This window comes from Microtus pennsylvanicus, chromosome 2, assembly GCF_037038515.1.
Source record: "Microtus pennsylvanicus isolate mMicPen1 chromosome 2, mMicPen1.hap1, whole genome shotgun sequence".
In the NCBI taxonomy this organism is placed as follows: domain Eukaryota; kingdom Metazoa; phylum Chordata; class Mammalia; order Rodentia; family Cricetidae; genus Microtus; species Microtus pennsylvanicus.
In genome coordinates, this window is record NC_134580.1 from 32527829 (window position 1) to 32646337 (window position 118509).

The following is a 118509-nucleotide window of genomic DNA, read 5'->3' on the forward strand; positions in this document are numbered from 1 at the left end:
CAGGCTGGTCTTGAGTTCACAGAGGATGCTGGGATAAAGATGTGTATCACCATCTTTTTTTTTTTGTTTTTCGAGACAGGGTTTCTCTGTGGCTTTGGAGCCTGTCCTGGAACTAGCTCTGTAGACCAGGCTGGTCTCGAACTCACAGAAATCCACCTGCCTCTGCCTCCCGAGTGCTGGGATTAAAGGCGTGCGCCACCATCGCCCGGCTTGTATCACCATCTTTATCTGCCTCAGTCTGCCCTCAGCTCGTCAGCATCTTGTGTCACCAGGCCAGACTTCTGTCCATTTTGTCTCTTTATCGTCTGTCTGTCTGTCTGTCTGCCTATCTATCCTCGCTTTCCCACAGCTGGAGCTGGACACAAGGTTTTTTATTTATTCACAATTTTAGAATTCTTCTGGTTTTATTTTTAGTTCTCAGGGAGATTATCCCCCACTCCTCCTGAGACAGGGTTTCTCTGTGCAGTCCTGGCTGTCCTAGAACCTGCTCTGTAGACCAGGCTGGGCTTGAGCTCAGAGATCCACCCTCTGCCTCCCAGTGCTGGGATTACAAGCATGTGCCACCATCGACTGGCAGTTGTTACAGTTTATATGGTTTCTACTCAGGTCTCTATTTGTCCCTACTCTACTTTATAACTCTGACAGTGTATGATCCACAGACATGTCCTCCCATGATCCCAGAAACCTCTAAGTCCTGTCCCTTTGTCTAGACAAAGCATCTTAGCACCCACCTGCCCTTACATCTGCTTCTCCACAACCCTGGAAGTGCTGTGAAAGGGTAACTTGTAGACCCCCAAAGGCTCCTGGAATGACCCTCAGGAAAGGACAGGTCAAGACAGGCTGCCAGAACTCACCTTGTGGATAAGGAGGTGGGGTCCAGGGTCCAGATGAGAATACAGCTCTGGCAGGCCACAGCCAAGACAGAGGCACTGAGGGGCTTCCAGGCCAGTGCTGCCACGTTTCTCTGTAGACGATGCTTCAGGGAGGGAACTATAGTGCTAGAGTAAAGAGAGGGAAACTGAGTCAAAGCAGGGACACTAAGCTCAGGGAACCTGAGTCCAGTTGAAAAGATAAAACGGGGTGTTGGAGAAATGGCTCAGAGGCCAGGGCAGCTCACAACTCTGTATCCCCGCTTCCAGGGGATATGCTGCCCTCTTCTGACCTCCACAGACACTGCATGCACACAGTGCACAGGCATACAGGCAGCCAAAACACTCAAACACATACAAAATAAAATTTAGGGGCTGGAGAGAATGTTTAGAAGTTAAACATTGGCTGCTCTTCTGAAGGACCAGGGTTCAATTCCCAGCACTCACGTGGTAGCTTACAACTGTCTGTAACTCCAATTCCAGGAGATCTGACACCCTCACACAGACATACATGCAGACAAACCATCAACCAATGCTCATAAAGTAAAAATAAATTATAAAAAATAAGTAATTTTTAAAAAATTTTTAAAAGAAGGTCAAAACAGGCTTGGTGTGGTGGGGCACGCCTTTAATCCCAGGGTAGGAGGCAGGCTAAGACAGGTTGCTGAGTTTGAGGGCATCCTGGTCTACAGAGTAAGTTCAAGGACAACCAGAAACCCTATCTCAAGAAAAAAAAGCAGAACTAAAAGGTAAAACCCCACAGAAGAAAGCTGACCCACGGGCCTAAGGACGAGGCTCAGCAGTAACTCTGGTACTCTGCCGATACAAAGTCCTGGTCTGATCCTCAGCACAGGATCTGATCAAAAAGAAATAATAATAATAAAAATTAAAAAATGGTTCAAGTGGGGCTGGAGAGATGGCTCAGTGGTTAAGAGCATTGCCTGCTCTTCCAAAGGTCCTGAGTTCAATTCCCAGCAACCACATGGTGGCTCACAACCATCTGTAATGAGATCTGGTGCCCTCTTCTGGCCTGCAGGCATACACGCAGACAGAATATTGTATACAAAATAAATAAATAAAATAAAAAAAAATGGTTCAAGCGCATGGGGAAAAAAGGATTCAAGCACATGGGGTATTATGGGACAGAAGCAGAAGATTAAAGATATATACTGGGCATCATAGCACACGCCTTTAATCCCAGCACTAAGGAAGCAGAGGCAGGTGGATCTCTGAGTTCAAGATTAGCAGAGACCCCATCTTAGAAAAAAGAAGTTAGATATAGAAAGGACACAATCAGTTACGGAGTGTCCCCAACCAGTTCTAGTTCTACAGACCAGCCTACCAAGGGCAGAGGATGGGAACAGTCACAGCCACGCACCTGTTGGCATTATACACACGGATGGAGTCGTCCAGCAGGGCCACCGCAAACTTGTTGGTGTGAGGGTGCCATGCAAAGACCCGTAAGCAGCAGTTTGACCTGTCGGGGAATGACCATGAAGACAGTAGCTTCACCTCCTCCTCCTCCAACAGCCTAGCTACTCAGACTCCCTTCTTCCTTCCCACAGAGGAAAGGGACGCTCAGTTTTCCTTTTGTTCCTTTCTGAGGAGCATCTTAGTTAGGGTTTCTACTATTGTGATAAACACCACAGCCAAAAGCAACTTGGGGAGAAAAGTGTTTACTTCATCTTATAGCTTATAACCCAGCATCCAAGAGCAGTGAGGGTAGGAAACCAAGGCTCTTAGGGACTGCAGCAGGAACTGGAGGAGAGGCTGTGCTGTGGCAACATTAGCTGGCTTGCTCAGTCTGCTTTTTTCTGGGGCGTAGGGTGGGGGGTGGGGTGGGGTAGGTGGCTAGGTAGGTTGTTTTGTTTTGTTTGGCTTTTTCGAGACAGGTTTCTCTGTAGCTTTGAAGCCTGTCCTGGAACTAGCTCTGTAGACCAGGCTGGCCTCAAACTCACAGAGATCCGCCCACCTCTGCCTCCCAAGTGCTGGGATTAATGGTGCGTGCCACTACCGCCTGGCCTTGTTTTGTTTTTGAGACAGTGTTTCACTATGTAACTCAAGATACAGACCAGGCTGGCCTCTAACTCAGAGACCCATCTGCTTCTGAGTGCTGGGATGGGCCACTGTATCAGATTGCAGTCTGCTGTGTTACATCACAGGACCACCATAGTGAGCTGGGCCTTCCCATGTCAATCATCAATGAAGAAAACACCCCCACTGCCAGGAGGCAATGGCACACACCTTTAAATCCCATCACTCGGGAGGCAGAGGTGATCTCTGAGTTCGAGGCCAGCCTGATCTAGAGAGCAAGTTCCATCCAGGATAGCTAGTTTTCTAGAAAAATAAGACAAAACAAAAATGAAAAACCACCTCTATAGACTGGCCCACAGGCCAATTTGGTTCTCTCTTTCCAAACGACTCTAGCTTGAAGGGAGTTGAGCTAAAACTAGCAGAACAAGGTAACAATATGAAGGAGTCTCTGCCTTGACCTCTCTCCCCCCAAAGGAATTTCCAAACTTCAGAACTTCTGTCCCACAGGTGCCAGAGTGTGCACACTCACCAATTAGTTACCTGGGCGAATTCAGCAATCAGATCTTCGCTCCTGAGCTGTAAGAATACCACAGACAGACACTGCATACACAGGAGCTCACCTCCACCTTCACTTCCCACATCCCACCCAGCCCTGCCTACAAAGGAAAGAGGTGGGGAGGAAGCCAAACTTACAGACATGTGTGGGAACAGGGAGCCATGGAGGGAGGAGGCCCAGCGACAGAGAGCCAGGGCCCAGCTGGATGCTGTCTTCACCCATTCAAACACTGCGGGGTTAGAGAGACAGCTCTGATTGCATCTTACTAGCCATGTTCTTAGGTGAGGACAGAGTCAAAACTCTAATCCTTGTGCCCAGCACTGGATGGGCCTAGGCACCTTCCCTCCCAGTACCCACTCTGGGGCCCTCACCAGGGTACACAGAAGAGACAGAAAACAGCAGGCTACGGGAGATGGGCTAACAGGTCAGGGTGAGTTTGGGGAAAGTATGAAGAGGAGACAAGCTTACAAGTACAGGGGACTGGAGGGGTACTGACCTTCTTCCTCCGAATTTGCAATTTCATTCAGGACTCCAAAGAGGCCCACATCACGCCTCATAAGTAGAAAAAGACAACAGTTACTCTCCTCCTGTCACAAGTCCCCTAACAGGTCTCACTCAGCAAACACACACAGAGGGTGGGTGTGGCGCTGGTGCACACCTGCCGAGCATGAGCAAAGCCCTGGTGCAGCCCCTGCCAGCACGAGTCAGGCGTAGTAGCACAGGCCTGTAATTCAGTACCAGGCAGGTAAACATTGGAGGATTAGAATTTCAAGATTCTTAGCAGCACAGTGAGTACGAGGCCTCCTTTTGTTTTTTTACAGGAGGTACTGTATGTTTAATGAGCGCAACTAAGAAGCAAGCACTTCACATACTGCTTTTTTTCCCAAGACAGGGTTTCTCAGTGGAAAGTCCTGGCTGCCCTAGAACTTACTTTGTAGAGCAAGTTGGCCTTGATCCACCTGCCTCTGCCTCCCAAATGCTGGGATTAAAGGGGTGTGTTACCATGCCTGGCCTACCCTCTGCCTCACAATCTGGCTGGCCCTTTCATTTATCAGAATAACCTAAATGACAGGTTGCCCACTTACATACTTACAGGTGAGGCAACTAAATCTCATGGATTGGGGGTGGTGGACTTTCTGAGGTGAGTTAGGGCTTGGCCAGGTGTAGTAGCTCACAACTTTAATTCCAGCATGCAGCAAGAACCCTGTGAGTCCTCAGCCAACCTGGTCTAAATAGTGAGTTCTGTCCAGCCAGGGCTATATACTGATTAAGATGAGATCCTGTCTCAAAAAGAGAAGAGGGAGGGAGGGAGGGGGAAAGGAGAGAAAGAGAGCATCAACCTTACTTTCAGTGAATGACAGATCATCAAAGTGTCTTTTTTTATGATTTATTTATCTTCATTTTATGTGCATTGGTGTGAAGGTGTCAGATCACCTAGAACTGGATTTTCAGATAGTTGTGAGCTGCCATGTGGTTGCTGGGAATTGAACCTGGGTCCTCTGGAAGAGCAGTCAGTGCTCTTAACCGCTGAGCCATCTCTCCAGCCCCCATCAAAGTGTCTTAAGCAAGTGTCTTAAGCATTTCAGAAAGGTCAATTTGAAATTAGAATAGTCCATAATGGAGAAAGGATTAGTTAAGAAGCTACTTAAGGACTCCAGGGGGGGAAAAAAAAATGGTGGAGTAGCCTGAACCTCCAGAATAGAGAAGAGACCTGGGGAGCAGAGCAAGACTTGAGGAGCAAGTAGGACAGCAATAGGGGAAGAGCAAACCTGATCAGTAAATATGCCTGTAATGTGCCAGAGTCCAATTGAACGATCACCACAATCCTACTGCTTCTGTTTTGTTTACTTTTTGATTTGGTTGGCTGTTTTGAGAGGCTCATGGAGTCCAGGCTGGCCTCAATCTTACATTACAGCTAAGAAGGACATGTTGGTCCCCTGCCCAGTGTCTGACTACAGGCGTGCACTACCACACCGGGTTTATGTGTCTGACTACAGGCGTGCACTACCACACCCGGTTACGTGCCTGACTACAGGCGTGCACTACCACACCGGGTTTATGTGCCTGACTACAGGCGTGCACTACCACACCCGGTTACGTGCCTGACTACAGGCGTGCACTACCACACCCGGTTACGTGCCTGACTACAGGCATGCACTACCACACCGGGTTTATGTGCCTGATTACAGGCATGCACTACCACACTGGGTTTATGTGCCTGACTACAGGCGTGCACTACCACACCGGGTTTATGTGCCTGACTACAGGCGTGCACTACCACACCCGGTTATGTGTCTGACTACAGGCGTGCACTACCACACCGGGTTTATGTGCCTGACTACAGGCGTGCACTACCACACCCGGTTATGTGCCTGACTACAGGCGTGCACTACCACACCCGGTTATGTGCCTGACTACAGGCGTGCACTACCACACCCGGTTATGTGCCTGACTACAGGCGTGCACTACCACACCCGGTTACGTGCCTGACTACAGGCGTGCACTACCACACCGGGTTTATGTGCCTGACTACAGGCGTGCACTACCACACCCGGTTACGTGCCTGACTACAGGCGTGCACTACCACACCGGGTTTATGTGTCTGACTACAGGCGTGCACTCCACACTGGGTTTATGTGTCTGACTACAGGCGTGCACTACCACACCGGGTTTATGTGTCTGACTACAGGCGTGCACTCCACACTGGGTTTATGTGCCTGACTACAGGCGTGCACTACCACACTGGGTTTATGTGCCTGACTACAGGCGTGCACTACCACACCCGGTTACGTGCCTGACTACAGGCGTGCACTACCACACCGGGTTTATGTGCCTGACTACAGGCATGCACTACCACACCGGGTTTATGTGTCTGACTACAGGCGTGCACTCCACACTGGGTTTATGTGCCTGACTACAGGCGTGCACTGCCACACTGGGTTTATGTGCCTGACTACAGGCGTGCACTACCACACTGGGTTTATGTGCCTGACTACAGGCGTGCACTACCACACTGGGTTTATGTGTCTGACTACAGGCGTGCACTACCACACCCGGTTATGTGTCTGACTACAGGCGTGCACTACCACACCCGGTTACGTGCCTGACTACAGGCGTGCACTACCACACCCGGTTACGTGCCTGACTACAGGCGTGCACTACCACACCGGGTTTATGTGTCTGACTACAGGCGTGCACTACCACACTGGGTTTATGTGTCTGACTACAGGCGTGCACTACCACACCCGGTTACGTGCCTGACTACAGGCGTGCACTACCACACCGGGTTTATGTGCCTGACTACAGGCGTGCACTACCACACTGGGTTTATGTGTCTGACTACAGGCGTGCACTACCACACCCGGTTATGTGTCTGACTACAGGCGTGCACTACCACACCGGGTTTATGTGTCTGACTACAGGCGTGCACTACCACACCGGGTTTATGTGCCTGACTACAGGCGTGCACTACCACACTGGGTTTATGTGTCTGACTACAGGCGTGCACTACCACACCCGGTTATGTGTCTGACTACAGGCGTGCACTACCACACCCGGTTATGTGCCTGACTACAGGCGTGCACTACCACACCGGGTTTATGTGCCTGACTACAGGCGTGCACTACCACACTGGGTTTATGTGTCTGACTACAGGCGTGCACTACCACACCCGGTTATGTGTCTGACTACAGGCGTGCACTACCAGACCGGGTTATGTAACTTGGGGGGCTCTCTTTTAATTTACACGCATTTGTGTTTGGCCATGGGTGTCGGGTCCCCTGGAGCTGGAGTTACAGACAGCAAAGAGCAGCCATGTGGGAGCTGGGAATTGAACCAGGGTCCTCGGGAAGAACAGCCAGTGCTCTTAACTCCTGAACCATCTCTGCAGCCCATCTTGGCATCTATTTAATACTACACAGGTTTCACTTGAGGACAGAGTAGTTAAGTAACTTTTCCAAGGCTACACAGCTAAAAATGGTGGCCAGGAAACACAGCTTCAGCTCTTACATGTGACCTATATATGCAAGAACCAATACAGCCTTTACCTAACTTTTCTGAGCTTTGGATAAAAGCTCAAAACAAATAATGAACGGCATGAGGTGGGTGCTGAGAGCACCACCAGAAATCAAGGCAAGCCATTCGGAATAGATGAAGCTTCTGATAAAGCCTTGGGTTTTAGATGGGCTATCTGATATGATTTCTGCTGTTATCGATAGGAAGATAGAGATTGAATAAAGCAGCCTTTTCAAGAGCAGCCCAAAGCAGAGGTGTGGTGACATCATTCCTCCAGCTCCGGAGACCAAGCCTACGCACCCCTTATGCCTCCCACTCCTCCAGGCTCTGGAGACCAATCCTATGCACCCCTTATGCCTCCCACTCCTCCAGGCTCTGGAGACCAAGCCTATGCACCCCTTATGCCTCCCACTCCTCCAGGTTCCGGAGACCAAGCCTACGCACCCCTTCGCCTCACCAAACACTGATGCACCTCTTCCACACTTGTTCCCGGTGATGGATGAAGGCAGTTCTTGTACCATGCTCCAGCCTCCCAGGGGTTTTTAGGGGATCCTTGGTCAGGTGTAGGACAGGAAGATTGATCCACTATACCTCAGAAATGGGAGAAGAGTCAGTCTCTTCCCCAGATCTTACCAGTAACCCCTGCCATCTCCAATCCATAGCTGGCCTAGGCTAAGAGATTTCACGGCTCCTTTCCCATATTCTCAAATGAAACACTCGTGAAACAGAAAAACAAACTTTAGCCCCTATCTGCAACCCCAACCGTTTTTCACAGGACTGATATGAGAAGAGACCTGGCTCAGCGCATCCTTCCTTCTCTCTACCACTTCTAGGACCTCCTCACATGCCTTGGCATCCCCTACAGACCTAAAGTACATTTCGTTCTCTTTATTCTCCCGTGGGAGCCCCACTTTCCTCAGACCCAGCCCTGCATCCCCACTCGGACCACCTGGCCCCGGAAGTCGGGAGGCGGGCTCTCATAGCTGTTGCCGGTCACCAGCTCGTTATTGTGCTCATACAGGGTGACTTGACCCCTAGGCGGCGGCGGGGGAAACAGTCCCAGGGAACACATCTTGCCAGTCCGGAGGGCGTGTGGAACCGAAAGCTCCCGGCTGGCGACTGCTCTCCCTGGATTCTTAGTTCCCGGGCTAGATTCGTTTGCGGACGGGTAGTCGTACAGGACAAACAACAGCGCGAAGCTCAACGGAAGTGGAATGAAGAAAGTTCCGTGTGAGATTTCAGGACGGACATCCGGAACTTCCTGGCGCGACTCCTAGCGGAAGTAGCGGCCCGGAGGGGACACGTCGCAGGGCCGGCTTGTAGTAAAGAGGGCTGCGGTTTGGTTTTGGTTTAGTTCCTGTCAGACTACTGTTTTTTTTCCAACTCCGAAGCCCCAACAGCATCTCCCACTCAATAAGGAAAATGTCCAAAATAAGCCAGGTTTAGGAAAGTACTTAACTAAACCCTCCAACGCCGTGGATAGTCCGAGGAAAATATGAACTGTCACCCGTCACTGCACTGAGGAAAAACCTCCCAGGACAGTCAGAACGGGCTTTAGGAAACAGTGCTGGTCCTGCAGAACCAAGTGTCCACAAGCAAAGGAGTCCGAAAAGAAAAAGACAGACATTGGAGAAGCAGTAAACTTTCCTGCGTATAGTACTGTAAACGCTTTTCTAATCCTTACAATAACCCCCAAATGCACTGTTGAACTACCAGTACTAAATGACACACGATCTGGATATACCCAAGCCAGACACTGGTAAGGTATGTTGACTCAATGGCCTGTAGAATGTGGAGATGGGAAAAAGGTCGGCATGGGCTACATGACAAGATCCTGCCTGGCAATGCCAATGAGGCAGAAGTATCCGAAATAGGCATTGTCTCATATACATACACATCTGATGCCAGACAGGACTGCCAGATCCTCTAGCATAAGGGAATGCAGAAATTGATCAATTATGGATTGGAAATATGCTAAAGGCCTCAGAATTTCATTTTAAACATTATGTCAATAGCAAAGGCTTGAAAAAAGACTCATTTGCTGGGCGGTGGTGGCACATGACGCCTTTAATCCCAGCACTCGGGAGACAGAGGCAGGCAGATCTCTGAGTTCGGGGCCAACCTGGTCTACAAGAGCTAGTTCCACCAAAAGCAATCTATAGATTCAACGCAATGCCCAGAAAAATTCTTCAAAGACCTCAAAAGAACGGTACTCAACTAAATTTGGAAAAGCAAAATACCCAGGATAGTCAAAACAATCCTGGGCAATAAAAGAACTTCTGGAGGCATCACAATCCCTGACTTCAAACTCTACTACAGAGCAGCAGTACTGAAAACAGCCTGGTATTGTCATAAGAACAGACAGGAGGACCAATGGAACTGAACAGAAGGCCTGGATATCAATCCACACATCTTCAAACACCTGATCTTTGATAAAGAAGCAAAAAATATCAAATGGAAAAAAAAGCATATTTAACAAGTAGTGCTGGCATAACTGGATATCAACATGTAGAAAAATGAAAATAGGCCCATATCTATCACCATGCACAAAACTCAAGTCCAAATGGATCAAAGACCTCAACATAAAGCCAGCCACACTGAACCTTATATAAGAGAAAGTGGGAAGTACATTTGAAAGCATCGTCACAGGGAACCACTTCCTAAATAGAACGCCAGCAACACAGACACTGAGAGAAACAATTAATAAATGGGACCTCCTGAAACTGAAAAGCTTTGGTAAAGCAAAGGACACTGTCAACAAGACAAAACGACAGCCTACAGAATGGGAAAAGATCTTCACTAACCCCACATCAGACAGAGGTCTGATCTCCAAAATATACAAAGAACTCAAGAAATTGGACACCAAAAGATCACATAATCCAATAAAAAAAATGGAGTACTCTCAATAGAATCTAAAATGGCTGAAAGACATTTAAGGAAATGCTCAACATCCTTAGTCATCAGAGAAATGCAAATCAAAACAACTCTGAAATTCCATCTTGTACCCGAAAGAATGGCCAAGATCAAAAACATTGATGACAACTTATGTTGGAGAGGATGTGGGGGAAAGGGAACACTTCTGCATTGCTGGTGGGAATGCAAGCTGGTTCCACCCCTTTGGATGTCAGTGTGGCGATTTCTCAGAAAATTAGGAAACAACCTTCCTCAAGACCCAGTAATGCCACTTTTGGGTATATATCCAAAGGATACTCAAATCACGCCACAAAGATCCGTGTTCAACTATGTTCATAGCAGCTTTGTCATAGCCAGAACCTAGAAGCAACCTAAATGCCACTCGACAAAAGAATGGATAAGAAAAATGTGGTACATTTACACAATGGAGTACTACACAGCAGAGAAAAATAATGACACCTTGAATTTTGCAGGAAAATGGATGGAGCTAGAAAAACATTATTTTGAGTGCAGTAACCCAGACACAGAAGGACAATTATCACATGTACTCATAGGTGGTTTTTAAACATAAAGAAAGCCAGCCTACAAACCACAATCCCAGAGAACTTAGACAACAATGTGGACACTAAGAGAGACTTACATAGATCTAATCTACATGGGAGGTAGAAAGTAGAAAAAGACAAGATCTTCTGAGTAAATTGGGAGCATGGGGGATTTTGGGGGAGGTCCGAAGGGGGGAGGGGAGAGGCAGAGAGGGGAGCAGAGAAAAATGTAGCGCTCAATACATATCAATAAAATTTTTAAAAAAAGAGCTAGTTCCGGGACAGGCTCCAAAGCTACAGAGAAACCCTGTCTCGAAAAACCAAAAAGAGAGAGAGAGAGAGAACAGTTGTTAGTTGCCATGTGGGTGCTGGGAATTGAACTCAGAAACGCTCTTAACTGCTGAGTTATCTTTTCGGTCATCATAATTATTTTATATGGTTGTTTCACGGATAAAATAATGAAAGTGAAGTTGTCTTACTGCGTTGTAAAGTACTAAACAAATGTCAGAAGTTATTAGCCACGACTTTAATTCTGCATCAACTACATGTCCTGGGACACGGACACTGTTTTCTCATCTATTTGTTTACTTGGTTACTTATTTGTTTATTCATTTCTCATTGCTAAGAAAGAAGCCCAAAGCATCTGCTAGCTAGCTAGTTCCCAAATCTACCATTCAAGGTACACTCTCAACTCCTAAATACTGTTAATAAATTCAAAGATATGGGTTGGGGGCATAACTTAGTCAGTAGACCACTTGCTTAACATGCACACCGCCCTGGGTTTGATCTCCAAAACCACATAACAACCGTGCCATAGATATTTTTTTTTAATTGAAAGCAGGTTGAGCAGTGGTGGTGCACACCTTCAATTTCATCACTCAAGAGGCAGAGACGGGCTGGAGAGATGGCTCAGAGGTTAAGAGCACTGACTGCTCTTCCAGAGGTCCTGAGTTCAATTCCCAGCAACCACATGGTGGCTCACAACCATCTGCAATTAGATCTGGTGTTCTCTTCTGGTATGCAAGCATGCGTGGAAGGAATGTTGTATACATGATAAATAAATAAATCTTTAAAAAGAAAAAGAGGCAAAGACAGGCAGATCTCTGAGTTCAAGGCCAGCCTGGTCTACAGTGCTAGTTCCAGGACAGACTCCAAAGCTACAGAGAAACCCTAACGTGAAAAACAAACAAACAAAAAAAAAAAAGAAAAGAAAAAAAATGAAAGCAGGATAGAGAGGGGCTGATGTTTTTCTTAAGTGTGTATTTTTATTTTGCTTGTATATAGATTTTGTACCAAATACATGCAGTGCCCAGAAGAACAGTAGAGGACATGGGACCCCTAAGACTTACAGAGATATAATCTACATGGAAAGTAGAAAGTAGAAAAAGACAAGATCTCCAGAGTAAATTGAGAGCAAGGGGACCTTGGGGGAGGATTGAAGGGAGTGGGAGGCAGGGAGGGGAGCAGAGAAAAATGTAGAGCTCAATCAATATCAATAATAAAGAAAAAGAAAGGAAAAATCAGGTATGATCAAGGAAGACCACCTGAGAAATCTACGGTAGAAAGAGATGGCCCAGATGTCTGAGTTCTACATCCAGAACAGATTCAAGACTGCTACCTGAGATGATCAAGACTCACAGGTACTCCAGTCAGGACTTAATCATAATTCTAAATTTTCTCTAGGAACTCATAAGATTATCAGCGCCCCCAACCTGCAGGAAGTAGCCTGGAAAACTATGCCCACATTCCCAAAAATTGACTATAGATATTTTCCTTTGTTTGGAGTGTTGGTTACAAGTTGTTATGGAGAAAAGCTAAACAAAGGAGATTAGATTCAGAGTTCTTGTTACTTAAAAAAAAAGAGGGGAAGTGGTGTGGGACAATTGTCTGTATTCTGTTAATTATATTTTATTTTTTATTTTTTTTTAATTTTTATTTTTGGTTTTTTGAGACAGGGTTTCTCTGTGGTTTTGGAGCCTGTCCTGGAACTAGCTCTTGTAGACCAGGCTGGTCTCGAACTCACAGAGATCCGCCTGCCTCTGCCTCCCGAGTGCTGGGATTAAAGGCGTGCGCCACCACCGCCCAGCTGTTAATTATATTTTAAATAAACGCTGATTGGTCAGTAGTCAGACAGGAAGTATAGGCTGGATAACCAAACAGGAAGTAGAGGCAGGTCAATGAGAACAGGATTATTCTGGGAAGAGGAAAGCTTGGTCTGCAGTCCTGGCCCAGGCACAGAAGAAGCAAGATGTGACTACCTTGCTGAATAAGGTACCAAGCCACGTGGCTAACATAGACAAGAATAATGGGCTAATATAAGTTGTAAGAGTTGATAAGAAGCCTGAGATATTAGGCCAATCAGTTTATAATTAAAGAAAGAGGTGTGTTCCACTACTGCCTAGCATAAATAACTCTTTAAAAAGGTACTATTGAAGACGAAGGGAAAAAAGTCTATAATGAAAAAAGATGAAGCTTCCTAACTATAGACCTCCACATTTTAGAGCATTCAAGTAATTTCCATGTTCTCTTAGGATCATCCTAAAATTGACATAAAACGGAGAGAAATGTCACCAGGAGTTTTTTATTGTTGTTGTTTTGGTTTTGTTTGTTTGTTTTTGAGACAGAGTTTTTGTAGTAATATGAGCAGCGGGGCTGCATCCCCAGCACCCCGGCCGCCTGCTCGGCTAGCTTATGCCCCGAAATAATTACACGGACACTGTATTCTTTTAATCACTGCTTGGCCCATTTCTATCTAGCCTCTTCTAGGCTAACTCTCGCACCTGGAATAGCCCATTTCTAATATTCTATGTAGTACAGCTAGGTGTGCTTACTGGGAAGATTCTAGCCTATGTCCATCCTGGGTCGGAGCTTCATCGCGTGCATCTTCCCAGGAGCGGGGAGCATGGCGTCTCTTCTGAGGCGTCTGCTCCCGAGAGGAGAGCTGTGGAGTCTGAGCTCACTTCCTCTTCCTCCCAGCATTCTGTTCTGTTTACTCCTCCTACCTATCTTCTAACCAATGAGGGCCAAGCAGTTTCTTTTTATTTAACCAATGACCTTTCTCCATCATTTCCCCTTTTTCGGTTTAAACAAAAAAAAAAGGCTTTAACTTTAACATAGCAAAATTACATATAACAAAACAGTTATCAAGTAAAAGTTACAATAATCTTTATCATAACTAAGGAAAACTATAACTATAACTAACTATTCTTAACTCCATCAAAGACTCCAGAAAGATACAATACTACCTAAGCAAACAAGAAAAAACAACTTTTAAAACTCTAGAAATGACAGAGTCATCTCGCTGCCTGTACAGTCACCCAAAGTTCCTCTGTACCGTTGGGGCATCCATCTTTGGCCTACAGGCCCATAGTTTCCAGCAGACATTTCCACAAAGCAGGAAATTTCAAAGGCAGTCACTATCTGCTTGTCCTGAAGAATGTCTTGCAGACTCTTTCATGAATCAGGAACCCCGAAAGATCATCTCACCTTTAGGCAAGTTCAGTAGTCCTCTTTCTGTGGGTTCTCTGTGTCCAGTTTATGCAATAGTCCAGGCAAGAGCAGTTTCTTGCCCAAATGGCTATCAAACTCCATAAGGATCCTCTTCGATGCCCATCTTCTTCTTGAAGTAGATTGGTGCTGCCAGCTGTCATGAAAAACCCTAAGTTATTAAAACTTTTAAAATGCCATATTCTATAATCTTTGAAAATATGAAAAATGCCTATCTAAAATATATCTATGCATATCTAGAAAATCTTAACTAACATGACTACAAACTTGACTATTATGATTATCTATTAACTACCTATATACATTACATTTTTAAATGAACTACACAATCACAATACCTTAATAAAGATCAGAAATACATATACATATACATATAACAAAATTGACCTTAAATCTCTATCAATAAAGCAAAATCTATACTAATGCAAATTATTCATATCTATATCATATCCCCCTTTAAATGTAAAAGAACATTTATAAACCATATTTGGGAACATGGGCGCAGTTTTTTCTCTCCAAACTGCTTCCTGCTGAATGGGGGCGCTGTTAATCAGATTATTTAAGGTGTAACCTGTGTGCCAGGTTTATCTCAGTTGGCAGTTGAGTGAAGTAATTTTCTGAAGGTGTTCACACCAACCCTTCAGGAGGGCGTGGTCCATCATACCAAATCGGAATAGAAGAAATGAACAGGGTCTCATCCTCTGTGAAAACAAAATAAGAAACTCCTTTCCAAAGCATCATGTCCTTAGATCCAAATTTCAAAGTCAAGGCATCAAAATATCTATGTTGGATTAGTTCAGCAGCATTTATAAACAAATATCTTTTAGCAGCTTTTGCTCCTTCCTCAGCATTTAAACAATTCAAAGAGATCATAATAGCATACAGTATCAAAATTCTCTGTTTATTTTCCATCTTTGTACAGCTTTGTTTTAACCTCTATTTCGTTTATTTTTACTTTTAACTTTTTGCTTTTTGAGACAGGTTCTCTGTATCTTTGACCTAGAATAACTCCGTTGACCAGGCTGTCCTTGAACTCTCAGAGATTGGCTTGTCTCTGCCTTCCAGGCATTGGGATTAAAGGCATGTGCTACCACACCTTGAAGTCACAGAGGTCAATCTCCCTCTGCCTTCCAAGTGTTGGGATTAAAGATGTGTACTACCACACACAACAACTCTCTTCCTTTTTTTTGTTTTGTTTTTTACTTTAAGAACTTTAACTTTTGGGGGCTGGAGAGATGGCTCAGTGGTTAAGAGCATTGCCTGCTCTTCCAAAGGTCCTGAGTTCAATTCCCAGCAACCACATGGTGGCTCACAACCATCTGTAATGAGGTCTGGTGCCCTCTTCTGGCCTGCAGACATACACACAGACAGAACATTGTATACATAATAAATAAATATTTTAAAAAAAAAGAACTTTAACTTTTAGTCTGCATATATTTTTAATACACTGTAAACCATTTAAAATTTTTCTTTGTCTTTGAATCTCTCTTTACTATATATCTTTTTATGACCACATGAGTCTTTAATTTACCAAGCAATATCAGTAGGACTAAAGCCGTGGCTTTGCCAGCTAGATCCAGTCCATTCCTTAGCTTTCCAACCTCGTGGCTGAGGTACTGGCTGTAGCCATGTTTACTGCCACAACTCTAAGGCATTTCAAGGTTCCTGCCAGCAAGTAAGTTGCAGCATTATGTCCACAGACAACACACAAGTCCTCTCTCTGTAGTTGGCCCTCCTGCCTCAAACAGTCAGAGTTTGCCCTGGCAGGACGGCCCAGATAGCCAGCATTTTCAAACGGCACAGCATTTTTAAACGGCGCAGCTTTTTTCCTGCTATGGCTGAAAACCGAAAAGCATGCATTCAGCTTTTTGTTAATACCGTTTAAGTGTTTCCGTCAATACCGTTTAAGTGTTTCGTGGCAGGACCTCTTAATGAGCTGCAGGGTTTTGCAGCTAAAGCTGAGTCAGGAAGCCTCTCTTAGATGAGAGAGCTTGCTTGCCTCTAGCAAGCAGAGCAGACCCAAGAAATTGCCACAAGAAACATGCTTTACTCTATTCTTTTCAAAGCTTTCTCAGGCTTTCAGTGGATACAGTTGTCCACGTGGACGCCATTTGTAGTAATAGGAGCGGCGGGGCTGCGTCCCAAACACCCCAGCTGCCTGGCTAGCTTATGCCCAAAATAACAACACACAAACTGTATTCATTTAATCACTGCTTGGCCCATTTCTAATCATCTGTGTAGCACCCCTAGGTGCGCTTACCTGGAAGATTCTAGCCTATGTCTATCCTGGGTCGGAGCTTCATGGCGTGCATCTGTGCATCTTCCCGGGAGCGGGGAGCATGGCGTCTCTCTGAGGTGTCTGCTCCCGAGAGGAGAGCTGAGGAGTCTGAGCTCACTTCTTCTTCCTCCCAGCGTTCTGTTCTGTTTACTCCTCCCACCTATCTTCTAACCAATGAGGGCCAAGCAGTTTCTTTTTATTTAACCAATGACCTTCCTCCATCAAGTTTCTTTTTTTTTTTTTTTTTTGGTTTTTCGAGACAGGGTTTCTCTGTGGTTTTGGAGCCTGTCCTGGAACTAGCTCTTATAGACCAGGCTGGTCTCGAACTCACAGAGATCCGCCTGCCTCTGCCTCCCGAGTGCTGGGATTAAAGGCGTGCGCCACCACCGCCCGGCTGTCTCCATCAAGTTTCTGTGTAGCTTTGAATCCTGTCCGGAACTGGTTCTGTAGACCAGGCTAGCCTAGAACTCACAGAGATCCACCTGTCTCTGCCTCCCAAGTGCTGGGATTAAAGGCATGCGCCACCACCGCATGACTTGAAGTTTTTATTTTTATGTGTGTATGGGTGTTTTGCCTGCTTGTATTATCTGTGTGGCACTTGAGGGCATGGTGTTCTTAGAGGCCAGAAGATGGCATAGAACACCTAGAAATTGGCACCAGAGACACTTAGGAACCCCCTGGGATCTGCTGGAATCCACCATGTGGATGCTGGGAATTGAACCTGGGTCCTCTAGAAGAGCAGCCAGTGCTCTAAACTGCTGAAACATCTCTCCAGTTCCAATCATTGTATTTTTGGTACTGGGGACAGATGGAATACATGGCCTGGCGTATGCTAGTTGTAGAAGCCAGACATGATAAGCTAAATATGAACAGATCACCCAAAGGAATTTCTTTACTTCCAACTATTATAACCTGCCAGAGTAGGACTCAGCTATCAATAAATTTAATGGAGGCCTGAGTCTCCTTAGAAGCAATACCTGATTGCAGGAAGAACCACAAACATTATCTGAGCACCACCCAAGAGCCGACCATCCAAAGGAAATGCCTAACATTCCAACTGCTGTAGATAGGATCACCTGCCAGCACACACCAGGACACCCCTAAACAAATGTCAGCCAATCCGGGGTCCTGAATCTCATAAACCCCTCACCCCCACCTTTACTACTATAAAACCCAATTCTAACTGAGCTCGGGGCTCTCCATTTATTCCAATGTGTTGGCCATACAGAGAGACTGAGTTTGCAAACTTGCATAAAATAAAGGCTCTTTGCTTTTACATACAGGACTCGGTCTCCTTGTTGGCTTTTTGGGGGACTCGCAGATTTGGCATATCATTTGAGGGCCCATCTGGGATCCCCCCAAGCTCACAGGGACTACCAGCCATAGAGCCTTCGACGGGCTGGTAGGTTTTCTGTGTTTTGTTTCATGTCTCATGTCTGTGCCTCACGTCTTTCTGTGAGCGGCCCCAGGAACCATAAGTGCCTGTAGACGATCTGCAGACGTGCAAAAAGATCACAGGCCAGGCACCTGGCAGAGAAGTCCCCAGGGCCCTTCTGCAGAGGGTGGTTCCCTCTGGTGAGACACACAGGTAATATTCTCAGTTCTCTGATGAGATGCGCGGATAGTGTTCTCAGTTCTGAATAGATACACAGAGGTAAGGCTGGGTAGTGGCACGTGCCTTTAATCCCAGCACTCGGGAGGCAGAGGCAGGTGATTTCTGTAAGTTCGAGACCAGCCTGGTCTACAAGAGCTAGTTCCAGGACAGGCTTCAAAGCTACAGAGAAACCCTGTCTCGAAAAAAGAAAGAAAGAAAGGAAGGAAGAAAGAAAGAAAGAAAGAAAGAAAGGAAGGAAGGAAGGAAGGAAGGAAGAAAGAAAGAAAGAAAGAAAGAAAGAAAGAAAGAAAGAAAGAAAGAGGGGCTGGAGAGATGGCTCAGCGGCTAAGAGCACTGACTACTCTTCCAGAGGACCAGGGTTCAATTCCCAGCACCCACATAGCAGCTCAGAACTGTCTGAAAAGCCGGGCGGTGGTGGTGCACGCCTTTAATCCCAGCACTCGGGAGGCAGAGGCAGGCGGATCTCTGTGAGTTCAAGACCAGCCTGGTCTACAAGAGCTAGTTCCAGGACAGGCTCCAAAACCACAGAGAAACCCTGTCTCAAAAAACCAAAAAAAAAAAAACTGTCTGAAAATGCAGTTCTATGAGATCTGACACCTTCACACCAATGAACATAAAATTAAATAAATCATTAAAAAAGAAATAAATAAAATTTAAAGAAAGAAAGAAAAAAGAAACACGCGGGTAGCGTTCTCAGTTCAATAGAGGGGGTGGGTCACACCCACAAAACAGCTTGAAGCTGTGTCTTTGGTTTGGTTTGGTGTGGATGTTCTATTCATTGTCCTGTGTGTCTATATGTTGTTTTTTTGTCCTGGCTTAGACTGATGCTGACAGACTCAAATCATGACTTTTTTGACTTTGATATTGTGATCACTTACAGGACTTTAGAGTGAAAGACCCTCAGAGAGGACCTTTCCTCCGATGATGAAGACCCCAGAACCAGGACACTCCGAGACCAAACCACAGGATGCAATTAGCAAGAGGTTTATTGAGTAGACACAGGTACCTGTGGGCAGCAAGATCTCTTGGAAGACTTGCGTGCCTGCCAACTGGAGGGCGGGCTTTTTATAGGGAAGAGCAAAAAGCAAGTTTACAGAAGCAAAAGCGTGGTTATCAGAATGAGGCGGGGGGGGGGCATGAATGGTTTCCTCTCTCAGCATGGATGTTTGGCAACAGTCATCCTATTCCTATCTTATAGATATCCTGTTTTGCAGTCAACCTGCTTTGTTGATGTCCTATCTTTTTTTTTTTTTTTTTTTTTTTTTTTTTGGTTTTTTGAGACAGGGGTTTCTCTGTAGCTTTGGTGCCTGTCCCACTGTCCCAGAACTAGCTCTTTTTTTTTTTTTTTTTTTTTTGATTTTTCGAGACAGGGTTTCTCTGTAGCTTTTGGTTCCTGTCCTGGAACTAGCTCTTGTAGACCAGGCTGGCCTCGAACTCACAGAGATCCGCCTGCCTCTGCCTCCCGAGTGCTGGGATTAAAGGTGTGCGCCACCACTGCCCAGCCTTTGATGTCCTATCTTATTGACATCCTGCCTTGCAGTCTTCCTATCTCATAGACATCCTGCTCTCTCAAGCACATGGGATGTTCTTACGAGAGCAGGCTGGCTGCTGATCCGGAGAATTTTTTTTTTAAGCAAACAGGACGTTCCCCCGGGAGCATGCTAGCTGCGGGTTTTGAGGAGGGGGTCTGTAGGGTCTTTCAAGAGATAGGGCCACAAGCATAGGGGTATATTTTCCTAAAAGGGATAAGACAAATAACCTCTACCTTAAATATTTCATGAAAAGGAGTCAGCCTTGTCCCCAAGCATGAGGCTGCAGGCTGTGGGGCAGCTTGTGTGAATGGGTGGCCGGGCTGTGCAGCCTTGTTGTTATAATGTAGCAAGGCTGCCAGCCACAGTTGGGGGAGGGGGGCTGTATCCCAATAGGATTTCAAACACTGAACAGAGATTCAGGTTAATTGCTATGGCTTAGAGAGGTCAATGATCTTTTCCCCCCATGCTGCATACCACCCTGCCCAGTCTCGTGCTGGTGGATGAGTTCCCTCTGCCTGCCCTGGGGGCTGCGCGCCTCAACTTCTCCAAGGTTTGGCTCTGCGGGTCAAGGACTGTGGCTGTAGGTGTTGTGATGCTACAGCCAGACTTCCCTCCACCAGAGCTACTTTGTTCATTCAGATCCAATGTGTTATAAATATCTGTCATCGTTTATAGGGGCTGGGTACAAATTATTATTGGTTAGTGTATAAAAAAAAAGTCTCAAATGTTTCATGCTGGTACAGGATTTTATGTGATGTAAATTTAAAGGTTTTTTTTATTATAATATATACTTGTTTCTGTTCTTGTTTACAATATTGTAGTCATACAATATAAAAAGTTATAAAAGGTCAGAAGGGGATGTAAACTATGTTTGCTGTGGTTTCTCATACATGCAAATACTAAATATGCTTGTTTTGTAAAAAAGTTTGTCTATGAAAGTTTGCTTACAAACATGGAGCTGATACGAACTGGTCTGGCCAGTTTTGCTGTCTCTGCCACCCATCACTGCTGTGGCCATATTTACGGGCCCTGACCACAGAATTTATCACTGAGCTCCCGTTACTGGATTTGGGTTAGCAGAAATTCAGATGACTTTTTGGTATAGACAATGTTAAAACTGCTATACGCTGTTTTTTATTAAAAAGCTGGCTCTAGCCGGGCAATGGTGGCACACGCCTTTAATCCCAGCACTCGGGAGGCAGAGGCAGGCGGATCTCTGTGAGTTCAAGACCAGCCTGGTCTACAGAGCTAGTTCCAGGACAGGCTCCAAAGCCACAGAGAAACCCTGTCTCGAAAAACAAAACAAAACAAAAACAAAAAAAAAAGCTGGCTTTAGAACTGGATTATGGCTCTTCCTTTGTTAGATCCATGTTTTATTTACTTAAAATTTATGCATGGGTAATTAAAAAAAATAAGGCATAATTCCATTTTAAATTTTGAACTGCCATTTTACTAGAGTTAATATTGTTATTATTTAAACTTAAAATAAAAGGCTAAAAATTAGTGTCAGAGCCATAAGCACCAAAAGCTAGCCAGAAACAGAAATGTTCATTTCTTGTGATGCAGAAGACAATGACCTAAGCAGTTTGATAGAGGGCTTGGAACAGCGTCCACGCCTATGAATCTCAGTCTTTTGGGGGTTGTTGTACAGGGGCAGTCTAGGACCACCTGCATGTCAGATGTTTGGATTGAGGTTCACAACATGGGAAAAACTGCAGTTGCAAAATAACAATGGAAAAATTCTGTAGTAGGAAAATCACTGTAATATAAAAAACTGTATTAAAAGGTAAAAGCACTAAAAATACTCTCTAAAACTACAGCGAAACCCTGTCTTGAGAAACCAAAAATAAAATAAAATAAAAATAAAAATATTAACTAGTGGTTTAAAAATATATTTCCTTGTTCAAGGTCTATTCAGGTTTTAAAATAAATGTTTAGCCTCCTTATCTTTGCTAACTTTGTTGGGTTTAAGCTATTTGGATAAACTTTTTGTTTTATCATAAATTTTTGTATCAAAACTAAGAGGTTTTAATCTCCTCTTCTGGGGGAAAAATGTTGTTTCTATGTCAATCGCTCTGGGGTAATTAGAGATTCAATGGCCTTGTTGATGATAAAAAACAAAACACTCACAGGAAGCTGGATAAAAACTTGTTCAACTGGTCTCCTTGTTAAAGACCTTACTTTCATTAATCCCAGCACTCGGGAGGCAGAGGCAGGCGGATCTCTGTGAGTTCGAGACCAGTCTGGTCTACAGAGCTAGTTCCAGGACAGGCTCCAAAGCCACAGAGAAACCCTGTCTCGAAAAACCAAAAAAAAAAAAAGACCTTACTTTCAGCTCTAACAGATCCCCCAATGATCTTGCTTCTTTCATTTATTTGTTTATTTATTTATTATACAATATTCTTTCTGCGTGTATGCCTGCACACCAGAAGAGGGCACCAGACCTCATTACAGATGGTTGTGAGCCACCATGTGGTTGCTGGAAATTGAACTCGGGACCTTTGGAAGAGCAGGCAATGCTCTTGACCTCTCTGAGCCATCTCTCCAGCCACCATCTTGCTTCTTCTTATCAACAGACTGATAGCTTTTGTTTGAGACGTGTCAGTATTGTTCGACTGATGGTATTGAGGTTCCAGTATTCCCTTGAGCCCCTGGACAGACAGGACCCATGATTGAATCCTGTCATTGGTACTTGTAAAGGGGGAAAAATGTTGGGCCCAGTGCAGCTTTTTCAGGGCAACTTGGTTCACACCTGCCAAGTTGGGTTCTGTAGATCAACAGGAAGGAAGACCTGAGTCTCAGTTTGCCCTAGGTCAATGCCAGCTCTTAGATTCCCTCCTGTTCCCATTTTACCCTGGGACCTGTTCCTTGCCTTTGCAGGAGACAACATTAACAGCTAGATACAAATTTGTTCTGTGTTTACCCTCGGAATGACTAATTCGTTTTCTTTATTAGGTTTAATTCAAAATCATTACAGAGTGTGGAATTCTAGTCTTGTGAAAGCTGCTAACTCATTATAGACTGTTAGGAAATGCAAGTTAGTCAGTCATCTTTAACATACTAATATAACTAGTTATAAAAATAAGTCTTATTTAGTTTAGTTCCCTGTATATGCTTTCAAAGTCAAACTTAAATAATGAGAAACAAAATTTGTCTAATCAAACACACCTAGGCAGCCCTCATACTTCATAGATCTGCAGAATGTGGCATTTAAAATAATAATTTAAAGGCTTATTATATTAGACAGAGAGTCCCATATCCTAACAGTAACCCAAGGTCTCCAGAGAAGATTATGGACACCATGATGTCTCCACCTGGATTATGACGACGCTGATCCCTGGACGAGATGCCCCAGGGCAACACTGGCTGCCAGGACCCGGTCCAGACCGCGGACAAACAGCAGGACCTTGGAGAACTGATTGCACCACTTTTGCCTAGACAAAATATGTAACACCCGATTTGGTGTTACACCCTCGGTACAGTTCGCGCGCCACTGCGAGTCGGGCAAGGGCCTGGAGATTGAAAAGAAGACACAGAGAGACCAGGGTCATTCGAAAGGAGATCAGCCGAATGCCACTTTATTCAGCGTTGGGAGAGTCTTTTATCTACCTGACTGCAGCACAAGGATCTCCGCCCAGGCAGGTGGGAAATTACCATATTATCAATGGAGTGAATGCCCTGCAGCTAACCACCAGGCGGGGCAGGCATAGCACAGAAACACACAGGAAGCTTAGTAGTTGATCATAAACTGTCCCCACAAATGCACCACAGGAATAAGGGAGACCAGGGCCCTACAAAAATAAGGTCAGTCTTTTCCATGTCCCTCCTCCACAGAAAATGAAAAGTTCACCCTATGGGCCTGGCTGAGACAGTAAGACTGCTGTTCTGGGTATTTCTGTCTCTGATGCTATGGAGACCTGGCTATGACTAACTGCATATGGACTATGGTCCCTGTCATTTTTAATAGATTTGGGAAGTATTTCGTCTGACTCAGATATACTTTATTTATCCTTCTGAGATCTCTGATAGTATTAATGGCTAGGGCAGTTATAATGTCAGTTTAACAGCAAAAGGTATCCAGATTCTTCCACAAAGCTATAGCCAACTAGTTGTTAGCTACAACTCAAAGGTTATGCCCAAAACCGCGAAGTTCCCCAAAAAGCCAACAAGGAGACTGAGTCCCATATGTAAAAGCAAAGAGCCTTTATTTATTTATTTATTTATTTATTTATTTATTTATTTATTTATTATGCAATATTCTGTCTGTGTGTATGTCTGCAGGCCAGAAGAGGGCACCAGACCCCATTACAGATGGATGTGAGCCACCATGTGGTTGCCGGGAATTGAACTCAGGACCTTTGGAAGAGCAGGCAATACTCTTAACCGCTGAGCCATCTCTCCAGCCCAAGAGCCTTTTTTTATGCAAATTTGCAAACTTGGTCTCCAACGAATTGGAATAAATGGAGAGCTCCAAGCTCTGTTAGAATAGGGTTTTTTTTTTATTTTAATTTTAATTTTTTATTTTTTGGTTTTTTGAGACAGGGTTTCTCTGTAGCTTTGGTGCCTGTCCCGGAACTAGCTCTTGTAGACCAGGCTGGCGCCGAACTCACAGAGATCCGCCTGTCTCTGCCTCCTGAGTGCTGGGATTAAAGGCGTGCGCCACCACCGCCCGGCTGGTTTTCTTTTTTTTTAATTAATTTCTTTATTATGTATACAATATTATGTCTGCATGTATGCCTGCAGGCCAGAAGAGGGCACCGGACCTCATTACAGATGGTTGTGAGCCACCATGTGATTGCTGGGAATTGAACTCAGGACCTTTAGAAGAGCAGGCAATGCTCTTAATCACTGAGCCATTTCTCCAGCCCCCTAGAATAGGGTTTTATATTCCTGGTGAGTGTGAGCCAATCCGGGGTCCTGAACCTCAGAAACTCCTCACCCCCACCTTTACTACTATAAAAACCCAATTCTAACTGAACTCGGGGCTCTTTGTTTATTCCAATATGTTGGCCATACAGAGAGACTGAGTTTGCAAACTTGCATAAAATAAAGGCTCTTTGCTTTTACATACAGGACTCGGTCTCCTTGTTGGCTTTTGAGGAACTTCGTGGATTCGGGCATATGCTAGACACTCAGCTACTGCGCTGTCTCTACTACTCTCCACCGCTGCCCAAGTCTTACCATTTGGTGAACTTTACTGTGAGACACTTTTTCTGAGGTCAGACAAATATTTTGTTACCCAGTACATGTTTTTCGATCACTTATAATGTGTCATACAGTATATTTTACTTTCTGTTTCTGTTTGAGGTAGGACCTCATTCTGTAGCTCAAGCTGGCTTCCAAGTCTCCTAAATTACTCTTGCTTGGCTACAAACCCAGTGAATAGTGTATATTTGACATCTGATGGCAGGTGGTGGTGTACACCCTTAATCTCAGCACTCGGGAGGCAGAGTCAGGCAGATCTCTGTGAGTTCGAGGCCAGCCTGGGCTATAGAGCGAGTTCCAGGACAGGCTTGAAAGCTAGAGAAACCCTATCTTGTAAAACAAATGAAACAAAACAAAACACAAACATAGCACACAAAATGCCTGGAGATGAGGAATTCGGGGTCATCCTCTGAAGCATAGTTCATATGCCTTGGCTGCATAACACCTTGTCAGGTGGTGGTGGCACATACGTTTAATCCAGCACTCGGGAGGCAACGGCAGACGGATCTCTGAGTTTGAGGCCAACTGTGTGTAGTTCCAGGACAGCAAGACTGTTTCACAGAGAAACCCTCTCTCAGAAACAAAAACAAAACAAAAACCCTTGTCTTAAAAAAATCCACAGGATGGAACTAAAGCTGGATTGTAAAGAAGAATGGGAGGGGAGCTGGAGAGATGGCTCAGCGGTTAAGAGCACTGACTGCTCTTCCAGAGGACCCGGGTTCGATTCCCAGCACCCACATGGCAGCTCACAACTGTCTGAAAATGCAGTTCCATGAGATCTGACACCTTCACACCAACGAACATAATAAAGTTAAATAAAAAAAGTTTAAAAAAAAAAGAAGAATGGGAGGGTTACAATTAAGGACTTGATTAGTTTTGTTTTTTCGAAACAGGCTGAGGCTGACTTGTAATTTGCTGGGCTCTTCCTGCCTCAGCCTCCTCAGTGTTGAGAATTAACAATGGTGATTAATTAGCCTTGATCGTCAAGCTGGTACACATAACACCCCATCTCAAAATAAACAAATAATCCAAGGCTCAGGTCCCATGTGTCAGAGCTTCCAGTCTCACTGAGGACAGAGGAGTAAGAATGGGATTGTATTTCTTGTGTCGTCTGTGTCTGCCTCTCCTATCGAAAACGTGCTTCCAGGAGAGGTTCCTAGGTCAGAAGACTAAGATGACCACAAACATAAAAACAAAAAAAAACTTGACCTGAGACTAGGCAGTCGGTCTGCCTCTATTTTACTTTATTTCAGCTCTCACTCTGCACTTGGCTGACCTGGAGCTCTGGGGCTGTCTTCAACTCACAGAGATCGGTCCTCTGTGTCCGGAGTCCTGCACCACCAAACTTAAGGGATATGGGAGTCACCCGAGATTTTCTTTTCTTTATTTTGATTTTTCTACATGTATCTTTTTTTTAAAGATTTATTTATTTATTATGTATATTGTGTTCTGACTGTGTGCATCCACAAGAGGGCACCAGATCTCATTACAGATGGTTGTGAGCCACCATGTGGTTGCTGAGAATTGAACCCAGCACCTCTAGAAGAGCAATCAGTGCTCTTAACCTTTGAGCCATCTCTCTAGCCCTTAAATTTATCTTTTTTAATAGTTTACTTTTATTTCATTTGCATTAGTATTTTTGCCTCCATGCATGTCTGTGTGAGGGTGTCAGATCTTGGTGTTAGAGACAGTTGTTAGCTGCCATGTGGATGTTGAGAATTGAACCCAAGTTCTCTGGAAGAGTAGTCAGTGTTCTTAACTGCTTGCTGAGCCATCTCTCCAGCCCCCCTTTATTTTGTTTTTTAATAAATTTGTGAGTGGAGCAGAAGAGCAGTTCAGAGCAGTTGGTGCTCTTCCAGAGGCCCATAGTTCTGTTCCCCAGACTCACATCAGGCAGATTACAACCACCTGTAATTCCAGCTCCAACTCATAAAACAAAAATAAATCCTTAAAAACTTTACTGGAAGCACTCAGGAGGCAGAGGCAGGCGGATCTCTGTGAGTTCGAGGCCAGCCTGGTCTACAAGAGCTAGTTCCAGGACAGGAACCAAAAGCTATGGAGAAACCCTGTCTCGAAAATCCAAAAAAAAAAAAAGAAAGAAAAAGAAAAACTTTACTGGATGCGGTAACAGGCATCCTTAGTCCCAGCACTGCGGAGGCTGAAGCAGGCAGAGGTCTGTGACCTTGAGGTCAGCTCCTGTACATATTCATTTCCAGGCTACGTGGAGAGAGCATGTTTCAAAAAGGAAAAGAAACATTTATATTTACTTTTGGTTTTTGGGTTTGGGGTTTGTTTCAAGACAGGGTTTCTCTATGTAACAGCCCTAGCTGTCCTGGAACTCACTCTTGTAGACCAGGCTGGTCTCTAACTTCCAGAAATCCGCCTGCCTCTGCCTCCGAGTGCTGGGATTAAAGGTGCGCACCACCACACCTGGTTTATCTTATTATTTTTTTATGTGTGTGGATATTTTGCTTGATGCAGAAGAGGGGACAGGATCCCCTGGATCTGGAGTTATAGTGAGCCTCCACATGTGCGCTGGTCCTGGGAATCAAACCTGAGTCCTCTGCGAGAGCAGTAAAAACTCTTAACCACTGCACTATCTCTCCAGCTCCTGAATTAAAAAAAAAATTGCAAATTCTAGGCTCTCAAAATTATAGTTCCAGGCCGGGCGATGGTGGCGCACGCCTTTAATCCCAGCACTCGGGAGGCAGAGGCAGGCGGATCTCTGTGAGTTAGAGACCAGCCTGGTCTACAGAGCTAGTTCCAGGACAGGCTCCAAAACCACAGAGAAACCCTGTCTCGAAAAACAAAAAAAAAAAATTATAGTTCCAGAGAATAAATCTTCAGAGCTTTATTTTTTTTTTAATATGTAGCCCAAGGTGACTTCACACCGAGTAGCTCAGGCTAACCTTAAACTCCGAAGTGCTAGAGTTACATGGATGCGTCTTGTTTTAAGTGACCAAAATCTAACCTTTTCCTATTAGCCAGGCTAATCCTTGACAAATCAATTTGTCATCTGAGAAGTCACTTAACGGGCACCTGGCTGCCTGAGAGAAGGGGAATCAGGCAGGCTTAAAAAAAAAACAGACTTGACATTGCTGAGACAAACCACGGGCAGTTTTTGTTTGAACTTCCATCACCATCCAACACCCTAAAGCTCCCCCAAAACCCCAAACATCATTCCTGCCTATAACTTCCAGCACCTTTGGGTGAAGGCGTGTCGCCCCCACCTTCCTCCTCTGAATGTCTGAATCAACTTTTTTTAAGATTTATTTATTTATTATATACATAGCATTCCTTCCATGTATCCCTGCACGCCAGAAGGGGGCACCAGATCTCATTACAGATGGGTGTGAGGCATGTGGTTGCTGGGAATTGAACTCAGGACCTCTGGAAGAGCACTCAGTGCTCTTAACCGCTGAGAATCAACTTTTCATGTTGCCCCGGGACAAAGCTACAGTGCCATTCTGCCACTCCGCCCCGGATCAGCCTCGTTCAAGTACAGCTCTCCTCTTCCACACTGCTAACTTAACATTTTAAAAAATGATTTTTACAATTTGTGGGTTCAGAGGAAGCCAAAGTGCAGGCCTAGCACGCTCCCCCACTAACTTAGCTAGGGGGCGCGACGGCCCGGGCGACGCAGCGACTGAGGCCCAGCGGCACCCACCCCCTTAGGGCTCCCGGCGTTTGGCTGTAGGTTACCACCGCTCCTCCTACGACCTGAGCGAGAAAACCCGGGCAGCGCTGAAGCTGCGGCCAGAGACTTCTAAGGGCCCCACACAGTCTGGGAGGCATCGCCGGGGCCGGAGCTCGCCCTCCTGAGCTGGGCGCCGCGAGCCGGTAACCAAGCGCACATGGCCCGCCCGGCCCTGTTTGTCCTGGCAGCACGCCGCCGCTATTTGAGGCGGTTTTTATCTCCCAGAAACCAGCAAAACCCCAAGCCGAGTCTAGGAAGATGAAAGGGGCCGAGGGGCCTGGGATGGGAGGACTGTAAGGCTGCGGCGAGCGGGAGCTGGCACCGGACAGGCGGAGCCCGGGAGGCGACATGGCCAGCCACTGCGGTGGGGGTTGGGGGGACCCTGTGCGCCACGGAGCCAGGGTCCGCTGTCTCCCTCCGCCTTGGGTGTGCTCCCCGGCGCCCCCCACGTCCTGCCCACTCTCCCGGGTCTCCTTCGACACAGCCCCCAGCCCACGCGACAAATCCTCGGAACTCGGATTTCTTCAAAGCGCCTTTGAAGCCACGTGCCCGGCCAGAAGGCTGGGGATCTTGCACCTGGGCAAAGGCACGGGTGGAGCGGGGTGGGGTCGCCTTCAGGTCCCGCTCCTCCACTCTGGCGGCGGGGTGGACCGCGGCCCGGGCGCCGCTGCCCGGGAAAGCACCCTATGCAACCCCTCAGCCCAGCGGGGGAGCCCTGGGGGCAGGGGCTGCACAAAGCCCTATTGTGGCTTGGGGACGGCCGCCACAGAGTGGCTTTTGTTCCTCCACTAACTTCGAGGCAGGCACGACTGATTGCAGGCCCCGGGCAGGGGGCGGGTTACGTGCCAGGCGGGTCAGCCGGCCGGGAGTCTCACCACCGACGCGCGGAGGCTGCGCTGCGAGATATCCCTGCGGTGGTCACAGTTGATACTCCGGTGGGGTCACTGCTCAGAACAAGGCCAATGGTACCCACTGAAAAAGCCGTGGATGATAAGCACTCGACCTTCCCAACTCTTCAAATAGCAATAGGGAACTAAAAACTCAACTCCTACCGGCCTTTAATCCCAGTATTTGGGAGGCAGAGGCAATAGGCGAATCTTTTTGAGTTCGAGGCCAACCTGGTCTACAGAGCGAGTTCCAGGACAGTCGGGACTACACAGAAAAACCCTGTCTCGAGAAAGCCAAAAAGAAAAGGAAAGAAAGAAAGATAGATAGGTTCAACTTTATTAGAGACCATGACCAACGAAGTTGCTTTTTTTTTTTAAGTTTCAGCGTGAAACGCAATCGCGCCGGATTAAATATCCCCACCTTGCTAAAGAAATGTCCCATGGGGCTGGAGATATGACTCAGTGGTTAAGAGCATTGCCTGCTCTTCCAAAGGTCCTGAGTTCAATTCCCAGCAACCACATGGTGGCTCACAACCATCTGTAATGAGATCTGGCGCTCTCTTCTGGCCTGCAGGCATACATGTAGGCAGAATGTCATGTATACATAGCAAATAAATAAACTTATTTATTTATTTATTATGTATACAATATTCTGTCTGAGTGTATGTCTGCAGGCCAGAAGAGGGCGCCAGACCTCATTACAGATGGTTGTGAGCCACCATGTGGTTGCTGGGAATTGAACTCAGGACCTTTGGAAGAGCAGGCAATGCTCTTAACCACTGAGCCATCTCTCCAGCCTCCCCATAATATTTTTTTTTAAAAAAGAAATGTCCCATGGCCCATCCATCCCCCACCTCTTCCCCTTTTCTCACCAGACACAATTTCAAATCGAACTTTTATTTATTAAATTAAAAAAAAAAAAGACTCCACAAGGGGATGATCCTTTCAATGATGTATGTTCTTCCCAGACTCCACGGGCTTTACCCTTTATTTTGGTAGAAGGAGCAGGGGACAGAACCGGAAGACCCAATAGTTTCAGGAAAGGCGTCCAAAGGCACAAAGCGGCTTTTAAAAGTCACTGGAATGGAGTGGAAACTCAGATTGGGGGCCTGTGGCTGTAACCCCAAATCCGTTTAGGGACCTCTGTCCTGCAATAAACTCTTCTCATGGCTTCTAGGCCTTGCACATTGTAGGCATTCAATAAATACTTGATTCACTTGAACTTATTCCCAGAGAAAGCCTTCCCCCCATTTCAGAAGGGGCACCTCCAAACCAAAGTCCTGTTAGGTGGACTTTCCCCAAAGGACAAGCTTCAGATGGCAGCTGCAAGTTCTCGGTAACCATGACAACGGGGGTTATTAGCCTGAAGCGGTCACAGGGTTTGAGAGGGTAGTGGAAGAACCCGCGCTGAGGTCCAGAGAGCTGGGGTCCAGGCAGTCCAGTCCTCCCCTCCGCAGGACTTGAAGTTTCACAGCTTCTGGCTGGGGCTGGGGATCTTAGTGACCTTACTGAGAGACACCCACATAAACTCTAACTAACAACCCAATTTTAAAAACCCCACTGAGACCTTGGTGATAGAGATCTATGAACAAGATCTCCACTACCGTTTTTGTCTATACAGAAATGCATTTGACTAGAATTTCCTTAGCAAAAAAGAAAAAAGAAAATCCCCTTCCCTCTCCAGCTCACTCTACCTGACCTGTCATAACTTAGATAAATAGAATTATTATTATTACTATTGTTTACTCCTGGTGCGTAGGGGCTAAGTACTCAAGGCTGGGGGCAGCCTCCCTGACCCTGGGGTCACCCCATCTTGGGGATCAGATCCCCGTTGGTCTGCCCCCTTCTTGGCACTATGCTCCCAGCCGGGTAACTAACACCAATTTCCCTAACTCTGCTTCCTAATGAAGAACCACCAGGGGGCAATAAATTATCATCATCATTGTGTTTGCTTTTTTTTTTAAAAGGCTCAAGGGAATGAAGCACAGCAGAAGCCTGAACTCAGCTGGAAGCTGCTGGGGAAGTCGCGAACAGGGTTGGGAAGCAAGAAGATTCGACGGCAAAGAGTTAATGAGGGCGATGGGAGTCCAAATGGAAGAAAAAAGTAAGAGGCTGTGAACACGGAAGGGACGAGAAAGTTTAGGAAGCCAGAGCACAGGCACAGGCAAGGGCTTGAGAGGAATTTGACTAAGTGGGTAAAGGGAGAAGAGCTAAGGAGATAGCCAGGTTAATGTCTAGGGGTCAGGAGAAGAAAGCCCCCAAGTATAGCATGCATAGGAAAGAGTGAGGGGCAAGCAGTGGCCCACCACACCAAGAGAGCCTGGCAAGAGGACCCTGAAACTGGAGACCTTCCTCTACCCAGCTCAGATCTCTAGCAGGTTGCTCTGCTCCGGACTGCCTCCAGGGGCTTTTTCTGGGGGTGCAGGCGAGGTGGAAGATCGGGGAGGCTGACTGGCTTCTTCTTCCCCGACGCTGCGGCCCTCCCCCAGCTCCTTAGGGCCACTTGGGGGCGGCCCCGGGCCTGGTTCCCCGTGGGTGCGCTGGTGTTTGCTCAAATGGTCGCTTCTGGTGAAGCGCTTGGAGCAGAGCAGGCAGGTGAACTTCTTCTCCCGGGTGTGAGTGCGCACGTGGCGCTCCAGCTCGTCGGAGCGGGTGAACCTCTTGCCGCAGAAAAGCCAGTTGCAGACGAAAGGCCTCTCGCCAGTGTGCCAGCGCAAGTGGGCTTTCAGATGGGAAGCCTTGCCGTACACTTTGCCGCAACCAGGGATGTGGCAGCTATGAATGGGTTTCTTCCGCAGCCCAGCAGCTGCTGCCCCCAGCCGCTCGAGCTCCTGACAATTGGGGCAGTCGCAAGTAGAACGGCCTGCCCCACTACCGGCATATCCACCACTACCCCCAGTGCCTGCACCCCGCGGGGGTTTGCCTGCACCACTCCCCTCCAGTTGCCCACTATTGCCAACTGCCTTGGGCTTATAGACATCTTGGGGTAGAACATGCTGGGGCCCTGATTGCAGGAGGTGGGGCGCTGGGTAGGGAGCTGGATTGAGGGGGGCAAAGTCAGATGGGTAAGTAGGCAGCTGGGGGTTCAGTGGAGGCTGGGTAGGGCCTGTGGACAGTGTCCCTTGTAGCCCATCACCCTGGCCCTGGCCACCACCTAGCCAGTTGCCCCCAGGGTGCATGTCCCACCAAGGAGTAGGTGTGTTGCCTGGACCTGGTGAGATGCCTGCATGAATACCTGCCTTGTACCAGGAACCATAAGGATGGGCCATGTCCAGAGAGGTGTAGACACTAGGCAGGCAGTCAGAAGAGCTGTGCCCCTTGGGCACCAGTAGCCCAGGGTCTTGGGCACCAGTGGGCCCAGGAAATGAATGGGGAAAGGGTGGATAGTCATTGGCATAGCCAGAGGCTGGGGCAGGAGGACTGCCTGCAGGGGAGAGGAGCCCATTGGTGCTTGAAAAGGGAGCTGGGTAGGCGTCCCCCATGGTTTTGGGGGATGAAAGGTCGGAGTATGGCTTCTTTGTGCCTCCTTTCCCCACTGTTGTTCCACAGTCCCGCAGAGGGCTGGAGCCACCAAATTTACTGCACGCTGCTGTCAGCATGGCCAGGGGACTGGAGCCATAGTGAGCTTCTTCCTGTAGAGAGAGCCAGAGGAACCACTTAGGAGGAAAGACGAGAGTGGGAAGAGTGTAGCTACCTGACTGAGACCTACAGACACGGAGGACAAAGCACAGAGGTTAGGGAAAGCTAAAGAGATGGGGAACTAGAGGGAAGAGTGGCGTGCCAGCGAGGCCCTGGACCCCTGGACCCCTGGAGCCAGAACAGGAGAGGCCCAGACCTGATACTCTAGTCCAGCAGACAGGAAGTGCCCACTGTGGAGTCTGAGGAAGAGCTGGCTGAGGTGAGAATTGGGGCCCTGACCTAGGAAAGTGGACTTGAAGCAGACAAAAGCCAAGCCATGGCCAGGGACTCAAAAAGGATGCCCCTCAAAGAAGAGCATGACCTGAATGTGGTAGCTCACACCATAATTTAGGAGGTGGAAGTAAGAAAAACCAGAGGCTCAGGTCACCCTCAGCTACACAGCAGTTCCAGGCCAGAACAGGCGGCATAGACCCTGTCTCAAAAGCAAACAGGCCGTGAATAGTGGCGCATAACTTCATGCCTGAACTCTAAATAGAGGCAGGAGGATCTCTGTGAGTTCAAGGCTACCCTGGTCTACACATAGTAAGTTCCAGGACAGCCAGGGCTGTGTAGAGAGACCCTGTCTTGGAAAACTGAAACTAAAAACCCAAAATAAAAAGCCTAGCTCCTTAGGACACCAAGGCAGGAGGGTCACTTGAGCCCAGGAGTCTCTGAGATGAGATTGGTCAGCACAGCAAGGCCACTGTCTTCCATATCCTCTCCACAGAAAGCAGTATGGGGGCACAGAGAGAAGCAAAAGCACTGGGGAACCATGTTGGACCCCAGTCCAGATTTCCCTGGCTTCACCTCACTTCCATTTCCTATTTCTGCTTCAGTCCGTGACTGAAGAGTCACCGCCTCATCTCCCTGAAGTCAAGTCCACAAGGCCCTGGGAAGGAATCTCTTGGCATGGACTTTGGAGCTGGGAAGCTAGAGGAGAGGACAGCAGAGACACTGCTGGGATGCCCAGAGGGAATAGGGCTGCCGCCAGGCCTACACTGATGAAGCAAGAATGGTTTTCAAACAGGCATTGGGCGCCTCCTGCTTCTTGGTACTAGCTAGTGTTCCTCTGAGCAATGGAAGAGTTCAATGTCATCAAGACTCTCTAAGACAGGGAGCTGGTTAAGACACTGAATTACAGCCTTTCTTTCATTTCTCAGTTTCCCCTAACATGTGGTCCATGGATGGGCTGGTCCACACCAAACCGTTCAAGCGAGTGAATGGAAGACATAAAAGTGGACTGAGGAGGCCTTTTAGAAACACGGAAGTGGCAGGGTGGTGCTGGCACACGCCTTTAATCCCAACACTTGGGAAACAGAGACAGGCTGATCTCTGTGAGTTTGAGGCCAACCTGGTCTAGAGTGAGTTCTGTGACAGGCTCCAAAGCTACCGAGAAACCCTGTCTCGAAAAAACAAACAAACAAACAAACAAAAAATTCACAGAGGTATCCAGGTGGTGGTGGCGCACACCTTTAATCCCAGCACTTGGAGGCAGAGGCAGGCATACTTCTGTGAGTTTGAAGCCAGCCTGGTCTACAGAACGAGTTCCAGAACACCCAAGGCTACACAGAGAAACCCTTTCTTGAATGACCAATCTGAGCACCCTCGTGACTGTCCTGCCTCAGGAGCTCCTGGTACCCCTCCTTAGGTCACATTCAGAATCTCATGGGAAGAGATGCAATCTAGCATCCTTGACTAGTATGTACAAAATACTGGGTTCTACCCAATTACCTTACAAACAAAGAGAGAAAATGAGAGATCCTACAAAAGCTTGGCCATATGGGGCCAGTGAGATGGTCCAGTGGGTAAAAGCATTTGTTACAAAGCCAGATGACCTAAGTTCACGCCCCCACCCCGTACCAGAACCCAAAATGACAGGAGAGACCTCCCACAGCTGTCCTCTGTCCTCTGGCTTCCACACATCCCATGGCATTCACATAGATACACCCCTCCCCTCGTGTGTCCGTGTATCACACACTTTTCTAAAACCTGGTTATTGGGGCTGGAGGGATGGTTTGGCAGTGAAAAGCCCTTACTGCTCCCCCAGAGAGCTGGGGTTAGGTTCCCAGCACCCACATGGCAGTTCCAACACCCTCTTCTGGCTCCGCAGGCACCAGGAACACACATGGTGCACATACATCCATGTAGCAAAACACCTATACAAGTAAAGTTAAAATAAAAAAGTGCTAGTTGTGGTACATGCCTTTAAATACAGCACTCAGGAGGCAGAGGCAGGCAGATCTCTGCATTCAAGCCCAGCCTGGTCTACAAAGTGAGTTCCAGGACAGGCTAGCAAGAGTTACAAAGAAACCCTTTGGGGGGGGGGGATAGGAAAGAAAAAAGAAAGGGATAAAAAAAGAAGGAAAAGTAAAGAAAGGAAGAAATAAATAAAAATCAATGTCTAATGTCTTCTTAATAAGCCTTACAAAGGAAGGCAAGAATCCAGGGTTCTCAGAGCTGCCTGGTGGCCCCTAGTTCAGTGTGCAGGTGTGAGATGAGATGCCAAGTCCTAGAGGTGAGGCTAGTGTCTCCACATCTCAGTGAAGGGCTTTGCGATCACGATTTTGCTATACTGCACCCCTGCCCAACTCTCTATCTTTGTGTGAGGTCTTGTTAATTCTACAGCCTCCTGCCCAGAGGTGGTGGTGCACACCTTTAATCCCAGCACTCAGGAGGCAGAAGCAGGCAGGTCTCAGAATTCCAGACTGACTCCATAGCTACTGAGAAACCCTGTCTCAAAAAACCAAAAAACAAACAAACAAAATCCTACAGACAGCCGGGCGATGGTGGCGCACGCCTTTAATCCCAGCACTCGGGAGGCAGAGGCAGGCAGATCTCTGTGAGTTCGAGACCAGCTCTGGTCTACAGAGCTAGTTCCAGGACAGTCTTCAAAGCCACAGAGAAACCCTGTCTCGAAAAACAAAAACAAACAAACAAACAAACAAAAAAATCCTACGGACTCCCAAATATGAGCCATCAAATCCCACCCAAATAAACTGTTGTTTATTGTCCATCAGTAAACCTCTGGACTTTCCCAGGAAGGGTTTTCCTGAAGTTTCCCCACCCACCCCCACCCCCAGACGGTTGGTTTCTCTATGTAGCCCTGGCTGTCCTGGAACTTGCTCTGTAGACCAGGCTGGCCTCGAACTCACAGATATCCTCCTGCCTCTGCTTCCTGAGTGCTGCTGGGACTAAAGGTGTGCACAGCCACTACCACCAGGCTCCCTGAAGCTTCTAAGGGCCCAAGCAGAGGGGTTAGGGCAGGAAAGCTGGTGGGACAGGAGTAAAATTTAGCATGAAGGGGAGGTGGCAACATAGGAACTCAAAGACTTGTGGAGATACAGAAACCTAGGACACAGAGAACACTGTGCCATGCAAAGCTGTGGTATGCCACTATGATAGTGACAGAGAACCAGGGAACCATAAAGGGAGATGTTTGCTTTAAGAGACAGAAATGGACAGGAAAGTAGAAAAACAACAGCAAGGAAGGCAGAATAAGCAAAGAAAGGTGGTCAGGGATCCCGGGCCAGGAAAACACAGGAAAAGACAGGAGAAGGAAGCCGGAGGAGGAGAAAGGCATACACTTCCCACCTAAGAAAACCTACCATGGCGATGGGCCCCAGACAACCCCAGAGCAGGTCATTCCTCCCTCCTTCTCCCCCTTAGCTGCTGCCCCTCCCCCTCTGCCCAGCATGGCCCTGCTCGGCTCGGGCTCCGGTGGCTTCCCTGCGGTCGGTTTATTTTTAAAAACGCCGATGCGGTCCCCCGCCTGCCCGGCCCTCACACTGTGGCCACAAGGGCCTCAGCCAAGCCCAGGGACCCCACCCAGCTGTGGGGAGGTAGGGAGGGGTAAAAAAGACAGCCAACCCTAGGCTGACATGAGACCCCGACTTTGGGAGCAAGGGCCAATGGGGGCCGTGGAGGTCAGAAAGAAAAAGCAAAGTACCGGCCTGCTCTGGGGGCCAAGCGCTGGAGGAGAAGTTCCACCCCAGCGCTGCTCGCTCTGTAAGAGCTGAGGGAAAGGGTTCAGGATTCCGGGCATACGCTCCTATGTATGATCATATGCATTACCTTGTAGAAACCAAGATACCCATTTTCCAGTTTCCCTGTTCTTAATCCCTGTCCCACCACCCTTTAAAATAAAAAGCTTAGCCAGGTGTGGTGGTTCATGCCCTTAGTCCCAGCACTGGGAAGCAGGCAGGGCTCTATGAGTTTAAGGCCAGTCTGTACTACGTAGTGAGTTCCAGGACAGTCTACATAGCGAGATCCTGTCTCAAAAAAGGAAAAAAAACAAGCAAAATAAAAGACTTAAAGTACTGAATGAGGAGCTTCTAAAGAAAGATAAGCTTTCTCTCTGATGTCAAGTGAAGTGAAGGACTGCCTGATTCCAAGTAACTCACAGTGGAAATGCTTACTACACTTCTGACAGCTGGGACTAGCTGGAGGCTGAGCACCCTGGCTTCCTGGTCCTACTTCTAGCTTTCTCCCGAGTTTTCTTAATTCACCCAGCTTTATAATTTTTAAAAATGTTCTTGTAGGCAGTGGTAGAGCATGTCTTTAATCCCAGCACTTGGGAGGCAGAAGCAAGCGGATCTCTGTGAGTTCGAGGCCAGCTTGTTCTACAGAGAGAATACACAGAGAAGTCTTTTCTTGAAAAACAAACCAAATTTTTTTATTATGGATATTTTATTTTTATCTTTTGGCTTCCTAGGGATTTGGACCCAAGGTCTCATCCCTGCTAAGCAACCCAACTCCATGCCTAGTGTTCTCCCCTCCCCAGCTCCCCTCAGCTCAGCTAAGTGTCCTTACCACAGCAGTCGCTTCCCTCTCTGAATCCCAACTTCCTTCCACTGCTGGAGAAGCTACTCATCTCAGAGGGATTCCCAGGGCATTGCAGAAGAACCTAGGACCCTAAAAACTAGGTATAGAAATGAAGAGACTGCCTTAGGTGGTGGCACACACCTTTAATCCCAGCACCTGGGAGGCAAAGGCAGGCGGATTCTGAGTTTGAGGGCAGCCTGGTGTATAGAGTGAGTTCTAGGACAGCCAGAGCTATGTAGAGAGACCATGTCTCAAAGAGAGAGAGAGAGAGAGAGAGAGAGAGAGAGAGAGAGAGAGAGAGAGAGAGAGAGATTGGTCCATGGTTGGGGTTAGGTGTGTCCTGATCACAGGGAGCTGGAGACCGGCAAGCCTAGCACCCAGAAGCACGCATTCTTATTCCCAAATGCTTCTGTCTTTCCAGAAATTCTCCCAGCTGCCCCTCCCCCAGTCACGCGTGCCACGCTGGCAAGGCTGGGAAGCTATGCATGCCCACAACACTGTCCTTGCCCTGGCAGACCCAGGACTCAAATGCACCTTTTTTTTCTGCTCCCTCAAAACCATTGTTTCAATATAGTCTGTTGAGTAGGAGTATGTGCCCATAGTCATACATATACATAATGATAAATAAAGAAATTTAGACTCTATTGGGGAAGGGGCCATGAGAACAATCGGTACACAGTGCTGTTCAGAATAGGTCTCTGTATCGGGATTCCTATCTGCTTATAGAGTGTGTCCCGCCCTACTGGCTTGTAGGCCATTACCTCAAACTCAGTCACAAAGTCATTATCTCATAACCTTATGGACACCACTCCTCATGTGGACTGAGTACTTACTAAACTAATCCAGCTTCTAGTACACACGCACTCTTGTGTACACACACACACACACACACACACCTGTGCCCACAAAGGCAGCAATGTAGGCAACTCTAACACTTACACACAGGCAAGTGGACACACACTCACATCTCCCACAGGTTTAGCCAGGTGACTTTCTGATGAATCAATCACCTGAGTTAGCGCATCCAGAACAGAGGTTTTGTTTGTTTTGTTTTTGAGACATGGTCTTTCTATGTAGCTCTGGCTGTCCTGGAACTCTCTATGTGAATTGCGCTGGCCTCACCTGCTTCTGCCTCCCAAGTGTTGGGATCGAAGGTGTGTGCCACTACTTCCGGGCTGAGATGTAGCTTCTGAAGGCCCCCAAAATAGGAACAAGTCGATGCTGCTGGAGGGCACTGACATCCAAGGAGGATTATCTCACCCCAGATTCCTCCAGAAGGACCCTGAAACAGCATCAAGTGGCTGGAGGACCGTAAGTCCTCCCTGTCCGACTCTGTGCTTTGGGTCCCCCAGAAGCCATGGCAAAGTTAGTGATTTCTCAAGATGCCAAATTCATATGGTACCCTAATTCTCTCTGTCGTCAGAACCAGAGGCAAGGGATACTGGGGTCCCAGCCTGAGGGGAGTGGCCCAGTCCTCCCTGGCGCCTCCCACTCCCAAAATAGAGCTCAGTTTGTCTTTGGCCGAAAGCTAAATATTTGTGAGCCGGGCAAGCCGCCTCAGACCCTGTCCCTCCTCCTTGGTTCCCTCTCAGGTCAGCCCCCCACATGCAGGGCTGTTCTCCTCTTCTCTCCCACAGCCTCCCTCCTCTCCCACACACCAGCTCCCAGTCCAGGCTCTCTCCTCAACACAGACCTGACCAAATCTTGCTTAGTGTAGGAGCCTAGACATGGGACTCCCTCCCAAGCCAAAGAACTAGCTGAAGGCTCCTCCATGCCGGCTCAGACACTATCCGCTGTCAGCCTACCTGTTCCCTGCTGTCATTTCCTCCCCACCCCCAGTGTTCTTGCACTCCTCACAGTTAGTGCCTAGGTGACCTTAGGGGTCCTCACTTTCTTTTTACCTAACTCTCTCTCCCCCTTCTTTAACTGCCCTCCGACCCCTGGCCCTGTTTTCCCCTCCCTTTGCTTCTACCCCCTATTCGCCCCTCCTAGGACACTACTCATCACCAGAAGGATCCTGGAAGTGACTGGCTTTGCAGCTACCGCCTCTGTGAGCTGAGGGGGTGGGGTAGGCATGGGTTAGGACCAGGAAGATTGTAGCTGGTTTCCTAGGAAGAGGAGGAAACAGTTACCTCAAGCAGAGAGGACGCCATCCTCAGGCTGGGGATCAGGTCCCAAGGAGCCAGGCAGATGGAGAGAATCGAGGAGCCAGAGGGAAAGGGGAGAGGGAGGGAGAATGGGAGAGAAGAGATCTAAAGTTAGAAGGGACTGGGGGGTGGGGGTGGGGGGGCTGCTCTCTGTCTGTAGGGATCCACCCTCCTAATTACAGCTTTCCCAGCGGAGAAGACTCCGGATCCAATGAGGAGGGCGAGAGAGGGAGGCAGAGGGTCCAAATTTCCTGTTTCATTTGCTGAGCTCCCCAAAAAAGGGATCTGGGAGGGAGAGGAAAAAAGGGGGCACCCAGGGAGCGGGTGGGAAGCAGGAATATGGGCAAGTTGTCAGAGCTTCTTTGGGGGTGCTACCGGGAAAGGTGAAAAGGGCTGGTAGACCTAGGTGTCCTACATACCCCAGAAATCCAATAGGCATCTGTGGACAGTCCCCAGAGCTGCTCGGCATCTGTACCTGGGGAGTCTGGGGTTGGCTGTCCCGTCTCCTCTCAAGAGGTCTGGCAGGAAGACTGCTGGCAAGGGGTGGCCTGAGGGCGCTGGGAGGGATCCACTCTTCTCTCAGGTCAGCTCGCTCTTGTTCCCACTCAGATCCAATCCTACTGGGAGTCCTCACGGCTACTCAGTGGCGCGGCAGCTTCTGTTGCTGCTGCTGCTGCTGCTGCTACCGAGGTTGCTGCTGCCGCTGCTGCTCTGCTAAAGGAAAGAACAGGAGGGAAAAGGAACAAACCCCAAACCACTAATTAGAGATCTGGGGGGGGATGGGGGATTGGGGACGACACTCACACAGAAAGACTGGAACACACTGACATACACACTCATGGACAAACACAGGGATGATGCATGCACACGTACATACTGCTACCCACATGGGACTGTCACTGTGGTGAATGAACACAGACAAACTCACATACAATGGATATGATGACACAATGGGGCACCTACACTACCACCCACCACCCCCCAACGCTGGCAATGGAGATGCTTTCTTGTTCATTCAGCCACATAAAATCAGGATGGCACTGTGCGTGTGTGTGTGTGTGCGTTGTGTGGAATAGGAGGGATGATCTGCTCGTTGTGGTTGTGTGTTCTGCCCAAACTGTCAGTGTCAATGAGTTAGCCTGGAGCAAGTTATGGGGCGTGGGAAGACCGTGGCACAGTTTGCAGAGGAGGGTATCCTCAATGAGACCTAGGCCCACCTAAGTTTGTAGGACAGAAGCTGGAAGTTGAGATTTCAGGCACGCAGGAGCGAGGGTCAGAGCTGAAGGCCATTGGGTCAACTGATTCATGCCCATACTTAGCCTCTTGGGATTAATCTCCCCCTTCAAAGAACATTCCGGCTTCTCTCACTCCTGATGCACCAGTTGCCATCCCTGATGTCTTCTTGGCTAGGTGTTTTTTTTTTTTTTTTGGTTTTTTTTTTTTGGTTTTTCGAGACAGGGTTTCTCTGTGGCTTTGGAGCCTGTCCTGGAACTAGCTCTGTAGACCAGGCTGGCCTTGAACTCACAGAGATCCGCCTGCCTCTGCCTACAGAATGCACCACCACTGCCCAGCTTTTTATTTTTATTTACTTGGCTAGGGTTTTAATGTCCTTCCTTCAGTAGGTGGTCTCTCTCGTAAGTCTTCTTGCTTCCTAGGTGGGGCTTCTCGGCTCCCTTCTCAGTGGCCATGCAGAAGTTCCCTCTACAGAAAGAACTTATGCCGGGCGGTGGTGGCGCACGCCTTTAATCCCAGCACTCAGGAGGCAGAGGCAGGTGGATCTCTGTGAGTTCGAGACCAGCCTGGTCTACAAGAGCTAGTTCCAGGATAGGCTCCAAAGCCACAGAGAAACCCTGTCTCGAAAAACCAAAAAAAAAAAAAAGAAAGAAAGAAAGAAAGAAGTTATGCTATGCTTGATCAGGACTTCCAACTCTGATATCCCATCCAGATGAAAAAGAGAAGGGATGTCGATCAAGACAGAGAGGGAGATCTAAAGTATTAACTCATGCCTTGTCTCTAGGGATAAGTTCATGGGGAAAGACTGGACAGCCAAGCGGTAAGCATAGCATCTGTTGGGGCTGGAGAGATGGCTCAATGGTGAAGAGCGCTGACTGCTCTTCCAGAGGACCTATCTGGGTTCAATTCCCAGAACCCACATGGCAGCTCACAACTGCCTGTAACTCCAGTTCTAGGGGACCCACCAACACCCTCACACAGACATACATCCAGGCAAAACACCAATGCCCATAAAATAAAAAAATAGATAATTTTTTTAAAATAACATATGTCCCAAAAGGAGACCTGCCTGGAAGGGGACCTGCAAATCCCTCACCCCTCTGCTCTCAACCTCGCCTGCCCTTCCCCACTCTCTAGCAGCCCCCACTTTCTCTTTGTGGAGGGAGAACCCACTTCCTGTTCCTTTTGTCCTCACAGCTTTTCAAAGAAAAAAATAAGAAATGGATGGTAGGGACCTTCATGGTAGCTTAAGTTGCAAGCAGAAGGCAAGTTCATGGAGGACTTAAGTTCTGGACCCCAACTCTCAAATTTGATTTCCCTGGGGAGGGCCGGGATTAAAGATTAGCAAATACAAACTGGGCAGTTGTGGTACACTCCTTAAGTCCCGCACTTGAGAAGCAGAGGCAGGCTATCTAGACTTTATGAGTTTGAGGCTAGCCTGGTCTACATGGCCAAGTTCTATGCTAGTCAAGGATCCTTACTGAGACCGTGTCATAAATAAAGCTGGGCGTACTGCTACACACACCTTTAATCCCAGCACTTGGGAGGCAGAGGCAGGCGGATCTCTGAGAGTTTTGAGTCCAGCCTGGTCTACAGAGTTCCAAGATAGCTAAGGCTGTTACACAGAGAAATCCTGTCTCAAAAAACAAAACAACAACAACAAAAGAGACAAAACAAAATCTAGAGAAAGCAGAAAAGAAAAGGCAATGACAACAAAACCGCCTTTTAAAAAAGAAAGAAAGAAAGAAAGAAACAGACACAGAGAAACAAAGATAGACACACTGGCCAGAAAGAAAGGGAACTAGCTAGAGGCATAGCCAGGTCTGGAGGAGGTGAAGGGTAATGCAGCCAGCAGGTGGGGGGCGGGGATGGGGTATAAATAGGGCATAATTGTGTCGGATGATTACATGGGCCACCCCACCCGTCTGCCCAGAAGGAAGTGCCCGTGGTGGGCCGTTCCTATGACCTCGTAGTCTCCTCTATGGTGGTGGTGGGGGCCGTTCCTACGACCTCATAGTTTCCTCCATGGTGGGGGGGGGAGTCAAAGGACAAAGTGTTGGTTGAATTTCTAGGGTTTTAATTAAGAGACTGGGAAGAAGAAAAGGAAGCTCTCTGGCAATTCCTGTATCATTAGAGAAACAGAGGGTAGATCAAACAAGAAACTGAGGCAGCAGGGAAATCTAGATTCTAAGAACAAAGAGAGGGAGTTGGATCCAACCCTGACTGGACAACAAAGAGAATGAAAGGGTTAAGGATGGAGGAGGAGGAGAAGGTAGAGACTCACAGGCAGGTAGATGCCAAGGGTCAGCCTTTCCACTCCCTGTGGGAAGGGGTAGATGCACTCAAAGCCAAAGAATGGTAGGAAAAGAAACAGGAGGAGCAGGGTCCAGGAAGATGTTAGAGCCAGGGCCTGAGGTCGGAACCCAGGTGGGCAGCCGCTGCACACCAACAAGCCTCCTGGACAAGGATCTGTGTCAGCCAGGTGAGGGGTACCCACAGCCCTCAGGCTCTGATTTCCGACTTTTTTTTCCCACTCCAGTTAAGACAGCATTGCAAGCCAGCTGTGGATCTGGTATTCCTGGGTCCTGTTCCCCACCCACCCCTCCAGTACCCTCAGCAGCTGGGGGCAGCAACTGGAATCCCTTTCCAAGGACCTCCTCCACCGTCACAGGCCTCCCTCCACCCAACCTCCCAGGGGGTGGGGCAGCCCAGGCAGAGGCGCCATGTGGCAGCGGCGGGTAAAAGCTGCGGCTCTGGCCCTTCCAGTATAAACCCCCTAGGCATCTGGTTTCTATCCACCACCCCCACCACCCTGGGGGCCCCTTAGCCTCCGCCCATGGCCACCCAGACACTGTGCTCTGAGATGGACGTCCCTCGACGCCTTTCTGATCTCCCAAAGCCAGCATCGGGCTGAACCGCAAGGACCACTCCCTTCCCTCCCTCCCTCCCGCGCGAGAGGTTCAGGGTGGGCTTTCCTAGACTAGAGGGGTTAAATTTGGAACCTGCCTTCAGTTCTAATGATTTTGCATCTTTTGGAAAGGTGGAGGGAGAATGAGACTTGGAGGGAATGGAAGGTTTTACCCCCTGTTCCTGGAGGGGTGGAAAAGCTAATTCTGCCTGTGCTCACCTGTTCAGGATTTCTCTCTGAAATCTCTATCAAGGGGACTGCTAGGCACTTCCCACGGAACTGTTACAGATTGGACCACTTAGAGAGACTCACCAGAAAGGAGAAAATGGAACCCTTTAAACTGACACATAACCCCACAAGCCTGATGAATAACACACAATCAGGTACACATACTAGCACACTAGAGAACACAGAACCCATTCACATTATGGAGTGTGCAGACATCCACACTAACACACACTGATTCAGAGGCGTCCTATACATCCCATCATTCATACCAGCACAAACACGCACAGGTATACACACTCATGTACAGATTTGGTGACCTTGATATGTCTTGTGGACTCATGTAGACTCATGTCAACGTAGGCAAATGTCACAGTCCCATCACTTGGGAGGTAGAGGCAGAAGAATCAGAAGTTTGAAGTTATCCTCAGCTACACAGCGAATTCAAGGTTAGCCTGGGCTACATGAGGCACTGTCTCAAAAAGTGAACAAACTAAGAGTAGGCAAGATATGGCCAGCCCTATACATTGCTCTCTCTGCCTCCTACTAGGGTAGGAACCACCAGGGACCTTTGATCCCTTACTGCCCACACCCACAGGAGTCCAGATACCCAGATGGCCTCAGCAGACTCCTTGGCCCTGGGGAACCCCAGGCATCTCTACCCCCACCCCCTGCCCCCCTGCTCTGTGGCCCTGCTGACTCAACTCTCCCTGCGTGGAGCTCCCCAACCACAGGGGCCTGGAAGAGAAGCCTGGAAAGTTGCGCTCATGTCCCGGGCCCCTGGTCTGGCCACTGCCCGTCCCCAAGCACCCAGGCCCAGCCCTCCTCTTCAGAGGCGAGCTCCAGTGACAGTCTATAGGGATAGGAAAGAGAAGGCACCCGAAATCAGAAAACAGGAAGACACAGGGTGGGAGACTATCGTTTCTGGCACCAGGAGGCTGAGGGCAGCCTTAGTGACACTGTGAAACCACACCTCAGAAAGAAAAGATGACAGGCACACATTTGTAATCCCAGCACTCGGGAAGCTGAGGCAGGAAGATTGCCGTGAGTTCTAGATCAGCTTAGGCTCCATACTGAGTTCTGGTACAATATGAGTCAATGTGGCATCTACCTGAAAAACAAAAGCAGAGATAAACCAGATAGTGCAATGGGGAAGGACAATTGCTACCAACCCTGATACTCATGAGTTTGAACCCCATAACCCATATGATGAATGGAAAGAACTGACTCCTGCAAGCTGTCCGATGACCTCCACATAGGTGCTAGGGCACGTGCCCCTTCCTCATAAAGAAAAGAAAAACACACGAAAAACAAAGGCAGATATATGGTAGATACTGGAAGAGACACGGACAAGAGTTCCGAGGGACAGCTGCTAACCTGATGCGATCTTCCAAGAGCAACGGCTGCTGGCCAGAGAAGCTCGCCTCTTGGGTGAAGGGAAGCTGCTACTCGTGGCTTCAGGATCTGGACACTGCCTAGTGCCTGGTCTAGCATTTTGATTTGACATTGAGGAGTCTGGAACTCAGAGGCAAAGCTGACGGCACGAGAGAGAAAATTCTGGCAAACTCTATCCAAGACAAGTTGGAAAAGGAAACCCCACCCCACCCCAACAAGTACTTAATACAAATATGTATTCCTGTCTGATATTTTGTTTGTTTTTTGAGACAGGGTTTCTTTGTGTAGCTTTGGAGCCTGTCCTGGAACTCACTCTGTAGACCAGGCTGGCCTCAAACTCACAGAGATCCCCCTGCCTCTGCCTCCCGAGTGCTGGGATTAAAGGCGTGCGCCACCACCACCCGGCGGCATTTCTGCCTTTTAACAGTGCAAGGCTTTAGTCTTGGTTCTCCCTCTTCTCTGAACCTCAGTTTCCTTGGTTGACATTTGAGCCCTGAAATGAAACAGGAGTTTCAGTGGAGACAGATCAGAACCTGAAAGAAGGCCTATGAGAAGAGAAAAGGAGCAGGGAAAGAGAGGACCATGGGGAGAGAGGGGCAGGACAGCAGGTGGAGCCCTGGAACACAGGAGCCTTCCCTGCTTGGGTGTCTATCATGTTCAGGTAAGCATTGAACTAAGACCCTGTAGGTCCCCAGGAGAGGCCCTTGTATTAAAATAGTCTCTAGAGTGCTCTCTTCAGCGTCCCTAGAGTGCTCCCTTCAGCAGCACACATATTAAAAATTAGAATAGCACAGAGATCAGCATGGCCCCTGTGCAAGGATGACCACAAACTTACGAAGTATTCTATATTTTTATTTGTAGAGGAAAAGTATGCCCTGGAATCCTACGTGAAATCTATTAGCATCTTTAGGGCTGGAGAGGCAGTGATCAGAGGACCCGAGTTTGGTTCTTTATAGCTATGTCAGGTAGTTCACGACCATTTGTAAATCCAGATCCAGACCTGATGTCTCTGACCTGCGCTCATGTTCACACACAGACACGTACACATAGTTAAAAATAAAATAAATCTTTCTTTTGAGAGGGCTAGTGAGGGTGAGATGGTTCAGTGAGCTAAAGCAATTCCTATCAAACCTACTAATTTAAACTCAATCCCAAGACCTACATAACAGAAGATTCCTGCCAACTGTCCTTGTTGTGACATTCACACACACACACACACACACACACACACACAGAGTAATAAAAGCGCATGTATCCACATTTTTGTTTGGGTTTGGAGACAGGGTCTCTCTGCATAGGTCTAGCTCTATTGGAACTCACTGTGTTGGTTGAACAGGCTCACCTTGAACTCATAGAGATCTACCTGCCTCTGCCTCCCAAGGGCTGGGATCAAAGAAGTATGCCATCATGCCCAACTAAGAAATGACACTTTGAAATCCTGAACACAGGGCTGGAGGGATGGCTTAGCAGTTAGGAGCATTGACAGCTCTTTTGTAGGGCCCAAGTTTGATTCCCCGGCACCTGGAAGCTCATAACCATCTCTAATTCCAGTTTCATTCAAGTGGATCTGAGCTTCTGGCCTCTTCAAGCACTAAATACACATGGCACACAGACATACAAGCAAGCAAAACACTCATACATATAAAATAAAAATAAGCCGGGTGGTGGTGGCACATATCTTTAATCCTAGCACTCAGGAGGCAAAGGCAGGCAGATCTCTATGAGTTAGAGGCCAGCCTAGTCTGTAGAGGACAGCCAGAGCTGTTACACAGAGAAATCCTGTTTCGAACAAAACAAAACAAATTTTAAAAATCAAATTAAATTAAATAAATCTTAAGAAAATTCAGTTCTGAATACAACTCAGGCACTCTGGAGACTGAGGTAACTTAAGATCATCTGATATTAAGGCCAGCCTGGACTATTCAATACTTGAGTTTCACTCCAGTCTGGGTTTCTTGACCTTGAACTCCCAACGCTCCTGTTTCCACCTTCAAAGTGCTGGAATTCCAGATGTAGACCACGGTGTCCAGTCCGCGCAATGTTAGGGGTCACACCCTGAGCTTCGTGCATGCCACTTCGTCAACTGAGATACATCCCAGTTTTTACCTTTCTCTCTCTTTTTTATTTGTGGTGTGGCAAGGGATTAAACCCGGGATTTCCTGCTTGCCAAACAAGCATAACCCTGCTCTAATGGTTGGGATCACAGATGTATGAAATTTGAGATGAGTCTGCAGAGGTCAACATTCACCAAATGTTGAAAGAGCATATACTGCGTGCAGAGACACAAAAACTAGGCTTAATCCTGCAACCATAAACATGGCTGGTCCAGCTCTTTGTCCCACAAACTAACCAGTAACTAACAAAAGAAAAGGAATCACTTTAATTAGAGTGAGTATGGGATGCTATAGGAGACAGGGTTAATCTAAGTCCATATTGTGGGAATCAAGGAAGGTGGTTGAAAGAAAAGATGACCGTATAAAGAAACCAAAAAAGCTGGATGTGGTGGCTCAGATCTATAATCCTAGCACTTAGGAGGTCGAAGTAGGAGTGCCATGACTTTAAAACTGGCCTGAGCTATGTGGTAAGATTCTACCAAGGAAGCTGGGCGGTGGTGGAGCGTGCCTTTAAACCCAACACTCAGGAGGTAGAGGCAGGCAGATCTCTGTGAGTTCGAGGCCAGCCTGATCTACAAGAGCTAGTTCCAGGACAGGCTCCAAAGCCACAGAGAAATCCTGACTTTGAAAACAAAACAAAACAAGACAAAAAAAAAATCTACCAGAGGAAAGAAGGAAAAAAATGGAAGGAGGTGATGATAGAGAAGGGAAGGCTAAATAAAAATAAGGATTGGTCTGTCTGGGCACGGTGGAATACATTGGTAATCCCAACATTTGGGATGGGAGGCAGAGGCAAGAATATGGTTTTGAATTCCAGGTCACAAACAACATCAACAAACTTTTATCCCATAAACAACATCAACAAAGTAGAAAGATTGCAAATGCGCAGAGTCCCAGGGTCGCCGTTGTGATGCTGGTGTGAACAGAGGCATCAAGGAGGCTGAGCTAGGGCTGGTGGCACAAGCCCGTATTCCCAGCTACTCCAGACACTGTGGCAGGAGGGTCACCAGGCTCCTAGGCAGTTTTGTGAAAAACTGCCACACACACAAAGGGTGGTGGTGGGTGCTTGCTGTAGGTCCATGGTAGTTGTTTCACAAGTACAAATTCCCTGGGTCCTGCCCCAGGCCTGGAGAGCGAAAAGTGGGGGTGGGCGTGGGGGTATGGTGGAAAATGTCTCAGCAGCCCTGCAAGGTATCTGAACTCGATTCCAAGGACAACATAGAGAAATATCCGTCTATTAGAAAGATGGCTCTGCCTGCAGGGATGAGAATGAAGTAGGGTCTAGAGCTAGATATTCTGGGTCAATCAACTGTTTAGTGAGGTGCAAGCCTGGGGAAACTGTTTAACCTATGATGTCTAATGTGCCTCTTCTGTACAAAGGGGAATCAAGACACTCAACTTCCAGGGTTGTTACAATTAGAAACAGGACTCAGTGGGTAAAGGTACCTGCCATCAAATCAGAGTTCCTCCCCTTTGACCCATGGACACCTGAAAGTTATTCTCTGACCTCCACACAGGCGCTGTGGTACAATACAACCACCCCAAATAAAAATAATGTTTAAAAATCCACAAAACCTAGAGACGTGCAAGCCGCCCACCTGAGCTAGAACTCAAGCACCGTACTACTGAACTGCACCTTTATCAACCACTGGACGGGACGACACCTCTAGCCCTTGGTGGAGGACAGCTGGAAAGGAGCAAACCAATTGTGTTTGAGGCAACAGAGTGGTTGTATCAAAGTGTGTGGGGTGGGGGTGGGGGTATCGTGGAAAGGAGAGCTAGCCTGATTGGTCAGGAGGAACGAGCAGGCATGCAGGTTTTAATTCTGAATTCAATTCTGAGAATGGCCCTGGACAGCCAGCGGCTCTGGTGGATAGAGTGAGGGAGGGGCTAGCGCCCTATCTGAAGGCCTTCCCTCAGCATTCTAGCAGGAATCCCCTGAACTCGACTGGGCTTCTAAAGAACTATTTCCCGACCCTTTGACGATCATTCCTGCTTCTCCCGTTCCTGCCTTTTCTCCTCTGCTTAGAAACTTTCCCCACTATCATTGTTAATGAGAGTCCCTAGGAGTCTGGCACCACCCCCATCTCCACCAGCCTCAGTAAACCGGTTATCCCCCTGGATTTCAAAGCACCGTTCGAATTTTTCACGTGGAGGCTCGAAGCAAGATGTACATACAATGAAAGTGTAAGAGTGAGTCTCAGCCTCCAGCTAAGGATGTTAGAGAAACAGTTGCAGCCAGAGGGACAAAGCAGTGAGGTCTGGATTGGGGCATCTCCCAGCGCTGACGCTGGCCGCCAGGGACCTCTTGCATGCCTCAGTGTCCGGGTTCCGCGGGCTGGCGAGGGGCGGGACGGCTGGGGGCGGGGCGCAGGCGGGGCAGGCCGGGCCAGGCGCCCGGGCAGGAGGCAGCTGCATATCTGCGGTCCTGACCGCAATTGCTGGGAGTCGCGTCCCGGAGACTGGCGGCGCTGACTCTGCCCGCTGCGGCCGCCGCGCCGATTAGAGCCCGAGAGGGAGGGCCAACCCAGGGAGGGGGGCGAGGGAGTACCGGTGCCCCTTTCCCTCTGTCCTAGCCAGCACCTCCAGATGCCCAGCAGGGTCTTTCTCAGCCTCCCTTATAAACACAGCATAGGAGTCTTAGCCTTTCAGCCTTGGATCTAAAGCTAGCGCTTTGGGAACCAGCAACAACAATCTGAAGGTGCTGACATCGAGTTACCCCGAAGCTGACTGCCTGCCTCTCCCTCTTCCCCAACACCGGAGAAAGAGGACTCAGAAGCTCAGGACTCCAGATTGTCTTCTACTTTCCTCGGAAGCGCTCTAGGCAAAGTAGATCCAAGGAGCCTGAGACACCGGACAATCATTCCGAGGCCAGAGCACCCCCTGCTGGCAGGCTCTAAGCCCTCCCCCTCCCCCTCCAGCTGTGTGTGTGGTGGGGGGAGCTGGCCTCTTTGATCTAGGAGCGTGGCCACCCCCTCCAGGCGCCCCATTACCCTCCATTATCCCAATTAGGCATCCCTCCCAGTCCTGGACACGAGCTTCAAAGCCCCCTTCAGAGTGGAGAGGAGAGGGGTTGACTCTTTCGCCCCTCGCCAAGCCAAGTCATTTTCAGGCAAGACACTGGTATCCGGGTTCCCAGTATGTGTTCATGATAATAGAGCTATAAAAAAGGATCTCGAAAGAATAAATAGTGAAGGGGACCCATTTTTCCTCGATCCCAGTTCTTCACTAAATGATTGAGGTAGGATCCTGCTAGCTGACCCGAGTCTCCCATCCACTTACCCAGTTTTATCCTATCCAAAGGGGAGCCAAGAGCCTCCCTCCTCCATCCTTCATCCTATCTCAACACTCCCTCTCCTCCTCCCTCCTGGACAATTTCCGCTGGGGGAGCCCGAGCAGGGTTCAGCACAGTGGCCGCTTCCTGGAACATTTTCCTGTATCCGAAACCGCGGCTCCCTCCCCAGGGACCCGCTGATCAAGGCCAGATGGTAGCAGCGATGGGGGTGGAGGCAAAAGAGCCAGACTCTCACCATTACCCCCTCCCAATACATTTGCACACCACAGGGAGCCCCTGCCCTGACACACACACACTGACATAGGCATACACCACATGCCACAGTCATAGACCCATGGGCATTCATGGCGACACAGGAACCACAGGGCTGAGTCTTAGAGAGCCAACACACCCATAGATATCACCACAGCTATCTCCGCCCTACCCCACACCCCTTGAACCACTCGTTGGGCCTTTCTTGCCTCAAAAGGAGACCTTAGGGATCCAAAAATACTGGACAGCGCAGCAGGAGTTATTAGGTTACAAAGGGCCAGATTGGGACCTCTGATGTGCCCTACTGCACAGTGTCTAGTATTTAGGACAGCCAGAGCCAATAGAGAGCAAAATTGGGCAGCTGCAGCAATTGTAGGGTCTGGGGGAGAACACTAGCCTGACTCTCAAGGACAGATGGGAAATCAAGAAACCTCCCTGGTGACAGACCACTCCTCCTCTCTGGCTCCTGCTCCTCTGAGATTTATAAGGTTTCACCAGCCCTGGCTGGTCTCAGAGATCTGTCAGATCAGCATGCACCTACCTCCTTAATGCTGATACTAAAGGTACGAGTCACCTGGGGCTAGAGAGAGGGCTCAGTGGTTAGGAGGCTGGTTGTTCTTCCAGAGGACCCAGGTTCAATTCCCAGCACCCACACGGCAGCTCATGGCAGGTCACAATTGTAACTCCTGTTCCAGAAGATCAAACATCTTCACACAGATGTGCATCAGGCAAAACACCAATGCACATTAAAAAAATTGCCTATCGGGCTGGAGAGATGGCTCAGAGGTTAAGAGCATTGCCTGCTCTTCCAAAGGTCCTGAGTTCAATTCCCAGCAACCACATAGTGGCTCACAACCATCTGTAATGAGGTTCGGTGCCCTCTTCTGGCCTGCACCACAGACAGAATATTGTATATATACATAATAAATAAATAAATAAAATTGCCTATCAGTTCTGGCGCACACCTTTAATCCCAGCACTTGGGAGGCAGAGGCAGGCAGATCTCTGCGAGTTCAAGGCCAGCCTGGTCTACAGAGGGAGTTCAAGGACTGGCTTCAAAGCTACAGAGAAACCCTGTTTCAAAGGACAAAATACAAATAAATATAGTTTGTTAAAAGAGAAAAGGCGTGTGGCACCCAGTTTTTTTGTTGTTCATTTTGATACACATTTATTATTTAGCTCTGACTGTCCTAGGACTATGTACACTAGTCTGGCTTCAAATTCAGAGATTCACTTTCTGGGATTAAAGGCATAGACAACCACATGACATCAGCGGGTATTTGTTTTGTTTTGATAGAGAGCCTCCTGTATATGACTATATGGCTAAGGATGACAGAATTTCAGATCCTGTTATTCTTTTTAAGCACATGGTGCGTGTGAGGGGGGGGTAGGTCTAGTCCCCAGAGAACTTGATGGGTCCCCCTTGGGGAGACCGCAGCAGGTGAGAGACAGACAGATGGGCCTTGCAGAGAAAGAGTTTGGGTTTGGAGTTTATTTAGTATTTAGTGAGTTATGAAAGGGAAAGAGAAGGGGAAGGAGAGAGAGAGAGAGAGAGAGGGAGAGAGAGAGGGAGGGGAGAGAAGAGAGAGGGAGAGTGGAGAGAAGGAGAGAAGAATGGAGAGAGAGAGAGAGAGAGGGAGGGAGGGAGGGAGGGGAGGGGAGGGGAGGGGAGGGGAGGGGAGGGGAGGGGAGGGGAGGGGAGGGGGGGAGGGGAGGGGAGGGGAGGGGAGGGGAGGGGAGGGGAGGGGAGGGGAGGGGAGGGGGGGGGAGGGGGGAGGGGAGGGGAGGGGAGGGGAGGGGAGGGGAGGGGAGGGGAGGGGAGGGGAGAGGAGAGGAGAGGAGAGGAGAGGAGAGGAGAGGAGAGGAGAGGAGAGGAGAGGAGAGGAGAGGAGAGGAGAGGAGAGGAGAGGGCGAGAGAGCTACTTCGGACTTCAGCCTGCAGGCTGGAGGAGGCAGAGATCCGGTGGAGGGTGGGGGGAGTGGGCGGGGCTTGTCTCTGAAAAGGACAGGGTACCCAGGTGAGAGGCCAGGCCTCTCACACCAATCCTCCAGCCTCTGTCAAGATTACAGATGTGTGCCACTTGCCTTTCATCCCTTTGTCTCTTACAGGGAGGGTGCAAGCTGGTTGTAGTTGGGCAGAGATTCAGAAAAGCTAAGGAAAGAGATACTTTTTCTTTTGGGCCATCAACCAAATCAAGACACAGAAACTTAATTTTGAGTGTTCAGCCTTAATTTAGGCTGGTTTCTGGTTAGCTCGTTAAAACTTAAATTAACCTGTTTCCTCTCTCTCATTTTGTTTTTTTTTGGGGGGGGGGGCTTTGTTTGTTTTTGTTTTATTTTTTGAGACAGGGTTTCTCTGTGTAACAGTCCTGGATATCCTGGAACTTGCTTTATAGACCAAGTTGACCTCAAACTCACTGAGATCGTCTCCCAGGTGCTGGGATTAAAGGCTTGCGCCACCACTACCTGGCAACCTGTTTCTCTTTATTGAACTTTTGCCGTGGGAATTTTTACTTTTTCTTCCCTTCTGTATGTGGGGCCCAGAATAGCGTGGACACACAGCTGCCATGATTATAAAAACCAGCTAAGCGGTGGTGGCGCTACAGAGAAACCCTGTCTTGAAAAATAGCTGAAAAGTTGGCCTGAGTTTCAGTTTTACTGGCAGGCAGCACTGATTTCAGGAATAGGTATAAACTGACACACCCAGGGAGAGTTAGCATCTAAAGGGAGGCACCTGAAGTTCCAAACACCCAACCTTTAGATAAGATTAGATAAGATCACCAGATGTCCTTGAACCCAGATGCAGTCCTGCCACCAAGACACCCCTTGACAACTGTCAGCCAATCAGGGCCTTGAGCTCTGAAAATCCTCTCATCCCCAACCTCCATAGAAAACCCTGCCTCAGCTGGGCTAGGCACTCTCTGCTGCAATGGACAGAAAAAGAGTCCAGGCTTGAGCTGGAATAAAGGCCTTTACTTTTGCATATGGATTTGGTCCCCGTGATCTGGGCACACAATTTTATTTATTTATTTATTTTAATATTTATTTATTGTGTATACAATATTCTGTCTGTCTGTATGCCTGCAGGCCAGAAGAGGGCACCAGACCCCATTACAGATGGTTGTGAGCCACCATGTGGTTGCTGGGAATTGAACTCAGGACCTTTGGAAGAGCAGGCAATGCTCTCAACCTCTGAGCCATCTCTCCAGCCCTGGGCACACGACTTTAATCCCCGCACCTGGGAAACAGAGGCAGATGGATCTCTGCGAGTTCAAGGCCAGCCTGGTCTATAGAGCCAGGACTGGCTCCAAAGCTACAGAAACCCTGCCTCAAAATAATAATAATATAAATAAAAACAAATATAAAATAGGAGAAGAAAGGAAAGAGACTATGGATGTCAAAAGGTAAGTTCACAGTCAAGTCTCGCTGACTCAACAAAACCATGACAAGGTAGACAGGGGCTACCAAGCACCCTGACAACAAGCTTACCTGCTCGTCCCTTCGGGTAAAAGGCAAAAAAGAGAAAACCATCAGTGTTTTGTGGCACATACCTAGAATTCCAGTGCTCAGGAGGCTGAGTCAAGAGGATCTCAGTGGAGGCCAGTCTGAGAGCCTATCTCAAACTCAAGAACAAGAAGCCAGGCTTGGGGGCACTTGCCTCTAATCCCAACACCCCAGAGGCAAAAGTGTAGGTAGGTCTCTACGAGTTTGAGTGGAACTGAGCTCCAGGCCAGGGAGGGCTACATTGTGAGACCCTACGTCAAAATAACAAACAAAACAACAACAAAAAGAAAATAAAACCCAAACTAAAACAAACAAACAGTAGGACTTGGTGACTGCCCAGACTGAGAAGTGCAGGGAGTTCAAGGCCAAGCTAGACTACAGCCTGAGACTCCTCAAAAAAAGTAAGTGTGGGTGGTTGATTAGTTATTATTTTTGGTTATTGAACTGTAGAATCTTAGGCAAGACCAACTGATATAATACAGCGACTCATTGATGAACTAGGGGTTGTAGGCTTATATTAGAAATACTCTTTGTTCTGGGGGACAGACTGTATTATTCCACCTGCCCTTCAGTGTAGTTCCTAGTGGTGCTCACCAGTGCTAAACTTGAAGAATAGAAAGGCAGGGGTAATTAAACCACAGAAATTATTTTTTTAAAGATTTATTTATTATTTATTTATACAGTGTTATATCTGCATATCTGCCTGCACACCAGAAGAGGGCACCAGATCTCATTACAGATGACTGTGAGCCACCACATGGTTGCTGGGAATTGAACTCAGGACCTTTGGAAGAATAAACAGCTAGTGCTCTTGGCCGCTGAGCTATCTCTCCAGTCCCCACAGAAATTTTCAAAGAAATTACTTGATGTTTCTTTTCAGGAATAAAAAGATTTATATTGCCGGGCGGTGGTGGCGCACGCCTTTAATCCCAGCACTTGGGGGGCAGAGGCAGGCGGATCTCTGTGAGTTCGAGACCAGCCTGGTCTACAGAGCTAGTTCCAGGACAGGCTCCAAAACCACAGAGAAACCCTGTCTCGAAAAATTAAAAAAAAAAAAAAAAGATTTATATTTTATTTAGTTATTTAGTGTATGTATTTGTTGCCAAGATGCACATGTGGAACTCAGGGTTACACCTCTGCTCTCTCCTTCCATCTGGGATCTAACTCAGGTCATCAGACGTGGTAGCAAATGCATGTGTACACACACACAAAATACACAAATAAATCTTTTTTTTTTAAATTTATTTATTTATTATGTATGCAATATTCTGTCTGTGCGTTTGTCTCCAGGCCAGAAGAGGGCACCAGACCTCATTACAGATGGTTGTGAACCACCATGTGGTTGCTGGGAATTGAACTCAGGACCTTTGGAAGGGCAGGCAATGCTCTTAACCTCTGAGCCATCTCTCCAGCCCACAAATAAATCTTAAAACAAACAAACAAAAACTTTACTTGGCCCAGATAAGCTCAGTGTGTTGGAGCATCAGGAATGTCAAAGTATTTATTCTGTGAGTGAGAATAATAAGGGATTTCATGAAAAGTAAGTCCTGGAGCGCAGAGCAGTGTGCAAAGAACTTTTTCCAGAAGAGATCTGCCTAGGTAGGAAAAGTGTCAGCAATGGTGTCCCGTACCAGCAGGGGGCAGCAGTGAGCTGCTCAGAAGCCGCACCTGTAGCTCTAGCGAACCATCGGATCCTCCTCCAGCATACCGCCCCTTTTCTGCAGGCGGCAAGAGTACTGAGGCAAAGGCTAGAATGGGAGAGTCCTCGGTAGTGTTCCGGCCCTTCTCACAGTCTTGGCGGAGAGAGGCACTTGGCAAAGGTCCAAAGGTGTCTTGTTCCCGAGGTCAGAATACAAAGTTTCCACCTATTTCCTACCCCACCTGGTTTTCTTTCAAAGACATTTCTTGGGGCCCTTATTGTGTGCCAGGGGGTATCCTAGAAGTACGGGAGGGAAAGTGTGTAAACTAGTGGAAGACAGCCTGGAAAGCAGCTCTGCTCCGGTGATGACTCCAGCAGGCACACTACCTTGGGAGTCAGGTAACACACTTAGTCTCTTAGGCTCTGTCCATATGATGAGGCATTTCCTCCATGGCCACCAGCGGGCTGCAGCTCAGGGGAAGAGCAATACTTGCCTAGCATGCTCAAGGCACAGATTCACTTCCTGGGACGACCACATACATACAATCACCAGCTCAGTCCTGAAAATGTACCAGAGTACAGAGGGAAGGATTTGGCTGTACTAGCGCTGAGGCCAAGCTTTCAGCTCTCAAGCAGATGCAAACAGATCCCAGTGAGCTTGAGTCCAGCTTGTCTACACAGCTAGCTCCAGGACAGCCAGGACTACACACAGAGAGATCCTGTGGAGAGAATGGGGCAGGACGGGGAAGGAGTAAAGCAGATAACTCAGGAAACAAAGAAAAACACTCCCTGCTTCACCTGACACGGGGACAGGGACGAGGCTAACTGAAGGCCAGCATCATGCATCAGAGTTTCTCTCCAGAGCTGTAAGACTGGGACTGGTAGAATGATAACCTATAACACTGCAGGGAGCCCTGGGTTGGGTTCCAACCTAGTGGATGGCACTTGCTTGTAATCATCAGCTCTTAGAGAGTCAGGAGAACCAGGAGTTCAAAGCCATCCTGGGCACAGTTTGAGGCACCAAGAGACCTTGTTTTTGTTTGTTTGTTTTAAAAATCTAAGTGGAGTGTGGTGGTATATGCCTTTAATTCTAGCATTCAAGAGACAAAGCCAGGTGGATCTCTGAGAATTCAATGCCAGCCTGGTCTACATAGTAAGTTCCAGGCAAGCCGGGCGATGGTGGCGCACGCCTTTAATCCCAGCACTCGGGAGGCAGAGGCAGGCGGATCACTGTGGGTTCGAGACCAGCCTGGTCTACAGAGCTAGTTCCAGGACAGGCTCCAAAGCCACTGAGAAACCCTGTCTCGAAAAACCAAAAAAAAAAAAAAAAAAAAGTTCCAGGCAACTCAGAGATACCTGGTGGGAACTTGTCTAAAAAACATATAAATCAGTAAGACAAACAAGAAAAAATACGTTTCTCATAGACAACACTCATGCCCTTGGTGTGTCTTCCCTTTGGAGTGTCTCTCTCTTAACTATCAAGTTTAAAGGTCACATTAAACTGTATTAGGCCTCAACTCTGCTTTTATAAAATGCATTACCAAAAGAAAACATTAATCAACTTGGGAGACTGGGACTTTAAGATTATAGTAAGTTTGAGACCAATCTGAGATACTTGAGCCCTTGTCTCAAAAACAAATTACTATAGCTGGGTAGTGCACACACTGTTAATCCCAGAAGGTGTGGGGGCAGAGGCAGGCAGATCTCTGTGAGTTCCAGGCCAGCCTGGTCTACAAAGTGAGTTCCAGGCCAGTGAGTGCTGGGACAGCTGGAGCAACATAATCTGACCCTGTCTCAAAAACAAATATACAAAATTAGTTTCTATTTTCAGTAAAGAGGAGGCCAGGGAAACCTGCCTTGCCAGGGAAGTCAGATCTTACCTCTTCAGTTCCTCCTACCATGCCCCTGAATAAAATCCTCTGGTCACTAAACAAATAGAACAAACAGGAAAAAAATGAAAGTATTACTGACAGCTCTGTGCTGTCAGGAAACTAGTTCTGATCTCTGCAGGAACTACACTTCAAATGATAGATTTCAACTATACAAATAAATTCTTTTTTGTTTTTTTTTTTTGTTTTTTCGAGACAGGGTTTCTCTGTGGTTTTGGAGCCTGTCCTGGAACTAGCTCTTGTAGACCAGACTGGCCTCGAACTCACAGAGATCCGCCTGCCCCTGCCTCCCAAGTGCTGGGATTAAAGGCGTGCGCCACCACCGCCCGGCTTCTTTTTTGTTTTTAAAGACAAGGTTTCTCTGTGTAGTCCTTGCTGTCCTGGAACTCTCTCTATAGAACAGTCTCGGCTCGAAATCACTGAGATCCTCCTGCCTCTGCCTCCCGAGTGCTGGAATTGAAGGTGTGTGCCATCTGTTATGGTAAAAATAAAATGCTGCGGATTCCTGAGGGCATTCGCGTCTCAGGCAGGGAGCTGCACAGTGAGTGAGAGACGGATGCTCCATGCAGAGAAAGTGGGTCGTGTCTTTATTTAATGGGTTAAGGGGAAGGTGGGAAGAGGGAAAAGGAAGAGAGACGGAGAGAGGAGAGGAGAGGAGCAAAGGCAGCAGCTGCCTCTTCTGGAGCTGATTCACATTCTCACATTCTTTCTATTTTACTTTCTCTCCGTCTTTTTTTTTTTTTTAAGGTTTATTTTTTCATGTATACAATGCTCTGTCTGCATGAGTGCCTGCAGGCCAGAAGAGGGCGCCAGATCTCATTACATATGAGCCACCATGTGGTTGCTGGGAACTAAATTTAGGACCTGTGCTCTTCTGAGCCATCTTTCCAGCCCTTCCTTTTTCTTATTAATTGTGTAGATTTTATATTTTTGGTTTTTTAAATATTTATTTATTTATTATGGATACAATATTCTGTTTTGCATATATGCCTGCTAGAAGAGGACACCAGACCTCATTACAGATGGTTGTGAGCCACCATGTGGTTTCTGGGAATGGAACTCGGGTCCTTTGAAAGAGCACACAATGCTCTTAACCGCTGAGCCATCTCTCCAGCCCCTCTTTTTGTTTTTTGAAACAGGGTTTCTCTGTGTAATATTCTTGACTGTCTTGAAACACCCTCTGTAGACCAGTCTGGCCTCAAACTCAGAGATCCTCCTGCCTTTGCCTCCCCAATGCTGGGATTAAAGACATGCACCACCACTGCCCTGTCAGCTGGAGCTCTTAACCACTGAGCCATCTCTCTAGCCCCCATCTCTGCTTTTGAAAGGATGTGAGCTCTCAACCTGGATGCTACAATAGATTTCTCATATCCCTCTGAATATATAAGCCAAAATCAACTTTTTCTCAAGTTGTCTTTGGTCATGGTGCTTCACAGTAACAGAAAAAAAAATCACCAATACAAACCATTACTAAAACAACACTTTAAGGGGGTTAGAGAGACGGCTCAGCAGTTAAGAGCACTGGCTACTCTTCCAGAGAACCCGGGTTCAAGTCCCAGCACCCACAAGGCAGCTAACAACTGTCTGTTGCTCCAGTTCTGGGAAATTGAATAGCCTTACACAGACATACATGCAGGCAAGCCGGGCGATGGTGGCGCATGCCTTTAATCCCAGCACTCGGGAGGCAGAGGCAGGCGGATCTCTGTGAGTTCAAGACCAGCCTGGTCTACAGAGCTAGTTCCAGGACAGGCTCCAAAGCCACAGAGAAACCCTGTCTCGAAAAACCAAAAAAAAAAAAAAAAAATACATGCAGGCAAAATACCAACATACATAAAATAAAAATAAATAATTAAAAAAATTTAAAAAAGAAAGAAAAGAGGGGGCTGGAGAGATGGCTCAGTGGTTAAGAGCATTGCCTGCTCTTCCAAAGGTCCTGAGTTCAATTCCCAGCAACCACATGGTGGCTGACAACCATCTGTAATAAGGTCTGGTGTCCTCTTCTGGCCTGCAGGAATACATGTAGATAAAATACTGTATACATAATAAATAAATATTACAAAAAAAAGAAAGAAAAAAGAAATTAAAACAAGCAACACTGGACTGGATTCATACAAAGATAAATGAGTCGAAGCTTTTTTGTTAGAATACGTTTTATTTATTTGGTTGGTTGGTTTTTTTGTTTGTTTGTTTGTTTGTTTTGAGACAGGGTTTCTCTGTGCAACAGTCCTGGCTTTCCTGGAGCTCATTTTGTAGACCAGGCTGGTCTCAAACTCACTGAGATCCTCCTGTCTTTGCCTCCCAAGTGCTTGGTTAAAGGTGTGTGCCATCGCTACCCGGTTTACCTTTAATTTCTTTGACAATTCCATAAATGTATACAATTTATCTGGATCAGATCCTCCTTCAACTCCTCTCTCTGTAGACCAGGCTGATCTCGAACTCACAGAGATCCACATGCCTCTGTTTCCCAAGTGCTGGGATTAAAGTCTTGAACCACTACCACCACCCAACTCCTCTCTCTTACACCCTCCAGACACTCACTAGTAATACCCAATACTTCAACTCACCCTTTATACCAGGCAGACCAAGATCCCCTTGCCTCTCCCTTCTGGAGTGCTGGGATTAAATGTCGGTAGCACCACACTGCCTTAAGAGACTTTTGGGTGCTGAAGAGACAGACAGCTTAGTAGGTCTTCCAGAGGACCAACCCCAGTTTCAACTCCCAGCATCCACATGGCAGCTCAGGATGGTCTGGAACCCCAGTTCCAGGGGATCCAGCACACCCTGACATCAGCATCACAATGATCTAGAACCCCAGTTCCAGGGGATCCAGCACACCCTGACATACACGCAGGCAAAACATTAATGCTCATTTAAAATTTTTTTTCTTATTGCATTTTTTATATGGCATTTATTTATTTGTGCATTTATATACATGTACGTTACAGACCAGCTGGGGCCAAAGAGTTAGAGCCTAATTCAGAAACATATTGAACAAAACCAAGAAGAATAAACAAGTGAGGAGCTTAGTGTTAGTCTAAGGTGGACGTGCACACAGTAGCCTGCTGGAAGGCAAAGTCTTTGACCAAGCACCTAAAACCAGGAGTTTAGCTGGGTGGTGGTGGCGCACGTCTTGGGAAGCAGAGGCAGGCGGATCTTGGTGAGTTCGAGACCAGCCTGGTCTACAAGAGCTAGTTCCAGGACAGGCTCCAAAGCCACAGAGAAACCCTGTTGTGAAAAAACAAAAACAAACAAACAAACAAACAAACCAGGAGTTCAAGACCTGCCTTTTCAAGCTTTAAGCTACCTTAATATGAGGCTGAAAGAAACCAAGACCCATGACCAAGTTCTCAGCACAAAGATTTATTTGCACCAGAGGGACATAGAGCAGGGAATAAGAGACAAAGCAAGAACCCGGAGGTGGTGGCACATGCCTTGGAACCCACTCAGGAGGCAGAGACAGACAGGTTTTGAGGCTGGCCTGCTCAACAGAGTGAGTTCCAGGACAAGCTCCAAAACTACAGAAAAACCCTGTCTGGAGAAAAAGAGAGAGACCAAAGGCATAGGACAAGGGGGAAGGAGAAGGGAACAAGAGAGATGGGGCAGGGATATCTCTCCTTTAGGGACAAAAGACTGTCTCTTGATAGAGGGGAGACAGACTTGGTGCATAGGCAAATAGTGGGTTATAAAGGTACAAGAGGAAACCCCTTGTTAGGATGTGAAATTTGTTGAAATGTAATTTTAATTGGGTGCTGAGCAGTGGTGGCGCACACCTTCAATCCCAGCACTAGGGAGGCAGAGGCAGGTGGATCTCTGTGAGTTCAAGGCCAGCCTGGTCTACAGAGCTAGTTCCTCCAGGACAGGCTCCAAAGCTACAGAGAAACCCTGTCTCGAAAAATAAAACAAAACAAAATTAATTGGTGTGTCAATCAGGTGAGCCAATGGGGGCTTTTGATTGCTGGACCTTTTACTGTCAGCCTCAGGAGGAGGAAATGGTCAAATAAGGGAGGGGGGTCCCCAGAGGACTCTTTCTTTTCTGGATTTTTTTCCTTCTCCAGATTGGCCACAGTGTGAAGGGTCAATTTGTAATGTGAGGGAAGGCTCTCTTCCTCATCCTCCTCCGACCTAGAGACTGCTTTCAAAGACACTACGCCAGTAGCTCCCCTCTTCTGGTCTCTCCTCAGTCATCAAACCTTGTGGCAGATGGCAAGAAGAGGCATGCCTTTGGCACAAGTCTAAAACAGATGTGGCCTAAGAAGAGAGCATCTACAAAGGGGTTAAATTCTAGCACAGAGAGAAGCAGGCCGGAGCTAGACTGGAGCTGTAGGAGCGAGAAACCAGTGGGCATTTTAATAATTATTATTCCATCCACAAATTCTAGCCAGTTTTTGCCAGGTGTGGGGCATGAATATAATCCCAGCCTGAGGGTGGGGGCTGGAAGGTAGCTCAGGCAGGATTAAGGAGTGTAAACCATTCTAGGTTACTAAGCAAGGTCAAGTCTCCCTCTCTAAGAAGGAGCCTGGTGTGCCTGTGACTTGTGGTGGCCTGTAACTCTAACCTCTAACAGCACTAGGGAGGTAGAGGCTTAGAGGTTATCCTTCCCTTAATACTGAGTTCAAGGCCAGCCTGGGATCCAGAAGACCCTGTCTCAAACACATCAAAACAAAGAAGGAAATGGACTTAAAACATGTACCAAATTAAAAAATAAAATATTCATTACAATGTTCATTTTCTTTTTTTTTATTAAATTTACTTATTTATTAAGGATTTCTGCCTCCTCCCTGCCACTGCCTCCCATTTCCCTCCCCCTCCCCCGACCAAGTCCCTCTCCCTCATCAGCTCAAAGAGCAATCAGGGTTCCCTGACCTGTGGGAAGTCCAAGGACCGCCCACCTCCATCCAGGTTTAGTAAGGTGAGCATCCAAACTGCCTAGGCTCCCCCAAAGCCAGTACATGCAGTAGGATCAAAAACTCATTGCCATTGTTCTTGAGTTCTCAGTAGTCCTCATTGTCCACTATGTTCAGCAAGTCCGGTTTTACACAATGTTCATTTTCTTAAAAAAAAAAAATGTACCAACTTATTACTGTGAGCTATATTTAGGTCAGTTACCCGGCTTTTCTTTTGTTTTGTTTTTGTATCCCATGTATCCCCCCATCTCCCTGCCTCATCCCTCCCCATCCCTCACCCTTCTCCCATAAGGTTTCTCTACTTAGTGTAGCCCTGTCTGTTCTGGAACTTGCTCTGTAGACCAGACTGGCCTCAAACTCACAGAGATCCTCCTACTTCTGCCTCCTGAGTGCTGGGATTGCAGGTGTGCACTATAACTGCTTGGCTCAATTTGTTTTTGTTTTGTTTTTTTGAGACAGGATGTCTCTGTAGTTATGGACCTTGTCCTGGAACTCGCTCTGTAGACCAGGCTGACCTTAAACTCATAGAGATCCACCTGTCTCTGTCTCTCAAGTACTGGGATTAAAGATGCGCACCACCACCTCTTGTATAATTGTGTAGCCCAGGCTGACCTCAAATTCGTGATCCTCCTGCCTCTGTCTCCTTCAGCAATCCTACCGCTGGCGTGTGCCATCACTGCCCAACATTCCTATTTATTCTTAAAGATAAAGATTTCACTGAGGCTGGATGGTGGTGGCGCACACCTTTAATGCCAGCACTTGGGAGGCAGAGACAGGTAGATCTCTGTGAGTTCAAGACTGGCCTGGCCTACAAAGTGATTTCCAGGACAGGTTCCAAAGGTGCAGAGAAACCTTGTCTTGAAAAAAACAAAACAAAATAACAACAACAACAACAACAAAAAAGGTTTTTTTAAAAAAATATTTATTTATTTAATTATTATAAAAATATTTATTTATTTAATATTCTGTCTGCGTGTATGTCTGCAGGCCAGAAGAGGGCACCAGACCTCATTACAGATGGTTGTGAGCCACCATGTGGTTGCTGGGAACTGAACTCAGGACCTTTGGAACACTGAGCCATCTCTCCAGCCCCAACAAAAAGGGGTTTTGCCAAACGTGGTGGCACACACCTTTAATCCCAGCACTCCAGAAACAGAGGCAGTCAGATCTCTGTGAGTTTGAGGCCAGCCTAGTCTACAAATTGAGTTCCAGAACAGCCAGGGCTGTTACACAGGGAGACTTTGTCTCAAAAAACAAATAAATAAATAAATATTTTATTTTTGTGCACGGGTGTTTTGCCTGCACATATGTATGTGCACAACATGTGTGCAAGGTGCCTACAGAGGCCAGAGAGAGCAGGAGCCCCTGAAAATGGAGAGAATGGAGCAAAGCTGGGGGAAGAGACAGAAAAGAAATCAGGCTGGAGGCAGGAAGGAAGATCTGCCTGCATCAGCGGATGGGGAGGGACTGGGCAGGGCTTGTCTCTTAAAGTGACAGGACAGATCATTATACCAGCCTGCTTCCTTTTTCTCGTTTATTTATTTATCTATTATTATTATTAGTAGTAGTTTTTCAAGACAGTGTTTCTCTCTGTACCCCTGGATGTCCTGGAACTCCTTCTGTAGACCAGGCGAGGCTTGAACTCGAGATCTGCCTGCCTCTGCCTCCCAACTGCTGGGATTAAAGGTGTGCACCAACACTGCCCGGCCTGTTTTTCTCCTTCTATACAGTTGCCTGGTATTCCTTAGGTGGTAGCGGCATTCCTGGTGTCTCTGGGTTTTCATGGTGGGAATGAGATATTAAATTGAGATGCTACAGATCTTTGGGTCTTCAATTGGCTCTGTCTTAATTTTCCTCCCTCCTTCTTTACAGTCACATCGACAGAGCCCTGCAGGTATTTAACTCCACCCCCCAGTACCCTCCAAGGTCTGGAAGTCAACAAGGACCCTTTTATGTCCCATTTTCAGCCTTAGCAACTAAATCAATTCAATGTCCAGATCTGAAGTTCTTCTAAGTTAAGGAACCCAACTCTTGGGGCAAAGATGTTAGATCACTAAACAGTCATTGGAAAGTAGTCTAAGATGGGGGCTTTTGAGAGCAGATACTTCCCTTGTGGTTAGTTTTGGATCCCATTTCCTGTTTTCCCAGTAACATTAGAAAGGGAAAGAGCACAACTGCCTGGGTATAGGATTTTAATACCATATAGAAAGTTGTAGGGCTGCCGGGCGGTGGTGGCGCACGCCTTTAATCCCAGCACTCGGGAGGCAGAGGCAGGCGGATCTCTGTGAGTTCGAGGCCAGCCTGGTCTACAAGAGCTAGTTCCAGGACAGGCTCCAAAAACCACAGAGAAACCCTGTCTCGAAAAACAAACAAAAAAAGAAAGTTGTAGGGCCAAGGGAAAGAGATTTCCTCCTGGTCAAAAGAATGGAATCTGAGTTTGATCTTTGGCGGTGGGTGGAGATGTGACATTCCATCTGCTTCAAAGATTACAATGTTAAGTAGAACCATCTCCTTTCTTAAGAGCTAACCCAGCGGGGAGACAGACTCCAGGAAAGCTGATTCACCCAAAGACACACTAGGAAGATGGAGGAGGAATAATTATCCCTCCATGAATAATGTACCTGCACTTCCCAGAAGCCCCGCCCCACGCAGTTGCTTGCAGAACTTCCGGGAGGAAGTGCAGCTAAACCTGCTGGGGGGATTTCTCTGGGTTGCAACAGCATAGTACAGACTGGCAAGTTGGCTCTGTGGGTAAGGGCGCTTGCCTCCACACATGGTGGTCAAGCCAAGGACCACCATTGTAGAAGAGTATCAACTGTCAAAATTTGTTCTCTGATCTCCACACATACTGTGGCACTTGTGTATCTACTCTCTCTACAATAAATATAAAGCATAGGGCAGGAGAGGTGGCTAAGAGGTCAAAGAGTACCTGCTAGGAGCTGGGCGGTGGTGGCGCACGCCTTAATCCTAGCACTTGGGAGGCTGAGGCAGGAGGATCTCTGAGTTCAAGGCCAGCCTGGTCTACTGAGCGAGTTCCTGAGTTCCAGGAGAGCTACATAGAGAGACCCTGTCTCAAAACAAGCAATAATTCTTTAATAGAGATTTTTTAAATTAAAAAAGTAACATTTCCAGTTCCTTATGTATTTTTCAGATACCTAGCACAGCCTAAGTGTGTTTTCCCTGACTCTCCCTGACTTTCAGATAATACTCCCCACACCCACCTATGGCGTCATTTTCTCTTTTCCATCTCCCTCTTCCCAGAAGGTGCCTGAATTTTAGCTTCTCAACCCTAGTTTTTGAACTTCTTTTAGAATGTCTTTTTTGTTTGTTTGTTGGTTGGTTGGTTGGTTGTTTTTTGAGACCGGGTTTCGCTGTAGCCCTTCCTGGAAGTAGCTCTTGTAGCCGGGACTGACCTTGAACTCACAGAGATTCTCCTGCCCGCCTCCCCAGTGCTGGGATTAAAGGCCTGTGCCACCACTGCTTGGCTATTTTCAATGACCTTGTTCTTGTGGCCTCCGTATTTGCTGCACACTGGATATAAATCTAAAGTTGCCTCTATTCCATCTTAGTCATCTGCAAAGAGTGTTTGTTAGGCAAGGCAGTGTTCTTCCTATTGCAGCACAGCAGGGCCACGTCATATGTGTATTAATGTCTGATTTCTCAAGCCCTTGGAGGTGATTTAGCCTGAAGGGGCTTATGCAGACAGAAATCTATGAGCCAGAATCTGACCTTTGCTGCCAGTGGCCTGTGGGTTAAAGTCTGAACTGATGTCAGTATCTGGAACATCACTGCCCATATTAACTAGCCTCTTTTCAGCTAGGCTCTGGAACTAGCAAGGGTGAGGAGACAAACCAAACACCATTTCCCAGGGTAGAGATGGAGCCATTAAAGACCCGATCAGAAAGTCCGTCTGGCACTCTCCACAAGGGAACATGAAGACCACCTCTTTAGTTGTTGTTTTTTAAGGTAGTGGTGACTGGGCTTATGGCCCTCAGGATGTTAGAACAGCATTCTGCTACAGAACCACATGCTCAAGCAGGGCGATGGTGGCGCACGCCTTTAATCCCAGCACTTGGGAGGCATAGGCAGGCGGATCTCTGTGAGTTTGAGACCAGCCTGATCTACAGAGCTAGTTCCAGGACAGGCTCCAAAGCCACAAAGAAACCCTGTATTGAAAAAACCAAAAAAAAAAAAAAAAAAAAAAAGAACCATATGCTCAACCCTTTAAAAATTTGTTTCTGAGAAAGCATCTCATAGAAGAGAGGAGAGTGGGGCTATGGGGTTCACACCCTTAATCCAGCGATTTAGGAGGCAGAAGCAGGAGGATCTCAGAGTTTGAGTTCAGCCTACTGTACAGAGAGAATTCCAGGACAGCAAAGGCTACACAGAGAAACCCTGTTTAAAGAAAGAACAATAACAAAAAAGAGAGAAAAGGGGACTCATATAGCCTCATGGTGTTTTCGAATACTCTGGGGTATTTTATTTCAATTTTGTATGTATACAGTGTTTACAGTGTTCCACCTGCATATATGCTTGTACACCAGAAGGCACCACATCTCATTCTAGATGGTCGTGAGCCACCGTGTGGTTGCAGGACTCTGGAAAAGCAGCCAGTGCTCTTAACCTCTGACCCATCTATCTCTCTGGCCTTGGTTTTTTGTTTGTTTGGTTTTTTGGTGTTTTTAAATCTTTTATGTATATTTTTTTTTCTTTTAGGTGCGGTTTCACTGCACAGCCTTGGCTATCCTCAAACTCACTGAGATTTTTCTGTCTAAGCCTCCTTAGTACTGGGATTAAAGGCCTTTGCTTGTGGACTTGCAAGGGTTAGTGCTGGAGTTTTTAAAGGGTCATCTATACTTGGCAAAAAGGCTCAGTAGGTAAATATGTCACTAACAAGCCTGTCAACCCGAGTCTGATCCTCAGGCTTTCCATGTTAGAAAGAAAGAGCTGTTGTGCAATGTTTGTTTTCACTGTGAAGATGTGTCTTTTCCAAAGCATCTTTTTTTTATTTGTTTATTTATTATGTATACAATATTCTGTCTGTGTGTATGCCTGCAGGCCAGAAGAGGGCACCAGACCCCATTACAGATGGTTGTGAACCACCATGTGGTTGCCGGGAATTGAACTTAGGACCTTTGGAAGAGCAGGCAATGCTCTTAACCTCTGAGCCATCTCTCCAGCCCCCCAAAGCATCTTTTGATTGCTTTATTGAAGAGCTGAATGGTCAACAGATAGTCCGGAAAAGGTTAGGTAGGACTTCCTGAGACAGAGAGGACTCTGGGAAAAAAGGTGGGGTTTGCCAGCCAGACACAGGGAGAAGACAGAAGTACAAGATGGAAGAGAAGTAACATTGATTACAAAGAATATGGGTTAATTTAAGTTAAAAGAGTTAGGAGATTTCTGTGAGTTCAAGGTCAGCCTGGTCTACAAGAGCTAATTCCAGGACAGGCTCCAAAGTTACAGCAAAATCCTGTCTCAAAAAACAAACAAACAAATAAAAAGAGTTAGTTGAGACAAGCTAAGCTAAAGGCCAAGCTTTCATACCTAACAAGTCTCTACTTTATTATTTGTAGGCTGACGGCCTAAAGACAGTCTGACAAGAAAACTTGCTACAGAAACTGACTTCTGCAGGTTGTCCTTAGATCTCCGCACACACTCAGTATCACACATAGGGGCCGGGCGGTGGTGGCGCACGCCTTTAATCCCAGCACTCAGGAGGCAGAGGCAGGCAGATCTCTCTGAGTTCGAGGCCAGCCTGGTCTACAAGAGCTAGTTCCAGGACAGGCTCCAAAGCAACACAGAGAAACCCTGTCTCGAAAAACCAAAACAAGAAAAAAGAAAAAAAAAAAGAAAAGTAAAGAAAGAAAGAACACACAGCAACACAAAATAAATAAAATGTAAGACAGAGAACATAGTGTAGGCTAGTCCACCCTTCCTGAAGCTTCTTTTCCTTATCCTTCAATAGCTCCATGTACAACAGTTGTTCCCTAGACTTCATTTACATTCTGCCTTCACCATTTCTACCAGAATCAGACCCAGCTTGCTCTCCAGCACACTCTTGTCGTCCTTCCTGCTCACAATAATCTCTTGTGAGATGATAGGCTTGGTGTGTAGTTCTTTCTTTCTTTTCTTAGTCATTGAACAAACAAACACAGATCAGCTGCTGAGGCTGCCTCCGCCAGCCCCCAGAGTCTGAAAACAGCTCAGTGGATAAAGGTGCTTTATCCTGGGAGCCCACAGTATGGAAGGGAGCCTTGGGATGCTTTCATGCAGACACACATGCTCTCTAAATAAACAAATGTAAAAAAGAAAGAAAGGTAAAGACGGTCAAAAAGTCACTCCTGGTTGTCCAGCATTCCTGAGGCACAGGCCAGGGGATCCAAACCCCCTCAAGGGATGCTTTGATATAAATGCAAAGGCCAGCCAGGGCTGTAGTGGCCTGCTCTCAGCCCAAAAGAAATCTGTTGTGAGTACATTAGCTAAATATTACGGTTTTGATTCTTTTTTTTATGATTTGTTTAACTTTATTTTATATGCATTGGAGTGCAGGTGTCAGATCCCCTGCAACGGAATCTTCAGACAGTTGTGACCCGGGTGCTAGGAATTGAACCCCGGTCCTCTGGAAGAGCAGGCAGTGCTCTTAACCGCTGAGCCATCTCTCCAGCCAGCCCCTTGATTCTTTTTATGACTTCAGAATTTACTGAGTAACAAGTTTACTGGTTTCAACGACAGCACCTTGGCAGCTAATTACTAACTGCTCTGAAATCTGCTCAAGGGAATGCAAATTTTACTTTAATCCCTCTCTCTTCTCTTTCTTCTCTCTCTCTCTCTTTTTAAATTTTTCGAGACAGGGTTACTGTGTAGCTTTGGAGCCTGTCCTGGAACTAGCTCTTGTAGACCAGGCTGACCTCGAACTCACAGAGATCCACATGCCTCTGTCTCCCAAGTGCTGGGATTAAAGGCGTGTGCCGCCACCGCCCAGTGTTTAATCTTTTCTCGAAACCAGGTCTCTCTTTGTAACCCTGGCTTGCCAGGTACTTGTTATATCTTGTTATATATACAAGATGGGCTCAAATTTCGAGGTCCACCTGTTTCTGCTTTTCCAGTTCTGGGATTAAAGGCCTGTGACCACAATCTAGTTACTTATGTCAATTCTCAGGTCGCATTCCACAGAGTGAATATAGCTTTATGCATATTTGTAGAGAATGATGCTATAGCCTGTTCAAGAAGTGGTCAGACAGAAATGCAAATAGAGCTGGGTGTGGTAGCCAAACCTTTAATCCCAGGTGGATCTCTGAATTAGAGGGTTGCCTTGTCTACAAAGTGAGTTCTAGGACAACCAGAGTTGCCTGAGCCAGTTTCAAAAATCAAAAAACACGACCGGAAGACGGGAGGGGACTGGAGAGACGGCTAGTGGTTCAAAGGAAGTACTGCATTCAGGAAGTAGGTATTCTGATGCCCTTTTCTGGCCTCCAAGGGAACTGAACTCTTGTAGAAACCCATCAGCACCAGGTGTGGTGAGGCAGACCCAAGTCAAATTCTCAAGTTCCAGTCCATCCTGGTCTACAAAGTGAGACCTGGCACATGAAATAAAATGAAATCTTCAGAAATGCTGACGTAGCAGAGTCAGGTCAGAGGAGAGCCTGGGTTGAGAGCAAAGGTATAGCAGCCAGCAGCAGAGATGAATGAGCCCGCCGGGCATGTCTGGGACAGTAATGCCAGTGCCAATCCCAGATGAGCGACAGCCTCCATAGCGGGGCCTGTAGTCCAGCTGAAGTCCCAGGACAGCAAAAATTCAGTCCTTAATGCCCACACTGGGTGACAGATGACAGGCTTGTGGGACCGGGACCTGCGATCTCAAGTGAGGGTATCCACTACTTTTGGGGGCTCAGGTGAGGGAGTAAGTCCTTGTGCAGGTCTTGAAAAAAAAAAAACCCCAAGCCAGGCGGCGGTGGCACACGCCTTTAATCCCAGCACTCGGGAGGCAGAGGCAGGTGGATCTTGTGAGTTTGAGGCCAACCTGGTCTGCAGAGTGAGTCCCAGGACAGGCTCTAAAGCTACTCAGAGAAACCAACTCGAAAGAAAAAAAAAACCCAAGCCAAAAGTAAGTAAATACCTTCCCATTCCCACCCTCCTTGGAGGGCAAAACACCAGCAAACAGCCAAATTCTATTTCTTTGTTTTAGGATAAACCACAGGCTCCTGTTGACTAGAGCCCGGGTGTCTGGAAACCTTGCAAAGACTTCGGTTTCTCCGCCAGGCGGTAGTGGCGCAGGCCTTTAACCCTAGCACTCGGGAGGCAGAGGCAGGTGGGTCTCTGTGAGTTTCAGGCCAGCCTGGTCTACAAGAGCTAGTTCCAGGGCAGGCTCTAAAACTACAGTGAAACCCTGTCTGGAAAAACCAATAAATAAATAAAATTAAAAAAAAAAAAGGCGAGTGCCACCACACGGGGCTCCTAACTTTCAAAAAAACAAGGGATGATGTAGACTCCTAGTCCAGTGAAAGACTGAAGTCTCCCGGGGATCTTTGTCCCCGGGGATAGAAATGCAAATAGAAGGGCGTGAGTCAGTGGTGAGTCAGTGGAAGCAAAACCACCAGGGCGGGAAGTCTGGAGTGCTCCAGGCCGGTCCCTCCTCCCTAGCGAACTCGCTGAGGAATTCACGTGGCGATTCAAGGCCTTTTCCCTACTGGAACCACCCCGTGGTCCAGTTCTGTTCCCTGGGGCTCGTGCAAACTTGCGGAAGGAGAGCCGAGAAATCAGGCGTCCACCTCCTGCGAACTTCAGCTGATCTTCGGTTGGGGTGACCAGACGGCCCATTCCTAGCCGGAAATAGAGTGCGAGCCCCGCCCCCAGTTACCTCGCGGCCATGCGACTGGCTGCAAACCCCACCCCATTCTTCTGGCAGCTCACAGCCCGGACGAGTTTGTTTACAAATCCAGCTCCCGTCTAGGGTGGTCCGAGGGAAGGGGAGCCACGCACGCCCCTTGGTCAGCGCCCCTGGACTTTTCTGTAGTGCGGATAGAAGGCTGGGGGTGGCTGCGCTTGCTCTCAGCCCTGAATTGCCGGAGAGGACTCCGGGCTGTTTGTTCCAGGAGAAAGAAACTGCTTCAATTTTGGTTAAAAGTGGAACTTAAAAAAAATGCTGTCACGCAGGACCTTCTCGGTTTAGGCTTCAGGGTGCAGGCTGCGGCGGCGAGAGGGTATTGAGGGCTCCTTCCCTCTAGGTGTGAGCTCCGTATTTGGGGAAGGAAAACGCTTTGATTATGTAATAGACCTAGCCAGAACCCCTGAACAGACTTTAAAAGACTTAAAAAAATTTTTTTAAAGACTTTAAAAAATTATTGCCCCTCTTCCTGGTTCAGACCATCTCTTAGCCTTCTCCCCAGTTCCCAGTCTCCTGGAGAGCAGGCCAGGCCGCCTTCTACCTCACTCAGTGCGGGAATTTTGCGTGATCTTTCGAGTTCTCGTGGGTGTGTGTGTACACGCCTTTATCCCAGTGTTAGAGTTCAAGGTATGGCCTGGTCAACCAAGACTACGTGAAGAACTCTCCCCCATCCCCCCCATAAGCAGATGGACTGTGGAATTGAAAGCAGCTTCTGTCTTTTGCAGCGTGCCTCAAGCCTCCCTATTTGTTTTTAGCCCGTGCCAGCAACCAACGGCTTTCTATTTTCCTGCCTTAATTTTCTTTCCAATTGCTGATATGACTGCTGTGCCTGCCAACACAACCACCTCCTACCTCTCTTGTTTTTTGACACAGGGTCTCCCATACCCAGGCTTCTGACTTCTGAGGCCATCTGTGGAGTTTACACCAGGACAGCCTTCTTACACCTCTCTTCAGAAGAGGCAGTGTTTGTTTGTGGTTATACCAGAGTGCAGCTACAGAAAGAACTAGCATTGTGTGGGTTTTCGTCTCACTGTGCAGCCTTAGCTGGCCTGGATGGAACTTGCTTTGGCCTTGAATTCAGCGATTCGTTCACTTCCCTCTCTTAGAGAAGGGTTACAGCATTAAAGGTCTGTGCCGCCATACCCGGTTCTGGGTTTTTAGTTTTTTCATTTATTTATTTATTTATTTATTTATTTATTTATTTATTTATTTATTTATTTATTTATCTTTTGTTTTTCGAGACTGGGTTTCTCTGTGTAGTCCTGGCTCTCCTGGAACTCACTTTGTAGCCCAGGCCGGTCTTGAACTCAGATCTGCCTTCCTTTGCCTTCCAAGTGCTGGAATTAAAGATGTATGCCACCATTGCCCAGAGGGTTTTAACTTTTAATGCAAGCCCTTAGGTACCTCAGGCATGTATCTCCTCAGAATTGCCATGAACTCCAGATCCTACCTCTGACTCCCAAGGGATAAAATTACAGTTACAGGCTCTACCTTGACCAGTTCATACAGTGCTGTGGCCCTGACCAAGGCTTTGTGAATTCTAGGTAGTAGAATTCTAGATAGTGAAATCTACTGACTCTGAGCTGTGTGAACTAAATTCTTTCTTTCTTTCTACTTTTATTGGGGGTTTTCACTATGTGTAGCCTTGACTGGGCTGAACAGCCCTAGCTAACCACTTCTGTCTCTTAGAGAGAAGGTTTGTGCTATCACCCTTGGCCTTAAATTATTTTCTTGACCTTGACTCCAAACACTCCCTGCCCTTAGTTTTAGGGAGCCCATCAATAACACCAGAGCCACCAGCTAACTGCAGGGCCGAATGCATGCATAGTACTAAGTACTACTCACTGTCCAGGCTAGCATGAGTCACAATGCTTTTCTCTCTCTCTCTCTCTCTCTCTCTCTCTCTCTCTCTCTCTCTCTCTCTCTCTCTCTCTCTCCCTCTCTCAACAGGGTTTCTCTGTAGCTTTGGAGCCCGTCCTGGAACTAGCTCTTGTAGACCAGGCTGGTCTCGAACTCACAGAGATCTGCCTGCCTCTACCTCCTGAGTGCTGGGATTAAAGGTGTGCGCCACTGCTGCCTGGTGTGACAATGCTTCTCTAATAAGGAAACAAAGACAGCAAATACACAGAATGGGTCATTTAATGACGATTGCAAGATTGTCTACAGTCAGTTCTAGGGTTCTCATACATTCCCCGAATCCCCAGATTGTAGTTGTTTTTTGTTTTTCGAGACAGGGTTTCTCTGTGGCTTTGGAGCCTGTCCTGGAACTCGAATCCCCAGATTGAAAAACCCGATTTGTTCCCAGTCTCTTTTGCTATGACGTTCTTGCTTCTTCAGGGCTTTAGGTGTTGTCCTCTCTTCTTTCCTCCTCTCTCAATTTCTGATTGGCTTGAGACAAGCTTTCATTAGCCAAAATTTGCATATCCCGTAGCCCAGTTTGTCCTCCAGTTCAATTTCTGTCTCTGTTTTTGGAGTCACAGTCTCACCTAGAATCAGCAAAATGTAGGTCAGGCTGGCCTTGAACTTTCTTTTAATTTTTTTTTTTTTCGAGACAGGGTTTCTCTGTGGCTTTGGAGCCTGTCCTGGAACTAGCTCTGTAGACCAGGCTGGTCTCGAACTCACAGAGATCCGCCTGCCTCTGCCTCCCGAGTGCTGGGATTAAAGGCGTGCGCCACCACCGCCCGGCTGGCCTTGAACTTTCAATGCTCAGTCTTTGCTGTTCCTAGCTCCCAGACATGACAGGGATTCATTGCACCCAGCCTCCAATGCTCTTTGACTGTGTTTGAGTCCTAGCACTTCAGAGGCAGAAGCATGGATGCCTGGGAGGAAACCTCTAATCCCAGCACTCTGGGGCAGAAATTGTAGGAAAGCCTGATCTACCGAGTGAGAAGGAAGGAAACAAGTTAGAATGCTGACCTCCAGCACTGGCCTCTCCCCACTCCTTTAGTTAAGTGTGACCTGGTGCCCAGTACTTTACACAGCTTCACAGCCGTCAGGATCTTACTTTACAAGGATGAGTAATGGAATCTCTTCCTTCCAGGAAGTATCTTTGGTCCTGAAACTTTCTTCTCTCCAGTCTCCCTCCCCCACCAGCCTTTTCCTTTAGATTACATTTATTTTTTTCGGAGGAGATGGGGAGAACAAACCCCTGTGTGTGTATGCAGGTCAGAGGGCAGCTTTTGGGAATTACATTTACTTATTTTGTGGGGATATATAGGTCACAGTGTGTGTAGGTGAGAGGCTGTTTTTTGAGAACTGGGCGTTCTCTTACCAACTGGATTCCTAAGTTCATGTATTTGGTTTGGTTGGCAGGTTGGCAGGGGAACCATCTCTCTCTCCTCTCTAGACAGGGTTTCTCTGTATAACAGCTCTTCTTGCTTTGTAGACCAGGCTGGTCTGAAACTCAGAGTCACCTACCTCCCGAATGCTGGGATTAAAGGTGTGTGCCAACATTGCCTGGGTACCTGTCCAGATTATTTGTAATTTGTTTTAATATTTTCAGTGTTCCTGCTTTGAACACCAACACTCAGCAGAGAGAGATCGGTGACCTCTGTAAATTCAAGAACAGCTTGATCGCCAGCTGGTGGTGACACACACCTTTAATCCCAGGACTCAGGAGGCAGAGGCAGGGGAATCTGAGTTGGGGCCAACCTCCTGGTCTACAGAGCGAGTTCCAGGACAGGCTCTAAAGCTACAGAGAAACCCTGTCTCGGGGTGAAAAAAAACAGCTCCACAAAGTAAGTTCCAGGGCTACACAAGCAGACACTGTTTTAAAACATAAGTTAAGGTTGTTTGGTTTAATCTTAAGAAAAGCCGCACCGCCGACACAAATAACTCCAATTAGACCAGATTAAAATGCCAGCGTTTAATAACAGTTTGGGTGGGCTAAGGCAGCATTGTGGGTAGAGGAGCCCACCCAAACCCGGAGACCACGTGTTCCTCCCCCCCCCCCCCCCCCCCCCCCCCCCCCCGTGAGCCTAACTAGCCTGGGGGCGGGGAGTGGTCCTGACCCTCCCTGGGGGAGGGGTCAGGCCTTGACTGGCCGGGAGTTGGCGTCTGGGCCAAGGCAAGTCCCTGTGGGAGAGTCCGCGCCTTTTGCTCCAGTGGCACTCCATGGATGACTGCCAACTTATTACATTCCAGTCTCTTTGGATATAGGGGTGTGACGAGGAGCTGAGGTGATGTTTGTGAACAACAATGGTGAAGGCGCACGACTTTAAACCCACCACTCAGGAGGCAGAGGCAGGCAGATCTCTGTGAGTTCAAGGCCAGCCTGGTCTACAAAGAGAGTTCCAGGACAGGTGCCAGTGGGAGGGCTGAGTGTTTCCTGTGAACAATGTACGCCAGAAGGAGAGTGACTGACACCCACCTCCTATAGTAATAGTAATAAAAGTAAGGACTCTATCCACTGAGGGGGGCAGCGAGCACTTTCTAATCCCCGCAGGGATTAAGGGAGTAAGGGAGATCTAGGCCAACCTAGGCCACCCTGTTTCCTATTCTGTAAAACAAAGTTAAAAAAAAAAAGGCTAGGTGTTGTAAAGGCTTTAATCCAAACACTTGGCAAGCTGAGGTAGGCAGATCTCTGTGAGTTTGAGGCCAGCTCTAGTTTACAGAGCTAGTTCCAAGATAGCCTAGGCTATACAAAGAAACCATCTCGGGAAGTGGGGGTGGGAGATCAAAACAAAACAAAACAACAACAAAAAAATAGATTTTGTAGGGAAGTATATTTTTAATTTTTTTTTTGAAGCAAACACAGGCTGGTCTCAATCTTCCAGCAACCCGAATGCTTCAACCTTCCAATTACGGAAATAGCCACTACGTTTCCCCTTAAAATACGTATTTTTTTTTTGAGACAAGGTTTCTCTGTAGCTTTGGAGTCTGTCAAGTATAATAGACCAGGCTGGCCTCGAAATCACAGAGATCTGCCTGCCTCTGCCTCCAAAGTGCTGGGATTAAAGGCGTGCACCACCACTGCCGGCCTGTTAATTTCGAGATAGGGTTTCTCTGTGTAACAGTCCTGGCTGTCCTGGGACTCACTCTGTAGACCAGGCTGGCTTCCAACTCACAGAGACCTATCTGCCTGTCTCTGTCCCCCACCCCCAGTGCTAAATTTAAAGGTATGCACCAAAACCGCCTAGCTTTATCTTAATTTTCGTTGTTTTGATACAAGACCTTTTTCTTTTTTTTTTCCTTTTTTTTGGTTTTTCGAGACAGGGTTTCTCTGTAGCTTTGGTGCCTGTCCCGGAACTAGCTCTTGTAGACCAGGCTGGCCTCGAACTCCCAGAGATCCGCCTGCCTCTGCCTCCCGAGTGCTGGGATTAAAGGCGTGCGCCACCACCGCCCGGCGGATACAAGACCTTTTTGCATAGGATACTATTTAGACCAGGTTGGCCTCGAATTCTCAGGGATCCTTCCTAGGACTGGAATTAAAGGCATGCACCACCATGCACTATTTCTTATAAGCTTGTCATACGTAGTACTAAATGCCTATCTAACTGGTACGTCCAGAACAGGTAAGTTATCTGCCATTTATCTCAGCAGAGGCCTGTTTTTTTGTTTTTTGTTTTTTTTTTGGTTTTTCGAGGCAAGGTTTCTCTGTGGCTTTGGAGTCCTGGAACGAGCTCTGTAGACCAGGCTGGTCTCGAACTCATAGAGTTCCGCCTGCCTCTGCCTCCCGAGTGCTGGGATTAAAGGCGTGCGCCACCATCGCCCGGCTCAGAGGCCTGTTTCTATCATCTTCAAAGTGATTTAAATCCAGCTGGTAACACTCCTGCATTCGGGAACGCTGAGTGGTGTAGATAATGCAGGGACGCTGTATTAACTACAAGTGCTCCCTGTCCCTGACAAACTATCCAGGTCTACAAGAGCTAGTTCCAGGACAGGCTCCAAAACCACAGAGAAACCCTGTCTCGAAAAACCAAAAAAAACCCAAAAAACAAAAAACTATCCAGGCCTTAGCCACTCCAACAAGGATATAGGAGGCAAAATGGAGGCCAGGGAGTCAAGTGCCTCGGGCAAAATCTTTAACCACCGTGATTGCAAAAGGAAGTAACTAGGTTACTGTGCTTTCTGCTTAAGCGGTGTTTACGAGGAAAGAGGGGAAATGGAAGTTCAGTAGGAGAGCTTCGCTCCCGGGAGTTCCTCAGCGTACGTTACTCTCACAGAAGAGCTCTGGACAGGGAACCCTGGCCCTCGATTTGGCGAGCCTGGGAAACGATGAAGAAAATGGCGTTTGCTAGTTTCCCGAAGCCTTCCATATTGGTCAGCCCCGAACTGAGATCTGAGTGCCGTCACCAGCTCGCGGCCCGCCCGCCGCCGCAGGGCATCCACCCACGGGAGAGGGCGCCGCCCACCCACGCCTGCAGTATGCGACCCCGTGGGGCGCCAGACCGCGTTCGCTCACGCCGGCTCTGACAGGCGCGGAGCGTGGCTCAGCGGGAGCGCACGGCCTAGCGACGGGCGCGGGACTCCGACAGGGCCAACATGGCGACGGACGCCTTTTGGCACAGCTCGGTTCCCTCCTCACGATGGGCGGCCCTAGAACGACCATTGGCCGAGCTAGGGGCGGTGCCAGGCTTCTTCCTTCCCCTCATTGGTCTGCGCATCTGAGGGGAAGCCAGGTCTCCTCTCCCCGTTCCAAGTTCCAGGCTGCACCTTTTATTCGGCGTTTAATTGGCTTTCGGCTCCTGTCAATATTCGTCCTGTTCCGGCTCGTTTCAGCTGTGGTCCAATCTTAACTTTCTTAACTACCCGCCTGAATTCTGATTGGTTGAGACGGCTTTCCCCTTGCCCGTTCCGGCCTATTTCTTACTCTCCACCTAAACGGACTTTGTCCAGGCATGCCCAAGAGTCTAATTGGTCGTCGTCCTGTCACTCCTACCCAAGCTCTTCCTATCCCCACCGGTCTCGGAGCCCGCCTGGCGCTTCACTGGTTGTTCTGCAAGTCGATCGTCGTCCCGTCCCGCCCATCCTCACTTCCTGAACCTTTCATTGGTTGCTAAAACTGAGAGGGCGGTCTTTCTGGGCGGACACCAGACACGCAACTTGGCCTCACACGCCTTATCGGGGGAACGCGTCTCTCCATTGGGTAGGCTGCCCGCCTGTCTTCCGCAAGGCCCTCCCTTCTCCCTCCCTCATTGGGCGGGGCAGCAGATAAGGGGCGGAAACTAGGCCGGGCTTGTGGCGCGCAGCTCCCTCCTCCTTACCCCCCCCTCCCTGTCCGGTCCGGGTTCGCTTGCCTCGTCAGCGTCCGCGTTTTTCCCGGCCCCCCCCAACCCCCCCGGACAGGACCCCCTTGAGCTCGCCCCTCAGCTGCCACCATGAGCGGTAAGGATGAGTCCACTCCGCGTCTAGGGGTGGGAGGGGAGTGAGGGGGCGCGCGCGAGGGCCGACCGGGCGGTCCCCGCTGTGAGGGGGGGCGGGCGGGAGGCGGCGGCGGCGGCCTTGGTCCCGCCCGGGGCGGAGGGAAGGGAGGGAGAAGGGGCAGTGGCGGGGCCTCGGAGGAGGAGGGGGATGGGCCATCCGCCCCGGGGGAGGGGGCATTGTGGCCTCGCCCGCCCCCTGCCCGCCCCGGCCACGGGGGACGGGCCTTACCCCCCACGACTCGGCCGGCCGCCTGAGGCTCCTCCCGTCGGGGGCTGGCGCCGCGGGGGCGGCCCGACCAGTGCAGGCCCCGCCTGAGCCAACCGCCTCCCCGGTCCGCCCTCCGGTCGCTGCCTGCCCCAGGCCCTCTCCCGCACCCCCTGTGCATTTCCCTTCCCCCATCTGACCCGCCCTTTCCACGCCCCTCACCCCGAAACCGCCCCTTCCTTCCAGGGCCCGCCCTCTCAGCCCCAAACCTGGGTTCTAAGCCCTAGCCCACTTGAGCCCCTGAAGTGTGTTCAGATGTCTCCCCGTCGGTACTTAGAATGTACTCTTTCTCTTTCCCTTCCTGTTTGGTTAATTCTTTTACACTTGATCTTTCCCCATCTTTCTTCATCCTAATTTTAGCACATTTTCCATCCACCCACATGTTGGGTTCCCTCTTCCTCCCAGAATGCTTTCTTTTTCCTTTTGAGACAGGGTCTCCTTGATACTCGTTGGCTTGGGAGTTACTAAGAAGACCAAGCTGGCCTCTAATTTTTAGCTATCCTCCTGCTTCTTCCTGAGTCCTGGGATTACAGAGTGTGCCATCACTAGGGGCAGCTTTTTGTTATTCCTGAGACACTGCCCTCGGATTCTCTTTCTCAGAAGTGTTTGTTTTGTTTTAAGACCTGGTCTCTCTCTATCTGTAGCCCAGAGAGATCTGGAACTGGGGAGCCACCCTCCTCATTCTTCAAGTGCTGGGATTATAGGTGTGAGTCACCATGCCTGGTTCCCAAAGCCCTTTTTGAATGATTTCTGGCTTTAATTTTGTACTTGGGAAAATAGTGACGCATCTTGGGCACCATTGAGCCATGTGCCTGTCCAGCACACCTAGGGCACTAGCTTCCAATTTACTATGTAGTTGAAATATTGCTTTGAACCCTTGCTGCTCTTCCCTCCAGTTCCAAATTGTGGGATTTTAGGTCTGCCAACATTCTGGCCCTACTTTAAGATGTTTTTTTGTCAAAGCCTTATTTTAAACCTTAGGGAGGTTCACCCCCTTCTACTTTATTGTTTTGTAATTATTTTTAGACCAAGATCACTCCATGGATGAAGTGACAGCCGTGGTGAAGATTGAAAAAGGTGTTGGTGGCAGTAATGGGGGTAACGGTAATGGTGGTGGTGCTGCCTTTTCTCAGACTCGAAGCAGCAGCACAGGCAGTAGCAGCAGCAGTGGTGGCGGAGGAGGGCAGGTGAGTGATCAGTCAAAAATGGGGAAGGTGTTGAGAGGGTGTAAATATTCCTAGAAAACTCCTTAATCAAAAATGCTGGGAAGAATTACGGTATGGAAGTACACACAGAAAGATAGTTGGTCTAGAGGGTCCCCAAATTTGAAATTGGAACGATACACAAAAGTCAGCATTTTGTTTCTGGTTTTTGCTCTTTCTATGCCTGCATTGTTGCTGTGTGTCTGCTGAATACTGCCCCCTAGGCCTGCTATTGGGTGCCACTAACTCCTTTCCTCTCTTCTGGCCAGGAATCCCAGCCATCTCCTTTGGCTCTGCTGGCAGCAACCTGCAGCAGAATTGAGTCACCCAATGAGAACAGCAACAACTCCCAGGGTCCGAGTCAGTCAGGGGGCACAGGTGAACTTGACCTCACAGCCACACAACTTTCACAGGGTGCCAATGGCTGGCAGATCATCTCTTCCTCCTCTGGGGCTACCCCTACCTCAAAGGAACAGAGTGGCAGCGGTACCAATGGCAGCAATGGCAGCGAGTCTTCCAAGAGTCGCGCAGTCTCTGGTGGGCAGTATGTTGTGGCTACTACCCCCAACCTACAAAACCAGCAAGTTCTGACAGGTCTGCCTGGAGTAATGCCCAATATTCAGTATCAAGTAATCCCACAGTTCCAGACTGTCGATGGCCAGCAGCTGCAGTTTGCGGCCACTGGGGCCCAAGTGCAGCAGGATGGTTCTGGTCAAATACAGATCATACCGGGTGCAAACCAACAGATCATCACAAATAGAGGAAGTGGGGGCAACATAATTGCTGCTATGCCAAATCTTCTCCAGCAGGCTGTGCCCCTCCAAGGCCTTGCTAATAATGTGCTCTCAGGACAGACTCAGTATGTGACCAATGTTCCAGTGGCCCTGAATGGGAACATCACCTTGTTACCTGTCAACAGCGTTTCTGCAGCCACCTTGACTCCCAGCTCTCAGGCAGTCACCATCAGCAGTTCTGGATCCCAGGAGAGCGGCTCACAGCCTGTCACCTCAGGGACTGCCATCAGTTCTGCCAGCCTGGTGTCATCACAAGCTAGTTCCAGTTCCTTTTTCACCAATGCCAATAGCTACTCAACAACTACTACCACCAGCAACATGGGAATTATGAACTTCACCACCAGCGGATCATCAGGGACCAGTTCTCAAGGCCAGACACCCCAAAGGGTTGGTGGGCTACAAGGATCTGATTCTCTCAACATCCAGCAGAATCAGGCATCAGGAAGCTCACTTCAAGCAAGTCAGCAAAAAGAGGGAGAGCAAAGTCAGCAGACACAGCAACAACAAATTCTTATTCAGCCTCAGTTAGTTCAAGGGGGACAAGCTCTTCAGGCCCTCCAGGCAGCACCATTGTCAGGGCAGACCTTCACAACTCAAGCTATTTCCCAGGAGACCCTCCAGAACCTCCAGCTTCAGGCTGTTCAGAACTCTGGTCCCATCATCATTCGGACACCAACAGTGGGGCCCAATGGACAGGTCAGTTGGCAGACCCTTCAGCTGCAGAATCTTCAAGTTCAGAACCCGCAAGCCCAGACAATCACCTTGGCCCCTATGCAGGGCGTTTCCTTGGGGCAGACTAGCAGCAGCAATACCACCCTTACACCCATTGCCTCAGCTGCCTCCATTCCTGCTGGCACAGTCACTGTGAATGCTGCTCAACTTTCCTCCATGCCAGGCCTCCAGACCATTAACCTCAGTGCATTGGGTACTTCAGGGATCCAGGTGCACCAGCTTCCGGGTCTGCCATTGGCTATAGCAAATGCCCCAGGTAAGACATCCATTCTTTTGCATTTATTACAAACTAATTCTAATACTTCCCTAAGACTGTTGAATCTAAAGGGGGAAAGAGAACCTTCTGAGATGTTTCCTCAAGGACTAATCAATCAGACAAGTGTAAAATGTTTTATTCAAGACATTTGGAGCTGATTAAATAGAAATTTTTTTTTTTTCAGTTGATCTGATGAGAAAGGAGGACTTTTTTCTTTTTTGGTTTTTCAAGACAGGGTTTCTCTGTAGCTTTGGAGCCTAACCTGGAACTAGGTTGGTCTAAAACTCGCAGAGATCCGCCTGCCTTTGCCTCCCAAGTGCTGGGATTAAAGGCAGTGCGCTACTACTGCCCTGCTGAAAGGAGCACTTTTTTGGTTTTTCGAGACGGGGTTTCTCTGGCTTTGGAGCCTGTCCTGGAACTAGCTCTAGTAGACCAAGCTGGCCTTGAACTCACAGAGATCCACCGCCTCAGTCCAGGATCCAGTTTTAAATTCTTTTTTGTTTTTGTTTTTTCTCAAGACATGGTTTCTCTGTGTAACAATTCTGGCTATCCTGGAACTCACTTTGTAGACCAGGCTGGACTCCAGACTGAAACAGATCTGCTTGCCTCTGCCTAAAGAGTGCACTACCTCTGCCAGACTGCCTCGGTTTTACATTCTTAAAAGGGTGTTTTTGCAAAACAAACTGCAAACCATGGGGATGGGGATGGGCTAGTGTGCAGGAGAGTCAGAAGACCCTATGTTCAAGCCCTTTCACTGTTGCTTAAGGGGAAACAAAACCAAAATGTAAAATTACTCTTTAACTCTAGGGTTGCGTTTCTTCTCATATTCCTCCTCTGTTTCTTTTGTTTTTATTTTATGTGTATGGGTGTTTTGCATGCATGTCTGTGGATCACATAAGTTAGTAGTGCTCTTGGGGATCAGAAAAGGGAGTCCTCAAGTACCCTGCCATCAGAGTTAGTTGGTAGCCTGCCAGGTGGGTTCTGGAATCAAACCTGGTTCCTCTGGAAGTGCAGGCAGTACTTTTTTTTTTTTTTGAGACAAGGTTTCTTTGTATAATAGTTCTAGCTGCCCTGGAACTCACCATATGGACCAGACTGATCTTAAACTTACAGAAATCTGCCTGCCTCTGTCCTTTAAGGAAGAGGTTTATTGACTGACAGTTTTTTGTGATTAAATGTGTTGAATATGCCACATTTTGGTGGAAAAGGCATGGCAACTGGGGTAGTACCTCCTTCCTTTTTTTGTGTGTGTTTTTTTGAGACAGGGTTTCTCTGTAGTTTTGGAGCCTGTCCTGGAACCAGCTCTTGTAGACCAGGCTGGTCTCGAACTCACAGAGATCCTCCTGCCTCTGCCTCCCAAGTGCTGGGATTAAAGGTGTGCACTACCACTGCCTCGCTAATACCTCCTTCCTTTAGTGACAGGAGTAGGAGGCAAGCAACTCCTCACATCTTGATTCAGGAAACTAGATCAATGGCCTTCTTTTGCTTTATAGACCACATAGGTCACAGAATGTGATGATTCAATTTGAACAGTTTTCTCATGGGTTGTAACTCATAATTGAGGGGAAAATGACTTACTAGATTCCAGAAAGTTTTTTCTTTCTTTCTTTCCTAAAATTTTACGTAAGCGTATGTGTTTCTGTCTGTATGTTCATGCAGTTTGGATGAATGGGTGCTCCAGGAGGCTGGAAGGGGTCATCAGATTCCCTGGGACTGGAATTCCAGGTGTTTGTAAGCCGCCTGGTGTGGGTGCTGGGATCCCAACATTTGTCCTCTGGAAGAGAAGCCAGTGCTTTTAACCATTAAGCCATCTATCTCTCCAGCCCTCAGAAAGATTTTCAACAAGATGAGTTTCTGTTCTTTATGTTTTTGTATTGTTTTGTTTGTTCATTTGTTTGAGGCAGGATCTCAATAAGTAACCCTGGCTGTCCTGGAACTCTGTGTTGACCAGGCTGACCTTGAACTCAACAGAGATTCGGTGGCCTGTCTCCGCCTCCTAGTGTTGGGATTAGAGGTGTGCACCAGCATACCTGACTTCCCTAGTTAGCCTTTATCACCCTACCTTCTGTGCAAACTGAGTCGAGTCACCATTGGCCAGATAGATGTGGTGACCCATTCTTGTAATTCCTCTGCTTGGGAGACTGAGGAGAAGAATCGTGAGTTCAAAGGCCTGGCAGTGGTAGCATATGACTTTATTCCCAGTGCTTGGGAAGTAGAGGCAGAGGCAGGTGGATCTCTTGAGTCTGAGGCTAGTCTGGTTTACAGAGAGCGTTCCAGGACAGCCAGGGCTACACAGGAAAAACAGTACTTTCTCTGCCAAAACAAACAAATGAAACACACACACACACACACACACTCACACTCTTAGGCTAGCTAGCTAGCTGCTGGCTGTATGGGGAGGCTCTGTTTCAAAAACAATACAACTAAAAAATAAAATAAACAAAAAAAATACAAAAAACCCATGAAAACCAACAAAATGATTTTAGAAAGCCAAAAATCAGTAAAAATGAAAGCCTTTTTAGAATTTGTTATTTTAAAATACATCGTGAGTCTAGTGTATATCCTTGTCAGGGGAGGATGAGACAAGAGGATCAGTGCCAGTTTATCATCCATAAACAAGTTCAAAAAATTTATCATGTAGATCAACATGGAACTAATAATATATTTTGGGGGAATTAAACTCGGGGTCTTTGGTTTTTTTGGGGGGAGGGGTTTTCTGTGATAGGGTTTCTCTGTAATTCTGTCTGAACTGGAACTCCCTCTGTAGAGGATGCTGGCCTCATACTCAGAGCTCCACCTGCTTCTGCCTCCACCAGCAGTGCAGGTTCTTACTCTGTAGCCCAGGCTAACATCATTTATATGTGTAAGCCACTAACACTATAATTAATCTATAATAAAATACAGTGAAAAAATACAGAAAAGCTGGGCAGTGGTGGCCCACACCTTTAATTCCCAGCACTCGGGAGGTAGAGGCTGGCTGATCTCTGAGTTTGAGGCCAGCCTTGTCTACAGGAACAAGTTCCAGGACAGGCTTCAGGGCTACAGAGAAAGCCTATCACAAACAACAAAACAAAAAAACTCACCCTATAGACCAGGCTGGCCTCCAATTTACAGAGATCCACATGCTTCTGCCTCCCAAGTGCTGGGATTAAAGACGGGTGCCACCACCACCACCCGACTACACTGTTGGATTTTCAGTAGGGTTTCTCTGTGTAGCTTGAGCTGTTCTGGAACTTGCTTTGTAGACCAGACTGGCCTCAAACTCAAAGAGCTCTGCCTATCTCTGTCTCTGGAGTGCTGGGATTAAAGGTGTGCGCCTCCAACAACTGCTAGCTAAAATTTAATGAGGGTAAGTTTTATAAAAGCTGAGTTCAACAGCCTAGAAAATGAGACTCTCAGTAGTCTATACCAGCATGCTTGCTTTCTCTTTGATTATGAGTTTTATTTAGGAGTTTCAATATTTAGAGGAGAGCAAGATCTTGGAATTGTTCCAACTAGTTAGTAATTTGGATCTTTGCCATTTCTAAGAGGTTTGTTGTAATTTAGGCTCTTGAGAGGAGTTATGAGACATTTCCAGTCATACTTTGGGGGAAGTTTGCCATTTAATATGTCATAAGTTAGGGCTACCTAGTTGCTATTGATGGTCTTGAACTCTACAAACTGTGTGGTGTATGTAATGTATCGGCAGTTTGACATTAACAGATAACAGAATGAGATACTGAAACCTTAAAGTCATCTGTGTGGAGGTCAGGACAGCTTCATGGAATTCGCTTCCACGTTTAAGTAAGCTCCAGGTGGTGAACTTAGGTGGCTTCAGATATTGAATTCAGGTGACCAGGCTCACTCAACAAGCACCTTTACTTTGGAGCCATCTGGTTGACTGGAAAAGTCATTTTTAAGTCAAGAATTGTTTTCTTCATTAACATGCTTTTGAAGACACATGTGATCAATTTTTTTTCCCCCTAAAGATCGTGATCTCTCACTGTGTAGCTGAAGGGCTCCTTGAACTTGTGATCTTTTTAACTTGCACCTCTAGATGTGCACTGCGGTTCTGGGTTTTACTAGGTGCTGCTGGCATTGAGTCTCAAGTGCCAGCTAAGCACTCTACCAACTGAGCTACATTCCTAGCTCATAAATTACCTTGTTGTTGTTGTTGTTAAACTGGTCATAATTTTGTAATCCCCTTCCTTCTCTCTCTCTCTCTCTCTCTCTCTCTCCCTCTCTCTTTCTTTCTTTTTTAAAGATTTACCATGTATACAGTGTTCTGCATGAACACCAGAAGAGGGCACCAGATCTCATTAAAGATGGTTGTAAGCCACAATGTGGTTGCTGGGAATTGAACTCAGGACCTCTGAAAGAACAGCTCTTAACGGTTAAGTGCTCTTAACGGTTGGAACTATCTCTCAAACCCTCCTTTTTCTTCTTAATTGAGTAGATTTTATGTTTTTGTTTTTTGGAACAGGGTTTCTTTGTATAGCATTCTTGGCTGTCCTGGAACACCATCTATAGATCAGGCTGGCCTCAAACTCACAGAAATCCTCCTGCCCTGCCTGCCAAGTCTTGGGATTAAAGTGGAGTGCCACTACCAATTGGCTATATTTTATCTTAAAAAGTATAGTTTCCTAGAGACTAGCTTCAGTTGCTACAAAATATCTTACTTTACTCTCTTTTCTGATACAGTATTACTTAATGCTTGAGTTCTCTAGTCCATAACAGTACTCTTCAAAGTACAGTGTAGGAGAAAACTCACTGCATATGAAACAATCTTAATTTTCTAAGATGAGGTAGCCTTAGAAACTATAGCTTTGGGCCAAGTTTGGTGGTTCATACCTTGAACTGCAGTACTCTAGAGGCAGAGGCAGGCTAATCTTTTAGTTGGAGGTCAAACTGGATTTATATAATACAAGCTATATACATGATGAGACTCCGTCTTAAAAGAAAAAGCCTGCTGGTGGAGGTGCACATCTTAAATGTAAGCACTTGGGAGTCAGAGGCCTACGGATCTCTGAGTTTGAGGCTAGTCTGGTCTATAGAGGGAATTCCAGGACAGCCAAAGCTACACAGAGAAACCCTGGCTTGGAAGAGAGAGAGGGAGGGAGGCAGGCAGGGAGGCAGGGAGGGAGGCAGGCATGTGCGCTAGGTGGTGATGGCACAGGCCTTTAATTCTAGCACTTGCAAGGCAGAGGCAGGAGGCTATGAACATCGTTGAACACATGTTCTTGTGGCACTATTGAGCATCCTTTGGATATATACCAAAAGTGGTTTTACTGGGTCTTGAGGAAGGTTGTTTCTGAAAAATTGCCACACTGACATCCAAAGGGGTTGTACCAGCTTGCATTCCCACCAGCAATGCAAGAGTGTTCCCTTTTCCCCACAACCTCTCCAGCATAAGTTGTCATCAGTGTTTTTGATCTTGGCCATTCTTACAAGTGTTAGATGGAATCTCAGAGCTGTTTTGATTTGCATTTCTCTGATGACTAAGGATGTTGAACATTAAGTGTCTTTGGGCCATTTTAGATTCCTGTGTTGAGAGTTCTCTGTTTAGGTCTGTACTCCATTTTTTTTATTGGATTATGTGATCTTTTGGTGTCCAATTTCTTGAGTTCTTTGTATATTTTGGAGATCAGACCTCTGTCTGATGTGGGTTGTCTTGTTGACCGTGTTTTTTGCTTTACAGAAGCTTTTCAGTTTCAGGTCCCATTTATTAATTGTTTCTCTCAGTGTCTGTGTTGCTGGGGTTCTATTTAGGAAGTGGTGCCCTGTGCCAATGCGTTCAAGTGTACTTTCTACTTTCTCTTCTATAAGGTTCAGTGTGGCTGGCTTTATGTTGAGGTCTTTGATCCATCTGGACTTGAGTTTTGTGCATGGTGATCGGTCTATTTTCATTCTTTTACATGTTGATATCCCTTTATGCCAGCACCACTTGTTAAATATGCTTTCTTTTTTCCATTTGATATTTTTTGCTTCTTTATCAAAGATCAGGTTTTGAAGATGTGTGGATTGATATCTGGGTCTTCTTTTTTTTTTCCTTTTTTAATATTTTATTTATTTATTATGTATACAGTGTTCTATCTGTGTGTATGCCTGCAGGCCAGAAGAGGGCACCAGACACCATTACAGATGGCTGTGAGCCACCATGTGGTTGCTGGGAATTGAACTCAGGACCTTTGGAAGAGCAGGCAATGCTCTTAACCACTGAGCCATCTCTCCAGCCCGATATCTGGGTCTTCTGTTCAGTTCCATTTGTCCTCCTGTCTGTTCTTATGCCAATACCAGGCTGTTTTCAGTACTGTAGCTCTGTAGTAGAGTTTGAAATCAAGGATTGTGATGTCTCCAGAAGTTTTTTTATTGCCCGGGATTGTTTTGGCTATCCTGGTTTTTTTTTTTTTCTTTTCCAAATGAAGTTGAGTACTTTTCTTTCGAGGTCTTTGAAGGATTTTGCTGGGATTTTTTTAAAAATATTTATTTATTTATTTGTTATGTATACAATATTCTGTCTGTGTGTATGTCTGCAGGCCAGAAGAGGGCACCAAACCTCATTACAAATGGTTGTGAGCCACTATGTGGTTGCCAGGAATTGAATTTAGGACCTTTGGAAGAGCAGGCAATGCTCTTATTAACCCCTGAGCCATCTCTCCAGCCCTTTGCTGGGATTTTGATGGGCATCCTTTTTCTGTTTTAATCAATACATTTGTCTTTTTATCGGTATCTTTGTCTGTCGTTTTGTATTCTTAATTTGCAAATCTCTCCCCCTCAGCCCCTGTCAAACACTGAAAACTTGTCTTGGGTGTGCATAGGGACAGCTTTGAGAAATTGAGTTTGGTTGACTTCTTGGGAGTTCTAATAGAGAATGCAGAGCTGGGCTTTGGCATGAGAATAGAGCAGACTATCCTGATGTCTGTAATTCACTCATAAAGAAAGCTTCAGGAACTAAAAATAAAAATTGTACATGTGCTAATTTTTACTAGGGTAAAGAGAATGTTTTGTCTACAATTAAGTTGGATGTGATGCTGGCATTGGTTTGCCAGTAGACTCACTAAAGTTGGGGTCAGATTGCTGAAATCTAATTTGTTTAAAAATAAAAGAAGTTGTGTTTTCAACTAGTGCATGTGAAGAGGTCATTGTTTAGTTTGTAAAAATGTTTTTTACTTTTTTTCTCCCCAAAAATTGAGTATTAATTTTTTGCTTATACTGGCTTGAGACTCATTATGTAGTCCAGGCTGGCTTCAAACTTGTGACAATCCTTCTACCTCAGTCAGTGAGTGTTGGGATTACAGATATGAGCATCCTCGATCAGCCAGAGTTAACATTTTTATGTAAAAAGTCTTTTGAGAAATATTTCTATTTAAAAATAATATAGTTTATCAAATGAAACATGTTTCTGAATCTTTTCCTATAATAATACACTTTGTTTTGGTTTTTTGGTTTTTAGAGAGAGAGAGTTTCTCTGTGTAGCTTTGGAGCCTGTCCTGGAACTTGCTATGTAGACCAGGCTGGCCTTGAACTCCCAGAGATCCGCCTGCCTCTGCCTTTCGAGTGCTGGGATTAAAGGTGTGTACCACTACCACCTGGCGATACTACACTTTTTTATTAGAATGATATTGCTTTTTAAATGGTGACTTCTGTTTAAAGAGAAGAGTTCTTTACTTTTATTGTTTTGAAACTCAGGGATTTGAGAATACAGTCTTCAATTGTTCCTATTCATTCCAATTTTTTTTTTAGTAACATCATTGTTAAATCATGCTGCGTTTTGCATGTAGTATGGCCATTTTAACTCAGTTAAGTGAGTAGAGATGTGGTAGCACCAGCGTTCAATCCAAAGCACTTGGGAGGCAGGAGGATTTGGAGTTCAAAACCATCTTCAGAGCCGGGCGGTGGTGGCGCACGCCTTTAATCCCAGCACTTGGGAGGCAGAGGCAGGTGGATCTCTGTGAGTTCGAGACCAGCCTGGTCTACAAGAGCTAGTTCCAGGAGAGGCTCCAAAACCACAGAGAAACCCTGTCTCGAAAAACCAAAAAAAAAAAAAAAAAAACCATCTTCAGGTGCTGGAGAGATGACTCAGAGGTTGGGAGCACTGGCTTCTCTTCCAGAGGTTCTGAGTTCACTTCCCAGCAACTACTTGGTGGTTCAAGGCCATCATTGATGAGATCTGGTGCCTTCTTCTGGCAAGCAGGTAGAACACTGTATACATAATAAACAAATCTTTAATAAAGAAAATCTTCAGCTGAGTTGTTAGAGACCAACCCCTGTTTTCTTTTCTTTTTTTTTTTTTTTTTGGTTTTTCGAGACAGGGTTTCTCTGTGGCTTTGGAGCCTGTCCTGGAACTAGCTCTGTAGACCAGGCTGGTCTCGAACTCACAGAGAACCGCCTGCCTCTGCCTCCCGAGTGCTGGGATTAAAGGCGTGCGCCACCACCGCCCGGCTCAACCCCTGTTTTCAACAACAAAGTAAACAAACCCCTGAATAGAATCTTCCTTTTTGAAGACCAGAAAATGTTTGTTCTTTCTGTACTCTCCTCTTCCCTTCTATTTCCAGGGTAACACAGGTTGGCCTCTAACTGTGTAGTTCTAACTGAACTTCAGCTCCTGATCCAAGGGCCTCTACTTCTCAAGTTGCTGTGATTATAGGTGTGACCTTAACACCTAATGAAAACTGTTTCTGTGTAAAGCTTTTTTTTCTTTTTCTTTTTTAATTTATTTTTTATTTTATGTGCTCGAGTGTTTTGTATGTTTGTGTGAGGGTGTCAGAATCCCTGGAACTGTAGTTAGAGATAGTTGCACGCTGCTATGTGGGTGATGAGAATTGAACTCAGATCCTTTAAAAGGAGCTGTCAGTGCTCTTAACCTGGGAGCTGTCTCTCCAGCCCCCTTTTATAAAGCTATTAAGTGAATCTTGGAGAATTGGTTACAAATCTGGATTATAACTTGATTTTTTTTTTGACATGTGCTTCCATGTTTTTTGGACTGTGAATTGTTTATGGAAACTGGGTGGTATTACTTGTTACTCAAGTTTAGAGTTGCATAATCTAAATTTTGTGTGCATGTCTGCTTACCTATGTGCAAAAGAACTGATAGCTGAACTACTTTGAAATTGTTTTTTAAAACAGGAAATACCTAGGTTACGACAAAGATTTGCTTTTTTTCTTTCAAGATTTATTTTTATTTTATTTGTATGGGTGTTTTGTTTGCATGTGTGTGTTGGTGCTCTAGGAGATGGTGAGCTTCCATGTGGATGCTGGTCTTTGGAAACAAGTGCTCTTAACTACTGGCCCAACTCTCCAGCCCCCAAAGATTTGCTTTTTAAGAGATTAGCCGGGTGGTGGCCGCCACACCTTTAATCTCAACACTTGAGTGGCAGAGGCAGGTGTATATCTCTGAGTTTGAGGCTAGCCTGGTCTACAAAGCAGGTTCCAGGACCACCAAGGCTACATGGGGAAACACTGACTTAAAAAAAAAAACAAAAAAAAACAAAACAAAGTATGTGTGTGTGTGTGTGTGTGTGTGTGTGTGTGTGTGAGAGAGAGAGAGAGAGAGAGAGAGAGAGAGAGAGAGAGAGAGAGAGAGGGAGAGGGGAGGAAATTTACGTTTCTATCTTTCTTATCTTTATCCTCTCCTTACTCTTACTCAGTATTGAACATGAAAATCTAAGTTACTTATTTTTTTGTTTGAGGCCTTGCTCTCTCTTTTAACTATTTACTTTATTTTATGTGTATTGATGTTTTTCCTGCATGTATGTCTGTGTGAAGTTGCTAGATATCCTGGAACTGGAGTTAAAGTTACAGACAGTTGTGAGCTGCCCTGTGGGGGCTGGGATTGAACCTGGGTCCTCTGGAAGAGCAGCCAGTGCTCTTAACCACTGAGGCAACTCTCTAGCCTCTTGTTTTGTTTATTTATATTGAGGCTTGGTCTCCTCATAGCCCTGGCTGTCCTGGAACTCACTCTATAGGCCAGGCTGGCCTCTTAATTTAGCGATCTCTTTGCCTTTTCCCCCAGTGTGCTGGGATTAAAGGCATATGCCACCACTGTCCAGCTTTGTTTTTGTTTTTTAATGTGTATGGGTGTTTTGCCTGAATGTATGTCTGTGCACTTACATGCCTGGTACACACATAGGTCTGAAGAGGATGTCGGGTCCCTCAGAATTTGGAGTTTCGGATGGTTGTGAGCTGCCGTGTAAGAGCTGGGAATTGAACACAGGTCCTCTGGAAGTGCAGTCAGTGTTCTTAGCCACTGAGCCACCTCGACTACCTTTGACTCTTTTTATATTATTTTGTTTTTTTGACACTGGGTCTCATGTAGTCCAGACTAGCCTTAAATTCACTATGTAGCTGATAAAGACCTTGAACTTTGTGTGTATGTGTTAAGTGTACCTGCTCTTACATGCAGGTTTGTGTGCTCATGTGTCTCAGTTGTCTCTATCTCTGTTAGCCATAGGGCTTTAAGGCAGGGTCTTTTTCTGAACTAGAAATTAACATTTTCAGTTAAGCTGGCTGGCTGCCTGACCATTTTATTCCCCCCCCCATGCTAGGGCTAGGAGCACAAGCATGTGTAGTCATGCAGAGCTGTCATAAGGGTACTGGAGATTTGAACTCATGTTTACATAATAAACTCTTTTACCTAATAAACTATCTTTCTAGCCAGGAAGAACAGCCAGTGCTGTTAACTGCTTTTCCTAACTTTTGAGGCTGTCTCATAGCCTAGCCTTGAGATATAGCGAAGGATGACCTTGATCACCTGCTGCCCCCAAGTGTGAACCACCACTGATTGTAGGTGTCTAGACTGTTCTGAGTGGTTTTTTTTTTTTTTTTTTTTTTTTTTTGGTTTTTCGAGACAGGGTTTCTCTGTGGTGGCTTTGGAGCCTGTCCTGCAACTAGCTCTGTAGACCAGGCTGGTCTCGAACTCACAGAGATCCGCCTGCCTCTGCCTCCCGAGTGCTGGGATTAAAGGCGTGCGCCACCATCACCCGGCTGTTTGTTTGTTTGTTTTGTTGTTGTTGTTGTTTCCAGACAGTGTCCAGGAGCTTACTCCTTAAACCATGCTGACCTCGAACTCCTGCTGCCTTTGCCTCCCAAGTGCTGGGAGTAAAGGTGTGCCCACCACCTCCCTGCCTGAAGTGTTTATCCTTGTTTTTGAGACTGTATTTCACGCTATACCCCAGGCTGGCCTCTATATTCTATTTCACCTTCCTGAATGCTAGAATCAGAATCATGAGCCCACATGAAGCAGCGTGCTTTTCACATTCTTTTTTAATTTTGCGACAGGCCAGGCGGTGGTGGCGCATGCCTTTTAATCCCAGCACTTGGGAGGCAGAGGCAGGCGGATCTCTGTGAGTTCGAGACCAGCCTGGTCTACAAGAGCTAGTTCCAGGACAGGCTCCAAAACCACAGAGAAACCCTGTCTCGGAAAAAAAAAAAAATTTTTTTTTTGAGGCAGAATTTTATTCCGGGTTTCTAGCCCGGAATGCACTGTGTAAACCAGACTGGTCTGAAACCCATGGAGATCTGCCTGCCTCTGCTTGAGATTAAAGGCATGCTCCATCAGGCCTGATTTATATAATAGATAGTAAAATATATAAATATATATTATATAATTATAATTTTGGTGGGGCTGAAGACAGGATTTCTCTGTATAGTTTTGAAGTCTTTCTTGGAATTCTCTCAGTAGACCAGGCTGGCCTTGAATTCATCAGAGATTCACCTGACTCTGCCTCCCCCAAGTGCTGGGATTAGAGGCATGATCCACCACTGCCCAACTTTTATTTTTATTTTATTTTTATTCATTTACTTCTTTTGAGATAGGGTTTCTCTGTGTATACCTGACTGTCCTGGAAGTCACTCTCTAGAGTGGACTGACCCCAACCTTAGAGATCCAGCTGCCTCTGCCTCAGGAGTGCTGAGATTAAAGGTGTGAACCAATACGCTTGGCCCCTTTTCCTTCCTTCCTTCCTTCCTTCCTTCCTTCCTTCCTTCCTTCCTTCCTTCCTTCCTTCCTTCCTTCCTTTTTGCTTTGTTTTTCACTTTTTTGTTGTTTTTTGTTTTGTTTTTTTGAGACAGGGTGTCTCTTTGGAGCTTCTCCTGGAACCAACTCTCGTAGACCAGGCTGGCCTTGAACTCAAGGAGATCAGCCTGCCTCTGTCTCCCAAATGCTGGCATTAAAGGTGTGCACCACCACCGCCTGGCCTCTTTTTCTTTCCTAATGTTTATTTGTGTGTGTGTGTGTGTGTGTGTGTGTGTGTGTGTAGGTAGGAGGCAGGCAGGCAGGCAGGCAGACATGGCCTATGTGGGTTTGCATGCAAGTTCCCAGAAGCCAGATAGATTCACAGAGCAACTGTCTGCCATAGGCCAAAGCAGGTTCTTTACCTGTATCACATTGGTGTTTTTAATCGTTGAGCTATCTCTCTTGCCCCGTGTGTGTGTGATTGTGTACATAAAATAACACATACCTTTTTTTTCTTTTTTCTTTTTTCTTTTTTTTTTTTTTTGCGCTGTTTCTCTATATCTCTATAGCTTTGGAGGCTGTCCTGGAACTCTAGGCTGGCCTTGAACTCACAGAGATCTGCCAGTCTCTCTCATCCAAGTGCTGGAATTAAAGGTGTGCACCACTACTACCGCCCAGTTGCGTGTATTTATTTATTTATTTTTATGTTTATTTATTTATTATGTATACAATATTCTGTCTGCATGCCAGAAGAGGGCACCAAACCTCATTACAGATGGCTGTGAGCTACCATGTAGTTGCTGGGAATTGAACTCAGGACCTCTGGAAGAGCAGTCAGTGCTCTTAACCTCTGAGCCATCTCTCCAGCCCTTGCTCTGTCTCTTGAGTGATAGAAATAGTTTGTTTTATCATTTATTTGTTCATTTGTTTGTTTTGAGGAAGGGTTTCTCTGTAGCACTGCTGTCCTGGAACTTGCTATGTAGACAAGGCTGGTGTTGAACTCACTGAGATCCTACCTGCCCTTTGCCTCTTGAGTCCTGGGTGTAAACGCATTTGTCACCACACCCAGCTTTGAGTACTGTTTCTACTTCTATTTAATTGCTCTGCTGTTGTGATAGAGAATGAATTGATGCTGAAAGTACACAATAGCTAGGAATGTGGCTCAAACTTAAAATCCTAGCAGTTGGGAGTTGAGGCAGGTCTTTGCTTATTTTATTTTGTTTTGCTTTTGATACTATCAGTGTAGCTCAGGCTGTCGTTGAATTCGTCATGTGGCAGAGACCTCAGACTGACCATATTCCTGCCACTGCACTTTCTGACCACTGGAATTAGGCATTTAGCATCATGACCTTTCTAATCTGTACCTTTTGATTCATAATGAATGGCAAAACTCAAGCCTTAACAGGGAACATTACCAACGCTGATAGGGAACATTATCAAAACTGAAATTGATATTTAGATTTGATGGAGAGACTTCCAAAATATCTTCTATGTTCCTAAATTTTGTGCAGATTTCTCTTTTTTCCTTTTCGTCTTAAACCTATGGAAGAGGGTGGTATAATACTTAGTCACAGTGACATCTAGTGCTGAAAGCCATTAATACTGTTTAGCTCTACCCATTTTCAGGGGCAGTTTTTTTGTTTGTTTGATTTGTTTTGTTTTTTGAGACGGGGTTTCTCTGTAGCTTTGGAGCCTGCCCTGGAATTCGCTCTTGTAGACCAGGCTGGCCTCAAACTCAGCAGAGATCCACCTGCCTCTGCATCTCAAGAGCTGTGATTAAAGGCTTGTGACACAACCGCCTAACTGGAGTTACAGACAATTGTGAGCAGTTACTACACTTTTCTGTTGGTCCATTTTTCCAACTCACATGTCTAGCTTCTTTCTCCCTAGGATGCCCAGTGTTTTCTTCTTGCTTTCCCCAGAGCTCTATGTTTGGTCTGCCATATATCCTTAACTCTTTTCACATTTGGGGTCGGGGGAGGTTCTCATTAAGTTGCCCATGTTATATTCTGATCTCTCAGGCATCCCAAATGTATGCAATACACTTATAGATATAAATGAATCTAAAATAAAATACCTTTATCAAAGTGCTTGTAGACAAGTCTTAATTAATGCTTGTTACGAGAACCCAGCATACTGGGAACTGGGTCTCTCCTGGGTAGGTAGTCCTAGATGGTGTAAGAAACCAGAATAAGCAAGTCGTGGAGATTAAGCCAGTCCTGCCTCTTGGTTCTTGCCACAATTTCCTGCTCTGGTTTCCCTTGTGATGACATAAGAGTTGTAATAAGAGATAAACCCTTTGTTTCCCTTGTTGGTTTGTTTTGTTGTTTTGTTTTGTTTTTGTTTTGTTGTTGTTATTATTTTGGACGTGGTACTTATCACAGTGAGGTGACATACAGGAACCTGGAAGCCTAAGCACAGTTTTTGGAAATATATGGAAACTAGCCTTTGGATGGTAGAGTACTGTGTGGAGGCCCTCGGCTCAGTTCCTAGAATGATGATTTGTTTTGTTTTATAGTTACTGACATTTTAATTTCATCATGCTTTAGTAATTCCTAAAGTTTTGACTCTTAGTGATTTCTGGGAAGATCATGGGTTTAGCCACACTTCTTTAGTCTGAAGAAACTGAACAGATCTGACATTTGTAGTTGTTTCAGAAACTGATGCTAGAGGCAGCAACTGGGTTTGCCCAAAACTGTCATTAAATTGCTTCTGGTTTCCTAGTTATTTTCATCACAGGAAGGCCAATCTTTAATTTATCTCATTGCTTAACTAGCACCATGTTTTAAGATTGAACTGTTCCTTTCTAAAACTATTATTAAGGGGGCGAGGAACAAATTCCAATATGATGTTGATGTCATGTAAGCCTTTGTATTTTACATGGGTCTTAATCTTTAGCCAAGGTTAGCCTGTAACTACTATGTAAACTTAAATCTGTAGTCCTTTGGTAGTCCCTTAGGAAGCTTAAATTTTATTTTTTTAAATTAATTTTATTTTTAATTTAATTTAATCTTGAGTCAGAAGATTGCTTGAGCCTAGGAGTTTAAGGCCAACCCGGGCAAATATAGCAAGACCTTATGTCATATTTTAAAAAAAGATCTTGGGGCTGGAGAGATGGCTCAGAGGTTGGGAGCACTGACTGCTCTTCCAGAGGTCCTGAGTTCAATTCCCAGCAACCACATGGTGGCTCACAACCATCTGTACTGAGATCTGGCGCCCTCCTCTGGTGTGCAGGCAGAATGTTGTATACATAATAAATAAATAAATCTTTAAAAAAAATAAAATAAAAAAAGATCTTGAAGAAATGTTGCCATATGGGCCAGTGAGATGCTCAGCAGGTAAAGGCACTGCTGCCAAGGCTGAGAGTCTGAGATTGGTTTTTGATGTTCTGCTGGAATCTTCACCCTCAGTCCCTGGCATACTCAGAGTCTGGAATGTTCTGATAAAAGTTCTACCCCAAGCCCCCTCCCCAAACGCTGCTGCATCTCAGAAAGCCCACCAAACTATTTCCCCTCCTCGAGAGATGCTCAAGACCACTCCCACAGGGTACTTAAACTGCTCCCCAGTTTTCTGATCTTCCGTTCCCGTCTCCTCTCTGGAGGGCTGGAAAATCATCTGGGAGCGTTGTATCCATTAAACCTGGCTTTTTCTAATTTGATTTGATTTTGTTTGATTTGGATTGTTGCATCAGTGGAGAGGCTTTTTGGGGCGCAGAAACTTTTCACTTGAAACTGATATGGTGGAAGAGAACCAATTTCTACAAGTTGTCCTCTGGCTTGGACAATCACACTGAAGAAGGAACTGTAATGAAAAGTTGGTGCTATGAGTGTGATGTCTGTGAGGTTCTGTAGCTCTCTGTCCTACCCACTGCATCTTGAACCTCTCTTTTTATTTCAGGTGATCATGGCACTCAGCTTGGCCTCCATGGATCTGGTGGTGATGGGATGCATGATGAGACAGCAGGTGGAGAAGGAGAGAACAGTCCTGATCCCCAGCCCCAAGCTGGTCGGAGGACTCGGAGGGAAGCATGTACATGCCCCTACTGTAAAGACAGTGAAGGAAGGTGAGTTCATTTTCTTGAATATAGAGTGTTTTTTTTTTTTTTTTTTGGTTTTATGGACAGGGCTTCACTGTTTAGCTCTGGCTGTCCTGGAACTAGCTCTCTGTAGACCAGGCTGGCCTTGAATTCATATTTATCCACCTGCCTCTGCCTCCTGAGTGCTGGGATTAAAGGTATGTGCCACCACCCAGCTAAACCTACTTCTTTTTTTAAAAAATAATTTATTTATTATTTTATGTGCATTGGTGCTCTGCTTGCATAAATGTCTATGTGAGGGGTGTCAGATCTTTGGGGTTACAGACAGTTGTGAACTGCCATGTGGGTGCTGGGAATTGAACTCAGGTCCTTTGGAAGATCAGTCAGCGCTCTTAACCACTGAACCATCTCCCTAGCGCTAAACCTACTTCTTATAATGATTTTTTTTTTTTACAGTAGCTTTAGGAAAATTACACAAGTTTTCACAGTTATGTTATCATTCAAAAAGACGATACTTTTTCCAGGTGCTTTTTGTTTTTATTGTTGTTCACTTTCTCTCAAGTCAGTGTTTCTCTGTGTAGCCCTTACTGTTTTGGAACTCACTCTGTAGACCAGGCTGGTCTTGCTTGAACTCAGAGTACTGCCTGCCTCTGCTTCTGCCTTCCAGGTGCTGGGATTAAAGGTGTGTACCACTATCGTCCATCTCTTACTAAAGATGTCATATTTTTCCACCAGGATTTTTCTTTCATTCATTCATTTATTTATTTATTTATTTATTTTTGTTTTTTGTTTTTTGAGACAGGGTTTCGCTGTAGCTTTGGAGCCTGTCCTGGAACTAGCTCTTGTAGACCAGGCTAGCCTCGAACTCACAAAGATCCACATGCCTCTGCCTCCCGAGTGAACGCTGGGATTAAATTCGTGCACCACCACAGCCCGGCTTTAAATTTTTTCCTTAAAGATTTACTCATCTTTGTTTTTTGTTTCTGCGTGTTTCTTCCATGTGTATGCCTTGTGCATGCAGGTACTACCTATGGAACCCAGGAGAGGGCTTGCCTTGAATTGCACCACCATACCTGGCTAGCCCCTTTTTTATTATCTCTCTCTCTCTCTATCTTTGGTTTTTTGAGACAGGGTTTCTCAGTAACTATGGAACCAGTCCTAGCTCTGTAGACCAGGCTAGCCTTAAACTCACAGAGATCCACCTGCCTTTGCTGCCCAAGTGCTGGGATTAATGACATGCGCCTCCACATCTCTGAGGAAGGTAATCTATAACTTGGATTTTGGAAGCTAATTAACTAAAATCAGCTGAAGATCTATCTTTGATGTCAAGTGTGGTAGTTGCTCCTACCTATATGATTTCAGTACTTAGAAGGTAGAGGAGATCAGGAGATCAAAGTTAGTCTTGGCTAACTCTATAGTAAGTTTGAGGTCAGCCTGAGCTATATGAGACCCAGTCTCAAAGCTCTTTCTCCCCCCCCCCAAAATGTGCATGGGTTGGAGGGGATAAAAATTATAACTTTTAATAGAAGAGAGCTTGGGGCTGGAAAGATGGTCCAGTGGTTAAGAGCACTGACTGCTTTTCCAGAGGACCTGGGTTCAATTCCCAGTACTTAACATGGCAGCTCACAACTGTTTGTAACTTCAGTTTCAGGGAACCCAAAATTCATGGCAAAACACCAATGCACATAAAAATAATAGTAATGATAAAGAGAGCTTGCCTAGTCTGTTTGATCCAGATCTCAAAGGCAGCCTGTTAATGTTACATAAGACATTTTCGAAAACAAAAATAAACAAAACAAGACAAAGCCTTAAGAAATGGGGGACTGCAGAGATGGCTAAACAGTTAAGCTCTTGTTACTCTCTGAAGTACCTGAGTTTAGTTTCTAACACCCATATCAGGTAGCTCTTAACTGCCTGTGACTCCAGCTACAGGGGTCTCATGCCTCAGACACGTGTACTCATACGCACAAACTCACACAAATATTTTTTATTTTTTTTTTAAAGATTTATATTTCTTATGTTTACAGTGTTCTGCCTGCAAGCCAGAAGAGGGCACCAGATCTCATTAAGGATGGTTGTGGGTCACCATGTGGTCCTGGAAATTGAACTCAAGAGTTAAGAGCAGGGGCTGGAGAGATGGCTCAGTGGTTAAGAGCATTGCCTGCTCTTCCAAAGGTCCTGAGTTCAATTTCCAGCAACCACATGGTGGCTCACAACCATCTGTAAAGAGGTCTGGTGCCCTCTTCCGGCCTGCAGACATGCACACAGACAGAATATTGTATACATAATAAATAAATAAATAAATAAATATTAAAAAAAAAAAAAGAGTTAAGAGCAACCAGTGCTCTTAACTACTGAGGCAGAGGCTGCAGGCAGATCTCTGTGAGTTCAAGGTCAGCCAGGTCTACAGAGTAAGTTCCAGGACAGACAAAGCTACACAGAGAAACCCTGTGTCAAAAAAACAAAACAAAACAAAAGAACCCCACAAGTTGGGTGCTATAGTGCACACCTTTAATCTCAGCATTTGAAGCAGAGAGATCTCTGAGTTCTAGGACAGCCAGGGCTCCACAAGGAAACCCTGTCTCAAAAAGACGAAACAAAGAAAAACTGGAGGGGGAGCAACGGCTCATCAGCTAAGCACTGACTGCCTTTCCAAAGGATTCGTTTCAATTCCCAGCAACCACATGGTAGCTCATAACCATCTGTAACTCCAGTTCCAGGAGATTTCACATCCTTTTCTGACCTTGGGTACCAGACATGCTGAGGCGTACATATGTGCAGACAAACTACTCATAAGTAAATATTAAATTTTTTTTAAAGTCAATTTCAGTGATAGGTATGGTGGCACAAACTTCTAATCCTAGCATTAAGCAAGCAGAGGCAGGTAGGTTTCTGAGTTCAAGTCCTGCTTGGTCAATTTATGGAGTTCCAAGATAGCCAGAGATACTTGTATCCAAAACAAACAAAAGAATGGGTTAGGTAATTACTAACACTTCTTGGTTCTTTAATTTTTGTCTCCAGAATGATAAATCATTATGTTCTCATTCATAGAGGCTCTGGAGATCCTGGTAAAAAGAAACAGCACATTTGTCATATCCAAGGATGTGGCAAAGTATATGGCAAGACCTCACATCTCCGGGCACACTTGCGCTGGCATACAGGAGAGAGACCATTCATGTGTAACTGGTCATACTGTGGGAAACGCTTCACACGTTCGGATGAGCTTCAGAGACATAAACGCACACATACAGGTGAGTGAGACCCAGGGGAAGAGAAAATGAGTAATAGACAAAACGAGAAGACATGATTTGCCTTTGAAGTAACTAAACATCCTGAACAACTTATGTGTGAAATTGAGTGTGTCTCAAAGAGCACTTGGATTACTCTGGAAGATTTTAAGGAGCTCCATTAAGATTTATTTGTCTGTTTATTATGTATACAGTGTTCTGCTTCCATGTATGCCTGCTGAAAGAAGAGGGCACCAGATGTCATTACAGATGGTTGTGAGCTACCATGTGGTTGCTGGGAATTGAACTCAGGACCTCTGGAAGAGACTCCTGAATTTGGATTTTGAAGAACACACATCAACCCCATCTTTGTTCTGACTGTTTTTGGATTAAGTTATCTTTTGCTTTTTTATCTAGGTGAGAAGAAATTTGCCTGTCCTGAGTGCCCTAAGCGTTTCATGAGGAGTGATCACCTGTCAAAGCATATCAAGACCCACCAGAACAAAAAGGGAGGCCCAGGGGTCGCCCTGAGTGTGGGCACTTTGCCCCTGGACAGTGGGGCAGGTTCAGAAGGCAGTGGCACTGCCACTCCTTCAGCCCTTATTACCACCAATATGGTAGCCATGGAGGCCATCTGTCCCGAGGGGATTGCCCGTCTTGCCAACAGTGGCATCAACGTCATGCAGGTGACAGAGCTACAGTCCATTAATATCAGTGGCAATGGTTTCTGAGATTAGACACCTAGGGCCAGAGACATGGGCCATTACCCACCAAGCCTGGGATGCAAGATAGCATGGGTCCAAGAGACTTGTGGAAGAGCGAGCCATGAAGCATTAATGTTCTTGGTGGAGGGAAGAATTGAGGGGGAGGGTGCAGGAGAAGAGATGGGATTGTGGCACCCATCTGTCACTGGTGACTCTTTAGTGAAGGTTGTGTTGGTGCCACCCTTTGATAAGCATTTATTTCATCCCAGGTTCTTCTTACACTTCTTACCCCAGCCTCCTCTTCCTGCATTTCCGAACCTCTAAGCTTTCCCATGATGGATCCCACCCCCAAAGCCATCATGCCTTGATAAATATGTATGATCATTGAAATACTTTTTAACAAAAACAGATTCTATATTACATATATATATATATATATATATAAATAAATATATAGAGATGCTTTCATAGGGGTGGCTGGGAGGAGGAAAACGACCATTTTCTGACCAAAAATACCTTGGTCCTTTTTTTTTTTTTAATATTGCCTTATTTCTCAATGGCTGAGCCTTATCATGACACATCAAGCTTTTCTATAAATGTCCTGGCATCCAACCAGAGTAAGCATTCATGTGCTCTGCTTTTAGTTCGTATATACATATGTGTCTTAATTTTGTCATTTTATATGGGATCAGCTCCTTGCGCTCCTTTCCTGACTCAGTCTTTTTTCTCCCCTTCTCTCACATGATCACTTCCTGTGTTGTTTATGACAGTGATTTCTGGATTAGTCACTTCGGTCAATATTTTAAAGAGCTTAGTTTGAGCAGCAGAATGGAAAACCTTGAAGTGCAGGCTGATGGTTGAAGTAGCTATGGAGGGAGTGTTCAAATTACTACTGACGCAGGCACCTTCTTAGTGCTGGAGAGTCAAAACCATCTCCCTTTGTTAGCTACTGTAAACATCAGGAGTCAGAAGTCTGTGAAATTGTCTAAGAGGCCCTTTGAGGGAGAGAATCTTGGATTGATGTGCATAAACGGTCAAAAAATGGTCAAATAGTAGGCAGCAGCTTTCAGTAGGAAAAAGATGTTCTCGTAGTCTCGATTCATGGAATTATTTGGATTTCAGTATCATTGTCTTCCAAATAGCTCTAAGCCTTAATGTATTGGGCTTCTGAGTTCACACACTGAAAGGAAGTATACTTCCTCTTTTAAATATTTCTGTAGTTCCTTCCTGTTAGTGTTTTCATGTTAAGAAGCATCAGCCAGTGAATCTGTTCTAACTTTTAATTCTGTAGAATGCAAAACTTGTGCCAGTGGCAAGAGTAGTTCTTTAAAATAATCTCCCTCTTAATTCTGTATGTAGTTGGGTGGTTCCTAAGGGTAAAGGAAACACATGATCATGGGAACGATAAGCCCAGAACAAAGGGAAATCTTGTCTTACCACTGGGGATTATAGGAGAGATTGGGAGAAATTATCCTGCTTTATCCATGGCCTGATTCCAGAAGAGACTGATCCAAAAATTATAACGGCAGGGAAACTTAGTGCATTTGACACTGAGGCTTAAATGCAACCAGAATTGTCCTCAAGGCCCAGCCATTAAAGAAAGCATTGTCTCTCTTGACCTTCTGGTATCTTGTCAGAGAGCCTTTCACTGTGAGGTAGTATGGAAGTGGTGTGTGTATGTGTGTAATCTATTAGGTTGGGGATAGATTTTCTATTAGCCAATATTTAAAGAGATCTGCAATAAAAAAATTACCCTGATCTGATAGAGAAAGTAAACTTTGTGTATGACTGCGTGAGAGTGGGTGTTTGTGCCTGTATATATCTACGTGCAGATGAGAACTTATATTTGAAATTGTTGGAAAATAAATTCAGATTAAAATGCTTTTCAGGCCCGTTACCAAGAAGTTGGTTAAAAAACTTGGATATGTTCCTGAGGTCAGTTCTCTGCTTATGCTAAATCAGTTACAATTATGAATGGGGTGGGGGGATATCCTAGTGCACTTTCTAAAGAAGAAATTATTTTTGTGTTTGAAAATGAAATCAACATCCAAATCTATAGTGGACTCTTTGTTCTAAACTCTCTATCTTGGCTACAAATAGATTATACTATTATACATTTTATGTGAATTCCATCGAAAGTAGATTCTTGCTAAGTTTGTGGTGGTGATAGTCTGAATTACAAGAGCCGTTGATCCTCTAACATCAGTCTATTCTATTTGGTCCTTCCTGTGCAAACTAAGACTCTTATCAAGACTCAGGAAATATTTCAAGGACTTTTCCCAGATCACAGATCACATGGTGATTCAAAAGGTATCCGTCCTCAGTCACCATGACACCTTTTATTCCCACAGAAAAGCAGACCTCAAACCTTGTTGTTTTATGTCTAATAATCATGTACTATGGCATCTCTGGAGGAAGGGGCAGCATAACTCACTGGAGTGTGCAGTATTTTGCTAGATCTTTTCAAGGAATAGAATCTTCTTCAGTATGAAGTGATGATGATAAGCTGACTTAATGATGCCAAGGACTGTAAGCCTTTAAATAAGTTGTTTAACGGTGTTTTCTCTTTTGGATGGTTTATCCTCAACATCTGCTTTATTAACATTACCATGAATTAATTTACATCAGATTTTTTTCTGCTTTTCCTATTTCGTTCTCCAGTGTCTTATTTGACTCTTAAATGGAAACAGTTTCTGCTTCTGTTTTCCTATCTATGATCCACTTGGCCTTTTTCACAGGTAGAGACTACATTCCTCCAGTCCAGGTCTCATTACTGAAAAATAACCTTTCCCTAAATTTTTGGCCATTGGAATTTAACATAATTAACCTGCATATTGATTCCGAAATTTATTGTTTGGGATTTTTTTTGTTTGTCTGTTGTTGCTGGTTTTTTTTGTTGTTTTTTTTTTTAAGACAGGGTTTTATTCTGTAGCCCTGGCTACTCTGGAACTTGCTATGTAACTCAGACTGTCCTTGAACTTTGGATAGTTTTTCTGCTCCTGAGTGCTATGATTACAGGTATATGTCACCATGTCCAACCTTCATGATCTTTTACTTATTTTTTTTTTTAATGACTCTGCTTTACTGGTGGTGGGTGACCACAAATTTAGTAATCTTGTTAGGTCTGTCTGTATAGCCTTTACTGGTCTGAATTCATGATTAGTTCAGGCTGACCTTTAACTATGAAACCCACCACCTCTGCCTTTCAAGTGCTGGGGTTCCAGATGATATATGCCACCATGCTCAGCTGAAACAGTAATCTTAATGCATTCATCCCCTTGTCCTGAGTTGCCCATTCATATCATCTACATACTATTTGACTGTGCCACCCTTTTCCTAGAAAGGACCAACCCGCCCTCTTCCTTTGGGGACCTCCCAACAGGCACTCTTTTTGGGGTGCTATTCAAAATGCAATATAATGACTATTTCTCAGTTTGGTTTCAGAATAAATATAGAACCTTTGATCTCAGAAAGTATAGACTGAAGTATGGGGTGAAGGTGTTATAATTTGGGGAGGGTTGGAGACTAAAGCTGTAAATTACTATGGCTGATTTTTATTTCTACTATATACATATATATTTTTTGCTTTTGTATATCCTATATAGAAAACTAAGCATTGTATTTTTTTAACAAATCTGAGAAAGCACTATGAACTGCAGTGTCTGACTTTCAGGATATATTTTGTATTGTTAATACTTCACAGTATGTGAATACTGGAAGCTGCAGATCTTTGTTAGGCCGCAATAAATTTGGATACTTTTTGAGGATTTCTTTTGGGGGTCCTAACCAGGCCTCTGTTATACTTTGAGGGAGCCCTGGTGCTACATGATTGAAGTTTTGATTCAGTTTTAATTGCCCTAGTGCCTTTTGGACCTTGGGATCAGATCAGAAGTGCTTCAGAGATCAGGTGCCAAGGAGAGGAGGACAGTGAAGCTGCCTCGGTTGAGCGTCTTTGCATAGTTTTGCTTTCCCTATGCCAAGTTGGGTAACCTCTTGGGGTTGGAAAGAGAAATGTTTGAAATCTCAGAGTTTCAACTTCTCTTAGAAGAGCCAGTAACTTACAAGGATAACGAACGGCAGCAGCAGTTGCTTTGGAAAGAGGAGGGTATGGCACTTTTCCAACCCCGGAAAACATTGCTTTGAAAGCTGCTGATAAAACATGGGCAGGTTATTACTTTGGTGTGGAAGACTGTTCTCTGTAGAGCCTCTCTTGGCTCTGTTCCGGGGGTCCAGATCTCATCTAGGAGGATGGGTAGCCCAGCTTTGAGGTTGACCTGTTTCTTTTCTGTGTCTGTCTTCCTGAAACACCGTTCCCCAGAAAGACATTAAGCAGCCTTTAGCTGAAATTCCTACTCCCTCTTCCAGATTTGGCTCATGTGCTGTAGATGGAAGACTGGGAAGGGAGAAAAGGGGCAATCCTTGGCTCCCTTCCTTCCCTGAGTCATCACTGCTCTGACTTTACAAACCCAAAAGGATTTCTCCACAGCACTCATTGGAGAAAGCGAAGTATTTTTCTCGTCTTCCCCATCTTTATCAAACAGCCCAACCTTCCTCTTCTTGGCTAAGAAAGTACAGGGACTTTACTCATCTGTCCTTCAGCTATGGGGACTGAACATGACACCTTAGCTAGGGCTGCAGACGAAGACGACTGTTGGCACATCCAGTTGATGTGCTTTCTATTTCTTGCCTTCAGGAATCACACTGTGCCTTTTCCACTAGGGAATTGATTCTGTTTACCTAGCTTTTCCAGTAACTGCTCTTGAAAAATGTGGATAGTAGCAGTTTTTCATATTTCTTATGATTCTTTTCTCCTAGTAACATCCTAATAGCCCTTACTTAGCTAAAGACTAGGCATGAAGTCTGAAGAGAATATGCTGATACTGATCTAAGGAAACCAAAGGCAGCTGTCCTAGGGCCTGCTTCCCTCTCCCGAGTCTGTCATCCCAGGACAGAGGAGTAGTGCTCTAATTTGGTGCCTAAAACAAGTTTATCTTTCTTAGTGCTGGCAATAACCAGTCTCCATACCACTGTTGCCTTTAAACCTCAAGCTATGTTTGTTGTGGGTTCCAGTCCAGTTATCACCAGGGCTGTGTGGGTAAATACTTCTAAGCAGTCACTCCCCTTGCTCTCTACCCTCACTCTTGTGTGTGTATGATGCTAATATCTTGTCTTCCTGCTCCTTTTGTATCTTCCTTGTCTCTCTCCCCCTAACTTTGTCCCTGGGTGTTTTGGGGATCTCAATATCTCTTTCTCTATATCTCTATTTCAATCTCTCCGCCTTTTGTACAAAGATTAGTTTCAATGTAGTCTGTAGCTCCTTTGTAAACCAATTAAAATTTTTTTAATAAATCATGTCTCTGGTGTATTGAGAGGGTTGGGAATGGGGAGTATGTGATAACTTCCTATTTTGAATCCAACAGATGTTGCAGCTCTACTATCTTATGCTCACATGCATTTTAATCAATGCAGTTACTCTACACTCTTCTTAGATGAGGGTTCATGAACAGATCAGTGTGCTTTGACTATATAGAAATGTGGAGGACTTCCAGGTTTGATAGTTCATGCCTATAATTCCAGCACTGGGGAGGCTGAAAAGGTTGGGATAGTGTGAATGTGAGAGGCCAGATTGGTCTATTTAGGGAGTTCCAGACCAGGTCGTAGTCTGTCTCAAAAATATCCAAAAATGGGGTGAGGGGGATTGACACCAACAGTTGGGTTTCATAACTCAGTGATAACACACTTTCATACTATTCATAGTGCTTTGAGTTTGTTCCCCAGCACCCCTGAAAAGATGACTGAAAGACCATGAAGAATAGGGGTAGCCCAGTTTCTGTAGTTTGTGTTTGGTAGGCCACATGTTTGCCATAATGCTTTTGGAGGTCAGAGAACAGCTTGTAGGAGCTGGTGCTTCCACCATGTTGTGTCCGGGTTCAAACTGAGATGATTAAACTGGCAGCAGACTTTCAGCACAAGCGTTATCTTCATCACCACCACCCTTTTGTGTTTTCAAACAGAGTAGGTCTATGTAGCCTTGGCTGTCCTCTAAGGGGTAGAGATCCACCTGCCTTCTGCTGGTCACTGCCGAACTGTTGGGATTTAAGATTCCTTTTTATGTGTTTGGGTGTTGTGTCTGCCTTTAAGCATATATGCCTGTGCACTACATGTGTGCAGTGCTCATGGAGGCCAGGGGGTGTTCTATATCCCTGGAACTGGAGTTACAGATGGTTGTGAGTTGCCATGTATGTGCTGAGAAATCAACCTGGGTCCTCTAGCCAGTGCTCTTAACTGCTGAGTCATCCCTCCAGCTCCTCCCACTACACCCCATGTTTTATTTTTATTTATTTTTGTTTTCTGAGATGGGGTTTTTCTGTAGATTTGGGTCCTGTCCTAGAACTAGCTATTAGAGACCAGGCTGGCCTCAAAACTCAGAGATCCACCTGCCTCTGCCTCCCAAGTGCTGGGGTTAAAGGCGTGCGCCACCACCGCCTGACTTGCTTCCACTTCTTAGTGCAAGGTTTACAAGCATGTACTTATGATCCTGTGCATACTAGAAAAGCATACTACCAACTGAGATACATCTTTATCTGCCTTTTAAATAAGCTGCTTATTTTGTAATAGTGTATCTGTAGATTTATAGAAAAGTTGCAAAGGATTTCTTTTTTTTTTAAATATTTATTTATTTTATTAAGTATACAATATTCTGTCTGCATATATGTCTGCAGGCCAGAAGAGGGCACCAGATCTCATTACAGATGGTTGTGAGCCACCATGTGGTTGCTGGGAATTGAACTCAGGACCTTTGGAGGAGCAGGCAATGCTCTTAACGACTGAGCCATCTCACCAGCCCTGCAAAGGATTTCTATATAACCTATTCCCCCTTCCTCATTTTTCTGATTTTTTCCCCCTCTTTTTTAAGCCCAGGTTGACCTTAAACTCAAGGCAATCCTGCCTCTGATTTCCAAGTTCTCATTACAGGTATGTACTAAAAAAATCCATCTAAACAACTGCACGTGAATTCAGGTGTGCGTGTGTCAGTGCAGGTGGAGGTCAGGACAACCTTGAATGTCCTCTTCCACCTTGTTTAGAGATGTACTTGTACATACTTGCCGACTAAATGCTCAGTGGTGACGCACGCCTTTAATCCCAGCACTTGGGAGGCAGAGTCAGGCGGATCTCTTGAGTTGAGGTCAGCATGGTCTTCAAAGTGAGTTTCAGGACAGCCGGGGCTATAAAGAGAATCCTTGTCTTGAAAAACAAAACCAAAAATTAAAAAAAAAAAATGTTAATAGATCTATTTGTTTAATTGTGTGTGGAGGGGTGGATAAATATACCATAGTGAGTATTGTTCTTAATTCCTGGCTGGCTGCAGCCTACCATAATTTTACATTTACTTATCCTAGCCTGTATCTAACAGTAAATACGGACTGTGGGTCCTTCTAAATAGGTGCTGTCTCCCTAGTATTCCAACAGTGGCTTTTATTTCCTCTTTCATTTTTATTCCTTTTTATTTTCTCCAGGAAATCTTTGGTCAGCTGTTTGTGCTATAGTTAACAGCATTCTAATGATCTGTCTTCTTGTACCTGTCTGCTTTATCAGTACTCAGTCATTTGATTGCCTGCCTCTTGTAGCCATTAAAATAGAACATTTTAACATTTGGCTTTATTGGAAGGAAGTTCACCCCTGTGGGTATGCATGATCCCTATCCTGTGTGCAGAGATTACAGGGTACACATCCATGCTTACTTTGGGAGATAGGATTGCTGGATCTCAACAGCTCTGCAAGCCTAGTTGGTGATGGAGCTCCATGTACCGTCCCTGCCTCTGCCTCTGCCTCTCTAGTTTTGGGATTACAAACACATGCCACACATCCATTTTAACTTGGCTCATGCTGTTGTGGTGAGCATTTTACTGACCAAGCCATCTCCTCAGTTGTGTGCCCTATTTATTTATTTACTTACTTTTTACTTTCTTATTTTTGAGGCAGGGTCATACTATGTAACTCTGTCTAGTCTGAAGTTTTATGTAAACTAGGCTGGTATCAACAACGCTCAGAGATCTGCCTCCCCAGTACTATGATTAAAGGTGAGTGCCTCCATGCCCTGCCAGAGGTTTTTTTGTTTGTTTTGTTTTTAAGGAGTTTCGAGACAGAGTTTCTCTGTGTAGCCCTGACTGTCCTCGAGCTCCCTCTGCAGACCTCAAATTTACAGAGATCCACCTGCCTCTTCCTCCGAGTGCTGGGATTAAAGACATGCACCACTACTGCCTGCCCAGATGTGTATTTAACATCCTGAAACCAAGCTCAGAGTAGTATCGTCTATTCATTCAATAGATGGTTTTTGAGCCTGTTATTTATCTGGTACTAAAGCTAAGGCAAAATGCTAACTGAGACAGCCTTTCCAAGGCCTCTGAAGTGGGGCATGTGAGACAGATGCTGTCAGTTGCTTTTTCTCCCTTCCTGACCTCATTTTCAGCTTTGTACTTCATGGAGAAAATGGAAGCGGGAATTTCTTCAAACTGTCCCTCACCTCATCACGTGTGTTTTCCCACCAGTTTGCCCCATCCCATCTTCCTAGGAAAGAAAAACTTTTCTGTTTGAAGAACACCCTGTTTTACTCTCATCTGGCTGCTCTTTGTTCTTTGTTTTGATGTGATCTCCTCCTTTCATCTTCAGCCTCCCTCTGGTTCCCTCCCTAGCTTCTATGCAAGTTCTCAGTCTCCCTATCCCCCACCCTGTTCTGAAAAAAAGCTGCTTCCTTTTCAGGTTGCTAATATAATTATTGTCATTCCCAAAATTAGTGGAAGCGATTTGCAGCCATTTTTCTCTATTTATCCCACAGACCGCTTTGTTCTTTCAAAAGTTTTCAGGGTTGTCAGCCCCCTGGTTGGGCCCAGTGCTTCTGAGTGGTGACTGCTGCATCTTAAGCATTCTTAACACAGATTGTGAAGCTGCTGGGTCAGTGTGATGGCTCAGTGGGACCCTGGGACCCCTGTGGTTGAAGGAGAGAACTGACTCCCTACAAGCTTTTCTCTGACCTCCACAAATAAAACACATGAATAGAATGCATTAACAAACAGTTAAAAAAAATAAAAGGATGCCTAAGGCTATATAATGAGGCTGTCTCTAAATAATTTTAAGAAGTAAAATCTTAATATGTAAAAAGGGTCTGGCTAGGAGGAGCCAAGGACACTGTGGGATAACAAAAGTCAAGAGACCCAGTCTCATTGGGGTTCAGAGGCTGAACCACCAGCCAGAGAATTTGCATGGGACTGACCTGGGCCATCTGCACCACATGTGTTGCGGTTGTGTGGCTTGGTCTTGTGGGACTCCTGGCAGACTGTTGCCTGCTCTTAGGACCCCTTCCTCCTGCTGGGTTGCCCCATCCAACCTTACAGGAGAGGAGATGCCTAGTCTTGCTGCAACTTGATGTGCCATGGCTGACTGGTATACACAAGGCCTGAACTTTTCTGAAGGGAAGGGAGAGGGAATGGATGAGGTTGGGAGGGGGGGATGTTGGGGGAGAAACTGGTTGGGCTGGGAAAAAATTAATTGATGAGTGCTAGAGAGATGACTCAGTAGTTAAGGGCACTGGCTGCTCTTTCAGAGGTCCCAGCAACCACATGGTGGCTCACAACCTTCTATAATGATATCTGGTGCCCTCTTACGACCTGCAGGCGTTCATGCAGGCAGAACACTATACATAATAAATCTTAAAAAAAAAAGTAATGGCTTAAAAAAGGGAGGGTGGCGGTAGTGGTGGCGCACACCTTTAATCCCATCACTTGGGAGGCAGACGCAGGTGAATCTCTCTGAGTTCAATGCCAGCCTGGTCTACAAGAGCTAGTTTCAGGATAGGCCCCAAAGCTACAGAGAAACTATGTCTCAAAAAACAAACAAAAAAACGGGGTGGGGGTGCTAGATGGCTCAACAGATACTTTCCCCCTAAGCATGATGAGGTTTGAAACCTGGGATCCAAAATGGTGGGAGGAGAGAACCAGACCCTGACTTTCACATGTGTGTATACAACACACATAGGTGTAAAGACTAAATACAAGTGTGGTGACTCACACTTGTAATCTCAGCGCTCAGGAAGCAGAGAAGTGAGCCTTTGTTAGATCACAGCCTGGCCTACGCTGATTCCCCTTGTCTCTCTCTCCTCTCAATCCCCCCCCCCCCCGTCTGTATCATGTTGAAGAATCAACACTGGTCATATAAAGTGACACTAATACACTCTGTGTCTGCTGCAGAGAGATTACTTCCTTTGACACTTAACCATTTGTGTACCATCTTAGGCCCTTTACATCTTTCTCAAACAAGTCTTATCCACTGTAGTGTCCCCCACCCCAAACACACATAGATACACACACCATTACTGCTTTGTGCCTCCCAAATCCTGGGACCAATGGCATGTGCCGCCATACCCGACTGCTCACTAGTTATTTTCATACATATTGATGACTCCCAAATATCTATGTGTGTGGGGGGTGTGTGCATCCCATGCACGTGGAGAACAGAGGAAGACATTGGGTGTCTGGTTCTTTCACACTCTGTCTTATTCCCGTAAGAAAGGATCTCTCAAAGCTGGAGAGATAGCTCAGCGGTTAAAAACACTGGCTTCTGGCTGGAGAGATGGCTCAATGGTTAAGAGCATTGCCTGTTCTTCCAAAGATCCTGAGTTCAATTCCCAGCAACCACATGGTGGCTCACAACCATCTGTAATGGGGTCTGGTGCCCTCTTCTGGCGTGTGGGCATACATGTAGACAGGATGTTGTGTACATAATAAATAAACAAATCCTGTCTTGAAAAACCAAAATAAATAAAAGGGTCTCCCAGTGCCCCAGAAGCTTTGCAGTTCAGCTTTGCAGGGCCAGGGAACTTGCTGATTCTGCTTGAGGGAGTAGAGCTTTTCCAGTGCTGGGATTACAGGTGTACACATCTGCTTCAGATTTAAACTCATGCTTCAACATCTTCAGTCTTTTTTTTTTTTTGACCTGGAAGCCTCTATGCTGGACAATTTTATCTAAGTGTTTTATAGATAAAGGGGACATAATCCTTTGTTTTCTCTCTCGGTTTTTGAGTTGGAGACGGTTTCTCTGTAGCTTTGGAGTCTGTCCTGGAACTCTGACCTCGAACACAGGCCTGCTCCTGCCTCCTGAGTGCTGGGATTAAAGGTGTGCGCCACTGTACCTGGCTTTTTTTTCCTTCTAAATTGCCTAGGCCAGCCTTGAACTCCCACTGTATCCCAGCAGACCATGAAGTTGTAATCCTCCTGCCTCAGTCAGGTAACTGAGATTACAGGCCAGTGTCAGCAGCCCAGACACTTCACACACACACACATTTACATATATATGTGTGTGTGCGCATGTGCATATGAACGCAGGTGTCTGAGGCGGTTAGAAGGAGGTGTTGGCTCCTTTGGAGCTATAGCTAGAGTTATGAGCTGGGTCCCCCGTAAAAGCAGTAAGCACCGTTACTGGATAAACCTGGGTTACACGTGTTCACACCCGCACAGACACTGTTTACAGTCAGTGCTTGGGATTCTGTCTCAGACATCAGGTTCTGTCTCTCCGGCCCTCCCGTGTGTCTCACTCTAATCCACGGCGGCTTGGAATTGACTGGAGCCCAAGATGGCCTCGGAATTGCAGCAGTCTTCCTGCCTCCATCTCCCAAATGCTGGGACTGCAGGAATGAGCCGCCATCTTTTACTTCCGGATTGTTTCTGTCTTCAAAAGAAGTAGTGACCCCAAGTTTCGGCTGAGTAGATGGCCGTTCTGCTGCATCCCTCCCTGCTCCCACTCCGGAGAAAAGGGTCTCCAGAGACTCCAGACAAAAGACGTCAGAACTAAACACAGCATTGCTCCTTCCGAGCTCAGCCTGCAGACTTCCAGAATTCCGGAAGGGTCTGAATCTGTCTCTAGTCCTGTCTTTTCTCCGGCTGCTGTCTCACAGCTATGGCCTTCTCTCATGCGAGCCGGTACCTTCAACCTCTGATCTAAGATCGGCCATTCTGACTGAGCAAGGGTTTCCGCAGGGATAGAAGCTAGGGGGTCAGGGGAGCCAGCTGCTCACAGGTGTGGAAATGAAATGATTACCTAGGCCTGGTTTCCTGCTCTTGGGAGAATGAGATTGCGTTGCTGTCTCTATTGCAACACAAGCCACAGACCTCTTCGTTTACACGGACATGGCCTCTACACACCCTATGACCTCACTTTATATTTTAGGGTACTACAGTTTAGGACAGTCCCTCTTTACAGGGACCAGTTTCTCCTATGTCTGCTGACCTCTGGTGGTGAGATTTTGAATTGTAGGCTCCTTTCACAGTTGTAGCCTGTTGACAAATGCTTGTACACACTTTTCAGCAATCCAAATTCAGATATCGAAATATGGTAAACAGGGAGCTGGAGCGATGGTTCCCAGTTAAGAGCACTGCTTGCTCTACCGAGGGTCCTGAGTTCAATTCCCAGCAACCACCTGGTGGCTTACAACCATTTATAATGAGATATGGTATCCTCTTCTGGTCTACAGGTATACATGCAGGCAGAACACTATAATAAATAGTGGTTTTTATTTATTTATTTTTTTTGTTGAAAAAATTTCTCGGGGCTGGAGAGATGGCTCAGGGGTTAAGAGCATTGCCTGCTCTTCCAAAGGTCCTGAGTTCAATTCCCAGCAACCACATGGTGGTTCACAACCATCTGTGATGAGGTCTGGTGCCCTCTTCTGGCCTGCAGGCATACATACAGACAGAATATTGTATGCATAATAAATAAATAAATATTAAAAAAAGAAAAGAAAAATTTCTGCCTCCTCCCCGCCTCCCATTTCTCTCCCCCTCCTTCCACTCCTCTCCCCCTCCCCCCGTGGTTTTTTTTTTTATTTTGGTTTTTCAAGACTGGGTTTCTTTGTAGCTTTGGATAAATACTTTTTTAAAAAAGTAAAGAAATATTGTAAACACTGTAAATATTTATTTTTGATACATAGTCTACATAGCCATGGTTGTCCTGGAACTTGCCAGGTAGACCAGGCTGACCTTGAACTCACAGAGATTCACCTGCCTCTGCATCCTGAGTGCTGGGACCAAAGTGTGTGCCATCATGCCCAAAATGGAAACATTTCTTCAGTTCCTGAAGTTTGGATTTGTTTTAAGGCAACATTGTATAATACAGAGAACAAAGCCCATGCTTTGGAGTCATGCATACCTAGGTTCAAATCTCAGCTCTGCTTTACGTTTTATTTTCTTTACATCAGAGTGACCACAGACAGCTCATTTATCCTGAATTTTCTTTTCTCTCTCTCTCTCTCTCTCTCTCTCTCTCTCTCTCTCTCTCTCTCTCTCTCTCTGTCTGTCTCTCTCTTTCTTTCTTTCTGTTTTTTATTTTTATTTTTTGACAGGGTTTCTTGGTAGCTTTGGATCCTGTCCTGGAACTAGCTCTTGTAGAGCAGGTTGGCCTCGAACTCACAGAGATCTGCCTGCCTCTGCCTCCCAAGTACTGGGATTAAAAACGTGTGCTACTACTGCCTGGCTCTATCCTGGATTTTCTTTTTTTTTTTATCCTGGATTTTCTTATCTATAAAGTAGAGATAATAATATCTCAAGAAAAAATTAGACAATTTGAAACAGCTCTGGCTGTTTCTACAATATAGTAGATGCTCAATAAAAATTATTTTCTTGGGGCTGTAGAGATGGCTCAGAGGTTAAGAGCATTGCCTGCTCTTCCAAAGGTCCTGAGTTCAATTCCCAGCAACCACATGGTGGCTCACAACCATCTGTGATGAGGTCTGGTGCCCTCTTCAGGCCTTCAGGCATACACACAGAGAGAATATTGTATACGTAATAAATCAATAAATATTTTTAAATATTTTCTCAATGATGGTAATTTCCTTAGTGTTTGACTCCTTGGGAGTGTGTGCATGTGTGTGATTTGTACTGTGTATATAGGCAACTGCCTGCTGCTGTGTTAGCTGTTTTCTCTTTTCATTATGGCAAAATATACAACAAAATTACCATTCTAACAATTTCTTTCTCTTCCTCCTCCTCTTCCTTCTTCTTCTGAGACAGGATCTCTGGCTATCCTGGAACTATGTAGATCAGACTGGCCTCAGACTCATAGAACCACCTGACTCTGCCTCCCAGGTTCTGGGATTAAAGGTGTGTGCCACCACTGCCTGGGTACCATTTTCCAATTTAAAGCTTTATTTCGGGTGGCTGTGGTGTTGGCTCAGCAGTTAGAGCAATTCTCTTATTTTATCTACCTGGGTGTTTGGGCTGCATGTATGTCTGTGTACCACATGCACCACCTCCATGGGCTGGTGTCCATGGAGGACAGAAGAGGGTGTCAGGTCTTCTGGAACTAGAGGTGCAGCTCTGGGCACGGGAACCAAACTCATGTCTCCTGCTAGAGTGGGAAGTACTTTTGAACACTGTGCCATCTCACACCCCACGATGTGCCCGCTGTGCCATCTCACACCCCTATGATGTGCCCGCTGTGCCATCTCACACCCCACGATGTGCCCGCTGTGCCATCTCACACCCCACGATGTGCCCGCTGTGCCATCTCACACCCCACGATGTGCCCGCTGTGCCATCTCACAACCCCACGATGTGCCCGCTGTGCCGTCTCACAACCCTATGATGTGCCCGCTGTGCCATCTCACACCCCACGATGTGCCCGCTGTGCTGTCTCACAACCCTATGATGTGCCCGCTGTGCCGTCTCACACACCCCACGATGTGCCCGCTGTGCCATCTCACAACCCTATGATGTGCCCGCTGTGCCATCTCACACCCCACGATGTGCCCGCTGTGCCATCTCACACCCCACGATGTGCCCGCTGTGCCATCTCACAACCCCACGATGTGCCCGCTGTGCCGTCTCACAACCCTATGATGTGCCCGCTGTGCCATCTCACACCCCACGATGTGCCCGCTGTGCCATCTCACAACCCCACGATGTGCCCGCTGTGCCGTCTCACAACCCTATGATGTGCCCGCTGTGCCATCTCACACCCCACGATGTGCCCGCTGTGCTGTCTCACAACCCTATGATGTGCCCGCTGTGCCATCTCACACCCCACGATGTGCCCGCTGTGCCATCTCACACCCCACGATGTGCCCGCTGTGCCATCTCACACCCCACGATGTGCCCGCTGTGCCATCTCACAACCCTATAATGTGCCCGCTGTGCCGTCTCACAACCCCACGATGTGCCCGCTGTGCTGTCTCACAACCCTATGATGTGCCCGCTGTGCCATCTCACACACCCCACGATGTGCCCGCTGTGCCATCTCACAACCCTATGATGTGCCCGCTGTGCCGTCTCACAACCCTATGATGTGCCCGCTGTGCCATCTCACACCCCACGATGTGCCCGCTGTGCCCGCTGTGCCATCTCACACCCCCACGATGTGATTTTTTTATGTTTTTTTGTTTTCAGAGACAGAGTTTCTCTGTGTCAACCTCTGC

The 118509-nt window shown here is 46.5% G+C and overlaps 3 protein-coding genes and 1 non-coding gene across 8 annotated transcripts in view; 2 read left to right on the forward strand and 2 right to left on the reverse strand.

The window, feature by feature from the left end:
* The window catches only part of Aaas (aladin WD repeat nucleoporin), a 13305-nt gene extending 4634 nt beyond the window's left edge, over positions 1 to 8671 (reverse strand). The window contains exons 1-7 of one of the 4 annotated variants that reach the window (XM_075960771.1): positions 8423 to 8671; positions 7931 to 8058; positions 3956 to 4011; positions 3597 to 3688; positions 3433 to 3479; positions 2248 to 2346; positions 855 to 998 (exon numbers count right to left, since the gene is read on the reverse strand). In XM_075960771.1, coding sequence (XP_075816886.1) covers positions 855 to 998; positions 2248 to 2346; positions 3433 to 3479; positions 3597 to 3688; positions 3956 to 4011; positions 7931 to 8058; positions 8423 to 8545 — 689 coding nt within the window. In that variant the 5' untranslated portion in view covers positions 8546 to 8671. The other 3 variants (XM_075960769.1, XM_075960768.1, XM_075960770.1) reach the window with 3 other exon arrangements.
* A 21946-nt stretch (positions 8672 to 30617) lies between these two features.
* Positions 30618 to 40301, reverse strand: Sp7 (Sp7 transcription factor). Its single transcript, XM_075963592.1, has 2 exons — positions 40281 to 40301; positions 30618 to 33281 (listed from the first exon to the last, which is right to left on the reverse strand). Exons 1-2 carry the CDS (start codon positions 40299 to 40301, stop codon positions 32013 to 32015), a joined length of 1290 nt encoding a protein of 429 aa, XP_075819707.1. The 3' UTR covers positions 30618 to 32012.
* Positions 40302 to 46805: 6504 nt separating this feature from the next.
* Positions 46806 to 46909, forward strand: LOC142845263 (U6 spliceosomal RNA). Its single transcript, XR_012909832.1, has one exon. It is a non-coding gene; the product is annotated as a U6 spliceosomal RNA (small nuclear RNA).
* A 32850-nt stretch (positions 46910 to 79759) lies between these two features.
* Sp1 (Sp1 transcription factor) lies at positions 79760 to 108398 on the forward strand. 2 transcript variants are annotated; one of them, XM_075960775.1, is made up of 6 exons: positions 79760 to 79863; positions 81193 to 81353; positions 81638 to 83150; positions 98980 to 99145; positions 102170 to 102369; positions 102763 to 108398. In XM_075960775.1, exons 1-6 carry the CDS (start codon positions 79857 to 79859, stop codon positions 103074 to 103076), a joined length of 2361 nt encoding a protein of 786 aa, XP_075816890.1. In that variant the 5' UTR covers positions 79760 to 79856; the 3' UTR covers positions 103077 to 108398. The 2 variants fall into 2 exon arrangements, with proteins under 2 accessions (XP_075816890.1, XP_075816891.1); XM_075960776.1 differs by having other exon boundaries at positions 79789 to 79863; positions 81782 to 83150.
* Positions 108399 to 118509: the final 10111 nt, after the last annotated feature.

Excerpts from the sequence above, each read along its gene's own strand:
- Sp7 (XM_075963592.1), bottom strand. The coding sequence starts at position 40,301 with ATGGCGTCCTCTCTGCTTGAG. Across the intron at positions 33,282-40,280 it reads TGGCGTCCTCTCTGCTTGAG|GAAGAAGCTCACTATGGCTC; the intron begins GTAACTGTTTCC and ends CTCTCTCTACAG.
- Sp1 (XM_075960775.1), top strand. Across the intron at positions 81,354-81,637 it reads GTGGTGGCGGAGGAGGGCAG|GAATCCCAGCCATCTCCTTT; the intron begins GTGAGTGATCAG and ends TCTTCTGGCCAG. Across the intron at positions 99,146-102,169 it reads TGTAAAGACAGTGAAGGAAG|AGGCTCTGGAGATCCTGGTA; the intron begins GTGAGTTCATTT and ends TCTCATTCATAG.